This window comes from Carcharodon carcharias, chromosome 18 (genome assembly GCF_017639515.1).
Source record: "Carcharodon carcharias isolate sCarCar2 chromosome 18, sCarCar2.pri, whole genome shotgun sequence".
Classification (NCBI taxonomy): Eukaryota; Metazoa; Chordata; class Chondrichthyes; order Lamniformes; family Lamnidae; genus Carcharodon; species Carcharodon carcharias.
Window position 1 is genome coordinate 89955947 of NC_054484.1, and position 116054 is coordinate 90072000.

The 116054-nt window shown below is 45.3% G+C and overlaps 1 protein-coding gene across 3 annotated transcripts; it reads left to right on the plus strand.

Annotated features, from left to right (window-relative positions):
- Positions 1 to 709: 709 nt before the first annotated feature.
- Positions 710 to 103524, plus strand: pir (pirin). 3 transcript variants are annotated; one of them, XM_041211680.1, is made up of 10 exons: positions 710 to 954; positions 9373 to 9494; positions 12419 to 12511; positions 24656 to 24736; positions 28590 to 28796; positions 67461 to 67545; positions 77610 to 77654; positions 81868 to 81950; positions 97020 to 97086; positions 101236 to 103524. In XM_041211680.1, the coding sequence occupies exons 2-10, from the start codon at positions 9402 to 9404 to the stop codon at positions 101358 to 101360; spliced, it is 879 nt and encodes a 292-aa protein (XP_041067614.1). In that variant the 5' UTR covers positions 710 to 954; positions 9373 to 9401; the 3' UTR covers positions 101361 to 103524. The 3 variants fall into 3 exon arrangements, with proteins under 3 accessions (XP_041067614.1, XP_041067615.1, XP_041067616.1); XM_041211681.1 differs by having other exon boundaries at positions 710 to 893; XM_041211682.1 differs by lacking the exon at positions 710 to 954 and adding an exon at positions 2580 to 2637.
- The last annotated feature ends 12530 nt before the right edge of the window (positions 103525 to 116054 follow it).

Genomic DNA, 116054 nt, shown 5'->3' on the forward strand with positions numbered 1-116054 from the left:
GATGTTTCTCACGTGTCGGTGCAGACTCGATGGGCCGAAGGGCCTCTTCTGCACTGTGATCCTGTAATTCTGTAGATGCTGAAAATCCAAAATAAAAACAGCACTTTTGAGTTGTAGCAGGGAGAATATCCTATCACTGACCTTCCCACCCCTTTCCCTGCCTTGATTAAAAACAGCCACATCTTGAAGTATTCCCAGGAAAATAACTCTCCACAAATGCCGCTAGAGCTGCTGAGCCTTTCCAGCATTTTCTGTTTCTGTTTCATTCTATTCATTTCCTCCATGTTGTTACTCTCACAGTGAAGAAAGTTACTCTGGCTTTATATTGTGGAATTATACCTCATGAGAACCATAGCCAGCAACTTCTGGGCTGTATTTTGGCATTCAGCTCTGTCTCGTGACCATTTTAAGATGCAACGTGATCAATGCAGATAATTTGAATAACATTGCACTCTCTGCGATAGCCATTTTGAAATGTTTCTTTCAGATATTTTATGAATAAAGTATCCTTAGTTCTGATGAAGAGTCATACGGACTCGAAACGTTAACTGTATTCCTCTCTGCAGATGCTGTCAAACCTGCTGAGTTTTTCCAGATATTTTTGTTTATATTTTTAACTTCCCTGTCTCATGACGCGGTACATAATGATTGAGCCGATTCTGCTCAGTGGGAGCTCAGTTGTGGGCGGGGTGTCAGCAGGTTGTTGCAAACAAACAATGAAAGCCATCCCTTTGCGCCTGCTGTGAACTGGCAAAACTGGTTTGCCTGGCTCTGCTGAGTCATGGCCAGTGTTGATATCTCTCTCAGGTCTTTTTGTCGGCTCACCCTAAGAAGTTACTTGACTCAAGAGTCAACAGCGTAAGCTTTGCTGGCGACCTCTCTGTTTGAAACAGGTATAAAGGTGTGAAACACAGAAACCTAATGGAATGAATGCATGAAGTGGAAATAGCATTGGTGAGTAGATTGTTGCTCTGAAGAAGGGTCATATGGACTCGAAACGTTAACTCTGTTTCCCTCTGCACAGATTCAGTCAGACCTGCTGAGTTTTTCCAGCATTTTCTGTTTTTGATTGAGCAGCTTGATTGTTCACCAGGGTTTTATATTTGGAATTCTTCAACTGAGGGATGTCATATACACTAAAAACTGATTTAATTATCACTGAAAATTATTTTTGCCTGCTTTTTTTTTAAATTGCAGGTGGAGTATCTTTTATTTTGTTTAAAACACCCCAGAGGGCGGTGGGAATCTGGAACTCACTGCCTGAAAGGGTGGTAGAGGCAGAAATGCTCATAACATTTAAGAAGTATTTGGATGTGCACTTGCGATGCCATGGCATAGAAGGCTATGGGCCTAGTGCTGGAAAATGGGATCAGAATAGTTAGGTGCTTGTTTGACTGGTGCAGACTTGATGAGCCAAAGGGCCTTTTCTGTGCTGTAGGCCTCTATGACTCTATAAGAAGCATGGTAAGGTCCTGTTACCAATAGCAAACACCACTTTCTGGTATGGATGGGTATTTGCCTTTGGAGCAACAGCCTCGCAGTTACGTGTGCTCTATGGCCATGCTGCCTCTCCTAACTTGCACCCAAAAGGGCTGAGTTTTCAAGGTCCCCAGCACAGGAATAGTGACAGGGCAGGCCTGAAAATACCAATGCTGGCCAGCGTGTCAGTAGCAGGACACCATTCCTGCTGCAGGCCATTTTGGGAGAGGCGGGTTCGAGGCCCGGGAAGGCATCTGACCCCATGAGGCATGCAGGTAATTCGGCTCGGTAAGAGCTTGTTGAAGGTGAGTTGTCCAATAGGGGAGGATCAGCTGCTTGCAGGCAGGCACCCAGCAGCAGGCCCAGGGTGCCAGTGTTCCTGGCAGGCTTACAGGTCTACCCTGCCTGCCTGGGTGTCGGTACATCTGCAGGCCGTTCTGTATAGGAAATCACCCCACACATCAATGGCCTGGGCACTTTTTCTCCTTTTTTAAATAAAGCTTTTAAAAAGTGTTTTACTCCTTCTACCTAAATCAGAATCACTGATTTGTTGCAGCGCTGAAGGAGGCCATTCGACCCATCATGTCTGCAGCAGCTCTCCAAATGAGCAATTCCCTTAGTGCCATTTTCCTGCCTTCTCCCCGTAACCATGCACATTCTTCCTTTGTTTTGAATGCCTTGATTGAAACCACATTTACCACACTCAGGCAGTGCATTCCAAACCTTAACCACTTGTTGCATAAACAAGTTTTTTTCTCATATCGCTTTTGTTTTTTTTTTGCCAATTGCTTTTAATCTGTGCCCTCTCTTTCTCAATCCTTTCCCTATCTACTCTGTCCATACCCCTTATGATTTTAAATACCTCCATCAAATCTCCTCTCAGCCTTCTCTTCTCCAAGGAAAACAGTCCTGACTTCTCCAATCCAGCTTTATAACTGAAGTTCCTCATGCCTGGAACCATTCTCATGAACAAAAACAGAAATACCTGGAAAAACTCAGCAGGTCTGGCAGCATCGGTGGAGAAGAACAAAGTTGACGTTTTGAGTCCTCATGACTCTTCAACAGAACTAAGTAAAAATAGGATCTTTTCTGCACTCTCTCCAATGCCTTCACATCTTTCCTAAAGTGCGGTGCCCAGGACTGGATGCAGTATTCCAGGTGAGGCCGAACTAGTGACTTATACACATTCAAGATAAGCTCCTGGCTCTTCAAGCGTCCTCTGTGTTACTTACACTGCAGCAGGTGCTCCTCTGAAGCTGGAAGGTGATTAGCCCTCCAGCTTCAAGGGCCCATCTTCTACCCTTAATTTGTCAGGAAACTAGTCTCCTTGTCAGTGAAGGGCTCTGAAAATCTTAACTTTAATCAGTTTCCCACTGGTGTTGGGCTCCTGCCTGAAATCAGACCTGACTGTTGTTTCCAATGGCAAAAATTCAGCCCCATTCATCCATTACCCCTTTGCTCACTGATTTCAATTCCAATTCCTCCACCATTGGTGACTATGTGCCTTCAGCAGCCTGCACCCTCAGTAAAGAACACAATGAGAACGGTAGAAGGAATTTCATTGTGGGTGATCGAAACAGTGGAAATACTGAGTTAAGGGACTGCAAGGCTCTCCTCAGAGTTGCTTGCAGTTCTCCTAATAGTAGTAATTCTGGTGTGTTATAGTTCACTTGGAGAGTCAAGTTGTTGTGGCAAATACACTTTCACATGCTTATTGTAGTCTGGGGCTATGGATAGTGATGGTATATTGAGTTCCAATGTTCTTTCCATGACATGGCTGACCAGGAATCTCTCCTGCTCTTACTGCCTTCCATTGGCATGTGTTGGAAGTTAACAGTCAACCTGTTTGTCTGTGTTGTGAACACACCTTCCTTGGTCATCATGACCTGGAGTGGGACTTGAACCTGGGGCTTCAGGCTCAGAGGTAGAGACACTACCCACTACAAGAACTGCCATTGTGAAGGATCTATAAATAAAGAGCTCAGGAAAACTCAGTATGAACAAGGTGATTGTAATGGGAGGTTTTCTAGATAGGCTGGAGTAGACTGCAGAATGACTCCCATAGTGAAGGCAGTGAACTTTTAGAATGAATTCAAGTGAATTTTCTAGAGCAATACATTGCAAAGCTGGATTTAGGAATGAGCCAAGAGTCAGAATTAGTTAACAATCTGACAGGAAAGGAATGTTTTGCAAATAGCAACTGCTAATTTGATAAGAAATTTTGAGGGGGAGAAGAGAGAATCTTAAATCAAGATCTTAAGTTTCATTAAGGCCAACAGTGAAGTTATGAGGAATGAAGTGAGGGTGGGTTACTGAGCTGTTACTGGGTAAACCTACAGGCAGATAGTGCAAAATATTCACAGGCATATTTGGTACAATACAAAGCCAGTACATTCCCCTAAAAGGCAAAAGGCTCAACTTGTATAGTTAGACCGTAGCGGTCAACAAATGAGGTAAGCAACAGCACTGAGCTAAAAGAAAAGCCTTACTCAAGAGCAGGGGAATGGTCAAAAGCATCAAAAACTGAAAGGAATTAGAGGCATAAACAGGGAGTCTGGAAATAGTTTGCAAGGCACATCAGAAATTGAGAGTAAAAGTTTTTATAAATACATTGAGAAAGAGAATGGTAAAAATGTGAGTCGCTTAAAGAGCACTGCAGCAGAGAACAGAATTTATGACAGGAAATGACAGATTACTAAATGAGTACTGTGTTTTTATAGTGGAGACTGAGAGCAAAATGCCAGTGGACAAGAGGACCTGAAAATAAGTCAAGGGAAAAATTCTCAGTGGATTTAGTTAAAGTTAATTAAATGATAATGAAAAGAATAATGAAAGCTAGAATTCATATATCTCCAAAACCTGATGGTTTCTCCTTTTCCCCCGTGCACCCCTCAGAGTATGGAAAGAAGGAGGGAGGAAATAGGAGATGTGTTAGTCAAGATCTTCCAACAACCTCGATTCAGGAGTTGGGGGAACTCACCAATGTGATGTTGCTCCATTATCTAAGAAGAGGGGAAGCAGCTTGTCTGTCTGACATTAGCTGTGTTGCTGGGACAGAGGGCTGAACTTTAACCCGCAAAATGGGTGTGCTGGGGTTGGGTGAGATGTTCAAACTTTAAAAATCTCACCCCCTGCCTACCACCAGAGTTTCAAGGAGGCAGGACATAGGGCAATTCACTCCCAGGAAGCAGGCTGGCCATTTAAATACTAAAGTGGGACTGGGAGCCTCACCTTTAACCTGTCTTCCAGGTTTAACTCAGGTTTTGCAGGCCTCAAGAAACCTGATAGCTCAAGGGAGGTGAGTACAGCTTCAGGTAAGTGCCTCCCCTGGCCCTCCAAGCATCCCCACATGAGAACCCCCCTCCCCATATAAACCCCACTGCTCCCTCGTTCCGGAATTGGATCCCCTCCCACTATGTCGGGTGTGGTTCAGACTCCCATTGGGGTTGGGTATCAGATCCCCTTCCTCACACTCGCACTAGCAGCTGAACCTCTGGCCTGCTCCAAAAGGCTCCCCCAGCCATACTGAAAGATAAGCTTGTCAATCAGGCTGACTCCTGGACAGGGCACTGCAAAGCAAAACTACGTAGGTTGTGGAGGAACACCACAGCAAGTGGGGAAACCCTGACTTCTGGATTTCCTAACAGGTACTTCATCACTCACTATTCCCAGAGTGATGTGAGGGGGAGGGATCAGGCTGAGGTGTGGAGGAGGGGTAAGGCTGATGTTGGGGGCGGGGTCAGAATGATGTGAGGGGGTGGAATCAGGGTGATTTAAAAGGGATGAGTCAGGGTGATGTGCGGGGATGGGCTTAGAGTGAGGTGTGGGTGAGGGCTCAGTCTGAGGTATAGGGGAGGGGTCAGGTGATGTGAGGGGGAGGGGTCGGTGAGATTTGGGGGAAGGATCAGTGTGATACAAGGAGACGTGGTTAGGGTGATGTGAGGGGGAGGGGTCAGTCCAAGCTGTAGGGGAGGGGTCAGGGTAATGTGTAGGGAGGGGTCAGAGTGATGTAAACTGGTGGGTTCAGGGTGATGTGAAGAGGTGGGGTCGTGCTGATGTGTGGGGGAGGGTTTGGGGTGATGTGAGGGGCCGGGGTCAGGTTGAGGGTGTGGGAGAAGGGTCGGTGATGCGAGGGGGAGAGGGAGGGTTAATGGAATGAGGGTCAAGCTGATGTGAGGGGGAGAGTTTAGGGTGAGGGGGAGGGGTCAGGGTGACATGAAGGGGCAGGGTCAGTGTGATATAAAGGGGTGGGTTCAGAGTGATTTAAAGGGCTGAGGTCAGAGCGATGTGATGGGTTGGGGTCAGAGTTATGTGTGGAGGAGGGATCAGTGTAATGTGAGTGGGACGGGTCAGGATGACATGAGGGGTTGGGGTCAGGGTGATGTTAGGTGGAATGGCCTGTCTGAGTTCTGGGGGAGGGGTCCATCTGTGGTATAAGTGGGGGGGGGTGTCAGGGTGTTGTAAGAAGGATGGGTCAGCATGCTGAGGGGGTGTGGTCAGTGAAGTGAGGGGTAGAGGTCAGGGTGAAGTGAGGGGTAGAGGTCAGGGTGAAGTGAGGGGTAGAGGTCAGGGTGAAGTGAGGGGTAGAGGTTAGGGTGACGTGAGGGGTAGAGGTCAGGGTGAAGTGAGGGGTAGAGCTCAGGATGACATGAGGAATAGAGGTCAGGGTGAAGTGAGGGGCAGAAGTCACAGTGAAGTGAGGTGCAGGGGTCAGGGTGATATAAAGGGGCAGGGTGGTGTGAAGAGGCGGAGTCAGGGTTATGTGTTGTGGAGGTGCCAGTGTGCTGTGTGGGGAAGGGGTCAGGGTGATGTGAGCACAGGGTCTGGTGATTTATGGGGAGGGGTCAGGGTGATTGAAAGGGGCGGGGTCTGATCTGAGGGGTTGGGGTTAGGATCACGTGAGGGGGAGGGGTCAGGGTGATGTGAAAGGGCGGGGTCATGGTGATATGAGGCAGTGGGGTCAGGGTGATGTGAAGGTTGGGGTCAGTGTGATATGGGGGGTGGGCTCAGGGTAATTTAAAGGGGTGCGGTCAGGGTTATCTGTGAAGGCGGGATCAGTGTGACATGAGGGGCATGGGTCATGGTAACATCAGGGGTTGGGGTCAGGGTGATGTGAGGGACCGGGGTCAGGGTGACATGTGGGGTGGTCAAGTAACGTTAGGTAGAACAGTCAGTCCGAGTTGTCGGAAAGAGTGAGTCTGAGGTGTGGGGGTGGGGCCAGTGTGATGTGAGAAGGATGGGTCAGCATGATGAGGGGGAGGTGTCAGTGAGGTGAATGGTAGAGGTCAGGGTGAACTGATGTGTAGGGGCCAGACCGATTGGATAGGGAGGGGTCAGACCGATTGGATAGGGAGGGGTCAGGGCTGGTGAGAGGGAGGGGGCAGGGTGACGTGAGGGGGTTGGGTCAGGGTTATGTGGGGGAGGGATCAGTGTGATCTGAGGGGTGGGCTCAGTGTTATGAATGGGGGAGGAGTGAGCATGTTGACTGGAGGTGGTCATGGTGATGTTAGGTGGAGTGGTCAGTTTGAGGTTTTGGGGAGGTGATGTGAGGAGGAGGGTCAGGATGATGTGTTGGTGAGGGGTCATATCTGGGGAAGGGGTCAGGGTGATGTGAAGGGGGGGTGTCAGGGTGATGTATGGGGGTGGGGCCAGTGTGATGTGCGACGTGGGATCAGGGTGATGTGAGGGGACAGGATCAGGGTGATATGAGGGGTTGGGGTCAGAGCGACATAAGGGACTGGGGCCAGGGTGATGTGTAGAGATGGTCAAGTGATGTTTGGTGGTGTGGTCAGTCTGAGATGTGGGGGAGCGGTCAGTCTGAGGTGTGGGGAAGGAGTCAGGATGAAGTGAGGGGGGCATCAGGGTGAATTGAGGGGGGTGTCAGGGTGATGTGAGGGGGAGGAGTCACCCTGAGGTGAGGGGTAGGGGTCAGAGTGAAGTGAAGGGAATGGGTCAATCCAAGGTGTGGGGGAGGGGTCAGTCTGAGGTGTGGGGGAGGGGTCAGGTTAAAGTGAGGTTGCGGGGTTAGCGTGACTTTAGGTGGAGGGACCAGTCTGAAATGTGGGGGTTGGATCAGTCTGAAGTGTAGGGTAGAGGTCAGAGTGATGCGAGAAGGATGGGTCAGGGTTAAGTGACAGGGAGGCGTCAGGGGGACGGGATGGGGAAGTGTCAGGGTGATATGTGGGGGAGGGGTCAGGGTGATGTGAAGGGGAAGAGTCAGGGTGATAGGTGGGGGAGGGATCAAGGTGACGTGAGGTGGAGGGATCAGGGTGATGTGAAAGGGAGGGGTCAGGGTGATGTGAGGGGGAGGGGTCAGGGTGATGTGAGGGGGAGGCGTTAGGGTGATGTGAAGGGGAGGGGTCAGGGTGATGTGAGGGGGAGGGGTCAGGGTGATGTGAGGGGAAGGCGTTAGGGTGATGTGAGGGGGAGGCGTTAGGGTGATGTGAAGGGGAGGTGTCAGGGTGATGTGAGGGGAAGGGGTCAGGGTGATGTGAGGGGGAGGGGTCAGGGTGATGTCAGGGAGGGGTCAGGGTGATGTGAGGGGGAGGGGTCAGGGTGATGTCAGGGGGAGGGGTCAGGGTGATGTCAGGGAGGGGTCAGGGTGATGTGAGTGGGAGGTGTCAGGGTGATGTGAGGGGGTGGGGTCAGGGCGATGTGAGGGGGCGGGGTCAGGGTGATGTTTTTGGGTGGTCATGGTGATGTTAGCTGGGGTGGTCAGTCTGAGGTATAGGGGCGGCATCAGGGTGATACTAGGAGGGGTCAGTGAGGTGTGGGGGTGTGTTGTTGAAGTATGGAGGTGTCAGGGACAAGTGAGGGGGAGGTGTCAGGGTGATGGGAGGGGGAGGGGCAAGTGATGGGGAAGGGTCAGGGTGATGGGAGGGGGTGGGGTCAGGGGAAGGGATGGGGAGGGGTCAGGGTGATGGGGGAGGGGTCAGGGTGATGGGAGGGCAGGGCTGAGGATGATGTGTGAGCGTGGTCATGATGATGTTAAGTGCAGGGGTCAAGGTTAAGTGAAAGCGAAGGGTCAGGGTGAGCTGAGGGGAAGGGGTCATGGTGATGCAAGGGGAGGGGTCAGCCTGAGGTATGGGGAAGGGGTCAGGGTGGTATGAAAATGCAGGGTCAGTGAAATGTGGGTGTGGGGTCAGAGTGAAGTGAGGTCTAAGGGTCAGGGTGATGTGTGGTGGAGAGGTCAGCCTATCTTTGGGGGAGGGTTCAGGGTGATGTGAGGGGTTGGGGTCATTGTGATGTGATGGGGAGTGGTCAGGGTGATGTGAGGGGTTGGGGTCATTGTGATGTGATGGGGAGTGGTCAGGGTGATGTGAGGGGGTGGTTTCAGGAGATATTAAGGGAGGGATCAATGTGATGTGAGGGGGTGGGTAGTGAAGCCTCTCACCTCCGTATCTCTAACATATTCCAGCTCCACAGCCCTGCGTGATATCTGTGCTCCTCTGACTCTGGATCATCCTGATTTTAATCATTCCAGCTTCAGCCTGCTGCCTAGGCCCTCCCCTCTGGAAACCGTTTCCTAATTCTCTCCCTCTGACTCTCTTCCTTTATGATGCTCCAAGGAACCTATCTCTTTGAGCAAGCCATAAATATATCCTGATGTGGCTCTGTAGTTTCATTGACGTTGCTATTTTCTTAGCAACTTGGCATGTTTTATCAAATTAAATGCACAATATAGATATAAATTGTTTTTGTGTTTATTGCGTAGTCTTTTATGTGTTCACAATGCATCCACTGGAGCCTTTAAATATCAATTGAACTATCATTACATATGCATTGTATTTGTTATTTTTTAAGTAGAAATTCTTTTTAATGTATTTCAATGGTTCCTAAATGCTTTAAAAATGGACTGTTAATTAAGAATATCTGTTTCCTGATTTACTGTAGATTGAAACTATCTCATTCCAAAGGGCACTATGTCTAGTCGAAAAATAACACAAGTAGTTCTGGCTGTAGAGCAGCCTGAAGGTGTTGGTGCACGAGTTCGAAGAAGTATTGGGCGGCAGGAGGTAAGTCCCACTCTTAAACTGTCCTGTAGCAAATCAAAGGATATTAGAGCTTAATTTTTTTATCACATATCTTAAATTTTAACAATCATTTCTTAAATTGTAACAATCATTTATTGCTTGTAATGCATGATTCACTAATGCAAATTCAATTAAAGTTGAAGGAAACAGTGACAGCGAGCTGACACGTTGTCCTTACACCCTTTGGGGACCTGACTTAACCAGCATAAATCGATGGAATTAACGTCTACGTTTTTACAACTGTTCAGATACTAAGGGAACAGCTTGGGAAGCCTCTATCGAGTCCCCAGTGCAGTTCAATCTCTCTATAATCCAGAAACAAATTGTTGGGCTCAGGTCAAACCGACAGCTGGATTTGAATTGGGAATGTGAACCTCAAGCGACAGCTGGCAGTCCACATTAGAAATTCAGACATAAATTCCAAGTTTAAACGGATAGGAATATTGTGGAGCAGATGTCCAGCTTTCCCATTTGTCCTCCCAGCTCACTGGGAATTTAAAACATTCGCACGAGGTTGGTGATTCAGGCATTTTGTGTTGTTCGGCCCTTTGACTATGAAGCTGACTTCAATCGGAGCTTTTCCTGAGAAGCATACATGTGCTTTCTAGTATAAGTCCCTGCTGTCAGATGAGGGACAAGAACCAATCTACTTGTCCCACCCCACCCTCCCACCCCCCTTAAACCAGCTTATATTTCACCTCTCTTCTATTTTTCCTTAGTTCTGTTGAAGAGTCATACGGACTCGAATGCTAACTGTGTTCCTCTCCGCAGATGCTGTCAGACATGCTGAGTTTTTCCAGGTATTTTTATTTTTGTTTTTGTTTTGGATTTCCAGCATCTGCTGTTTTTTTGCTTTTATCTTAGTGTTTAATTGACTGCCACTTCTCTTCAAGGAATGCCTACCTTGAAGAAGTATTGCTCTTCTCTCCGACAGGATTTCTGCCTTTCTCTTTTGCCTTGTTACATCTTTTGGCAATCTCCACCTATCACTGGCCCTCTATCCAGCTCTACTTGTCTCACCCCCCGCCCCTTAAACCAGCTTATATTTCACCTCTCTTCTATTTTTCCTTATTTCTGTTGAAGAGTCATACAGACTCAAAACATTAACTGTGTTCCTCTCCGCAGATGCTGTCAGACCTGCTGAGTTTTTCCAGGTAATTTTATTTTTGTTTTTATTTTGACTTTGTACCCTTTCCATCACAGCCCAGGAGTGTTGAGGACCACTGAGGAACCCTACGGCCACCCTGACCAGTAATGGTTATTAGACCATTAGGCCATGCCCAATGGATCCAATGCCAGGAATGGAATGTGAGCCAATGCTGGAATAATGATGGGTTGTTCCCAACAAGGCAGCCCCTTGTAATTATCCTGTAAATTAATCAGCACAATTCACAGAATGATGAGACACGCTTTTTCATTTGCGAACCTCCAGCATGCTACTCAATTTACATTCCTTCATTGTTTGCTTCACATCCATTGCCCTTCTCTCATTGTTACTTTTAAGAATGGATTTGCATATTAATTGCCCATTAAACTCACTGCAGAAAGTTAAGTCAGTGTTTAAGGTGTAAGTACTTTTATAATGACATGGTAACAGCTAATACAATCCCAATCAACCCTCTGGCTCAGAAAGTTATTGTTCTGGAGTTTAATTTCTTCAAATAATGAATTCCTTTAGAGATTTCAAAAATGCAACATTTTAAATTTATTTCTTAATTTTCCTTTCTGTCTCTTTTGCTCTCTCTCTCTCTCTCTAATCCAATTTTATTCTCTTTGGTTGGATTTTACCAGTCCTCTGGAGACAGGCTGGGAGGTGAGAGGCCTCATAAAATGGCCATTCAGGAGGGGCACTCAACACCATTCTGTCCACTGCCATGGGATGTTCTTAATGGGGGGATCAACAGCAGCAGGGCTGCCCGTTGACTGAATGTGGGCCACATCCCCCCTCCTGCCAGCATTTTACCAGCGTCGGAAGATGCTGCTGCTGCATTTGGTGAACCCTGGCAACCTCCCAGTGGGTTACCATGAGCCAATGGAGGGGCTCTCGGCAGTAATGGCCGCCCCTCCAGTACTCCAGATCCGCTGCTGGAGGATGCACTCCCCCCACCAACACCCGCCCCCCCCACACCCCACAACAATTGTCGGGGACTCCCTACTTGCCTTGAACCAGCATAGTTAAAAAGAACCTACCCTCATTTTGAGGGTGCCTCTCCCTACAGCCTCAGCAATGGCCACCTCTATCAGTGCTGCTGCCAAGCTGCTGGCCCTCTGATTGGGCCGGCCACTCTGAAGCCCTGCTCATCATCACACACATCACACCAGGATGTCATGCCAGCACATCACACCAAGACATCCCATAATGTCCCAGCACATAACCCCAGCCTAGTACTCAGCACATCAGATCAGTACCAATCAATCTTTCAGACCTTGGACTGGAAAGGTGTAAATTGTAAGAACATAAGAAATAGGAGCAGGAGTAGGCCACTTGGGCCCTTGGGCTTGCTCCACCGTTTATGGCTGAGCTGATTGTGGCCTTAACTCCACGTTCCTGTCTGCTCCCCATAGCCCTTGACTTCCTTACAGATCAAAAGTCTGTCTAACTCAGCCATGATTATATTCAATGACCCAGCCTCCACTGCTCTTTGGGGTAGAGAATTCTCAAATTGATACCTATTTGATTATTGCTGCAATGTTTGTGCATCTGCAGAATTCAGGACATGGCTTTCTTGCAGTCCACAGACTGGTTTCACAGGCTGCTCTATGTATGAAGTGATTGTGGGGACAGAGCTTACGGTGCTAACTATTTCACAAATCAGTTCTGGATTCACCGCTCAGTTAGTTTAATCAGCACACATTATATCACACGTGTTGTCTTGGTATTGCTAAACAATTCTTATTATTGACAGCTAAAAAACTTGGACCCATTCTTGATGATGGATGAATTTAAAGTTTCCAAGCCTGCAGGGTTTCCTGACCATCCTCACAGAGGATTTGAAACTGTGAGTGAATCGTTTTTTTCCTATTTACACATTTTTCATTAGTATAATAGAATTATAGAAACATACAACACAGGAGAGCATTCGGCCCATTGTACCCTGTGCTGGCTTATTGAAAGGGCTATCCCATTACTCCACCTTCCCTGCACTTTCCCTATTGTCCTGCGAAATCTTCCCCTTCAAGTTTTGCTTAGTGCTGTAAAAAAATTCCCTTTTGAAATTTATTATTGAATTTGCATCTGCTTACCTTTCAAACAATGCAGCCCAGATCACAGCAACAGGATGGATAAAAGAAAATAGGTTGTAACATCCGAGCTTTCCATTTGGGGGGGGTACCTCAAAGATGCGCTGGGGAATCCCTCTCGGAATTTCAAAGATCAGGGATTTCACAGCAATTGCCCAGAAGTGCACACTTCCTCTGGGCAACTGTCCTGTGCTGGAAACCATCCAAAAATCCAATTTAAATCGCAAACTTCGGATGGTGCCAGCTGTGTAACACAAATAATTACTCAGAGAAAGTTAGGAGAATTAAAACCGTTTCTAACTTCTGGGTAACTCTTGAAAAGATACAGACTGGCCCACACCACGGGACTCCCTATCCCAACCCCCTGCCCCCCCAGAGGGGTCTTGCCCCACCCTTTGACTGCCTTCCCTCCAACCCCAATGTGGTATTACCCACCTTTCCTGTCCCAATTCCCCATGGGCTTATCCCCGACCCGACTCGGTCCACCCATTCTGGAAGGCCCGAGTCACCCCACCCCCCCCCACCGACTTGACCCAACCCCCCATAGGTCCAGCCCCTCCTTCGAACTGATCCAACACTCCCCCTCCCCCCGCCCCACTCAGGCCTACGTCCCCCTGACCTCACTCAACTCCCCACCCGCAGTTCCGAACCCTCCCCTCTGCAGACCCTACCTCCCTCCCAACCAGCCCAGGACTCCTTCCCGACCTCTGACACCCCCCCACCCAGATGTCCTCCCCAATCACTATCATCCCTAATGTTCAATCCACCATCCCAACCTCCAATCTTCGACCCGCCAACCACCCAATATCCGATCTCCCCACCCCCCAACTGATGTCTGACCACCCTCACCGCACCCCCCCTCACTCCCGATGTCCGCCCCATCCCCAACCCGACCTCCAATGCTTCCCCCACTCCCCCTCCAAATCCTATCCACTTGCCTTCCCCTTGGCCTGTCAATTTTAATTGGATCTTTAAATTTACCTGGTTTACAGCAGCTAATGCTGTAACAAAGGGGGCATATCCTACTTCAATCCGACTCTGCTGGAGTGTGACGCTGGGCTTCAGAGACAGCTGCATTGCCTGGATCTGGCCTGAATCAGAAGGTCGGGCAAGACAGGCACGGAAGAAATTTAGTGTAAGTAATTGGGCACGGATTGGCAATCTGACACTGGTTGCCACTCCGAGGAAGTTACGGCCCAGTGTTGGCTCTATGATTTGGCAATTATCTTAAATTTGTGCCTTCTGGTTATTGACCCTTGTGCTACTGGAAACAATTTCTCCTTATTTACTCGATCAAAACCCTTCAAGATTTTGAATACCTGCATCAAGTCTCCCTATAGCCTTCACTTCTCTCAGGAGAACAATCCCAGTTTCCCCATCTCTCCACATAACTGAAGCCCTTCATAAGAGCACAGGAAAAAGGAGCAGAAGTAGACCATATGGCCTGTTTTGTCTGCTCCTGCATTCAATATAATGATGGCTGATCTTTGGTTTCAACTCCATTTTCCCACCCGCTCCCCATACCCCTTGACTCCCTCAGAGAAATCTGTCTATTCCGGCCTTAAACCTATTCAACAATGGGGAATCCCACAACCCTCTGGGTTGGAGAATTCCAAAGAATCACAACCCTTCAAGTGAAGAAATTTCTCCTCATCTCAGTCCTAAATGATCAGTTCCTGAGGCTGTGTCTCCGTGTTCTAGATTCCCTCAGTGTCTACCCTGTTAAGCCCCTTCAGAATCATGTATGTTTCAATCAGATCACTTCTCATTCTTCTAAGCTCCAGCCAATGTAGACCCATCTTACTCAGCCTCTCTGCATAGGACAACACTGTCATCTAGTGAACCTCCGCTGTAAAACCTCCAATGCATGTATATCCTTCCATAAATATGGAGACCAAAACTGCACACAGTATTCCAGATGTTGTTGTAATGTATTTGTCCATTCCTGCGACCCACCCCATGAGATCTTTGAATACCTGACCCTGACAATGGACCTGCCACCTTCCGAATCCAACTGCCCCTTATGACTGTGAATGTTCAGTCCATCACCCTCCATTTGACTCCAACATTGACAGCACCAACCCTGTCCCTTAGGCTCCCATCATTCACCTTTCCATCCCTGCCTGGAACTGCTCCCCCTGCCTTACAGGACCACCATACTCAGAACGCTAGGCCCTTCCCTCCTCTGCATCTGCCTGCACCTGAATTCCTACCTTTCCACACACCTGTCTCCTTGTTCACAGAGTTCAACATGGACAACCACTTACCTTAGACACAACTACACAAAGCTGACTGGTGTACGCCACCTTTAGATGAATAAACCGGGTGTCATGAGTTTCTCGTGTGCCACTAACTTTATCCTGAGGGTAGAGCTTTATTAAGACCTGATTCACACTAATGAGTATTCATGGCATGCAACAATATTACAAGTATGGACCCACGTGAGGCTCGACACGCCACAAACACACGGAGACTTTATCTCTGCATCTCAAACCACCATCGGGAAATCAAAATTTTGTATCCTGTCTAACTGAGTCACAGTGCAAGCCACGATTCCCGCCCTTGTTGGCTTCATGAAATCCACCTGACCATACCCTCCCGGCGCCCCCCCCCCCAACGCCCCGAGTGTCTACATAAATTGTGTCTGTAACTTCACTTATTCATGCTGGACTGTGTTCATAATGAGGATTGTTTTAAATTATACATAAACTAGAAGGGTTTAACCCAGTGTGGGCGCTTTATGTTATTCAGGGGCCCCATTGGGATCTGAGACGAATAAATCTAGTATTCAGAATGTGTACTGACTCATTCCTTTTATAAATGTGGGACTAAATTATAGCCAAGTTGTTGTAATTGGCTCCATTCTGATTAGAGAGGAATGCTTACAGTTATAGTAATGTGTATGCTGTTTGAATACAACTTTTCAGAATGTTTATTCTCAGGATGTGGGCATTGCTGGAAAGGCTGGCATTTATTGCCCATCCCTAATTGCCCTGAAAAAGCAGGTGGTCTCTGTGAACGACTGGTGGTGAAGGTGCCTCCATGATGCTGTTGGTGGGACATTTCAATGTGTTTACCCAGTGACAGTCTAGGACCTGTGACATATCTTCCAATGAGTATGGTGCGTGACTTGGGGAACTCAGAAGTATTCCCATGACCTTACTACTCATATAAAAGCAAAATACTGCGGATGCTGGAAATCTAGAACAAAAAAAAATACCTGGAAAAACTCAGCAGGTCTGACAGCGGAGAGGGACACAGTTAACATTTCGAGTCTGAATGACTCTTCATCAGAACTAAGGAAAAGTAGAAAAGAGGTGAATATAAGCTGGTTTAAGTGGGGAGGGGGGGAACAGGTGGGGCTGGATAGAGGGCCAGTGATAGGTAGAGATAACCAAAAGATGTCATAGACAAAAGTACAAAGAGGTGTTGATGGTGGTGATATTAGCTAAGAAATGTGCTATTGAGACACTAAGGGTAGAAAGCAGGACAAGCAAGGTACAGATAGTGGGGGGAGATCGAAATAGGCTAAAATGTGGAGATAAAACAATGGATGGAAATACATTTAAAATTAATGGAAATAGGTGGGAAAAGAAAAATCCATATAAATTATTGGAAAAGGGAGATCGGAAAGGGGGTAGGGAAGGAGGAGAGAGTTCATGATCTAAAGTTGCTGAACTCAATATTCAGTCTGGAAGGCTGTAAAGTACCTAGTCGGAAGATGAGGTACTGTTCCTCCAGTTTGCGTTGAGTTTCACTGGAACATTGCAGCAGGCCAAGGACGGACATGTGGGCATGAGACCAGGGTGTTGTGTTGAAATGGCAAGTGACAGGGAGGTCTGGGTCATGCTTGCGGACAGACCGAAGGTGTTCCGCAAAGCGGTCACCCAGTCTGCGTTTGGTCTCTCCAATGTAGAGGAAACCACATTGGGTGCAGCGAATGCAGTAGACTAAATTGAGGGAAGTGCAAGTAAAATGCTGCTTCACTTCAAAGGAGTGTTTGGACAGTGAGGAGGGGGGAAGTAAAGGGGCAGGTGTTGCACCTTCTGTGGTTGCATGGGAAGGTGCCATGGGAGGGGGTTGAGGTATAGGGGGTGATGGAGGAGCAGACCAGGGTGTTCTGGAGGGAACGATCCCTGTGGAATGCCGCCGGGTGGGGTGAAGGGAAGATGTGTTTGGTGGTGGCATCATGCTGGAGTTGGCGGAAATGGCGGAGGATGATCCTTTGAATGCGGAGGCTGGTGGAGTGATATGTGAAGACAAGGGGGACCCTATCATGGTTCTGGGAGGGAGAGGAAGGTGTGAGGGCGGATGGGCGGGAGATGGGCCGGACACGGTTGAAGGCCCTGTCAACCACCATGGGTGGAACACCTCGGTTAAGGAAGAAGGAAGACATATCAGAGGTATTGTTTTTGAAAGTGGCATCATCAGAACAGATGCGACGGAGGCGAAGGAACTAAGAGATTGGGTTGGAATTCTTACAGGAAGCAGGGTGTGAGGAGCTGTAGTTAAGGTAGCTGTGGGAGTCAGTAGGCTTGTAATGAATATTGGTAGACAGTCTATCACCAGAAATTGAGACTGAGAGGTCAAGGAAGGGAAGGGAAGTGTCAGTGATGGACCACGTGAAAATGAAGGAGGGATGGAAATAAGAAGCAAAATTAATAAATTTTTCCAGATCCAGACGAGGCCGGGGCTGGGATTGGAAGACAGGATCGGGACAGAGGGACGGGCAGGTGTGGAGGGTCCTGGATGGGCGTTGGTGTCAATGAGTTGTTGGAGCTTGCATTCCTTTGCATCTGGAAGAAAGAGGCAAAGTTTCTTGTTGAGGCGTTGCATGAGACGAAAAATAAAATGAAGGTGGGGGCAAGGATAGTTAAGAAATAGGGTGCGCCGATGCTGCTGGAGGGAGAGGTCGAGTGTGTTCATATGGCGGTGCATGGCACTAAGTGTGATCTCAGGATGCGACGAGAACAGCAGTCCGAGGAGCGTTGTATGTCCCGGAGATACCTGTAATCCTGGGTGGGTTTGAAACATGAAGGGTGGAACTTTAGTTGGAATCCACGTGGGGTAAGTTGGAGATGGAGACAGTCACTGAGGAATGAAATATGGCAATGAAAGCAAGTTTTAGTAAACACCTTGTCAAACACCAGGAGAGAAATGGAAAGCAATGAAGGTGAACAGGGCAAAAGAGAGAGGCAAAAATCCTTTCGGAGAGAAGAACAATACTTCTTCAAGGTAGACATTCCTTGAAGAGAGGGTGGCAGTCAAATTAAACACTAAGATAAAAGCAAAATACTGCAGATGCTGGAAATCTAGAACAAAAACAAAAATACCTGGAAAAACTCAGCAGGCCTGACAGCATCTGCGGAGAGGGATACAGTTGACGTTTCAAGTCCGTATGACTCTTCATCAGAACTAAGGAAAAATAGAAAAGAGGTGAAATATAAGATGGTTTAAAGGGGGATGGGACAGGTAGAGCTGGATAGAGGGCCAGTGATAGGTGGAGATTGCCAAAAGATGTCATAGACAAAAGGACAAAGAGGTGTTGACGGTGGTGATATTAGCAAAGAAATGTGCTAATGGGGACATTAAGGGTAGAAAGCAGGACAAGCAAGGGACAGATAGCCCTAGTGGGGGTGGGGTGGGGGGTATCGAAATAGGCTAAAAGGTAGAGATAAAACAATGGATGGAAATACATTTAAAAATAATGGAAATAGGTGGACTCTTGTCTATTTTGGTAGCTGAGGGATTGGGAGTTGGTGTAAATTTGGTGTATTTCCTGCAGATGGTATATACCACAGCCACATTGTGCTGTTGCGGGGAGATGGGGGGGAGGGATTTGGTGTTGCTGTTTAGGTCCAGTGGTAGTGGTGCCAATGAAGAGAACTTGATGATGATAAAGTTTTTTGAATGTTGTGGCTGATCCACACATCCAGATGGCTGGTCCACATGCCCTCACACTTGGATTTTGTAGATGGTGATGAGGTTTTGAGGGGCCAAGAGGTGAGCCCCTCATCAAAGAATCCTCAGGCTCTGCCCAACATTTGTAGCTGCAATGTTGATATGACTGATCCACCAGTGGAACATCTAATCAGTGGTGACCCCCCAGAGTATTATTGATTGGGTTCTCAGCGAGGTTGCTGCCATTCAGGGTCCCTTTTCATTGGAGATGGCATTTACAAGGCACTGATTTGTTATTAATATTACCTGCCAATTATCAGCTCCAGCCTGGATGTTGTCCAGGTTTTGCTGTAGGCAGTTGTAGCCTGCTGTTTAGCTGTTTATTTCTAGCACAATTACATCACCTACTGTTTTTCCAAAATGGTATCCCTTTCCATGCATCTCTGTCACTCTCTGCCCTTATCTGTCTCTGTCTGGTCTCACTCAAACTGTTTCCTCTCTCTTTCTCCTGCCCCCCTCTGTCTCGTGCTCTCTGTCGCTGTTTGTCTCTTCTTTTCCTTCCTCTGTCTATCTTTTCCTCCCAGTCTCTCTCCCTGTTTCTCTCTTCCTCTCTCTCTCCGTCACTACGCATCCCTATCTCCTTGTGTGTGCCTCCCTCTAGCCTTGGTGGCCATCTCTCTCTGTCTCACTATCTCATTAAATAAATAGCGTATGTGTGCAGCAGCAATATTAAAGGGACTAATGTTCACTCAAGAATCCACTAAAAATATGAGAAGTAGATTGACCAGTAACTTTGTTCTGTATAAAGGTTTAGTATAAAATTATTTTTGAAATGAACAGTTGGTTTGTGGAATGTTAGCCTGTTTAATGAGCGCCACCATAAGCAAGTTCTATCTGAAAGTGCAGCAGACTGGCAATACAAAGTTTGTTTCTAAAAATGCTTTATCAAAACATATTATACTTTGAAACTAAAATGAGTGCGTGTCACCTCGAGTGAACATTCTGGGGCAGCACAAAACCGTGAGCTGCTGTCATACCCAGTACAGGTTTGAAGATATTATAATTTTTTTTCAGTTATATTTTAAAAAGTGAATGCAAAAGTTGTTAAGATGGCTGGTGCATACCATGTGACTTTTGGCATTTGAACTGTAGACAGCATCTGTGGCCAATACCTGATTAAATATGAACCTGAGTGAAGGAACCTCACAGCCGCTTGTGAAATTCACACATCTCATTGTTCAAGGATGGACCAAACCTACAGACAGTGGGCTTAGCAGGCTCCATGTTTCACCAGGGACATCAAAATTCAATGGGTTAAAAGCAAAAATGTGGATGCTGGAAATCCAAAACAAAAATAAAAATACCTGGAAAAACTCAGCAGGTCTGGCAGCATCTGCGGAGAGGAACACAGTTAACGTTTCGAGTCCGTATGACTCTTCAACAGAACTAAGTAAAAATATTAAAGAGGTGAAATGTAAGCTGGTTTAAGGAAGGGGGGACAGGTAGAGCTGAATAGAGGGCCAGTGTTAGGTGGAGATTGCCAAAAGATGTCATAGACAAAAGGACAAAGAGGTGTTGAAGGTGGTGATATTATCTAAGGAGTGTGCTAATTAAGGATAGAAAGCAGGGCGAGCAAGGTACAGATATCTCTAGTAGTGTTGGGGTGGGGTGTGGGGAATGGATCGAAATAGGCTAAAAGGTAGAGATAAAACAATGGATCGAAACACATTTAAAAATAATGGAAATAGGTGGGAAAAGAAAAATCTATATAAATTATTGGAAAAGAAAGGGGGGATCGGAAAGGGGGTGGGGATGGAGGAGACAGTTCATGATCTAAAATTGTTGAACTCAATATTCAGTCCGGAAGGCTGTAAAAAACTCAATGGGTGTTAGATGAATGTGAAATGGACCCCGTCAACCTTTTATTATATTGTGACGGCTCCTCATCAAACTCTCAAGGTGTGAAAAGCCATAACACAGGATGTTTATCAGCCAAACACACCATCTTATTTTGAAAAGGACTTTGGACTTGTAACAGGTCACATGGGTAAGATAGCCATGTTTGTTGCCTGCCTTTAAGATAACAGCAGAAGCTGTTCTGAGGCAGAGAGGCCAGCAGAAAGCCAATGAACCAGCTGCAGTCAACTAAGCATCCAAGGTAATAAGCAGCCATACTTGAAAGTGGAAGGTTTCTCTTAAACCGTTTTGACCTCAGATTTACCTGCGAACCAACCATCCCAAAATTCGCTACAAGAAGCCTTGCAGCTTACTGAGAATCCTCTGCTTACAAGACCTTTACTTGAACTAAAAACGGTTTCAGTTCACTTAGGGGTCCAAGTTGCTGTGGCAAAAAGTGCTTTTAGATATACATTGTAGTTATCAATATTGATTTCAATTTTCTTTCCATTACATGGCTGACAAGCAGTTTCTCCCAATCTGACTGCTTGCCAACTTGTTTGGCCATGCTACAAACACAACTCTTGTTATCAGGTTCTGGGGGTGTGACTTAAACCTAGAGCTTCATGGCTTAGAGGCAGGGATATTACCCACTGTACCACAAACCATCTCTTAGCATTCACCTATCCTGGTATCCTCACTCCCATTCTCTCACACATTCTCAGTATCTCCAAGTCCCTGTGAGCCTTAGAGCCATTCTCACATATGCAACTATTCAGTGTCTTTGCAAGAAGTGAATTGTCTTGGACTGATTGGTACTGGGGAATATAAAACAGTTTGCTGCTTGATTTTAATTCAGTTGCATTGCCTTTTGCTGGCCCTGGATGGTAGCTGACAAGCTAGTGAGCAGTTCTTCCTGTGGAGAGGGGAGTGGACTCCTAATGCTTTCTGTCTCACCCCTTGCGCATTTCATGATTACCCGGGGGCTGGAAGAGAGGAAGTGATCTCAGGTCAGATGTATCTGCGGACTCGACTTTTGTGTCCTCACAGCTGGAAAAGGATTCAAGATTCCTCAAGAAAAGAAAACTAAAAGTTGAAAACCCTGACCCTGAATTGCTGTGCAACCTGTCAATGATTCCATTGTATAAATGACTCCCCAGAGTGCAACTGCAGCAATATATAATCTAGCCTACTATTCGGAAAGAAACTTAAGTCCTTAGTATATAGTGATTTATGTATTTCACAAATAGCCAGTTAGCAGCTTTTGACATGGTTGACCATACCGTCCTCCTTCAACACCTCTCCACTGTTGTCCAGCTGGGTGGGACTGCTCTCACCTGGTTCATTCTTATCTACCTAATTGTAGCTGCTGTATTTCCTGCAATGGCTTCTTGCTCCTGTACCATTACCTCTAGAGTCTCCCAGGTATCTATCCTTGACCCCCTCATATTCCTCATCCATAGGCTGCCCCTTGGCACCATCATCTGAAAACATGTAAGTAGACAACATCCAACTCTACTTCACCCACCCCACCACCAAACCCCCTCTCTCAACCCTTACACTGTCTCTAATATTTTTTGTGCTACTTGTCCAACATCCAGTGCTGAATGAGCAGAAATTCAACATTGGGTAAGCAGAAGCCACTCGAATAGCTCCCTATCATGAACTCTGTTCCCTAAAGCCCCCAACTTCATCCTTCTCCCTAACTGCTGTCTGAGTCTGAACCAGACCGTTCACAAACCTGCAGTCCATTTTTGGCACTGAGCTGAATTTCATGACCACCTATCTTCTCTAGCACCAAGATCGCAACTTCCTCTCAGAATCAAAGAATGATACAGCACAGAAGAAGGCCATTTGGCCCATTGTACCTATGCCTGCCATCTAATTAAACACACTCACCTGCTTTTTTTTCCATAGCCCTGTAAATTTTTCCCTTCAAGTATTTATCCTATTCTGTTTTGAAAGCTACTGTTCAATTTGCTTCCACCAACTTTGTAGGCAGCACATTCCAGATCACAACAATTCTCTGTGTAAAAAAAATTTCCTCATGTTGCCTCTAGTTCTTTTACCAGTAATTTTAAATCTGTGTCCACTGGTGCCTTCAGCCACTGTAAACAGTTTCTCCTGATTTACCTTATCAAAACTATTCGAGTTTTGAACACCTTCTTCAAATCTGCTCTTAACCTTCTCTGTTCTAAGGAGAACAATCCCAGCTTCTTCACTCTGTCCACACAACTGAAGTCCCTCATCCCTGATTCTATTCTAGCAAATCTCTTCCACACCCTCTCCAAGGCCTTGACATTCTTCCTCAAGGGTGGTGCCCAGAAGTAAACATAGTTCTCCAGCTGAGGTCTAACCAGTGTTTCCTGAAGGTTTAGCATTACAGCCTTGCTTTTGCACTTTATTCCACTTTTAATAAAGCTCGCATGCATTTTTTAAAATAGACTTCTCTACTTTTCCTTCCACCTTCAAAGATTTTTCCCCATGCACTCCAAGGTTTCTCTGCTGCTCAAGCACAGGGGTGATAGGTGAATTGGACTTGGTGCCAGTAAAGACACAGGCAAGTTTTGGATGACCTCAAGTTTATGGAGGTTAGAATGTGTGAGACCAGCCAGGAGTGTGTTGGAATAGTCAAGGCTGAAAACAATAGCTTCAGTCTTCCCATCATTTAGTTGGAGGAAGTTTCTACTCATCCAGTACTGGATGTTGGATAATTTAGAGACAGTGGAGAGGTCAGAGAGGTGGTGGTGTCACCAGTGTACATATGGAAACTGGCATGTTTTTGGATGCTGAGGGGCAGTATGCAGTTGAGAACTCAAAGGGAGCCAAGGATAGATCCTTGGGGGACACCGGAAGTAATGATGTGGGAGCAGGAAGTGAAATCAGTTCAGGTGATACTCTGATTATGATTGTATAGACAAGAATGGAACCGGCTGAGAGCAGTTTTAAGCAGCTGGATGTTGGTGAAGAGGGGTTGGAGGAGGTTTGTGTGGCCAACCATGTCAGAGGCTGAAAGCAGGTTGAGAAGGATGAGGAGGGAAAGTTTACCTTAGTCACAATCACATAGGATGTAATTTGTGACTTGGATAAGAGCTGCAGATCCAAACAGAGCAGAATAGAGCCAAACAGAGCAAAACAGATCAAAACAGAACGAAAAACAGAGCAAACAGATCAAAACATCCAGCTGCTTAAAACTGCTCTCAGCCAGTTCCATTCTTGTCCAAACAATCATAAACAGGGTATCACCTGAACTGACTTCACTTCCTGCTCCCACATCATTACTTCTGGTGTCCCCCAAGGATCTATCCTTGGCCCCCTTTGATTTCTCAAGAAACTTCCTACAACTAGAATCCATTATTGCACTTACATCTCTTTCCTTCCCAACTTCAAACTCCTTCAACCTGCAAAGGTTGGAGTTAGAGCATGTCATGTAACATGGAGATGGTGGGCACCTTTGACATCATGCTTACTGCCACTGATTAGATGGAAAACCTGGAAATAAAATGATAATGTGGAGGCTGAGTTGAGAAATGATGGATGTACACGTGAACTTACTTTTGGGTTTTCTGTGTGATAGGTCCCTCCCAAACCTGCTTCCAGGGTATTATCAACTTGAACTCAAGACCTTAATATTTGGCTAAAAAGTCATCAAATATATCGAACATATTTCTAAATTAGCATATTAAATATTTACAGTGAGGTGGTGGCATAGCGGTATTGTCACTGACTAATATTACGAAGACCCAAGATAATCCATTGGAGACCTGGGTTTGAATCCCACCACAGCAGATGGTGAAATCAATAAAAATCTGGAATTAAAGGTCTGATGATGACCATTAAACCATTGCTATAAAAACCCAACTGGTTCACCAATCCCCTTTAGGAAAGGAAATTTGCTTCCCTTAATCTGGTCTAGTCTACATGTGACTCCAGGCCCACAGCAATGCGGTTAACTCTTGGATGCCCCCTCAAAAAGAGCAATAAATGCTGGCCTAGCTGGTGATGCCATGAACAAATAAATTTAGGAATGAAACTATTAAATAGGTGATACCTTGTCTGATCCGTATCACAGGTCAATCTGTTAAAGCACTGATTCTGTATTAAAGGTAACCTACATGTTGAGTGGAAGTTTTGATCATGAAGACTTTTGTGGACATAAAGGAACCATCAATCCGGGTGATTTGCAGGTAAATAATCCATCTGGCACATGTTTCATTGTTACATGATTGAAGATTAATATCTAAATCACAATATGAAGAATAGACCACCCTGCTAGTATTGACGTGGGTTAGAAAAAAATGGTTCCAATCTGTTAAATAACAAACTTGTTTACTCCAGAAGAGATAAATGATTTAAATCATTAACAAAATTCATATTCATCTTGCGTATAATGTCATGATTTTTCTTCTAGTGCTTAATTACTTTTGTTATTCTCATGCAGACTGCCATCATTTCCATAGAAACATCATTAAGATAGTGGATCAGAATCCTTTTGAACACAATCAGCAACAAACTTTAATATGCTTTTGTCAAATTCTGGATTAATAATACCCTATTTAACATAATTGCCTCCAATTCTGAATCAGTACACAGTGCTTAACATACTTGTCTAATTCAGAATCACAAACACACTGCCTCATCCAACTGTATCCAATTCTGGATTAGTAACACACTGCTTAACATACTTGTGTCACGTTCTGAATTGGTAGCAAAAACTGGAGTCAATGGGAATCAGGAGAAACTCTTTGCTGATTTGAGTCATATCTATCACTAAAGGAAGATGGTTGTGGTTGTTGGAGGTCAATCAACTCAGTTCCAGGACATCGCTGCAGGATTCCTTGGCACAACGGTCTTCAACTGTTTCATCAGTGACCTTCCTTCCATCATAAGGTCAGAAGTGAGGTTGTTCACTGACTGATTGCACAATGTTCAGCACAATTCACAATGCCTCAAGATACTGAAGCAGTTCATCTCCAAATGCAGCAAGACCTGGAAAATATCCAGGATTGGGCTGACAAGTGGCAATTAATATTCGCGCCACACAAGTGCCAGGCAATGACCATCTCCAATAAGGGAGAAGCTAACTATCACCCCTTGACATTCAATGGCATTACCATCACTGAATCCCCCACTATCAACATCCTGGGGGGTTACCTTTGACCAAAAACTGAACTGGACTAGCCTCATAAATAATGTGGCTACAAGAACAGGTCAGAGGCTAGGAATCCAGTGGCAAGTAACTCACATCCTGACCCCCCAAAAACTGTCCACCATCTACAAGGCACAAGTCAGGAGTGTGATGGAGTGCTTCCCACTTGTCTGGATGAGTGCAGCTCCAACAACACTCAAGAAGCTTGACACCATCTAGGACAAAGCAGCTCACTTGATTGGCACCACATTTACAAACATTTACTCCCTCCACTACCGACGCACAGTGGCAGCAGTGTGTACCATCTACAAGATGCACTGCAGGAACTCACCAAGACTCCTTAGACAGCACCTTCCAAACCCACGACTGCTACCATCTAGAAGGACAAGGGCAGAAGACACATGGGAATACCAACATCTGGAAGTTCCCCTCCAAACCTCTCACTATCTTAATTTGGAAATATATCACCGTTCCCTCACTGTTGCTGGGTCAAAATCCTGGAACTCCGTCCCTAACAGCACTGTTGATTTAACTACACTACATGGACTGCAGCGGTTCAAGAAGGCAGCTCGCCACCACCTTCTCAAGGGCAATTAGGGATGGGCATTAAATACTGGCCCAGCCAGTGACAACCACATCTCGTGAATGAATAAAAAAAGTAGCACATTGCTTAACATATTCGTGTCACATTCTGAATCAGTAACACACTGCTTAACATACTTGTGTCCTACTCTCAATTAGTAGTGCTCTATTTAACATTCATGTGTTATATTCTGACAGCACTAATGACAGGTTTTCATGCAGAGGCTTGAAACTTTTAGTTTCTGGGTCTCATCTACACATACAAGGTTACACCCCCCACTCAAACATGCATTATATATAAAAAAAAAAGCTTGTTAATCCAGTTAAACTGAATCACTCTGTGCTTCTAGTGATGTTACACCTGGATAGGAGCTAATTAGATCGCAGGGCTCAGTATCAATTTCTATATACGTATATCTCCATGCAATTCAAACATAAGCAATGCAAGCAACGTCATCATAAAAAAGGAATCAATATGACAACCAGCCAATAGGGCTACCCTGACTCCATTTCCTCACCAAACCAAAATCCAGAAACCAGTAACAAATTGCTTCAACCTTTAAACATACGTTGCTCCCATCAAAGCTAGAGCCAGGCCCAGAAGCTTTAATGTACCAAGTACTGTGGAATGAAAATGTACAGTGGGTTTTTAAAATATATAGATATGGTGGTCAACTCCTGAGAAATCAACAGACAAAAAGAGTAGTGGTTAAGTAGTGGTTTTTCAGACTGGAGAAAGGTTTGTAGTGGAGTTCCCCAGGGGTCAGTGTTGGGAGCCTTGCTTTTCCTGATATATATTAATGAACTACACCTTGGTGTAAAGGCACAATTTCAAAATTTTCAGATGGTACAGAACGTGGAAGCATTGTGAACTGTGAGGAGGATAGTGTAGAACTTTAAAAGGATATGGGTAGAATGGGCGGACAGTTGGCAGATGAGGTTCAATCGGAGAAATATGAAGTAATTCATTTTAGTAGGAAGGACATGGAGAGACGGTATAAAATAAAGGGTACAACCCTAAAGGGGGTGCAGGAGCAGAGGGACCTGGGTGTCTGTATGTGCATAAATCATTGAAGGTGGCAGGACAGGTTGAGAGAGTGGTTAATAAAGCATGAAGTATGCTGGACTGTATTACTAGGGGCATAGAGTTCAAGGGCAAGGAGGCTATGTTGAACTTGTATAAGACACTGGTTCAGCCTCAGCTGGAGTACCGCATTCAGTTCTGGCAGCCACACTTTAGGAAAGATGTGAAGACATTAAAGAGAGTGCAGAAAAGATTCATAAGAATAGTTCCAGGATTGAGGAACTTCAGTTATGAAAATAGATTGGAGAAGTTAGGACTGTTTTCCCTGGAGAAAAGAGGCTGAGAGGAGATTAGATAGAGGTATTCAAAATGCTGAGGTGTCTGGACAGAGTAGATAGGGAGAAACTGTTCCCACTCATGAAAGGATTGAGAATGAGAGGACAAAGATTTAAAGCCATTGGCAAAAGAAGCAAAAGCGATATGAGAATAAACTTTTTCAAGTAGCAAGTGGTTCGGATCTGCAATTCACTGCCTGAGAGTGTCGTGAAGGCAGGTTCAATCAAGGTATTCAAAAGGGAATTAGACTGTTATCTGAAAAGGAAGAATGTGCAGGGTTATGGGAAGTAGGTGGGAGAATGGCATGGAGGCAGGAGTACATGCCTTCGTCGCACCTCAGCGCCACCTGCAGCTGCTCGTCGTCGGCTCCCCAGCGGCGCCTCCGTCAGGAAGTTCCTCAGAAGAACAAGAGGAGATCAGAAGATGCGACAGATGAGAAGCTCATTTGGAGAGCTGGGACAGACATGATGAGCTGAATGGCCTCCTGTGCAGTAACTATTCTGTGATTCTTTTATAAAATGAAAAATAAGAGCATTTCATTATCCAGAATCCAACTAGAAAAGGATGAAACTGTCTGATTTAAATTGAATTCCACCAGAAATGTTGAAGTAAGAACAGGATAAATTAGACGAGGCTGCACTGTTGGAACGGAGCAGCATGTGGCAGAGTAGGGAAATGATTTACAGTTAAAAGTATAATACCATATTCCTTCTCCTCACGATGCTCCTATCTGTGTTTGCTTTGTTATTTTGTTCTGTCCATAGATATTGGGCAGGAATAACGGTCAGCCAATGGGAATTAGTAAATAGCTTGTACTTGAAAGGTAAACCTGCCAATGACAAGCCTTTGGAATCTGTCAATTTGCAGCATTGTACTGATCACTGAAGAATGAGCAGAAAGGGATCACTGGGTCATTTTGTAATGTCATTGCACAATTCTTGATTGACAGTGGATGACTGCTGGTCGAGGTGTAGTCCACTGTGAGATGCCATCATCTGATGAACCTGCACATGGACTTCAGCTTTGGGTCAATTTGAAAAGTTCGAAGAAAATGGTGGCACCTTATTACCAGGAACTGCTGAGTAAAACCATTCCTAAACCCAGCAGGAATGGGGCAACTGTGGCTGTTATCTCAGGAGAAGCCCTGGGAACCAAGGTAAATTTTTAAACTGAGTTAAGCCTATTTGACACTGAAAATAATAGACATCGGCGTGACCACACAGGGTCTTAGGATAAGGGGCTGATCATTTATCTGAAAAGGAAGAATGTGCAGGGTTACGGGGAGAAGGTGGGAGAATGGCACTAAGTGAATTGCTCATTCGGAGAGCTGGTACAGACATGATGTACCATGTGTTGACGCGTAAAATGACACAGGATGACATCGGACAGAACTCCCGACGTCACCCCGCCCCGTTTCAATTTTCAGGTCGGTGGGGGCGCAACCTGAATCAGTTGTGCGCCCGCTGACCTGTCAATGGCCAATTGAGGCCATTTAAAAACTAATTCAACCCTAACCCGAACATTAGCCTTAACCCTAACCCTAACCTTAACCCTAACCCTAACCCTAACCATAACCCTGGCCGGCTTCAGAAAAAAGCATGAAACCTCATCCACTTGCGGATTTTTGTGCATTGAAAGAGTGCACTCCCAGCTTAGGGAAACCACCCCCCCCCCCACCGCCTGCACAAGGAGCGCATAGCGCTCCCTGGCGGACATCACACTGGGCGGGCCTTAATTGGCCCACCCACATAAAGTGGCGGCACGCCCCCAATCGGGGGCGCCAATCGGAGGCATGCCTGCACGCACTTCCCCCCCCAATGGGGGGATAATTCTTCCCATGGTCTCTCAGGGAATTAAGGAATATGGGGAGAGGGTGGGAAAGAGGAGTTGAGACCTAATATCAGCCAAGATCATATTGAATTACAGCGCAGGCTCAATGGGCTGTGTGGTCTACACCTGCTCCTATTTCTTATGTTCTTATATTGCCATTGATGTAACGGAGATCAAGGTATTTCCCAATTTCCCATTCTGCCCCTTCTCTTAAGAAAGTGTATTCCTGATCAGCTTCATGCATACCAAAGTTTCCATGAAAGATGGCATTTGCCCTTGTGGTATAATGCTGCCTGAACAGAAACTTATATTGACCAAACATGGAAACATACTTTTCTTTCCTGTATTCATTGAGTGCCTTGGAATTGTAGAATCTTATAGCACAGAAGAGGACCATTGGCCCATCACATCTGTGCTGGCAGTTTGAAAGAGCCCTTCCAACTAGTCCCATTCTCTTTGTTTTTCCCATTCAGCACTGCAAATATTTCCTCTGCAAGTATTCATGCAATTCCAGTTGGAAAGTTATTATTGAATGTGTTTTTACCACCTTTTCAGACAGTGCAGACCAGATCATAACTCTCCTTGTCTTCTCAATTTGTTCTTTTGACAGTTATCTTAAATCTCGGTCCTCTGGTTACCAAGCCTAGTGCCAGTGGAAACGTTTCTCCCTATTTACTCTTTCAAAACTCTTCATGATTTGGAATGCCTGAATTAATCTCCATTTAACCCTGCTCTGCAGAGTACAATCCCAACTTCTCTAATCTATCCACATAACTGAAGTCCCTGATCCATGGTGCATTTCCCATAAATCTCCCCTGCATCCCCTCCAAACCCTTGACATCTTTCCTGAAGTATGGTGCCCAGAATTAGACACAATACTCTAGCTGAGGTCTAACCAATAAGTGGTTACAGTTTAGCATAACTTCCTTGCTTTGTCCTCTGTTCCCACTTTATAAACCCAAGGATCCCTTATGCTTTTTAAAATTCCTTATCAACTCATTCTGCCACTTTCAAAGATGTGTGCACATACACCCTCAGATCTCTCTGTTCCTGCGCACTCTTTAAAATTACACCATTTAGTTTACATTGCCACTCCTCATTCTTTCTGCCAAAATGCATCACTTCACATTTCACTGCAAAAAAACATAAAGTTTGAATCAGGCGATTAGGTCGCAGATTAGACGTGATCTCATTGAATGGCAGGGCAGGCTCGAGGGGCTGGGTAGTGTCTTCCATGTTCCAATAATGTTATTGGTCCAGTTGCCAGAAAGCTTTGGATGGAGCTATGTATGAATTAGAGGTGTATGTTTTACATGCTAGAAAACTAGCAACACCTTCAGACGTGTTAGGGATTTGAACCTGGCTGTGATATGAACACCGAGCTACATGTGTTTCCTGACTTCGTTATGGGTCCACACAACATTTCCTCAGTTACAATGGAAGAGGACAAAAACCCACATACATGAAAGTGTGAGAAATAAATCCAAATATTGAAAGCTGAAAAGCTGTGTTCCATTTCTGGCTGAGGCCCAGGAACACACCATCGTTCAAGCGATTTGGAACTCTGTTTAATTTGAAGTCCTTTTTTAAATTTTACAGCTGATTTAGCAGCACCAACCAAAACATCCAAACTCCCCCAATTTTTTTTAATATTCTTACATGGGATGTGGGTATCACTGGCTAGGCCAGCATTTATTGCCCATCCCTAATTGCCCTTGTTTATGAGGTATTTAAGAGTCAACCACATCGCTGTGGGTCTGTCACACGTAGGCCAGACCCCAGGCAAGGACGGCAGATTTCCTTCTCTAAAGAGCATTAGTGAACCAGATGGGTTTTTACAACAATCGGCAATGATTTCATGGTCATCATTAGACTTTTAATTCCAGATTTTTATTGTTAAATTCAAATCCCACCATCTGCCGTGGTGGGATTCGAACCCAGGTCCCCAGAGTATTGCCCTGGGTCTCTGGATTACAGATCTAGTGATAATATCATTATGCCACTACGCCATCACCTCCCCAAGTGTAACCAGAGTACTCACTGCACTACAGACAACGCTGGTCTTCCAGAATCCTGGAACCCTCCATTGTTCCCCATCCCAAAGATCAGCTCCCAACTCCTCATCCCTTCCCTTCCCTCTCCACTTGGTTGTTCCCATTGCTCCTTCTTTTCATTGCCAGTCAGATCCCTATTTTTCCATTCAGTGCCAGTCTTTCCCTCTCCTTCATCATCAGCCCCACATCCTCTTTCCCGTTATTTTATTGCCCAACAATTTGTGAATGTGGAACTGAGCCACTGACTATGCAACATCTCCTGCAATGTCAATCACTAGAGGAACCCTGCACTGTTGCAGAAATTGCCGAATTCAACAACAAAGCGCAAAAATGTGTCCAGTTCTGACTGGGCCATGTATAGATGTCCTTGGACACGATAAGAAGATCAGCAGCCATTCCCCACCACATTCACCCAGTCTGGCTGATAATGTTTTAGATAATGCTTCTCCACAGCTTCTATCTCTAATGGCAGGAATAGCGGTCCCTATATAGCATGTTCAATGACTCCTGTTCCCCGCAGAGCTTCTGTCTACATTGTATGCAGTGCCTGCAATCCCTGCCACTACTACTGGGAGTGAAGTGCAATAGTATCCATATTGCTATGAGTTCATTTGCCTTTTTCAGTCCCTGATGTTGGTTATAACCACACCTTAAGCTTTAGGAAGATGGGAGCTCTTTACCTTGTACAAAAGAAGGACCAGTTTGAACTTGTTCTGTTACATATCACATCAGTCTCTAGTGTAGCCATGAAATGTGGCCCCTCGAACACTTACATATAACAATTAATTCCTAGCTCTTTACAGATGTTTACAAATAATATAACAATATTATAGCGCGTATTCTGGGTAGGGAAATTCTGAGCCGTGGGCGTAGGGTGAGCGGGTGCGGTGTTGGTAAGGGCCCTATCAATGTTGATTCTTGTCAGCAAACATTGGCACACTGTCCCCCATTACGTGGAAGGTGATGGGGATGTGTGTGCAAGGGCAACACACTGACAATTGCAATATATAGACTGCAGTGTAAATGGTGATGTACAATCGAAAATCACCAAATTTGAAGAAAACTCCTGCAGCTGAGTAGATCATTTGATCATGTGCCACATACTTCAATGTTTGTATCATGTATACTTTAGAAGATTCTGTTTAGATACCATATAAAACAGGCCACTTGGCCCAGCTGTCCTATACTGGTGTTTATTGTCCACACGAGCCTCCGTACACTCTTCTTACCTCCCATCCTGTCTGACCAATGCTTCTAATCCCTTTTATCCTTGTGTGGCAGCTGTGGCTCAGTTGGTAGTACTCTCACCTCTGAGACAGAATGTCCTGGGTTTAAGTCCCACCCCCACTCCACAAAACTGAGGCTGACACTCAGTTCTGAGGGAGCACTCCAATATCTGAGGTGTGGGTGTTCAGGTGAAATGTTAAAGCAAGGCCCCAAGGGCCCTCTCAGTTCAATGTAAAAGATCTTATGGCACAATTTCGAAGAAGAGCAGGGGTCTTATCCCTGAGGTCTGGGCCAATAGTTACCCCTCAATCAACATTATCACATTGCTGTTTGTGGGAGCTTGCTGTGCACATTTCATACATTACAACAGTGACTATATTTCCAAAGTATTTCATTGGTTGCAAAGTGTTTTGAGAGGTCTGGTGGGGGTGAAAGGCAATATATAAATGCAAGTTTTATTTTCTTTATGTGTGCATAAAGCCTATGCGTCAATTTGATCCAGTTCACCCACTCCGTGTGGTCATGACTTTTCAAAAGGTATTTCTAGAAATAAAAGTACTTGGCAAATCAAAAACTACAGACATTTGAAGTAGTTTTCTATTTTTAAAAATCATTTCTGATCAAGTCTTTGATTTTTTTTTAGTTAGCAGGTAAAATGGAAATTGATTTTTCCAACCTGACTAACTGTTATAATGAGTTAGATTTCTATTTCTAAAGACATTTCAATTTAAAAAAGAATATGTCATTTAGCTCCTTGACATCACACCTAAGGACGTTAAGGAACAGAAATCTTCAGTGAGTTCGAAGGAATCTAATACTTCAATATTTAAATATGAAGGTTGAAGATATTCTACAAGTGTTCAGGTCCTGCACAATTGGAGCTTTTTTTCCTGAAATTTCCAAGAAATGCTACAATCCATGAGTTAAGTTAATACTTTATGCTCTGTCTATATCCTGTTAACACTCTGTCTACTCCGCGTATACTCTGTTTACTCTGTGTACACTCTGTTTACTATGTGTTTACTCTGTGTATACTCTGTGCACCAAATTATAAACAGACCCAAGAGTTCTCTTTTCCAACTCCACAGGAAGAAATTCAACATTTTGAAACTCCAATGCAGTCTCCATGGGGATAAATCAAATGAATTACAGAGCAGAAGAACAACATACCCCCAGAAACTGGCCAGCTGCCAAGTTTCCCTCATGTTCCTGCCTAAACATCTGGGACAAACAAACCTCTGCAGCATTTAACAATTCATCCATTTTATCTGAAGCTGAACAGAAAACCATTTCTCACCTATTGTCAGGGCCAGGCAATGCTTTCATTGAAATGGATTCCCTAACATCTCCCAGACCAACTATAAACACTGCAGACCTCTGTGGAAACATTATTCACGCTCCCAACCCCATGAAGTCTCATGACATCAGGTCAAACATGGGAAAGGTAATCTCCTGCTGATTGCCACCTACCACCCCTGCACCCCACCTCCTACCGCCCCTCACCTCAGTTGAGGAATCAGTAACCCTCCATGTTGAACACCAGTTGGAAGAAGCATTGAGGGTGGTGAGGGTGGCAAGAGCGCACCAAGTGGGGCACTTCAATGTCCATCACCAAGGGCAGAATTTTGCATTTGATGGGCGGGTGGGCCCAACCGACTCAGCGGCAGGCGGGCAGCCGATCCCCACTGCCGAAAGGGGCCGCACTACCATTTTGTGTGGGCGGGCCTTAAACCCAGCGGGGTTCCACTCCCGTATTCATTGGAAAAATGAAATCGGCAGCGGGCATGTTCAGACTGCCAGTTCCAATGGGGAACCAGCAGTCTGTATAAAGAGCGGCCAGGCAGCCTCCTTTAGGCTGTTCACCATGGCCAGTCATCAGGCAGCACAAGAGGTGAGGGCAGAGGAGGAGGAGGGGGGCAGGCTGCAGGGTAGGCCAGCGGGTGGCCACTGTGCCCCATGGTTCTCATTTGCCTGTTTTGCTGTCCTCCTGGAAGAGGTGTCCAATCATCGGGAGGTGTTGTTTCCGGAGGATGGGAGGAGGAGGGCCCCCCACGACACCAGGCAGGCATGGCAGGAGGTGGCGGAGGCTGTAAGCGCCCATGACCCAGTGCCGCAAGCGCTTCAATGATTTGTTGCACTCTGGAAGGATGAGTACCATGTCAGCGTTGGCCATTTTACCCAGCAAGTAGCCTGAGCCTTTGAGGCCCCCCCCCCCGACCCCCCAACGTCTTAGTGACGTGACTGCATTAGCCATTTGGCGCACGCTGGGTGGGCAAACAGATAGTGACCATGCTTACATCAGCCTTAGTGGTTGAGGAGAAGATGGGTTCTCCCTGCAGCATATGTTGGTGTTTGTCGCATTTGAGTAGTCTGGGGGCAGCCTGCAGGAGAGGCAGCTAGACACATACTCAGAACTCCAACACATGGCTTATTGATGGTGATGAGATGGTGGAAGGGGAGCCTCAAGGTGTTGTGGCCAAGAGCCATCTGCTGGTCTTGGCACCGCACCTAGTTGCACCTCCTTGCCATGGGCGCTAAGACCCGTGTGTTATTCAAAGTGATGGACGCTGAATGTGTCCAAAGTGTCCGTTGGGGGAGGGGGTTGGGAGCAGCCTTACTATCTTCTGGGGACTGATCACCAGTAGTGTGGACAGGAGCCGCTGGAGGCCTCAGATGGGCCACTGTGGTTGGGGTGCGGCGTGCAGGTGCAGAGTACATGAGCGATCAGCCTCAATAAATGCTCTTCTATGCTCTGCAGGCAAAAACAGAGCACAATATGAGCGAGTGGCAGTGGACTGGTGGTGGGCATGCAATGCTGCAGCACCTCACCATTTATGAGGAGCAGGCCATGGAGCTGGGGAGGAGGCAGGCGGCCAGGTCTACAGGTGTCAGCAAGGTTGGGGTGCAGCGGCCAGGTATTTGAGGGCCACAATCCCATCCGCTCTGTCTTCCCACCATCCAAAGCACTGATGGTTGCTGCAATCGTTAATGCAGCAACACTGCTCATTCACAGACTGACACAGTCACACGTTTGGGTCATACACAAAGGTCCCTTGGTCCCTTGAGGATGTGAGTTTCTAGCACCTCCCAAAGTCGCCTTGTCCCATTTGTGACCACTATCCCAATGGCCTAACACGCCATGGCATCGCTGCTGCACAGCCAAAGACTTATTGCATCTTAGGAGGGTTTGTACCTCCACCACCCTTTCAGCCAGTGCGTCCCACATTACTCTGTCCAAAAGGTCCTCAGCACCTCACCTGTCAACCTCATGGCGCTCAACTTAAATAAATGTCACCACATTATTCATCCCTGCGCCAAGGGGAAATGTTGCCTTCTGTCCACCCGTTCTATGCCCCTGATAACGATATGAAGGTCAATAATGTGACCTGTCAACCTCCTGTGCTCCACGGCAAATGTCACAAGTGTTTGCAATGTTTCCTCATAACTCCAACTCTCTAGGCCAGCGTGCATCCAGGTCAGGAACCTCTGCACTCTCCCCACTCCAATGCCATCCCTCCCATGAAGCGCAGTTCACAACTGAATGCAGAAGTGTAGATGTGGCCTCGACAGCGTTTTCTGCACTTGCATCATGATCTCCCTTTCCTGCATTCTATTCCTCGGCTAATAAAGGCAAATCTGGCTTCGACCTTGTTAAACGTCTCACTTTCCTGTTCTGCTACCTAAACGGGTCTGCCCAGCAAGGTCCCTGTCATAGTCGTGACTTCCCATTTCTCATGTATTCCCGTACCTTGCTTGTCTTGCCCAACTGCTGAACCGAACGCTTATCTACATAACATTCCATGTGGCATTCCTTAGGCCATCTGACCAGCCTGTCTGAATGCGCGTGTAATGCTGAGCCTCCTCTTGGCTATTTACCACCCCACCAATGTTCGTCTCCTTAGCTTCTTGAAGGGTGAGTGACTTATAAGGCTGGGGGCAAAAGGGATGAAAGGTGTTACTGACTGAACGCTAACTGATGCACTGTCCTTGTTGTTAATTTCAGCATCACCACCGCATGGCAGCCATCAACACGTCCAGAGCACCCCCTCCACTCCTGAGGGGCATCACTTGCAATTTGCGTCATTTCAGCCCAGCCAGGCACCAACACAGCGACAAACACTTCGGTGGGGATTATGATGTCGGTTAGTGTCCCGGGTCACAGTGGAGAGGGCACTTCATAATCGATGGAGGAGATGGTACGGACAGAGAGTGCCAATGGCGCCAGCAGCCGAAGGACTGCAGGGGACCAGGCACATGCTGAGTGCGGCAGTGATGATGTGCCTCTGGAGATGTCAGTCATGCAGCAGCTGCAGGACAAGCGGCAGGGTGTGCGGGAGCACCTGGCAGTGTTGCATGAGGGTTGGTTGCTTCAGTTGGTCTCTGTGGTGGAGGAATCCAAGCAGAGTGTCAGTGAAGCAATGAACCTCAGGACAGAGCTTCAGGCTTCCTCCAATGAGAGATTGACGACTCTCATGGAGAGGGACTTCAATCGGATTGAGAATGTTCTGATTGGGTTACACTCTGACCTGCAAGCCCTCACAGCGCTAATGGCCACAGGTGGTCATTCCCAATGTGGGAGATGTTCTGGGCAACAAGTGTCGCCGCTCGGTGCCCATCCATCTGTGGTGAGCGGGAAGATCCAATGTGCCGGGACACTAGCCAACGTCATAATCCCCACTAAAGTGTTTGCCGCTGTGCTGGTGCCTGGCTGGCTGAAATGATGTGATGCAAGTTGCAATTGATGCCCCTCAGGAGAGGAGGGGATGCTCTGGATGTGCTGCTCATGTCGGCACAACAGCTTCCTGTCATCTCTGCGAGCTTCTCTCAGGAGGGCAGCAGCTCCTCCGGCCCTCTGCCAGTGACCATCTCATCCGGTGAGGCTGTGATGACTGGGGAGATGCCAGCTGTGGAACTGGCCACTCCCTCCCAGGCGGGGTCATCACAGGCTCCACAGGCCAGAGGACGCCCGCCAAGGTCATCGAGGCCAACAGGACAGCAGAGTCAGCAGTCTGTCTCACAAGCCGCTCCGAGTGATGGGGCGGCATCTAGACATAGCACCCACAAACGTAAGCATAAGGCACGTTAGGCACTCCACGGGTTTGTCACTGGTGATTTTGTGTTGGCCCTAGATTAGGGAAAATATCATTTTGTACGTCTGAGCAATGTTTGTGCTTTATTTTGGTGGCAATGAAGTCCAACTTTCTGACCATGGCTGAGGGTGTTTCCTTTGTGCTGCATTTGTATGTTTCACAGACATCTCATGAGTGTTTGAGTGAACATTGATGTTTCTGTACTAAGCCCTTAGTTGCAGCTAAGGTGGAAGATATAGCACCTAAGTGCCACGTGTGGAAGCGCCAGGCAATGCTGCTCCTGCTGATCCATGTGTGTGGAGCTAGCTGAAGGTTTGTTGGATTAAAATGTCCCTGGTGTCCCTGCCTCCTTTGTGTAGTAGCGGGTTGGCATACTGCCCCTTATCATTGCCCTGTGCTTCCTCATCCTCTGAGCCACTGCTGGATTCATCATGTGCAGCCTCATCCACTGCATCAAGGTCTTCATCATCAACTGCATCCCCCTTTCCAGCGCAAGACTGTGCAGAGTGCAGCATGCTACCACTATCACAGAGACACCATCTGGGGTTTACTGGAGTGCGCTCCCTGAGCGGTCCAGGCAACGGAAGCACATCTTGAGAAGACCAATGGCTCTCTCCATCACAGCGCCCTTGTGGTGTTTTGGCTCCTATTGTACTGGTCCTCAGCTTCTGTTCTTGGATGGTGGAGAGGCGTCATGAGCCACCTTCTGAAGGGATAGCCCTTGTCACCCACCAGCCAACCATCCAGCCGAGCCGAAGCACTGAAGAGCCCCAGCTCCTGGGAGTGTCTGAGGATGTAGGCGTCGTGGGAGCTGCCTGGGTACCTTGCACAGACTTGTAGAATCAGCATCCTGTGATCACACACTATCTGCACATTCATGGAGTGGAAATCCTTCCTGTTGATGAAGGCACTGGGCTCACCTGCTGGCGCCTTGATGGCCACATGTGTACAGTCTATTGCACCCTGGACATGGGGGAAGCCAGCAATGGCCGCCAAGCCTCTGGTTCGCTGTGTCTGACTTGCCTGGTCGCAGTGGAAGTGGATGAAGGTCAATGCCTGTCTGAACAGTGCATCTGTAACCTGCTTGTCACAAGTGTGGATAAATGATTGGGAGACACCGCAAAGATCACCCACCGAGCCCTGGAAGGAGCCAGATGCATAGAAGTGGAGGGCAGCTATGATCTTCAAGGCCGTTGGCATGGGGTGTCCACCCATACAGTTAGGGGAGATCTCAGGGCCAATCATGTGATAGATATAGTGGACTGTCTCCCTTGACAGTCGGAGCCTCCTTTGGCACTGCACTTCAGTCATATTGAGGTAGCTGCTTCGCCGCATGTAAACCCTGGCAGCAGGATAGTTGTGTCTTCTGCGGCCCCTTCCGCCTTGGACTGAATACCTCTTGACCCTGTGCCCCTTGTGCCTGCACTTGGCCTCCCAAAGGTGGCTCCCCTGGAGGCTGATTGTCCACTCCTGGCCTCCTCTTTATTCCATCCCTCCCTTCCCCCTCAGAGGAGCTGCCTCCAGTGGAGATGTCAGAACTCATACCCCCAGGCTAAATGGAGGCTCCGGAAAGCTGCAGGCCCGATAAATATTACTGTCTGCAGACTGCTGAGCTGAAGCTTCAAATTACAGAGAAAGCTATTGGAAATCGATCTGAACTGCTAACAATCAAACAGACAAGTTTAAAACACGTTCTGCATTAAATACTTCAGAAAAAACATGAACAACCTCTCTGAGCCCACATATCCCGCCCATGGATGAGCTTTGTTAAGAAATCAGTTACCCGCCTGCCCGTTGGGCCCGTGCACGAGGTGAAGATTGCACGGGCTCCTCACAATCAGCATCAACTGCCGAGTTAAGGGCCTTAACAAGGCCTTTAATTAAAGGCGGGTGCGCGTCGTGGTTCATAGCGTGCCTGCCCACCTAAATATCGCGATAGATATCGGGACGTTCGCGCAACGTCAGTGCGACATTTTAAGCGCCATAAAATTCTGCCCCAAGAGTGGCTAGGTGGCACCACTAATGACGAAGCTGGCTGAGTCCTAAAGGTCATAGCTGCTAGACTGGGTCTGCGACAGGTGGTGAGGGAACCAACAAGATGGAAAAACATACTTGACCTTGTCCTCACCAATCTACCCATCGTAGATGCAGTATTGGTAGAAGTGACCATCACACAGTTCTTGTGCAGTCAAAATCCATTCTTCACATTGAGGATACCCTCCATCATGTTGTGTGGCATTACCACTGTGCTAAATGGGATAGATTTCGAACAGATCTAGCAACTCAAAACTGGGCATTCATGAGGCATTGTGGGCCATCAGCAGTGGCAGAATTGTATACAACCACAATCTGTAACCTCCTGGCCCAGCATACCCTCCACTCTACCATTACCACCAAGCCAGGGGATCAACCCTGGTTCAATGAAGAGTGCAGGAGAGCATGCCAGGAGCAGCACCAGGCATACCTAAAAGTGAGGTGTCAACCCTGTGAAGCTACAACACAAGACTGCTTGCATGCCAAACAGTGGAAGCAACATATGATAGACAGGGCTAAATGGGCGTCAACAAACAGATCAGATCGACTGCTACACCCAGTCATGAATGGTGGTGGGCAATTAAACAACTAAAAGGAGGAGGAGGTTCTACTAATATCCCCATCCTCAAAATCAGCATCAACTGCCGAGTTAAGGGCCTTAACAAGGCCACCCACATGTCAGCCATAAAATTCTGCCCCAAGAGTGGCTAGGTGGCACCACTAATGACGAAGCTGGCTGAGTCCTAAAGGTCATAGCTGCTAGACTGGGTCTGTGACAGGTGGTGAGGGAACCAACAAGATGGAAAAACATACTTGACCTTGTCCTCACCAATCTACCCATTGCAGATGCAGTATTGGTAGAAGTGACCATCACACAGTTCTTGTGCAGTCAAAAGTCAGGAGTGTGTTGGAATTCTCTCCACTTGCCTGGGTGAGGGCAGCTCCACCAACACTCAAGAAGCTCGACACTGTTCAGGACAAAGCAGCCCACTTGATTGGCATCCCATCCACTATCTTAAATATTTACTCCCTCCACCATCAACAGTGACAACAGTGTGTACCATCTAGAAAGAGAAGGGCAGCAGACACATGGGAACACCACCACCTGGAAGCCACTCACCATCCTGACTTGGAATTGTATCACCGTTCCTTCACTGTCGCTGGGTCAAACTCCTGGAACTCCCTTCCTATCAACACTGTGGGTGCACCTACACTACATAGACTGCAGCGGTTCAAGAAGGCAGCTCACCACTATCTTATCAAGGTGAGCAATAAATAGGCAATGAATGTTGGTCAAGCCAGTGACACCCACATCCCATGAAAGGATAACAAATATGTTCCAAAGTGACTTGGTATTTAGAGCTCCTATTTCTGGCTTTGCTGTGAGGTTATATTGTAACTTCAACATGATCAACTCCATCTATGGGCTTTAGGAAGTTGCTTAAGCAAATAATCACCATCAAAGAGTTGCTTCCAAAGCACAGGGCTGGTTTCTGCACAGTCACAGAAGTGGGGTCAGGCCAGGATTTCTGTCCACCACTAGCAACATCTGCTGTCTGATTGGCCAGCAGTTCTCAGAGGCAGGATATCCTCCCAAATGGGGGCAGAAGCCATGAACTGAGCTTGATGGCTGTTAAACCTGGTCATCGATTCCTGATCCTGCAGGGGTGGGGTCACTGCCTCTGTGACAAAATCTGGTCCATAATGCAGAAAATTATGCTGAACACACTCGATGAATTTCACTACCTTTCTGACATGTGCTAGTCTGCTTATCCCAAGCTTTCTGCAAGTTAAAATTCCCTGTTAAAATCACTTTGCACTTGCTATATACTTAGCTAAGCTCTGCATTTATACAGTCCTTCACTGCACCACTGCTACTGGGGGCTATGCACAACTTCCATTACAATATTAAATCTTTTCTATTTTTAATTCTACCCATGAAGCCTCCACTGCTTGCTCACCTCTGGTTATAACCTCTCTTACCACTGAAGTGATTTTCATTCTCGATCACAAATATTTTGTTAATGTCTTGTCAATTACACTGTTAAGATTTGTGAATGTCAATTACATTGTTAAGGTCAAGAGAATCAGATGATGGGTATTAATTGCCTTTGACCAAATAGGGGATAGCTGGGACACTGGGTTGTATGGGAAGATACCTGTGAGACTGAACAAGTGAATAAACTCTCAAAAAAATGAAATTTCTGTACTTTGGTTTTGGCTTCACAAATCAGCTTGGATCCTATTAAAATGTTACATCTCCCTCTTTATCATTTTCTCCTATCCTTCCTGTTTATCTGATAACCTGATACATTTAGGACCCAATCCTGAATGTCTTGCAGCCAAGTTTCTGCAATAGCTGCCATGCCATACCCTTCAATTTGAATTTGCATTTTCCTCATACTCATTAGAACTTTGGTTCCCCACAGTTTATAGTACATTCTTTGTGTCTTTTACTCTGAAGATAGGCACAAAGTCACAGAGTCATGGGCCCAAATTTTCATCCTCAAGACAGGAATCATGAGTTGGTCCATTCCCCAATGTCTCAATCCTGCTGCCAGCCTGGCTATTTTCATGGCAGTGTGGCACAGACCAGTGGAGTCGGGGGGCTACTGCCTCCTGAAGCAGGCTCAAGGCTGGAACGGAGGCAGGTGGATGCTGTGGCAGGCAGATTAGAAAGTCTGCCACTGTTCACTGGGACATTGGACCAGTTCTCTAAATGAGTGTTAGGCCTACTAGCCCTCACCCCTCACCCCCACAACCCCTCATGCCCCTTGCATACCCCTCATGCTCCTTCCATACTCCTCATGCCCCTTCCATACCCTCATGTCCCCTCTATACCCCAGTGGCTCTCTATATCCCTATGCCTACACATATTCCCTATGCCACCTTCATACCCCGATGCCCCTTCTAAATCCCCATGCCCACTCATTCACTATCCACTATAGGCAGAAATCAGGAATCCTATAATAACATTGGGAAACCTTTGAAATCGTCATGAAACTGTCAAAATGAGAAAACAGTCTTTTTAAAACCTCTTTAAGAAATCTTAATCCATTTAGAGTTCATAAAATGTCAATCAAACACACAACCATTCAAATTCCACTTGCAAAAATAACCCTCTCAAGTGCTTATATAACTGTTGAAATAAATAAACAGCAATTCAAAATCACTTCAAAAAAACCTTAATCCTATTAATTGCTCAGAAAACTGTCAACCAAAACAAAGCTCACAGTCCCCTTGACAACTGTATTAACAACCCCTGCTGAGCTAAATCCATTGGTAAGGATCGGTGCTTAGCCAAGTATTCATAATGGGATTCATTGCACAGCTGTGTCAACAAAGACACCAGAGCTGAATACATTAAAGACTTTTGAAGTACTGAAACAGTTGGTCATCTCTAGTGCATCTTCAAAAGCTGAACAGATAACTGGACTGAATATATTAGATCCATTTGAAGTAGTGGAGCAGATCACTATCTGTTTCAGTGGTTCAAAGGCTTAACAGATGGCTGGACTGTTATCAAAGAAAAGATTAATTCACAGGGAGAAATTGTCACATTAAAATCTGAATCTCAATACTGTTGAATGCAGAAGACCACTTTATTCATTGGGAAGTACCTTTTCTAAACAAAGCCCTACCATGATTCACTGTATTAAAAACATATTTAACTTATCATACATTACATTTTAACATGTGAAGTTGCCAACATGTTTTGAACCTACCTTTCAAAAGATGCTATGAACCAAACAGACTTAACAAAATGGATCTAATTCCTTGGAAATAGTATGGGGTCTAAAATTCCTATTCCCAGACCGGAGTAGATAAGGGCAGAATTGTTGCATGTGGGCTGGCTACCTGAACCTTTATTCCAAGGCAATTAAAAACCCCACACGATTGGAATGGGGGCAGGAGTCCCAGAATCAGTTCCTACTGCCATCTTTAAAACCCACCCACCTCCATTCCAACAGTGTATAAAATTATGAGGGGCATAGAAAGGGTAGACAGGAAGGAACTTTTCCCCTTGGTGAAAGGATCAATAACCAGGAAGCATAGATTTAAGGTAAAGAGCAGGAGGTTTAGAGGGGATGTGCGGAAGAATTTTTTCACCCAGCGGGTGGTGGGAATCTGGAGCTCACTGCCTGAAAGGGTGGTAGAGGCAGAAACCCTCATAACATTTAAGAAGTATTTGGATGTGCACTTGCAACGCCATGGCATACAAGGCTATGGGCCTAGGGCTTGGAAATGGGATTAGAATAGTTAGGTACTTGTTTGACTGGGGCAGATTCAATGGGCTGAAGGGCCTTCTTCTGTGCTGTAGACCTCTATGACTCTATGACTCGGTAACACAGAAAGAAGCATGAAAATTTGGCCCGTAGAGTCATTTACGACACAGAAGGTGGTCATGTGGGCCATTCTGTCTATGTTGGCTTTCTGTAGAATAATCCAATCAGTCCCATTTCACTGCTCTATCTCCATAGACCTAGCAGTTTATTTCCTTCAAGTATTCACTTAACATCTCTACCATTTGCTCAATTCCCATTATAAATTCTTCTTTGTTTTTACTTTTGCTGACCTCTCCCTTTTTACATATCAGTAGAAAAGCTTATAATCAGTTTTTATGTCTCTTGCTAGTCTGCTCTCCCTTATTATTTATTTTATTCCTCCTTTGCTGAATTCTAAGACTCTTACATTTGTTTATGTCTCTTGCCAGTTTACTTTCATATTCTATTTTTCCATCTTTATTAATTTCTTGGTCACTCTTTCCTGATTTTTTAAAAAACACGTTCCCAATCCTTAGCCTTGGAACTTTTTGGCAGAACGTTGTAAGCCTCTGCTTTTAATCTGATACTATCCTTAATTTCTCTTGTTAGCTCTGGTTCACCACTTTTCCAATTGGGATTTTATTCCTCAGAGGAATGTATACTCCTTGAGAATTATGAATTATTAATTCTTTAAATATTTTCCATTTCTTATCGATCTTATCTTTTAATCTAATTTTCCAATTTACCTCAACCAACTCACTCCTCATACCTCCACATTTGACTTTAAATTTACGACCCTGCTTTTGGACTTAACCATCTTAGCCTGAAATTCTATCATGTTAAAATCACTCTTCCCCAGATAATCCTTTACTGCAAGGTCACTACTTAATCCTGTTTCATTTCACAATACCAGGTCAAAAATATCCAGTTCTCTTGTTCACTCCTCAACTTTATGGTGTTAAAAACTGTTTTGAATGCATTCCATTAATTTAACCTCCAAGCTACTTTTTCAAGTTTGGTTTGCCCAGTCTGTATAGAGATTAACATCTCCCACATTTATTACAATATTCTTGTTGTATGCTACTCTAATTTCCTAATTTATTCTTTATCCAACACTGTGATCACTGTTCAGAGGCTTATAAACTACTGCCACCAATGTTTTCTGACCTTTTTTATATTATACTCCATCCATACTGATTCTATACCCTGATTTTCAGAGCCAAGATCCTTTCTCACTACTGCCTTTACCTCATCCTTCATTAGGGCTACCTCCTTTTTTTCACTTTGCCTGTCTTTTTCTAAAAGTCAAGCACATTAATTATATTTAGTTCCTAACCTTGGTTACCATGCAAATACAGTTATGGTTACCAGATCAAACCCATTGATTTCAATTTGTGCCATCTATCTTGTTATGAATGCTTTGGGTGTTCAGATAAAGCACCTTTAATTATAACTTTTTACTATTTCTCGCTGCTGAGACCCCATCAGTGTTATTAAAGTCTACTGACACAGCCTGCTTCATTTTACCCAAATCGCTACTCTGCTCTTTGGGCTTGATTTTTCTTTTCAGATTTATAAATGCAGCCTTTCCTGAATCCTCCCTCACCTTATTAATTTAAAACCCTTTCTACATTCTAGTTGTTTGACTGGCCAGGACACTGGTCCAAATCCACTTTAAGTAGAGTCCACTCCAATGGAACAGCTCCCCCTTTGACTAGTACCAGCGTCATGCCCCATGAATGACCCCGTTTCCCACACCATTCAACAGTGTATTTAAATGTTCATTCATATACTAATTTGAGCGTATGTCAGATAGTAATCTAGAGATTATTACCTATGGGGTTCTACTTTTTAATTTGCACCCTAACTCCTCAAAATCCCTCAACAGGTCATTGTTCCCTGTTATGTCATTACTTCCTACTTGGGCTACAATAACTCAATCCTAAACCCTTCTTCTCCAGTCATGAAATGATGTGCTTAATCCTGGCACTGGGCAGACAACAGTCTTTGCGACTCCTTGTCGCAGCTGCAGGAAACAATATCTATCCCACAGCTGCATAGTATTTGAAGCATAAAAAGAAGCCATTCAGCTTAATAGGTCAGTCTCAGTGATTTTCCTCCAACTAGTGTCCTCCCAACTTTCTTCATTTCACACTATCAACAAAGCCTTTTATTCCTTTCTCCCTCATGTGTTTGTCTAGCTTTCCTTTAAATTTCTCACTTCAGGCATTCCTTGGGCTCACGAGTTCCACAATCTAGCCATTCTCTCGGTAAATAAATTTCTCCTGAATTCCCTATTGGATTTATTAGTGACTATCTTATATGTGGTAGTAAAGAACTTGAATATTGCTGAATAAAGTGATATGATGTTGGAGCTTTTCATCTTGCACTCATCAGGACAGATGGAAGAATGCCAAATCTCAATAGGGGACAGCCATTCCCTGCTTTATTCCCCATGGCAATGATTTGACCAATCAGAGTCAACATGCCTGGTTTGGCAGTTAACTGCCCCCTGGTGCATTCTCCATTGCAACGCCTCTACCAATCAGAGCCGACTTGTCAACTAATCAGCACCCTGTACTCAAGCAGGAGAAATTGTTGTTCCCTTTGAGATTTGGCATTCTTGCATCTGTCCTGGATGAGTGCAAGATAGAAAGCTTCGACTGCATGTCTCTTTTTTCAGCAAGAATATCTTATATTTATGACCATTCGCTCTAGTCTCACCCACAAATGGAAAAATCTTCTCTACATTTACTCTATCCGACCCTTTAATAATTTTAATGATCTCTGTCAGTTGCCCCTCAGATTTCCCTTTTCTAAAGAGAAAAGCCTCAGCCTATTCAACCTTTTCTCATGAGTATAAACATTCAGTTCTGGTTATCCTTCTAGTAAATCTTTTTTGCACCTTCTTCAGGGCACCTATATCCTTCTCATAAGATAGAAACCTATGATGTTTACAGTACTCCAAGTGTGGCCTAACCACTTTAACATGTCTCTGATTTTCAATTCTATCCCTTCAGAAATGAACCCCAAGCACTTTGTTGCCGGGCCTTAATAACCTGTGTTGCTACTTTTAATAGTCTGTGTGTACCTCCATATGCCTCCACTCCATTTAGGACAATTTATTTCCGAGGAATGTGCAGTCTCTTTCTGCTTTCTATTAAATTGTACCACCTCACACTTATTTGAAGTTCAGCTGCCAATTACACACCCATTCTACAGGTTTATTACTTTCTTTTTTTGCAGTTATCCTCTGTATTAACTATTCCACTCAACTTGGTGTCATCTGCAAATTGTCAAATCGTACTTCCAATTCCTGAGTCCATATTGTTTATGTAAACGATGAACAACAGTGGTCCTATCACTGATCCTTGTGAAATACCACTTCCCAGCATTTGCCAGTCAGAGTAACTATCTTAAACCAATACACTCTGTTTTCTGTTTTGGAGACTGGTTGTTATTCATTCTGCCACTTATCCCCTGACTCCCCATGTTCTGACCATAGTCATGAATCTCTTATTTAAGGCCTTTTCGAAATCAAAATATATTACATTGACTATATTACCCTTGTCTACTCTTTATGTTACTTCTTCAAAGAGCTCAAAAAAGTTGGTCAGGTATGACCTTCCCTTTTGAAACCCATGCTAACTAAATTTTTAGTTGCTTGGTAATACAGAATTTCTGAAAAAAGAGACAGGCTGTCAAAACATTTCATCTTGCATTCATCAGGACAGACACAAACATGCCAAATTTCAAGGAGAGCAATAATTTATATTGCTTGAGAAAAGGGTATTGATTGGTTGGAAAGTCAACTCTGGTCAGGGAATTGCCATGGAGAATGCACCAGGGAACTATTGTCTCTTATGCTGTAGTTTAGTTCAAAAAATACGCAATGCCAGGACATGTTTCTTTTGCCTGCGGAGGACTGGTCCCTGTAGTTGAATGAATAGCTTCTAGCAAGCGTAAGTGAGCCATTTTGCAAGCCTGAGTGATAATCTTAAATTGGTTGTTAGTGACACCCCGAGCACACTCAGGATTGTTCAGTCAGTGCTGCCTAATTGTTGCATCACATCTAATGTTTGACATTGTGTTTTGAGTTTTGCAGCATGGGCCTATTGCAAACAACTGAAGAGACGTGTATTTGAAATGATAAACCAGTTGTTAGGAAATACCTGAAATTTGGGATTTTTGCATCTGTCCTAACTGTTTTATTATTTAGTTCCTAGATCTTTTTCTAATACACCTTTGAATAAGGATTCCATTATTTTTCCCACCATCAACATTAATCTATAGTTTGGGCCCTGGCATAGTCCTATGGTCAATAGTTTCCTAAACTGTTCTATCTCTCTTTGTGAATAAAGGAATCATGTTAGTTGTCTGCTGGTCCGATGGCACTATTCCTTTACCTAATTATTTTTTTATATATGCAATAATATCATTGCTACATCTTCCCTAACTTATTTTACAAAATACCTTTATTGTAAACAAAGGCTCAAAACAATTCACAAAGAGAAACATGTAAAGAAGCAGATGCTGATCATGAAGTAAATGATTATGGGCAGTGACTAAAACCTGCATTGATAAAAGGAAGATTGGAAAATTTTTAAATGTGGGAGAAAAATAGTGAGACAGGGAATTAGAGTCATAGAATGGTTACAATGCAAAGGATCCATTCAGCCTGTCATGTCCATGCTGGCTCTCTGCATCAACAACTCAGTTAGTCCCACTCCCCTGGCCTTTCCCCTCCACCCTGCAAATTTTCTCTCTTCAAGGGCTGATCCAATTCTCTTTTGAATGGTATTATTGAATTTGCCTCCACCAGACCCTCAGGCAGTGCATTCCAGATCCTAAACACACGAACTGTGTAAAGTTTTTCCTCATGTCACCATTGGTTCTTTTGCCAATCACCTTATATCAATGTCATCTAGTCCTTGACCCGTCCGCCAATGAGAACAGTTTCTGTCTGATGCAATACCTGCTCTTTAACCTCCTCTTTCCTTGCCATTCAAGGCCCCAAACACCTTCCAAGTGAAACAGCAATTTATTTGTACTCCTTTCAATTTAGTATACTGTATTCACTGCTCACAGTGTGGTCTCGACTATACCAGGAGACCAAACGTATATTAGGGGCAGGATTTTTAGGCCGGGATGCGGGTTCGATGAGTAGGCCTGGGAGCAGCCAGGGAACGAACCACCCACCGCAATCAGCCCCCGACTGTGGTTTCATGCTGGCTGGCCAATTAACAGCTGAATGAAAGTTCCCTGAAGGCAGAGAGCTGACTCATAGAGCCGAAGACTTCAAAACAGTTAAATAAAGGTTTTAAAATCATGAAAAAATGTCCAAGCATCACAACCAGTTACCTGAACACATGCATGGTGAAAATTCTGCCCATACATTTTTATTTTGTTTTAATTTAATAACAGAACCTAATCCCACCCTTGGATGAGATTTTGTCAAAAATGTAAAGTCCCTCTGGTGGATTCGCCCATCTGCCAACCGTAAGCTTAGACGGTCCATGAAAAATTGGGGACGATTGGAACCTTAACAACTTTAATTGTCTTCTTAACACTTCCAACACTTGTATGCGCCTGCTGACTGAAATATTGCAGGAGCGCAGGTTGACATCGGGACATTTGCCCGACATCATCACGTGCAATTACGCGCTCGATCAGGTCGGGCACATACCCACACGCCATCTAAAAATTCTGCCCCTGGGTAACTATTTTGCTGAACAGCTCCATTCTGTCTCGAAGCAGGATCCTGAACTTCTGGTTACTTGCCTTGTTATTACCTGTCCCTCTTTCACTCTGCCACGATCTAATAGAATGTTAGAACAGTCTCCTCCTATTTCTATGTCCTCTGAGCTCTTTGTCTTTGGTCTCCTACACTGTTCCAATGATGCACATTGGAAACTCAAGGAACAACTTAACTTTCTATTCAGCATTCTACACCCATTGAACCTTAAAGTCGAGTTCAGCAACTTTAGATTGTAATGCCGACTCCTGTTTCCTTTGACAGTAGATGCAGGTAATGGAGGATGGCTGCACCAGAACCAGAGGGAGTGGAAAAGATTTGGGCTGGCCTTGGACTAGGGATTTATTTCAGGTCACCATCATCCACAGTATTTTGCTTTTATGCGATGACATGATGCAAGATTTATTGTAGTAACTCTAAGCTCAGTGAAGCTTCCAGCTTCACCATCCCCTCGATGCTCTCACAGCTAATGATTCACATTGTGGCCTCTTTGAAATGAGCCAATGGGTTAAATTGCTTCCAGCTGCCTTCAGTAACTGGCCTTGCTGCTTTGCACTGTCAACTTTAAAGGACTTTTTTTTGTACATCTGTTGAGCCTGGTGTTTGTCATGTGGAGCAGGACTGTTGAGTTACTATAGCAGTTTTCATGAGATTGGCTATGATTTTTCTGTCAATTTTCCAGCATCCCTGGGTCCTGGACACTTTCTGCACCCTCTCAGCACTTGTTGGAGGAGGTGTCTGGGGTTGCTTGGGGTTATCTGGACGTATCCACCGGTCCCACAGAACGTGACCTTTCCCTGCCACCTGTCAAGGCGGCTAGCCAATGTCTGGTCAGAATATTGGCTTTTCCTTCCTGGGCTGTGCTCTGTTGCTCAGTTAACAGTATCCCTTCCTTGGCATAATATTACACCAGCAATTTAACTGGCTTGCAATGGCTATTCACATCTGGTTCTCAGAGTGATTATTTTTCTGCTTCATTCAGTATCCTGCTGTGTGGGAGTTGAAGTGGATGATTCAGCACAGCTCCAGGAAATGTTATAAAACCTCTTAAGCAACTTTCTTAGTCTCTGCCAAATACTCAAGTTAACCCCATCAACAATGCGTCAACAGCAATTTTTCGATTATTATCCCTTCAAACAGGAATTTTCACTGCTACTACAGTAGCTCCAGTAAAAAGTTGTTTTGAAAACATTGTAAAGGTTTGTAGTATTCAAATTTCCCATACTTTGTGCAACTAACTAGCTGTATTCTAAAGAAATGATTGTTTTGGTGTTATAAGCTGCTGTTCAGCCTCTCTAGTATGTCACATATAAGGAACTGCTTTAAAGTAATATATTTGATATCTTGAGTGAGGAATGGATATCGTAAAACCGTGGACTTTGAATTACGCATAGGATGTGTAACATTCACCTGAATAACTTGAACCCCAATGTTTCTTCTGAGTTCTCCCTCAATATTGCACTGGGGTCTCATTTTAGGTTCAGGGGGTTAAACTAGACAGCCCCTGAAAATGGGCTTGGGGATCACGCTGTGTGATTGCTCTGCTCCTGTTCAGTGGAATGCAGACAGTGTGCCAACTTCATGCTGCCAGTTCATCACCATTGATCGTAGCATGCAGTCAGAACTAATGGATGCTGAGACATGCTTCAACAGGAGACCTGCACTACTTAAAGTTAACCTGAATCCCTTAAAGTGTGGCTGAAAAAGGCGGTGGAAGGCCTTGTACAGGTCACACTGACATGGAAAAAGAATGAATAGTGACACAACATGGGAGAGTGTGCAGTCCGAGATTTTCAGATGCTGCACGTGAGGCCTTGGTAGAAGTATAAAGGAGAAGAGAAGTGCTGTGTGGAGGGGAGGCTTGGTGGTCCTCCTAGGAGGCAGTGAGAGCAGGTAACTGTGGTGGTCAATGCCAGGAGTGAAACTTCGAGGATATTGGTGCAGTGCCACAAAAAGTTTAACTATTTCACTCAATTCGCCAAGGCACTGATTGCATCTTGAAATGCAATGTCTGCCAACTGCATCATTAGCCACAGACAGTGCACCACACCGCCATCACTCAACTACCGACAATCTCTATCAATCAGAATTCATATCTAACATTCATAGCTTCACCTCGTCCTCTCACACTGGGCACTGCTCCAAGCTTCACACACACATCTCACAATTTGCACCCACTGGGTAGGATTTAGTGTTGGTGACTGGGGTGCACACCCACTGGCAGAGAGACTGGTGAGAACCCCGTGTCACTTCTCTCTGGGGGGGGCAATTACCAGGCAATCAGCAACTTACCTGGGCAGCATCAGGCCTCACACACAATTAGGCCCCAGTACAGCAGAAATCCCACCCCAAGAGCTGCTGGCCAGTTAGAGGCCAATAGCTCTCCTGCACCAACAGCACCACCAGGAGAGGTTTCATTTCTAGTACTACACTCAGGCCTACCTTGGGGATCACTGCTGGATCCCCAGGTAGAGGTGAGTGTGGGCGGGAGGGTGGTGGGGTGGGGTGGGGGGGGGGGGGTGGAGGGGGGGGTCACTGGCACGGTGGGGGGAGAGGTGGTTGGAAGCAAGGCAGAGGGGTGACTTTCCATGCCCCCCATCCTTCTTCCTGATGCTGAGTTGACTGGGTACAGAGTACCTGTGAATGAAGGACCCCTGCTGAGCAGCAGGCAAGGTTTGCTGGGTGTTTTTTTGAATGGCGACTTTTTTACTTATCGTTGGTTGAATATCAGCAGCTGTGGGATGAGGTCTTAAGTGGCAACATACGGACCTCAACTGGCCTCCGGGCGGAAAGACCACCTTCCATCCTTTCTGTCTGGAGCTTGTTCAGGGGGAGGCAGGAAGCAGGCGGGGTCCCCACCCCTCACCCTTCTATCCAATCAAATGGCCTCCGCCCACCCTTCTCCAAACTCACCTCAGGATTTGTGGGGTAGGGGGGAGAACATTAAATTCTGCCCACTGCCAGCTATCCAACTATGGCAGCCACATTGTCCCAGCAGATTGCCTCACACTCACTGACACACATCCTCTATCTTGCAGGACAACCAGAGTTAGCAGGAGTTAACTGGAGGGGGACAGGCATGTACTCACACTCATGGAGGTCATGATGCTGGCCATTATTGGGATCCAATTGCAGGGGTGACCAATGATCAAATTGAAACCATTGAAGGCGATGTTATTTTCATCCCTAATCCTCCTTCTCACATCCCTACTTCCTCCTCATCCCACAATCTCTTCCGATATACAAACTGGAGATGGGTGTAAGCATGCACCTCTTGCTTCCTCTCCCCTGCCCCTTCTCTCACCACTCTTGTGCCTTTCCCCTTGTAGATGCCCAAGAGCTGCCACCTGACCAGGCTGGGTTGGAAGAGCAAGAAGAGGGTGATGAAGATGAAGACTCAATCTCACACTCACCAGCTCATAAACTGACACTACGTGTACTTCAGAGGACAGTTTAGAGACTGGGCCGTGGTGAGAAACTGGACATGAATGGCCTACAGATACCAGCTCCCTTAAGGGTGATGTTGCACATGAGTTGTGCTGCAGGGGGTTCAGATGAGGAATTCAAGAGGTGTTGTATACAGAAGAAGGCTGATGGATTTGTACAATGAAATGCTTGGTGCTTTGGCACGCCTGCCAGAGCTCAGAGTCAATCCTTTCCAGTGTGTAAGTAGTGATCAATTTGATTGGCACACTGTGGACAACGATGATAGAGCAACTGATGGTCAATCTTTCAGCTTCCATTGCAGCACAAACAGAAGGTACCCAATGTCTGAGTGCTGCAAAGGAAATTCAGACTTTATTCATGCAGGCTGAGACAGTGTGCAGATGCCAGTGTCCAAAGGACTTGCAGGACATCAGAGCAGTCCAACAAACTGTGCTTCAGCATGTTGCTAGGATTGCTGAGGTACCACCCCAGGAGACTGGCAGTGGCTCCTTGTAACCATGAACCTGCTGTCCTCTGTCAGGAAGACAGCATTTACCCTCCTACCCACTGCTTCCTCCTGAGAGCACTTCTCCTCCTCCCCCTTCCTCTCTCCTCTCTCTTCCAGCAGATTTATCTACTCTTCATGACTTCTGCTCAGTCTCCCAGTCATATTGTACATCCCAAGGGAATGCCCACTCGTGTACCTATGTCTGGGAGCAGATGGTGTGTGCAAAAACCTTGAAGTCAGGACAAAATCCTTCAGCATTTGCCACCTTACTCCCTGGAGACTTTAGCAACTTGAAGGAACTCTAGAAAGCATCAAATGTTTCTACAATCACAGCAACAGTCAGTGGAAATCAATCAGCAACTAACCTGAAATAGTTGATGATCCCTTTAAGTAGACTTGGCTGGGAGATGTGGGTCCTCCCTGCTGTTGAGCACATTTTCAACTGTGTGAGAATAAGAGAGGGTATTAGTTGGAGTTGGAGCTTCAAAATACAACAGTTGGCATCAAGTCAGTGTTACACAATGTTTGACATTATGATCTGTCCATGCTGCATACATCTGGTGCATTCACTGCACCTGTGTGAACACCGTCGCCGATATGGTGCCTGGCCCAACTCGGATTGTCCGTGCACACTGTGGACGCCATTTTGGATCTCCAAGGATATTTGTAGCATCCAAAAACAGGCTTTTGGGCCAGAACCTTGCAACTAATGTCTCCAGCCCTGAGTAAGCCAAGTTAACTAATTAAATTCGCTGTTTTTGTAATGTCCATTTTAAAGTATTGTGGCTGCCTGCTGGCCACTGTATTTTATGTCTGTTCTTTTTTAGTGAGTTATTTAGCATCTGTTGTCCCGCCTATTTATGGAGAACAGGTGTGCTTATGGGAGTCATGCGACCACCAAGTCCTTTTGGACAAACAATTGGATTCTGGGAAAGGTCAGCACTAAACTTGACCTCTGATTGGTCACCAGTATCCTCTTTACATCAGTAATCAATATTTAAACGTTAACATTAGTCACAACTTTGTATGTGGGATCTCTCTACCTCCTCTCCAGCTCTGCTCTTGCCCCCTCTCCCTCAACCTTCTTGGTTCACCTTCACTTCCCTTTCTGCTCTGAGTTCTTCTCTCCTTTACAACAACAATTTTCATTTGCATCTCTCTCAACATTGTAAAGTATTGCCAGCTGCTTTGGAGAATCATTATGAAATTTTAAACAGATGATAGAGCACAATATGGAGAAAGTGATGCTAAACCTTTATGAATCACTGCTTTGGTCTAAGCTGGAATATTGGGCTGGATTTTCAATCCAGTGTTGGGAACCATGGTGCCTGCATCATTTCGGGTCCAGCACCAGGATCACTTCCAGGTCCTGCCCCCTCATCGTAAGTGTTGCAAAGTAATTTTTAAATGCAAACAGTCTAATTGGGCCAGAGACAACCTTGGCTCAAAATTAGTGGCACTGGGTGCTGTCTGGAGGTGGGAGTTGGCAGTGGACAGTGATTCTAAAAGGCAGACAGCTGGGCTTGTCATTGCCTTGCAGAGTGAGGCAGGTAGGAGAGCAGAGGGCCAGGAGATTCACAGTTCAAACAAATGCCCAAATGGTCACTCATCAGGTACTTAATCTGTTCTGTGCCACCAGAGGAGTGCCTCCATTTCATTATCCTTTTCTTTACAAGATTTTAAATCAGCAGCAACAATAAATAAAGGCTCCCCGATATGTTCCCAATAGCTATGCATTCCCGTGTCCCAGACTATTCATTCTTCCTGTTCTTGTCTTTCAAAATTTCATTCTGGCCCGCTAACAAGCTCTTTAATGAGCTTAACAGCCCGTTAATTGGAGGCGTGCAGTTTGCCAACACAACACCCCACCTTCGCTTTGAAAATTGCAGGAGGTGTTAGATGACTGGCACGCCATCCTGGAGCACTACTTTTCAACTGATGTTGCACCCAACCTCCTCCCCATGGACAATTGAAAATCTAGTCACACATTTCAGGAAAGATGTACAGGCATTAGAGAGAGAGAGAGAGAGTGCACAAGAGATTTACCAGAATGTCTTCAGGGATATGTAACTTATGTTAGGTGGAGAAACTGAAGATTAATAATGCTGAAAAGAGAGACATGTTATCGAAGCTATTCACCTTGCGCTCATCAGGGCAAACACAAGAGTGCCAAATTTTAAACGATCACAACAATTTATGCTACAGGAGAAAAGGGTGCTGATTAGTTGGGCAAGTTGAATCTGATTGGTCGAAGCATTGCCATGGAGAAAGCAACAGAGAATTATAGTCTTCCTGTGCTCCCGGGTAATACAAAAAGGACACAAGGATTGAACATATTCCTTTTGTTTGTAGAGAACGGGTCCCCACAGATGTGTATATTGTCGCTTCTGCAAGTATAAATGAGCCACATTACAAGCTCAATTAATTATCTTAAATTGGTATGTAGGCTGTATGTCCCAGCAATTGGCTGAATGAATCAAACAACATATTCCTTTGATTGTTCATAATATGCAGAATAAGACTACACTCAACCAGCCCACACTTGTAAAACCCAAAACAAGATGTCTACTGTTAGATGTGATTCCACGACTGGGCAGCACTTGCTGAACAATTCTAAGTGTGCTAATAGCTACACTAACAACCAAGGAAGATTAGGAAACTTTTTTTACACAGCGACATGTTGTGGTCTGGAATGCACTGCTAAAAGGGTGGTGGAAGCAGTTTCAATAATAACTTGCAAAATTAAATTGGATAAATACTTGAAAACGTTGTACTGTTATGGAAAAAGAACATAGACGTAAGAATAATTGGAGAGCTTTCAAGGAGTTAGCATTGACACAGGGGGTCAAATGGCATCCTCTGTGCTGTAAGATTCTATGATCAATATGTGCACTTCATCACAAACTGAACATTCAACAACAATAATTTTTTTTATATTTGGGATGTGAACATCACAAGCAATGATAGCCTTTATTACCCATCTTTCGTGACCCTTGAGAAGGTGATGACATTTAGATAACACCTTCAAAGTAATAAAATGTCCCGAGGTACTTCACAGGAATGTTATAAAACAAAGGACGGAATTGTCCCAGATTTGCAATAAGTCTGGTAGTGAGCGTGAAAAACGGCGTTTTACCCAACAGCTGCAATGGCGGCTTTTCACGCTGTATCGTCCGCTTCCCACCTCATTAATTATGCAGCTACAGGAAACAAGTCATCTCAGTGGTGGGTGGCCTCTGAATCGCCCGCCACGTTGTTATCTCACTGTTTCCTTACTCCGGGTGCCGTATCTAAACTGCAGCCGCGCACACAGTTCTCAAGGCTTGCAGCTCAGGGCTGCTCCAGTGAAGACGTGGCCCTGAAAGCCAAGAAGAGTTTAGTGACCCATCACTGAAATGCCCTTTGGAGGCCCACCGTGATGTTCTCCACTCCTGCTCTGGCCGCAGGAGGTTCAACAGTCTCACCACACCAAGCTGGGAGGTGGTGACAGTGATGGTCAGTGCCAACAATGCACAGAAGAGGTTGGCCATCTAGTGCAGAAAGAGGATGAATGATCTCATCCGTGCTGCCAGGGTAAGGCAACCATCTCATCACTCTAAACTCACACACTCACAAGCCCATCACACATTCATTGGCATCTCACTCACTGTCAGCTCAAGGCATCACCACTCATTCTCTCACACGCACCCTCACATCTCCATCTGGCCTCATAGCCTCTGGAGACTGTCTCCTCAGCTGTCACCATCTTGAGGCCACTTACAGAGATCAACTTGTGCCCCCACACACACCCTGGGATATCCACCTTTCCCAGTACAGGCCCCGCCCTGCAGCCTCTTCCCTTTTTCTGAGGCCACTTCTCCCTATTCCCCAAGCCAGTCCCAGCCCTGCAGCCATTGAAAAGCCACCCCCACCTTATGGCTGGTCTGGTAACTAGAGACCTGCCCATGAGCCCCCCAAAAGTGATGTGGTGCTGTCTGTGAAGTCTGGTGATGATGATTGTGAGTGCTGCCTGAAGCAAGTTAGGCAACAGACCGCAAAGTCCCGAGCGAAGTTTAGCTCGCCAGGTGCATGTCGCTCATGTTCACGCTGATGTGCCCAGATGATACAGCGTGGGGAGATGATTCCAGTGAGCAAGGCTTAAACGCAGCCCATGATTGACAGGTGGAGCAGACAATCACAAACTGGTTTCACAATGGAGCAAAACTGAATTTTGGCCTTCTTGCCATAATGTCTGATCATATCCGCCATGACGCCCACCACCAACAGGATTGGACAATTCTGCCCAAAGTATGACACCAATTCACATGATGAGATATTAGGGCAGTTCATCAAAAGCTTTGCTAAAGATGTAGGTAATAAGAAGCATCTTAAAGGAGGAAAGTGTGGTAGGGAGGCAGAGATTTTTAGGAGGGAATTCCAAAGCTTAAGGCACAGACAGCTGAAGGCACAGCCAATAATGGTGGAACAATTAAATGCTCATCAGGCCTGAATTAGATATCTTGGAGGTATGTGGAACTGGAGGTGAATACAGAGATAGGGAGGGGTGACACCTTGGAGGAATTTGAAAACAAGGACATTGAGTTATCCCTATATTTTAACATTTTAGTCACATGCCTGCAACATCATTGATCAGATTGGAATACTTGTTTTAGGCTGGGCAGAGGTACTTTCAGTACAATTACTCTAAACCTTTGCACAATTTTACACAGGGAGGCATTGTGGTATTGTCACTGGACTAGTATTTCAGAGACCCCAGAGTCTGGGGACCCGGGTTTGAATCCCACTACGGGAGATGGTGAAATTTTGAATTCAATAAAAATCTGGAATCAAAAGTTTGATGATGACCACAAAACCATTGTTGTTTGTTGTAAAAATCCATCTGGTTCACTAATGTCCTTTATAGAAGGAAATCTGCCAACTTTACCTGGTCTGGCCAAAATGTAACTCCAGACCCACAGCAATGTGGTTGACTCTTAACAGCCCTCTGAATAAGGGCAATTAGGAATGGGAAATAAATGATGGCCTAGCCAACGATGCCCACATCCCATGAATGAATCAAAAAAGGACAAATTCAGTTTCTCCAATCTGTTAGATAGCCTGGGTGCTACATATCAAAAATGTCATCCTTTGGTTCTCAGTGCCTATAAGATTAAAAAGCGTTTGTAATGGAGCTAAGGGGGAGCAGTTTCTTTGTGCCTGGCTTTAATAAAAGAGTGTCAATGTTCTTACTTCAACTCCAGACTTTGATTGCTGACAGGTGATTAAAGGTTTTTCCATTAGTTCCTGAAGTCTGTGGGATAGCACATAGTGCCAGAGGTAACATGTAATGCAATCCAGCTGTGATCATTTCTTAAGTCCACCAAAATCATTACCAAGATTTATCTTCTGTTTATTTCCAGTTGATAAATTATTACAATGCAATTGGGAACATCAATCTGCAAGTTCCCCTCCAAGCTGCACGCCATCCTCATTTGGAAATATATCAGCCATTCCTTCACTGTAACTGCATCAAAATCCTGGAACTCCCTCCCTAACAGCACTGTGGGTGTACCTACACCACAGCGACTGCAGCAGGTCAAGAAGGTAGCTCACCATCACCTTCTCAAGGGCAATTAGGGATGGGTAACAAATGCTGACCTTGCCAACAACACTCATGACCCATGGATGAATAAAAATCAAATTTACACGTCCACTGCCAAAATCAGTCACGTCTCAAACGCACAAGAGCTTTTTTACATTTCCCGGATTGTAACACTCCCTGCCACAGAAGAGTTTTAGTAAAATTGGGGAAGGCTGTAGTTGTATAAACAAATTCTTTGAATTACTAATTAGGTTAACGTGCAAATCCTGTACTGAATTCACACTGAGGTACCACGGTGAATTAGTCACAGCCATTTGTCATAACCTGTAAACCATTACTGCTGCAGAGTGTCAGGATCATAACTGGTTTGTGCAATCACACATGGGCCAACCCAAGGTTTGAAATGGGTAATAACCACCATTCAAGCAGAAAGTGGGATGTCCTCCAGAAATTCCTGAAAACACCAAAATAAGACAGCTGTAATCTCACCCTCAAAAAAATTGTTTGCACAAGGCTTCATAATTTAGTGTTTTTAAAATTCCATTGCATTTTATGTTATTGTAGAGTATTCCCATTCTTTTTTATGAAAAATGGAGCATTGCAGCTAAAATAATCCATTGCACCTTGAGAGAAAAGTATTGGATATATAACATCTTTCCAATGCATCCAACATTTGGTTTCAAAAATGTTGTATTATCCTTAATATTTTGCTTATCATTGCAAACCGTCCAGTGTGGGAAAACAGCTGTTGTCAAGGAGTCAGTTGGTAGCACTCCTGTCTCTAAATCAGAAGGCTGTGGCTGCAAGTTCCACTCCAGAGACTAGAACGCAATCATGGGTAACACTCCTCTGCAGTACTGTGCTGCTGGAGGTGCCATCTTCTGGATGAGATGTTAAACTGAGGGCCCACCTGTTCTCTAAGGTGGGTGTATAAAGTGGCCCTATTTTGAAGTTAAGCTCAGAAGTTCTCCTGGTGTCCTGTCAAATATTTATCCCTCGCACAACATCATTCACTGGCTTTCACTAGAGAGACTGTTGATGGCTTTGCAGGACAACTTTGAACAGCTCTGGGCGCAGCAAAGATGGCAGCACTCGGTGACTCTATCACAGCAGTCTGGGATTCAATGGAAGTTGCTTGTAGGTTGGAAGGCTTCCCAGTACATCAAGCATTTGGGTGTGTACAACCATCAACCTTGTTCTGTAGCCAGGCCCATCTAAGTCTTCATCTGAATCCTCTGCAACAGAACCAGTGTGTAACCTCACTCTCAGTGAGCTGGCACCTGTGCTACCCTTTCCCCTTGTCCTGGCTCCTGTGAACTTGTGCCTGTCTCACCATGTGCAAATCTCATTTCTATCCTAGCTTCTAACTTATGCGCAATGTCAGCCTCTGAGCTGGTGGCTGCGAGTGGGAAATTGGATGGCTGGGTCTCTTCATCGCTGCTCTCTTCTTCCATTGGCTGAGCAGTTTCCATTTCTTGGGAATCTGTAAGGGAAAAGGGGAAAAGGTTGGGTTGTGGTGTGGGGAGATGAGAGAGGAAGAGGTGTGTGTGTGCATCGTCACTGCCTGCAGCTTCTCATTCAGAGTCTGTGGGGTGAGGGAGAACTGAGAAAAAGGATTAGATTTGTTGAAGTATTGATCCTCAATCCCTCCAGCGCTGCCAGTGGCCACTATCCTGCCTCTTCCCCTGAAGATCTGGTGGGGTGAGTATGTGCAGCATTACAATTCTTCCACCAGGTGCAGTCTCCTGCCTCTTATTATACACCACCATGTCCTTTAGTAAAGAGGGAAATGTGTTTTGAGAACCCTGCAATATACCTGGCAAATGAGACTATCATGGTTGAAGGTTGCCAGAGTTCTGGGTTTGAAGTTTCCTATAGGGCTCAATGTGAGAGAGAGATGTGAAACTTATCAATTCAGATCTTCGGGATTGTAGGTGAGTGGGGAATGAGGCCAAGTGAATTCAGTAGATAAGACAAGTAGTACAGCTGTTATGATCAGCAATTATTTGGCTTTGACAACTCTGGTCAGATCATTGAACTTCTTGTGACCCTGCACCCAGGTACGTGGAGCCACTGCCTCTGTGTCATGTGATATGAATGATTCCTGCAGCCGCTGGGCTTAGAGGATGTTCCCTGCACCCCTCCACTGGGAATACTGGATCTCCCTCCCTTAATCCACCCCCCACCACCACCTCTACTGAGGGACAGAAGATGTCCCTCCTCCTCTTCACATCCTACACCAAGGCCTCCGGTTGCTTCCCACTTCCTGTTAGCTTGTGTTGTTATTCCACAAAGAAAGGTTCACTTCACTTCCAACAACAATCCATCTGCCCTTTAATTAACATGGGCTCCACATTTGGGCTGGGTGCAGCCATTGAACAACGCGAGGGAGCAATCAGTTCAATCCGCAGGCAGTGTGGATTTAATGCTGTGACTGCAAAACAATGGATGAGTGAAGGGTTAATCACGAATCATAACTCACCATTACCTTTCTGTGCAATTCAGCCCCAATGTGTTGGCGAAGGAGAAGCAGGTCAGGGTCAATGATGGTGTGGGCGATGGGTACTTCATCAAGAATAGAAGACTGGTAAAGCTCAAAGAATCAAGCTGTAGGCTAAGTTCGCACCTTCTGGACACAGCGTTGAAAAAAAACCTGTACCAGATTAGTCTACCCATTGAAATAGTATTTATGGTGTTAGTATGCAGAACTGTGTACCTTAAATGGGAAGCCTAACCACAGCTGCTCCTGCTTTAGCAGTCATAAAATATTATAATATGTAGTAACAAGGGTATTTTCAGCTGTCTTCTGGTTAAACTGCCTATGGGATCTACCTAGTATCCATCTCGCTAAGTGGGTTGTATGTGGCCATAGAATTTCTTCACTTTGATCATTATGATTCACAAAATTATCAGTAAGGAATTTGAAGGAAACTAGCTGATGAGCTGCAGAGCCCAGATTATTGTGCATGCAAAGATTACCTGTTGTATTTGGTCACTGACCTTCCTTTTCATGGCTGGGGAAGAGATTGAAAAGTGAAGGTCTATCTTAGACTAACCACTTAACACAGGTCTTTAGACTCATGGTTGACTCAAGCTTGCTGAGATCCTGCAATATCTTGGTGGAGCCGAGTTGTGGTGTAGTTCACGGTTTCTCCTGAGGTCAGCGGGTACACCTCCATCCAGATAGAGAGCGATGAGGTAGTGAAAGTTGAACTTGGGTTTTTAGAGTCCTTCCAGTTTTAGAGCACACCTCTGGGGAGTTATCTTGCCGGCCACAAGCTTCTTCATTTCTTTTCTTCCATTTCTTCATTGTTACAAATCTGGTAGGCCAGCTGGCCTGGAACCAAGTTCTACAAAATGCTATAGTGACCAGGTCCACTTTTGGTGTCCTTACAACAAACAACTTGCACTTAGAGAGCATCTTTAAAGTGGTAATGAGTCCCAAGGAGGAGGGAAGCCCCATGAATGGATTTGAAAACAAGGATGACAATTATAAAATTGAGGCCTTGCTTGACCAGGAGGCAATGTAGGTCATCAAGCAGAGGGGATGATAGCTGATCAGATCTTAGTGTGACTTAGGACATGGGCAGCAGAGTTTCAGAAGAACTCAAGTTTATGGAGGGTGGAACATGAGAGGCCAGCCAGTGGTGCATTGGAATAGTCAAGTCCAGGAGTAACGAAGGCACGAATGAGGGTTTCAGCAGCAGATAAGCTGGGTGGTGTAGGGTGATGTTTTACTAAGCAGGTAATGGGTGGTCTGGATGATAGTTCAAATATGTGGTCGGAAGTTCATATGACACCAAGATTGCAAACAGCCTGGCTGAACCTCAGTTGCCAGGGAGAGTGAATGGGGTCAGTGACTAGGGAATGGAGTTGATGGAGAAGGCCGAAGACAACGTATTTGGTTTACCCAGGGAATTGGGCTGACGGAGTGCTCCACCAATTGCAAACAATTTTTTCAGGTAGTTTTGGTATTCACAGTCTGTGCTGTTGATGTGTGATTATGTAAGAAAATCTCCAATAAATAAAGAGCAGTTCACTCTTTGAGAGTATTACTTCCAACTGAAGAGGTACAACATGCACTGTTGTGTATTCATCTTGACTTATTCAGTTTCCTGAGTGACCGCAATCAGCCTAATGAAATCATGACTATTTATGAGAAAGAATTAGTTAAATTAAACCAAGAATCATAAACCATTTTAAACTCCTTAAACATGGAGCATATGACTACCAGAATCTAGCATCTCGAAATTGATCCTTGAGCATCCGTTTTTCAGGCACTGCTTGGACTACTAAGGCCCCAATTTGGCGGGAAGGAAGTGTGTACAGTTTTCAGACCAGAAGTGCAGTGTCCAACATATTCAATAAGTACAAGCAAGAGGCATCCTTTACCCATGCCTGAAGCAAGTATTAGTCCCTTCACATTTTCAAATAAAGGATCTAACATCTCTCTGAGGCCCCTTCTGCAAGTTTGGTATCAACTCAAGGCAATCGGCATCATCATAGACTGAATTCAGGGAAACCAGGCCTAGAAATAACTAGCAAAAAGAATGAACAACTTATCTGAATGCAAACGCTTCTGCTCGTCCCGACACCACATTTAATCTCCTTCCTGTTGTTGCTTCTGCCAATCTCCATCGCTCTTGACCTCCTCTCCCTTTCCGCTGATCTTCCTCCACAGTCCCCTGGTGCTCATCTCTGGCCTCAAACCTCAATCCTCTATCTCTGCCTAACTTCCTCTTTGCAAACCCCGACCCTCCATCTTCCCACAACTTCCTCTTCAGACCCTTGATCCAATCATCCCCAATCTTTTCCCCTCAACTTTTGACCTCTCTCAACTAATGAGCCTCCTTGACACCAGACTTCCTCTCCTGATGTCGATCCTATCCCCCGAACCATGCTGACCCCTGACCATCTGTCCTGACCCCTGGTACTCCTCCCTTTTTGGCCGCTCTGGATGGTTCTGGAGGTTTCCTGTTCTCCATGGGGTTTGTGCCTCAGAGAACAATTTAAGAAAAAGAATGAGGAAGGAATAAAGGAATAAGTTTACACTGACCTACAAGAACATCCTGTTAAGCAGCTGGAATGGTCTTTCTCTGGACAACTGCACAGCAGGACAGAATCTCTGCCTTTTATGCTGTTCCAAGAGCAGTATTGGTTTTATAGAGATTGAAAGAATCAGGGGTCAGTGTAGCAGGTTCTGGCAATCGCTCAAGTCAGAAAGAGACAGATTTTATTGTTTATCGCTAAGACTCATGCAATGCATGGCCACGGCTTGATCTTAAATTAAACTAGTTCTGAAAGGTTGGTGAGGAGGAGGGAGGTGATCACTGTCTTCCTAACTGAAAGTACAATGGGAATAAGCTTGGCAGTCAGGAGTATTCAAATAAGTTTTGATGGCAGGGTTCAAGAAACTGTTGCGCTGCATCTCATCAGAAAGTGAAGACTTGTAACCACATGATATGTGAAAGCCATTTTGGAGAGGCCAGTGTTGCAGACCTGGGTGTGGTTGTGAGGGAGTCCAGGCTGTCTTGTCTAACTTGTAAATTCTTGCAATGACTTATAACGATTCAGTTTAACCTTACCCAGAAGATGGATGCGTGCCTTCAATTTTGGAAATGTTCTGCAGTTTTTGAAAATGAATTGCACATTGAGGGTGGCAAAATCTACTTATTAACTATAGATTTGAAATGGAAGTGAAACGACTGAAACTTTTACCCATTGAAGGAATCAAGTTTATTCTTCCTGTTCAATAACAAAAGGCACGAAAAATTGGCTGGGTCATGTCTAGAAGGGTTGTCGTGATTTATGGGGAAGAGAAAAAATTTACTTTGTTATTTCTTCCCTTTTAATCATCAGAATGGAGACAGTCCCAAAGGTTTAGTAGGGTTAGAAATAAATAAAAGGAGAAAGATGTGAAATAAAACAGAGTTGCTTTAAGCTTGGAGAAAGATTATTCCAGTTTAAGCACGAGGTTGAGGGAAACACAGTTAACTGCAGGAAGTGAATGATGAGGAGGGCTCACCATGATACTTGGTTCATTTCACAAATGGGAAAGGAAGAGAGCTCAATTATCGGTCTGTTGCTGCTTTTAGATTTCTTGAGACCCACCGGTCTGACCATGACCATAAGCACAATCAAAAAGCACCAAAGGCAAACTCTCGTATTCCTCCTCACCCATAAATCATGTGTATTTAATGTACGCTCTCTGCAAGCAGCATAGACCAAACAAGGTTTGACATTTATGCTCAATACCCTCAGGTGATGCTTAATATGATGTACAGTGGATATTTCACACCCTCACTATCTCCTCTATCCTCCCCCTGGATAGTGTTGCTCACATCTGTTGTCCTTCTCACCATGGTTTCTCAGTGCAATGCCTGTTGTGCCATGCACAGCATTTTACAAATCTGTTACGCCTCGTGGGTGTTTCTTGGTGAAAGGACACTGTCGCCTCATTATTAATTAACTACCAGATACCACATGGAGAATTTTAAAAGACATCTGGGTTGGCGTTGGGATCGGAGACCGGCGGGCGCACAATTTGGCACCGCTGGCCTCCGTGCCAATTCCCCACCATGAGCCTGACTTTGAGCCATTTTTAAAGAGGCTGGCTCAGGGTCAGGTCGGCCGCTCGCCAGGAAGCACCAGGCAGCCAATTGCCATTAATGAAATGTAATTAAAGGGCCTATAAAGGCCTCATTTCTGCACTGACTGGGATCTCTAGTCAGCAGCCCACGTAAAACTGGAACATGTCCAAGCCCACATGCTGGGCTCAGGGCGGAAAGTGGGGAAGTGGGAGGGTAGTGGGGGACGGTGCTGGGGATGGGGAGGACACGACAAATCACGCGAGGGACCTGCCCTGCATCCAGTAATGGCTGCTGGGCCACAGCTATAGCTGGTGGCCATCCCCTTGGAGGGGTTTCCCCTCCAGGATCATGGTCAGACAGCGATGCCATTATTAAAAACAACCATGATTGAATGGCGAGCCTGCTCCTTGGCCTTTGATTGGCTGAAGCTTTCAAAATCCCAGTGGGCCTGTCTAAAACCCCCGTTTTTGGTTGCCCACCCCTGATTAAAAATTCAGGCCATCATTTTGTTGTTATAGTGAGTCTTTCAGTTTTTCTCATTATTTTCAGTGTTTATTGTTGGGGGGGTGGGGCTTTACTTTCTACTATTGAAGCAGGAAGCTGTCTTTTTAAAAGTTCATTAGTTTTTTTGTATTGTGTCCTACAAAGAATATGATGACACAAAGATGTGTAACTACGCAAAGAAATACAAAGCACACTTGAACCATTTAACATACTCACAGCACTCTACAAACTCTGGTATCCCATGTAGTAGGGAGCTGGCAGGCTCACTCAATGGGCCTTATAAGAGCCAAAAGCTGCTGGGTATGAATCCTGCAAAATCTGTGCTGTCTTTTAACCTTCATATATAATGAGTACCACATCTTAGGTTGTGGTTGAAGGGAGGAGACTCTACATACAGAAATAATTAATCAGCTGTGGAAATAGGGATGGGCACTATACCCAATAGATAGCTCTGCCAACTGAAGACTTCCTGCTCTCAGCATTTGCTCTCTGGTATGATCGTGCTAACATCAGTGTTGCTAAACTATATAGCACGAAAGCTTGCTTCTATCCTAAATTAATCAGTCTGCAAATCCTTCCACTTCTTCACTCTACACTTGAAGGGATGAGCACACATTTACAAATGTGATGAAAATGCCACTGTCAGGTTGTCAGTCTTCCTCTAAATCCTCAGACCAGGGACAAGAATGCAAAGTTATAAAAACAATAACAACTCCTGCTCCATTTATTACATGCATGAAGAGTTAGCTCTCATTTAATGTTACTTTTGTTCTGTTTTTGTTCACGTTTTGGTATGTAAGGATTGTGTGAGTCATTCTTCAATTCACCTTGATCAAGAGTTAAGGACTCCGATGATTACACAGTTACAATTTTTGTCTACATTGACTTGTACTAAGTTACAATACAAATAAGACAACATTTTCACAGACATAAATCGTTCTTCCTTTGTTTTCCAGTCACAGGTCTACACACACACCCCAATGATGTACTTGGACTTTACACTGGAAAAAGGAGCCAGACATATACAACCTGTTCCTAAAGGTGAGTCTTGATTAAATTCAGTTACCTGATATTCCAGTGCAATGAACTGTAGGCCAAACATGTCTTTCATTTCAGCATTCTTAAGAACATAAGGCCCATTGAGCCTGCTGCACCATTCAATAAGATCATGGCTAATCCAATTGTGGCCTTAACTCCACTTTCCTGCCTGTCCCCCCAATCAAAAATCCAACTCTGCATTGAAAATATTCAATTGCCTCTCTGGGTAAGAGAATTATAAAGATTAAATTACCATCTGGGAGAAGAAATTCCTCCTTAAATCGGTAGTAAATGGGAGAGGCTTATTTTTAAACTCTGCACCCTAGTTCTAGATTTCCCCACAAGGGGAAACATCCACTTAGCATCAATCCTGTCAAGTCCCCTCAGAATGTTATAAGCTTCAATAAGATCACCTCTCATTCTTCTAAACTCCAAAGAGTACAGGCCCAGCCTAGTCAACATCTTTCTTAGACGACCCTTCTTTCCAAGAATCAACCTAGTGAACCAGCTGCCTCCAATGCATGTATATCCCTCCTTAAAGAAGGAAACCAAATTTATCAGCAGTAATCTAATTAATGAAGTGTGAATACTAAATGAACCTTGAAGCCCTCCATTGAGAATTCTTGATTATTAAATGCATGGTATGCAAAGTTACCTTGGTGTTTAATATCGATTTCCACTCTTGTGTCATTCACATTCAATGGATAATTCATCCAATTCTCATTAATGCGGGAATCCCAGTGTAAACCTGGATCAAGACACGGGTTCTTGTTTGTTTGATGCAAGGAATCATCTTGCATCATCTCACCATGTGATGTATTTATAGACCCATTTTCCATTCTGGTTTAAATGAAGGTTCAGCTTCGTGTGCTGTCTGACTTGCTGGGCCATGTGTAATTTTCCAGTGACATGTAAGTGGTAAATTCCAGCTTGGAGTGAAACAGCTGCCAAGTTTAATCTGGCTTCAAAATAGGTACGAGTTTGGTGCTGTGCCCATAGCACATATGTCAACGGGTGTTGTCCCAGGCAGCACTTAATAGTTGTGTTGATCTGCTGATTATCATGTAGCAAGACCTGGACAATATCCAGGCTTGGGCTGACAAGTGGCAAGTAACATTAGCACCATACAAGTGTCAGGCAATGACCATCCTCAACAAGAGAGAATCCAACCATCACCCCTTGATATTCAATGGTATTACCATCACTGAATCCCCCACTATCAACATCCTGGAGGTTACCATTGACCAGAAACTGAACTGGACTAGCCATATAAATACTATGGCTACAAGAGCAGGTCAGAGACCAGGAATCCTGAGATGAGTAACTCACCTCCTGACTCCCAAAGTCTGTTGACCATCTACAAGGCACAAGTCAGGAGTGCAATGGGATACTCCCCACTTGCCTGGATGAGCGCAGCTCCCACAACACTCAAGGAGCTTGACACCATCCAGGACAAAGCTTGATTGGCACCACATCCACAAACATTCACTCCCTCCATCACCGAAGCACAGTAGCAGTGTATACCACCTACAAGATGCACTGCAGGAATTCACCAAGGCTCCTTAAACTGCACCTTCCAGACCCACAACCAATACCATCTAGAAGGACAAGGGCAACAGATAGATGGGAAACCACAACCTAGAAGTTCCCCTCCAAGTCACTCACCATCCCGTTCCTTCAGTGTACCCACACCACAGGGACTGCAGCGGTTCAAGCTCACCACTACCTTCTCAAGATTAACTAGGAATGGGCAATAAATGCTGGCCCAGCCAGCAGAGCCCATATCCCACAAATGAATTTTTAAAAAGCAACCGATGAACATCTGTCAGTAGCAGGTGGGTAGAGGGGGGCAGCAAATATTGGGCACCCCGTCTCCACTTAAAGTCAGGCAGCAGCATTTAAAGGGGCAATGCACTCTTGCTGCAGACAACAAAAACAGCTGGAGTGAGTACTGTGAGCTTACCATGCTTCTCCGATGCTTGGTGGAGGCTTTGGTGGGCAGAGGGAAGGGACATTTTCTTGTAGGCAGGGAGAGAGACATTCTCTTTGCACCAGGAGGCAGAAACCTCCAGCTGTCACAGAAAGACATTGTAAGGGAGGATAATGCCAGGAACACATCTCACAAGATGGGGTCAGCAAGCTGAAAGACATTCAATATGTATGGCAGTCTTATCAAGGTCAGAAGAATGAGCAAAATATTGCAGGGAGATAGGTGTAAGGGGCCGGTGTAAGGTGTAAGAGTTTGGAGAAGGGGAGGAATGCAGAGAGGAAAAGGAGTTCAAGGGAGGAAGGAGTCTGGAGAGGGGAAGAAGTAAGGGTGGAGGAAGGATTCAGGAAGGGGGAAGGAGTAATGCTGGAGGAAGAAGTAAGGCTGGAGAAAGGAGTCTGGAGAGGGGAAGGAGTAAGGGTGGATGAAAGAGTCCGGAGAGGGGAAGGAGTAAGGGTGGCAGAAGAAGTAAGGGTGGATGAAGGAGTCAGGATGGGGAAGGAGTAAGTGGGGGTGGGGGGGGGGGGGGTGCAGTCCATTGTCAGGGGGTGGGGGAAGGAGTTCTAAGGGGGGGGGGGGCGTCCGGTGGGGGAGAAGGAGTTCCAAAGGGTGAAGGAATCCAGAGGGGGGATGTTCAGGTGAATGTGTGAGGGTGGGCTCTGTTGAGTCCATGACTGCATTCTGGGGAGCAAACTGAGGGTGGGCATGTTAGGAGAGAATGGTGAGAATGACCGAGGGCAGAGTGAGGTGGCAGGATGGGAGGGCGAGTGTGCAACAGTATCGGTAGAAGGGACGGCGAGAGTGATTTGTGGGGACTCGGAGGCAGACATGGACCCTGGGAGTGGGTAGGAGGAGGTCGGGGAGGTGAATGTGGATGTGGGTGGGATTTTCCGGGAGGAAGGGAAAATACACGTTCACCTGGACATCCCTGAAAGAAAAGGGTTCGGGTTGGTAAGTGACAGTGGGGAGATGCAAGATGATGCCAGGGGGTTTGACAGAGATGGAGGAAAGGAAGTGGTGACCAGGGGAGGGGAAAGGACAGGGAAACTGCATGAAAAATGTTGGCCGCACCATACTCGCTAAGTCAAAAGTGAAATGAGAGCCATGTTGGGCAAGACAGGTGCTGCATGGGAATGTAATAAGTGGGTGGGCGGAGATGCAGGTCAGCTCAGATGGTCAACTGAAAATGAACCCCAGTAGGCAGCATTGAAAATGCTCAGGACATGGAGATGACTGTGATGGAGGAAGGATCCATGTGTGTGGGAGAGTGCTTGCATGAGGCTCTAAAAGCCCCTGCCACACACACACTTCTCCCTCTAGAATCACTCATGGGCTGGCTGTGTGCAGCTGAAATGCTAGTGCGAGGTGGAGGGATGCAGGAGAAGAACCCACAAAGCCTGTCTGTGAAAGTGAACATACTTTCAGATTGTAAAGTGACAAAAAGTGTTTGCCCCTGCAATCAACTGTGATCAGAATTTCTTAATTTTTGAATGCGTTAGACTTCTAGGTGCTGCCCTGACATCCGTATCAGGGGTGGAGACAGCCTGTGCAATGGTTGGCCCTGTTGCCTCTGATGACTTTAATGCGGGTCCTTTAGAGAGCCGAGGCCTTGGTGCCCCAGCTTGCTATGTCTGTCCTCCTGTGCTCCGCCTGCGGTGACAGAGGCCAAGGTTGAGGGAGTCACTGGCAAAGGGGATTCGGAGGGAGAGGACAGCCTCTGAGATTCCTGAGGGGATGACCTAGGCGTGTCCAGCTGCTGCTTCTCCTCCCTTCGGGTGCCTGGGGGCCCGGCCTGACTCCTTGAAGGGAAGGAGCACCTGGGGGATGTCGAGGTGCCCCGTTTCCCTCTCACATGCCACTGCAGGAACTCACTCATGCCTCCCGCGATGGAGTGCAGGTCTACACACATCTCTGTGTTCTGCTGGACCAGGGTCTCCATGGTGTCCGCCATCCTCCCCATGGAGATCTCCAAATGTGCACATGTGGGTACCACTTCATCAGACAGCAGGCGAGCGCAGTCCTCCGACTTGTGTGCCACTCTGTTGAGGGCTTCCAACAGCTCTGCATGGTGCCCCCCGCCTTCTGCTGACTCTCCATGATGAGTTGGAAGGTCGAATCTGACTCAGACCTCACAGATGCCTGTTCCCCAATAGTCCTCCGAGTGCCGGGGAGCTCGGCTGAACTTGCTGGATACGTGTCCATGTGGTGACCGCTAGATTGTGAACCCGAGCCTTTTCTTGATCTAGGTCCCACTGAGGTGTGTGTCTCTGCACTGAGAGAGGATGTGGGTAACCACTGTGACAGGTCTTCCAGGCTGCTTATTTCCAGCTCTTCAATGGAGGAGGTGTCCTCTTGGCTGGTTGGAGCTAATGGACTGGCTGGCTGAGGGTGTCGGCTGCTTGGCAGAGCCCCATGTGAATCAAAGTAAAGGTAATTAGTGCATGGCAGCAGAGTCAAAAGGAGAGGGTGCACTCACAGTTGGAACGATGTGCAGGACCCTCAGGTGGGTGATCGCTGCCAACTTCACTGTCCCCACAGGCATGGTCCATGTCCTCACCAGTCAGCACGATGGCACTCTCCTCAAAGTGAGTGCGGGGCCTAATGTGGGCCCCTCTACACCCGGTTTGGGACCTCTCCCTGCTGTTGGGAGCCAGCTTGTCCTGCATGAAAACAGATGGAGAAAGTGCGAGCAGGACACATAGCACATTGTGGAATGTTTGTGTGGTGAGAGGAATCATGAACGGGATGAGGATGTGAGCTCCAGAGCATATGAGTCTGATGGGAATGTGAGGGTGTGTGTGAGAGTTAGTGGTGTCGTCGTTTGACTTGTGAGAACCCTGTGGGTGTGTGATGGGTTTGTGAGTGTGAGAGTTGAGAATGATGAGAAGAGAGATTTAGCCTGGCAGAACGGAGGAGATCATTCACCCTCTTTCTGCACTGGGTGGCTGTCCTCTTTTGTAGGGTGTTGGCACTGACCATCACTACCACTGCCTCCTGTGCTGGATTGGTGATGTTGCTGCCCCTCCTGCAGCCAGACCAGGAGTAGAGGACTTCATGTCAGGCCTCCACAGCATCCAAAAGGGACACGTTCGAGGGACACATCATTAAACTGGGGGGCTGGAGTCTTCTTGCCTTCCAGAGCCTTGTCTTTTGTGCAGCAGTCATGACAGCAGTCATTCACAAGGCTACACTTTAAACATGGTGCCCGGTGTGAGGAAGCGGCGAGGTGATGGCGTGGCTGGCAAATGAGAGGCCACCTGCCATCGAAACAGCATGTTTCCCGGGAAGCATAATTAAGGAGGCGGGATTGGGACAATATGGCAGAAAAGCCTCCATTGTGGCCTGCAAGTAAAATGTCCTTATTCCCATTCGCTACCACACTTAGTGCAAATCTGGGATGATTCCTCCCCATGTCCGTATTATTAAAATATATTAAAAAGAGTGATGGTTTTAACACTGTATGCAGGGGAACACCACTGAATATTTCCCTCCGGTTTAAAAATCAAACATTCACCATTTCTCTGCTTTCCATCCCTTAGACAAGAGAGAGTATTCCATCACACTCCTGACTTGTGCTTTGTAAATGGTGGACAGGTTTTGGGGAGTCAGGAGGTCATTTGCTCAACACAAAATTCCCAGCCTCTAACCTGCTCTTGCAGCCATTGTATTTATATGGCTGCTCAATCAGTTCAGTTTCTGCTCAATCGTAATGGTGTTGATGGTAGGGAGTTCAGTGATGGTAATGCCATTGAATGTCAAGGGAAGATGGTTAAATTCTCACTTGTTGGAGATGGTCGTTGCCTGGCACCTGTGTGGCACAAATGTTACTTGCCACTTCTCAGCCCAGAATGTTGTCCAGGTCTTGCTGAATATGGGCTGTGTCAGTACCTATGGGGGCAAAAATGGTGCTCAACATTATGCAATCATTAATGAGCGTCACAATTCTGAACTTAGGTTGAGGGAAGGTCATTGATGGAGCAGCTGACAATGTTGATCCTAGGCCATTTCCCTAGGAAACTCTTGCAGTGACGTCCTGGGGCTGAGATGACTGGCCTTCAACAACCACAGCCACTTTCCTTTGTGCCAGGTATGGCTCCGACCAGTGGAGAGTTTTCCCTCTGATTCCCATTATTTCAACTTTACTAGGACTCCTTCATGCTGCACTCGATCAAATACTGCCCTAATGTTATTGGCAGTCACTCTCACCTCACCTCTTGAATTTAGCTGTTTTGTCCGTGTTTAGCTCAAGGCTGCAATGAGGTCAGGAGCTGAGTGGCCCTGGCAGAACCCAAACTGAACATTGGTGAGCAGGTTATTGCTGTGTAAGTGCCACTTCAGAGCACTGACAACTTTCATTTTCCTGATAATCTAAAGTAAACTAATGGAGCATTAATTGGTCAGATTGGATTTGTCCTGCTGTTTATGGACCGGACATGGACAATTTTCTACATTGTTGGGTAGATGCCAGTGTTGTAGCTGCACTGGAACAGCTTCATAGGGGCATGGCTAGTTCTGGAGCACAAGTCTTCCATACTCCTGCTGGGATGTTGTCAGGGCCCATAGTCTTTGCAATATCCAGTGCCTTCAACCATTCCTTGATATCACATAGAGTGAATTGAATTGGTTGAAAACTGATATCTGTGATGTTGAAGACCTCAGGAAGAAGCTGAGATGGATCATCTACTAGACAACTCTGGCTAAAGACGGTAGCAAATGTTTCAGCCTTGCACTGATGTGCTGGGTTCACACATCATTGAGGATGGGGATATTCGTGGAGGCTCCTCCTCCAGCTATTTGTTTAATTATCCATCATCATTCATGATTGGATACAGCAGTACTGCAGAGCTTTGATCTGATCCATTGGTTGTGGGATCACTTAACTCTTCATATTGCATGTTGATTCCGCTGCTCATCATGAAAGTAGCCCTGTATTGTAGCATCGATAGATTGACACCTCATATCTCAGTATGCCTACTGCTGCTCCTAGAACCATAGAACCATAGAAAAGCTACAGTGCAGAAAGAGGCCATTCAGCCCATCTTGTCTCTGCTGGCCAAAAAAGAGAAAAAGAACCTAGCCGCTCATTTTAATCCCACTTTCCAGCACCTGGTCCCAGTCCTTGCAGGTTCCAGCACTTCAGATGCAGATCCAGGTAACTTTTAAATGACTTGAGTGTTTCAGTCTCAACCACCAACTCAGGCAGTGAATTCCAGACAACCCACTACCCTCTGGGTGAAAAAGTTTTTCCTCATGTCCCTCTAATCCTTCTACCAATCTCCTTAAATTTATGCCCCCTGGTAATTGACCCCTCAGCTAGGGGAAATAAAACTTTCCTGCCCTATCTAGCCCCCTCATAATTTTGTACATCTCAATTAGGTCACCCCTTGGCCTCCATTGTTCTAAGGAAAACAGCCCTAGCCTATCCAATCTCTCCCCATAGCTGCAATTCTCAAGCCCTGGTAACATTCTTGTAAATCTCCTCTGCACTCTCTCCGGAGAAATTATGTCCTACCTGTAATGTGGTGACCAGAAGTGTACACAGAATTTCAGCTGTGGCCTAACCAGTGTTTTATACAGTTCCATCATTACATCCCTGCTTTTGTATTCAATACCTCACCCAATAAAGGGAAGCATTCCATATGCTATCTTGACCACCTTGTCCACCTGTCCTGCCACCTTCAAGGACCTGTGGAAAAATGCACACCAAGGTCTCTCACTTCCCCAACCCCTCTCAATAACTTTCCATTTATTGAGGATTTCCTCGCTTTGTTTGCCCTCCCCAAATTCATTACCTCACACTTTTCCAGATTGAATTCCATTTGCCACTTCTCCACCCACTCAACCAAACCATTGATATCATTCTGGAGTCGACAGCTTTCCTCTTCACTATCAACTACATGGCCAATTGCATGCTCTCTTATACTCCTCATTGAACCAGAGTTCATCTCATGGCCTGAAGGTAAGGATAGGGTGAGGGATATGCCAGGCCATCAGGTTACAGATTTTGGTTGAATACAACACTGTTGCTGCTGATGGCCCACAACACTTCATGGATGCCCAGTTTTGAGTTGCTAGATCTGATTGGAATCTATCCCAATTAGTACAGTGATAGTGCCACACAGCATGGTGAAGAGTATCCTCAGTGTGAAGATGGGACTCTATCTTCACAAGGAGTGTGCATAGTAACTCCTACAAATACTGTCATGGCATTTGTGACAGGTCCACCACCCGTCACTGACCCAGTTTAGCAGCCATGTCCTCAAGGCTCGACCAGCTCAGTCAGTGTGGTGCTACAGAGCCAGCTTGGTGATGGATATTGAAGTTCTCCACTCAGAGTACATTCTGTGCCCTTGCTACCATCAATGCTTCTTCCAATTGGGGTTCAACATGGAGGAGCATTGATTGATCAGCTTAGGGGTTGGGGGGTGGGGGTGTGCGGGGGGGTGGGGGGTGTTGGTCAGGGTGTGGTAGGTGGTAATCAGCAGGTTTTCTTACCCATGTTTGACTTATTGCCATAAGACTCCATGGGGTCTGGAATCAATGTTGAGAACTTCCATGGCCACTCGCTGCTTACTGTATACCACTGTGCTGCAACCTCTGCTGGGTCTGTCCTGTCAGTGGGACAGGACATACCCAGGAATGCTGAGGGAAGAATTTGGGACATTGTCTGTAAGGTATGATTCAGTGAGTATGACTTTGTGAAGCCATTGCTTCACTAGTCTGTGGGACAACTCTCCCAATTTTGACACAAGTGCCCAGCTGTTAGTGAGGAGGATTTTGCAGGATTGACTGGGCATGGTATGCTGTTGTTGTTCTGGTGCCTAGGTCAATGCCCGGTGGTCTATCCAGTTTTATTCTTTTTTGGCTTCTCTGTCACGGTTTGGTACAGTAGAGTGGCTTGCTAGGAATTTCAGAGGACAGTTAAGAGCCAAGCACATTGCTGTGGGTCTGGAGTCACATGTAGGCCAAGACAGTAAGTTTCCTTCCCTAAAGAGAATTAATGGAACTCTGCACCATCTGAATTCTGCTCGATTCCCATTTGTACTATTAACCTTACATTTGTCATAAGCCTCCTTTTTCTGTCTCATTTTAATCTCTATATCTTTAATCATCCAGTGAACTCTACCTTTGGATGTTCTTCCTTTACCCTTGATGGGAATGTGTCTAATCTGTACTTGAACTATTTCCTCTTTGAAGACCTCCCATTGCTCATTTATTGTTTTACCTGCCAATCTTTGATTCCAATGCTCCTGGGCCTTTTGTAGTTTTACTTTTAGCACAAATGGACAACGAGGTAAATGAAAGTCAACCAGTTCTGATGGCGGTGTAGATTGCGTTGGGAGGAGTGAATTCGTTGGGTTGTCATTGAATGTTTCCTTATGTTATTAAGGCACCAATCCTAGTGATTGTCTTCAGTTGTGTTTTCAGCTCTCTCGCTGTCTTTTTTAAGTCACTTCCCATAATTATGCCATGAATGCTCTCATTTAAACCAAATTCTTCAAAAATGTGCTAAAGTTAATCATGATTTTTCTGCCCTTTGGTGAATATTGTATACAAACAGTGCCTGACATACCTCCTGTTTATGGCCTGGCCACGTCATGAGTATCACAGTGTGAATCTATTTTAAACCTTAGATAATGTTAACTGCTATTGGAAAAGTAGCAGGATTACCAGAAGCTTAACTCAGGGCAGAATTTAATTCATTTGCCCACCTTATCTCCTGAGCTGGGCAGCATGCCTCAGGATGTAAGATTATTGAGCTTTCTGCTTCTTGAGAGATTTGAGGCAATATGTTATGTCCCAGAATGGCTTACCAAAGTGTTAGCCCACTTTCCGAATAAGATACCAAGCAAGATGGTCCTGTGGTTTAGAGTGATGACTATGATATATACTTTGTGAGATTATTTTTATCACAGGAATCACTGCACAATTTACTGTTCCAAGCTTTATTTTTACTTCTGATGAAAGAATCTTCCTGGAATACTGAAACTGTACGTGCCAGTATTAAATTTAAAAGCTGATATTTATATTGCTCAATTTAGCTACAGCATAATTTAATGTTTTTTCCTTCCTCTTACAGGCTGGACAGCTTTTATTTATACACTCGCAGGATATGTCCATATGGGTAAGGGAATTGCTTCATATAATTCTCTACTGATGTTGTTTCTCCTTAGTGTGCATTCAATACCAGTCTGATTGTATTTTCTTTCCTACCCTGTCGATTGTGTTTAAGTGCCCTCTTATAACTTAGATTTTTCTGTGTCACTTGAAAGGATAAACAAACTGAAGACCTGTCAAATTAAGTTTTGTTGTTAAACTCAAAATTGCTTTGACAAGTCTATCATGAGCATAATAAATTAGAACAAAATGCCTTGACACAATGGTGGCAAGTAATAATCCAGTACTGGTTCTACCCTTATGTCTCTGCATGTGCAAAAAGGCTAATTTCATAAAGCCCCCTCTGACCTCTTAATGACAGAGGAGTGTAAAGATAGTACTTCAGCTGGCATATGGAGAGTTAACTAATTAACAGTGTCCAGTGCTGTTAAATTTGAGCTTTCTATTTAAACTCTAGAGCACTTCCAAAATGTTTCTTGTGTTCTCCACAGAGACCTTGCAAACGTTTCTGAAATAGGAAGATTAGCATCTTTGTTGACTTACATTAATTTACCAAATACTTTTGCATTCACATCTCTCAGATATACATACAACAGAATGGACTTTCATATACTGTAGATTGGCTGGAACCCTCTTCTGTCACACTTCCATCACACTTCCAGTAACACCTGTCACTCTTACTGTCACTCGTGTCACATTTTTCATCATAGTCAGTTATCCTTCCGTCATACTTTCAGTAACCCTTTTGTAACATGTTCAGTCACAATTCCAGCTACCCCTGTACTCTTTCTGTCATTCTTTCTATCCTATTTCAGTCACTCTTCTATTTCTGTCACATTTCCTGTCGCAATTTCAGTCACTCCTCTGTCATATTTTTGTCACTCTTCTGTCTTAATCATCATGAAATTAATTATATCATCCAAAATTTTTTCTACTCCATTTGATCAGGTCATTCCAACTGTGTATTCTACATTTAGCCCTGACTGTCGCTTCATCCTGAGCTGCAGCAGATGATTAAAAAGTAACTTAAAGTAAAAAAAAAAGATTTTTGCAATTAAGATCATTTACACTTGTTTCCTGTACTTAGTTCACTGGTGAAAAGAGGTCCTGTGTTTCAGATCCCTCCACAAAGTGTGCACACATATTTCCAACAACCTCATTAACCTGTCAATCAAAGGAAGCCAGGGTTCTCATTGCACCCTGACCTTGAAGTGAATCCATCATTTATTTCATGACTTCAGCCTCTAATTCTGTGTTCCATCATTATCACGTAGTGCCCTTATAAAACTGTATTCTCAGACCAACAGGAGATTTAATGCTATTGTATGTCCTGTATGCCCGTCATATTTTAGATGTCACTAAAATAAGAAAGGGAAAGAAAGCCTGTCATTTCTTATTGTTTTTCTGATTTTGGAGCATATTCATCACTCCCAAGATAGTCCAGCAATACAAGTGGGCACCAATGGACTCTTAACCAGTTGCCAGTTATAAATCCAGCTCTTTAATTAAGAAACCAAGTTGACCATGCTCCATTGTTCAGGACATCACCATATTTGGAAAGAGCAAAAGAGAAGATGAGAAAAATTAACAAGTCATCTTGTCATCTCAGGATTTAAAAACATATCATCTATAAACTGAAACGGGGTGTAGATAAAGGATCTTCGGCATTTGGAGATCATGCAAAGGATGAAATAGACAAGAAAACAATGTGCTGGATCTTGCTTTCAACGCAATAAAGGTGCAAGATGGGAAGGAAGGATGTGGAGGGTGAGGGAACAGAAGATGAAAGTTCAGGGGATCCATGGCCTTAGTCTTGTGAATGGAGAAAGGCTGTGACTTAGAGCAAGATTAAAGACTACAGGTAAGAGAAAGCAGCCTGGATTAGCGGCTAGAGTTACACTGCCCTTTTCCCAACTCCTCTATCAGATGGCTCATTACCTGTCTCTTCCACCATTTTTCTGCTGGAAGTGATAACAGGAATTTATGTATCTGTCCAAATACAGGTGGATTTATAGTAATTACAATAATTAATAAGTAATGTAGTTATAATGCGAATTAAAATAATAGCATAATATATTTCAAATCACCTAATTTTTTTGTTCAGGTTGTTCCTCAGACTGCTTTGGACAGGTGTCAAATTCTTAGCCAGGCTATTAAATGGAACCATGTAGCAAGGTTGCAAGTTAGGCATTATGTGAGGTGCAGCCCATCTCGCATGTTTGAATTGCACTCTGTTGGCCAGTTGCGGAGGTATTGATGGAGTCGCTCAAAGCACCCAGCATTAGATGCAAGATGGTGAGGGAAGCCAAAATGAAGAGAAAGAGAAGAGAGAGTAGGAGAGCGTTTTGTTTTAAATTGATGAAACCAACTTTGATAATCATGCTGCAAATACAACCTATACTGTCCATATTCTGTCATTGTTCTCGTCATTTATATTGAACCAAAATGAGATCATTCAGATGATGCATATAATTACCTTGCTATGAAAGTTAGTTTCCTGACCGTATTTTGTCCTATTGTTACTATGGCATCAACCACACGATTCTGAGCAAGCACCAAAACCCATCTTCAATGCAATTGACTGCAATTTCAGGAATCTGTGGAAAGTGAGATTAATCTGAGCTCTGCGTGTTCCATCAAACTGCTATAAATGGCTATACATTAGCAAATAAGAACATAAGAACATAAGAACTAGGAGCAGGAGTAGGCAATTCAGCCCCTCGAGCCTGCCCCGCCATTCATTACGATTAAGGCTGATCTCATTTTGGTCTCAACTCGAATTTCCTACCCTCTCCCCATAACCTTTCAACCTGTTACTAATTAAAAATCTGTCTATCTCCTCCTTAAATTTATTCAGCATCCCAGCATCCACTGCAATCTGAGGTAGTGAATTCCACAGATTCACGACTCTTTGAGAAAAGTAATTCCTCCTCAGCTCTGATTTAAATCTACTACCCCTTAGCCTAAAACTATGACCTCTCATTCTAGAATGCCCCACAAGGGGAAACATCCGCTCCACATCTACTTTGTCTATCCCCTTTAGCATCTTATATACCTCAATTAGATCTCCTCTCATCCTTCTAAACTCTAGCGAGTATAGGCCTAAACTGCTCAATCTCTCCTCATAAGACAAGCCCCGCATCTCTGGAATCAATCTAGTGAACCTCCTCTGAACTGCCTCCTGTGCAACTACATCCTCCCTCAAGTAGGGGGACCAAAACTGTGCACAGTACTCCAGGTGCGGTCTCACCAATGCCTTGTACAGTTGCAACAACACTTCCCTATTTTTATACTCTATTCCTTTAGCAATAAATGCCAAAATTCCACTTGCCTTCCTTATTAGCTGCTGTACCTGCATACTAGCTTTCAGAGATTCATGCATGAGGACACCCAGATCCCTCTGCACTGAAACATTCTGAAGTTTCTCTCCATTTAAATAATAAGTCGCCTTTTTATTCTTCCAACCAAAATGGATAACTTTATACTTATCCACTTTAAACTCCATCTGCCAAATTTTGGCCCATTCACCTAACCTGTCCATATCCATTTGTAAATTTCTTATTTCTTCATTGTAACTTACTTTCCCACCTATTTTGGTGTCATCTGCAAATTTAGCTATAGTACCTTCTATCCCTGAATCCAAGTCATTAATATACATTGTAAATAGTTGGGGCCCAAGAACCAAACCCTGTGGCACCCTACTTGTTACAGCTTGCCATCCAGAAAAAGACCCATTTATCCCGATTCTCTGCTTTCTGTTGGTTAGCCAATCCTCTATCCAAGCTAAATAAGATATAATTGCTCCTTATACTGAGGATTGAGAAGTTTCCCTAGGTATATATAAGTCATTGCTAATCACCTTTCAAGCCTTTTTAAAATTTTTTAATGAGGATAATTCATATTTCCCCATTAATCATATTGAATTGTGTCACAGAGAAGCTCTCCTTTAATGACGCTTTCTCACCCAGTCTAATTCCAGATTTCAAGAAAAAATAATCAATTGGCACTGATGAACATCTTCTTGTACTTTCTGCTGCCACAACTCTGTAAGTTTAACACTCAGCAATTAAACTGTTTCACAACATCCTTTGTAAGAATTAGCTATTTTCACCTATAATTTGAGAACTTAATAAAAGGCCCAAAAACTGGTCAGCAATGGTATAAAGGGGATCTCTGTCAACACATTTGTCTGTTTAAAAACAAACAATGATGTTTTATAGGCCCTGATAAGGACCAGAGAAGAATTGAGCCTCACCACGTAGCTATACTTGATGATGGAGAAAATGTCCAAATGGAAAATAAGGTATTATGTTTTAGATAAACCTCATATAGAATTATACAGTGGCACTGTGCAGGGGGATGCCATTCAGCCTTTCAATTCTGCACTGGATCTTCCCAAAAGCAATAAAGTTAGTCTAATTTCTCTGCTCTTTTCCTGTGTCCCTGCAATTTTTCCCCATTAAGTATTTATTCAATTCTCCTTAAAAGGAGACTAGTGGAACTGAAAGCATCACCCAATCAGACAGTGCATCCCAAATCCTAACCACTCATTGCATAAACGAAAAAGAAAGACTTGCATTTATATATTGCTTTTTGCAACTACAGGACATCTCAAAGTGCTTTATAGCCATTGAAGTACTTTTTGAAGTGTAGTCACTGTTGTAATATAGGAAATGTGACAGCCAGTTTACACATAGCAAGCTCCTACAAATAGGAATGCAGTAATCACTAGGTAAACTGTTTCTTTTTGTGTTATTGATTGAAGAATAAATATTGGCCAGAACACTGGAGATAGCTGCCCTGCTCTTCTTTGAAATAGAGCCCTGGAATCTTTTTCATCCACCCAAGATGACAGACAGGCCTTCGATCCCAAAAGATGGCACCTCCAGCAGTGTAGCACTCCCTCAGTCTTAAATTTATTCAGCATCCCAGCATCCACTGCATTCTGAGGTAGTGCAGTACAGTTCACTGGAGTGGACACCTTGACTTTCACACTCAAATCCTGGAGTGGAATTGAACCTAGAACCTTGTGATTCAGAGGCAAGAATGCTACCGACTGAGCCACTGCTGACGCAAAAGGTTTTGCCCCTTGTCACATTTGATTCTTTTGCCCATCATCTTAAATTTGTATCCACTGATTGTAAATCTGTCAGCCGTTGGAAAAAGTTTCTCTTTGTTTTCTGTATCAAAACCCTTCATGATTTTGAACACCTCCATCAAATCTCTTTTTAGCCTTTTCTACTATAAGAGAACAACTCCAGCTTCTTCAATCTATGTAGGTAACTGTAATCTCTTATCCCTGGAAACATTCTAAAAGATATTTTCTGTACCCTCTTCAAAACCCTCATGTCCTTCCTAAAGTGTGGTGCCCATAATTGGACACAATTTTCCATTTGGGATCAAACTAGACTTTTATAGAGGCTGACCTTAATTTTCCAGCTTTTGTACCCCCTGCCTCTATAAAGCCCAAGAGCCCACATTCACCATGAGCTATTTTGTTAACCTATCCTGCCACCTTCACAGATTTGTTCACAAAGACCAGTAGGTCTCTTCTTGCACCCCTTTTAAACATGGACCAGTTAGCTTGCCTTGTCTCTTCATTCCCCCTACCAAAATATATTGCCTCACATTTCTCAGCATTGAATTTCATCAACCATGTGTCCACCCATTCCACAAGCCTGTCTATGTCCTCTTGAAGTTTATTCCTATTCTTCTCAGTGTTTACTACACTTCTAGGTTTCATATCATCCATAAATTTTAAAATTATGCCTGTACCGCACCCACCCCCCACCACCGCCACCGCCCCCCATCACCCCCCCAAAACCTCCGCCACCCCCCAAGTCCAAGTCATTCATGTATATCTATTCTCATATTCTCTATTTGTCCCTCATTCCTTTTTTCACTTCCCCTCTGGACTTCCTATATTCAGCCTGATTCTCACTTATATTATTCACCTGAATCTGTTTTATGCCTCTTTTTTCTGCCTCATCTTACTTTCCAAATCCCTCATCATCCAGGGACCTCTGGCTTTGGTTGTCCTCTCTTTTCCTTGTGGGGATGTATCTAGACTGTACCCGAAGTATCTGCTCTTTAAAGGGCATCCATTGCTCCAGTACATTTTTCCTACCAGTGTTTGACTCCAATTTACCCAGGCCAGATTCTCCCTCAATTTGCTGAAATTAGCCCTCCTCTAGTTATTTTTAAAATTCTAGATTGCACCTTATTGTTCTCCATAATTAATCCAAACATTACAATAACATGATCAATATTGCCAAGGTGCTCCCCAACTGTGACATTCTTGACTTGACCCACTTTGTTTCCCAGGACTAAATCCAGCAATGCCTCATTGACCAGGAAAACATACTGATCATGAAAATTCCCCTAAACACACTTCAGAAATTCTTCCCCTTGTCTGCCCTTAACATAATCATTGCTCCATTCTATCAGTCCATCATCTACAAGACATAAATCAGGTGTGTGATGGAATATCCTCCACTTGCCTGGATAAGTGTAGCTTGATTGATTGGCACCCTGTCCACCACTTTATACATTCATTCCCTCCACTATTGATGCTAAGTGGCTGCAGTGTATACCATCTACAAAATGCATGGCAGCACTCACCAAGCCTCCTGCAACATAACCTTCCAAACCCGTGAGTGACCTCTACCACCTAGAAGGACAAGAACAACAGACCACCACCTTCCCAAGGGCAATTAGTGATCAGTAATAAATGCTGGCCTTGTTAGCAATGCTCACATCCCAAGAACAATTAAAGAAAAATATTGCAGTAATTAAAGACCCCATTATCACTACACTATAGTTCATGCATCTCTCAGTAATTTCTTGGCAAATCTGCCCCTCTATAGCCTTCCCACTATTTGATGGCCTAGAAAATAAACCAAGTAGTGTAATGGCTGTTTTATTGTTTCTTTTATTGTTTCTAACTAAATTGATTCTGCCTTTCCCTCAAGGATATTTTCTCTTTCTAATGCTGTATCATTCCCTTTCTTTCCTGAATACCTTGTACCTGGGAATATTAAGCATCTAATCCTCCCCTTTTTTTGAGCCTGCTCTCAGTTACCACCGTTACCACCATGTTCTCACATGGCCACTTTACCTGCTGCTCACGCAGCTTAGAAATCACACTTTGTGAATTTGCAAATATCCACTCCAAACTTAACTTAGACCCCTTTGTATTTTGTATAATTCCACCTAATTCTGTGGTATTTCTAACTCTATCTCTCTTCAGTCCTCTGTGCATCTTACCACTATAGTTTGGGGCCAGGTTTTCAACGTAGGGTCGGGAACCCCAACACTTGAATCAATCCCGGGTTCCCACGCCATACCTCAATAGTGTTGCTGTCATGATGCTATTTTTGAATGCCAAAAGCCCAATTGGGCAAGAAGTGGGCATAATGCCCACTTAGTGGCTCCAACGCTTCCACGAGGTGCAACTTGCCTCCCGATGCCAGCAGCAAAGGCTGGCAGCGGCCATGTTGGGACTTGCCACTGCCTTGCCAGAGAGTGCAGGCAGCTCTTTACTGGGCCAGGAAATTAAACATGGCGGAAAGCGGCCATCAATGCAATTTAAGGTACAACGCTCATGCCAATGCAGTTTTGCCCATCATAGTTCTGTTTTACACAAAGCCAAGTAAACTTTTTTTGATCCCGATGCGAACTTGACAGCTGCGTACTGTCGTGCACCAAACTATTCAAGTTTGCCAAAAAAACATTAAAAATCCCATCCATGAATGCACAAGCCCTTTAGCAGGCCCCTTTCTGATTTGGAAATATATTGCCGTTACTTCAGCACTGTGGGTGTACCTACACTACATTGATTGCAGCGGTTCAAGAAGGCAGCTCACCACCACTTTCTCAAGCGCAATTAGGGATGGGCAGTAAATGCTGGCCCAGCCAGTGATACCCACATCCTATGAAAGGAAAAGAAAACCTGCTCCTTAAGGAACTTAATGGACTGTTAATTGGGAGCAACCGCATTTCCTGTTTCTTCCCGACTGGCTGTCAAGAATTGCAAAGTGTTCCGGAGGCACAAGGATCAGGATTTTCAAATCCCGCTCACACCTTGTCCAGACCTTTGAGGATCTGGCTCTTGGTGTTCAACCTCCTGCTGAATTAGCTTAAACCCTCCCCACAGCCCTAGTTAATCTCCAAACTCATTCCAATGCTGTTAAGGTGCAACCCATCCATCTTGTACCAATCCTCCCTGTCATAGAATTGGTCTTAAATCCTCAGGATCGGATTTCCCACACCTTGGACAGGGTTGTGAACTGTCACGGGGTTTAGGAATGGAGGTGGGCCGGAGCTACCAGTTGGCGAGCTGGTTCCCCAGGCTATCTTCGTGGAGGCTGGGATCACAAAGCAGGTAGCTGACTAGGCTTGTTAAGAGCCTGTTGAGGTCAATCAAAGAAGGCTGAGTTGGATGTTCCAGTCACTGTCCAGGTTCCTGCAGTCGGTGGGTGGTTGGTGGGGAGCCAGATCTCTGGGCAGGCCTAAAGGACCTCTCTACCTGACTGGACTCTGTAGCAGCAATAGGCCGTTCTGTAGATTAGCCTTCCAGCCCGCTGTTAATTAAGGGGGGAGGGGCACTCCTATGATAATCACAACAAGTGGTTGTTTTCCCAGGGGTGGGTTCAGGACCTGGAAATAATCCCGCCCTTCGTTTCCCATCCCAGAGGGAAAATCCTGTCCCAATCCTGTCTCTAAGCACACAATAACCTGCAATATCCTCCTATTTTTACTCTCCCAAGTATGGCAGTAATCCAGAGACCTCTACCTTTAAGGTCCTGCTTTTTTACTTCCACCCTAGCTCCTTAAACTCTGACTGTGGGACCTCAGCACTTTTCCTCCCTATTGTCATTTCATGGACCACGACTTTTGGCTCTTCCTGTACCCCCCACAGAATGTTCTGCACCTCCTCAATACTGAATATCAGTTTGATAGTGCTGCACTCCCAGAGGATTCCTCCAGTGCCTGCCTCTTCCTACCCTCACAGGTGGTGCCCACTGGCTAGTCTGAAGGCTATCTGGCTGTGGGATGACCACCTCCTGGAGCAGTGATCCAGGAAACATTCAGCCACCCAAATGTCTTGCAGTGACTCTTACTGAGCAGGAGTTCAAGCAGCTGGAGGCACTTCCTGTAAATATAGTCCCCCGGGACACAAGAAGCATCCTCTCATTCTCACATGGTGCAGGAATTGTCAGCTCTGGGTTGCAGATGTCTCTCCATTCCAATTAAAAATTAAACTAAACTCCTTTGTTATAAGGGAATTTGTATAATTGTTGCTCACTAGTTCTAAGCTATAGCCTGCTATTTTTCTATTTATTCTTCAGAGAAATCTTCTTGAAGGTTAAATTATTTATTAAACCGTAACAAGAATTATTGAGATACTAAACACAAAGGGCTGGATTATACGGGCCCCATGGCGGTGGATTTGCAGATGGGGTTGTGGGGGAGGCATAAGCGAACAAGAATGTGCCCATGTCTAGCCACCCATACCTGCCTCCCCTGCAATTTTACCAGCGCTGGCGTGAGGTGTTAGGTGACTGCCTGTCCTTGGGCCAATTGAGACCCTTAAGGGGCCAATTAATGCCCACTTAAGGGCCTCCTCATCATGCCCCTGCTGGGATTTAACCAGTGGCAGGAGAGGCCCACACCCAGCCCAGTAGCTTTCCCTGTGCAGGCTGTTGGTGGGCAAGGGTGGGTGCCTCTTTAATCAGCCCCCTATGCCCATTGGAGGGCTCCACAGGTCTTCCCCACTAGCTCCATCCTGTCTATATAGTCCATCCGCCCACTCCTCCCCTCACTGGAGCCTACCAGCCTATCCCTGGCAAGAGCCCACCACAACAAAACATTCCCTCCCCCACCACTCACCACCCTGCCCCCTTTTCTCAGCCAACTCACCTCTTGTTCCAGCTCCTCAGAGTCAGGGACTGTTGTAGTCCCAGCAGTGGTACTGGCCCCAGTGGTGTTGCCGGGACTGGAGAGCTGCCAGACATTTGATTGGCCAGCAGCTCTCAGAGGCGGGGCCTCCTGCCTCAAGGCAACTAATTCCCCTCTGATCGTTAAATCCTGCAGGACAAGCTGCCAAAGCACTTTCTGGCTGGGTGGGGGAGGGGGCAGGGATGGTCACTCTGATGCTCCGCTAAATGCAGCCCAAAGCATCTAAATAAAAGATATCTAGGAGCTAAACCAAGAAAGTTATCCAAGAATCTTCAGCTTCCCTGGCTGCATTCCTTTCGAGTTGGACATGAGAAAGTGCATTCCCCTTCTCCATTGTATTCCTATCACCAAATTCTCAACTTTCGCTCCCATTGTGATTCACCCAGCACTCTCTCCAAGCTCTGTGCCAACATTGCAATGATTTCCCTGGTTTATTTTAACATAATAGACCAACAGAACTCCAATCAAACATATGTAACTTTAAAAATGAATTAGTGAAATCTCTAGTGCAAACCTCTTCATTCTCCTCAGAAGTCACCACTGACCAGAAAGCTTTCAGAACCATTTTTTTAAAAATGGTACTCTCAGGATGTGGTGGGTTCTGACAAGGCCAGCATCCAAATCCCATCATTCATTAACCTAAGAAACTGATGGTGAAGTGCCTTCCTGCACTGTTGCCAGTCTCATGTTAATGATGTTCCCTCAGTGTTGTTAAACAGGGAGTTCCAACATTTTGACCCAGCAGTGATGAGGAAACAGACATATATGGCCATGACAGAGGAAAACATGGAGATGATTGTGTTCCCCAGACCTTATTGCTCTTGTCAACCATGACTTAGTGGGTAACAGTCTGAGTCAGAAGGTTGCGGGTCAAGTCCCACTTCAGACACATGGACCAGGAGTTTTCCCTTGTTGGGTGGGCTCAGCGGGGGTGGGCAGGAGCAGTCGGGAAGCCACCCGTGATCAAGGCTGGTCCGCAATTTCACGCCAGGCAGGCCAATTAAAGCCCGCCCAGCATGAGATGCACACGACAGCACTTAACGTTGCCTGTGTGGGGGGGTGGGAAGAGGGCGAGCGGGGAGCTTCGCACATGCGAGTGGGTGCGTGCTGGTAAAGCTCCCTGAGGCACAGAGCTGCCTCAGGGAGATGAAGAGTTTAAGAATTAAAAATAAACAATTTTAAATTGTTGAAAAACATGTCCCCTCATGTGACTCTGTCACATGAGCGGGGACATGTTATTAATGAAATGTTAAAATTTATATTTTATTTTTAATTGCTGTTGAAAACCTCATCCCGCCCTTGGATGAGGTTCCCTAAAAAGTGCAAAGGCCGCTTGGCCTTTTTGCCTACCCACCAATCATAAGGTGGACAGGCAGCAAAAAATAACATTTAATTAGATCTTTAATGGACTTAATAGGCCTGTTAATTGTTGCTGTGCGTCCTGCCGACTCCCACACATGCCCACTGACTAGCGCACGTGCCCACTGACATCTGCACGTGCCCACCGGCTCCCGCACATACCCACCAACTTCTGTGCGTGCCCACTGACTCCTGCATACGCCGATCGACTCCCGCACACACCAACTGACTTCCGCACGTGCCCACTGACTCCTGCACATACCCACCGACTCCCGCGCATGCCCACCAACTCCCAGGTTTACCGTTTCAGGTCAATGACCCTTCATCAGAACTCATACTTTCACAATGCTGCACTATCAGGGGTGCCACCATTTGGATGGTGTAAAAGATCCCATGACACTATTTTGAAGAAGAGCAAAGGATCTATCCCCAATGTTCTGGATAATATTTATCTCTAAACCAAAATCAATAAAAACAAATTATCTAGTCAGTATCACTCTACTGCTTGTGGGAGCTTGCTGTGCCCAAATGTCCCTGACACCATCACCATCCCTGGGTATGTCCTGTCTTGTCCCACCAGCAGGACAGACCCAGCAGTGGCGGCACAGTGGTGTACAGTCGGGAAGGAGTTGCCCTGGGAGAGCTCAACAGTGCCTCCAAACCCCATGTGGTCTCATGGCATCAGGTCAAACATGGGCAAGGAAACCTCCTGCTAATTACCACGTACCGCCCTCACTCAGCTGATGAATCAGTGCTCCTCCATGTTGAACACCACTTGGAGGAAGCACTGAGGGTGGCTAGGATGCAGAATGTACTCTGGGTGGGGTGACTTCAATGTCCATCGCCAAGAGTGGCTCAGTAGCACCACTACTGACCGGGTTGGCCAAGTCCTAAAGAACATAGCTGCTAGACTGGGTCTGTGGCAGGTGATGAGGGAACCAATGAGAGGGAAAAACATACTTGACCTCATCCTCACCAACCTGCCTGCCGCAGATGCATCTGTCCATTATAGTATCTGTAGGAATGACCACCGCATAGTCGTTGTGGAGACAAAGTCTCGCCTTCACATTGAGGATACCCTCCGTTGTAGTACCACCGTGCTAAATGGGATAGGTTTCGAACAGATCTAACAACTCAAGATTGGGCATCCATGAGGCACTGTGGGTCATCAGCAGCAGCAGAATTGTGCTCAAACACAATCTGTAACCTCATGGGCCAACATATCCCTCACTCTACCATTAGCTTCAAGCCAAGGAATCAACCCTGGTTCAATGAAGAGTGCAGGAGGGCATGCCAGGAGCAGCAACAGGCATACTTAAAAATGAAGTGTCGACCTGGTGAAGCTATAACACAGGAACTACTTACGTGCCAAACAGCATAAGCAGCAAGTGATAGACAGGGCTGAGCGATCCCACAACCAACGGATCAGATCTAAGCTCTGCAGTCCTGCCACATCCAGTCATGAATGCTGGTGGACAATTAAACAACTCACTGGAGGAGGAGGAGGCTCCACAAATATCCCCATTCCTAATGATGGAGGAGCCCAGCACAGCAGTGCAAAAGGTAAGGCTGACGCATTTGCTACAATCTTCAGCCAGAAGTGCTGAGTGGATGATCCATCTCGGCCTCCTCTGGAGATGCCAGTCTCCAGCCAATTCAATTCACTCCATGTGATATCAAGAAACAGATGAAGGCACTGCATACTGCAAAGGCTATGGGGCCTGACAATATTCCGGTAATTGTATTGAAGGCTTGTGCTTCAGAACTTGCCACACCCCTAGCCAAACTGTTCCAGTACAGCTACAACATTGGCATCTACCCGGCTATGTGGAAAATTGCCCAGGAATGTCCTATACACAAAAAGGACAAATCCAACCCAGCCAATTACTGCCCCATCAGTCTATTCTTGATCATCAGTAACGTAATGGAAGGGGTCACCAACAGTGCTATCTAGTGGCACTTGCTCAGCAGTAACCTGCTCACTGATGCCCAGATTGGGTTCCGCCAGGGCCACTCAGCTCCTGACCTCGTTACAGCCTTTGTTCAAACATGGACAAAAGAGCTGAACTCCTGAGGTGAGGTGAGAATGACTGCCCTTGACATCAAGGCAGCAGTTGACCAAGTGTGGTATCAAGGAGCCCTAACAAAACTGGAGTCAATGGGAATCAGGGGGAAAACTCTCCACTGGTTGGAGTTATACCTAACACAAAGGAAGATGGTTGTGGTTGTTGGAAGTCAGTCATCTCAACTCCAGGACATCACTGCAGGTGTTCCTCAGGGTAGTGTCCGAGGCCCAACCATCTTCAGATTCTTCATCAATGACCTTCCATCCATCATAAGGTCAGAAGTGGGGATGTTCGCTGATGATTGCACAATGTTCAGCACCATTCACGACTCCTCAGATGCTGAAGCAGTCCATATCCAAATGCAGCAAGACCTGGACAATATCCAGGTTTGGGCTGACAAGTGGCAAATAACATTCACGCCAAACAAATGCCAGGCAATGACCATCTCCAACAAGAGAAAATCCAACCATCGCCCCCCTTGATGTTCAATGGCATTACCACCACTGAATCACCAACTATCAACATCCTGGGGGTTACCAGTGACCAGAAACTGAACTGGACTAGCCATATAAATACTGTGGCTACAAGAGCAGCTCAGAGGCTAGGAATTGTGCAATAATTCACCTCCTGACTCCCCAAAGCCTGTCCACCATCTGCAAGGCAAAGGTCAAGAGTATGATGGAATACTCTCCACTTGCCTGGATGAGTGCAGCTCCCGCAACACCCAAGAAGCTCGACACCATCCAGGACAAAGCAGCCCACTGGATTGGCACCACATCCACAAACATTCACTCCCTCCACCACCGACGCACAGTAGCAGAAGTGTGTACCACCTACAAGATGCACTGTAGGAATTCATCAAGGGTCCTTCGACAGCACCTTCCAAACCCATGATCACTACCATCTAGAAGGACAAGGGCAGTAGATATATGGGAATACCACCACCTGGAAGTACTCCTCCAAGTAACTCACCATCCTGACATGGAAATATGTTGCCGTTCCTTCATTTTCGCTGGATCAAAATCCTGGAACTCCCACATAACAGCACTGTGGGTGTACCTACACCACATGGACTGCAGCAGTTCAAGAAGGCAGCTTACCCAGCCAGTGAAGCCCACATCCCATGAATGAAAAGAAATTAGCTGCAGTGGTTCCTACATTACAACAATGACTACGTCTTCATTGGCTGCACAGCGCTTTGGGGTCATGAAAGTTGCTATATCAATGTACGTTGTGCGCCTATGATGCAGAGGTTATGAGCAGAGTGCATTTCTTCACATTACAACCTAACTAAAAAAAGGTGGTAAAAACAAAAAAACTGCCGATGCTGGAAATCCAAAACAAAAACAGAATTACCTGGAAAAACTCAGCAGGTCTGGCAGCATCGGCGGAGAAGAAAAGAGTTGACGTTTCGAGTCCTCATGACCCTTCGACAGAACTTGGAACATTGTCATCAAACCCGCTGACAAGGGTGGTGCTGTTGTTGTCTGGCGCACTGACCTCTACCTCGCGGAGGCTGAGCGTCAACTCGCAGACACTTCCTCCTACCTCTCCCTGGACCATGACCCCACCACTGAACATCAAGCCACTGTTTCCAGGACTGTCACTGACCTCATCTCTTCTGGGGATCTCCCTCCCACAGCTTCCAACCTGATAGTCGCCCAACCTCGGACGGCCCGCTTCTATCTCCTACCCAAAATCCACAAACAGAACTGCCCCGGTAGACCGATCATCTCAGCTTGCTCCTGCCCCACAGAACTCATTTCTCGTTATCTTGACTCCCTTCTCTCTCCCCTTGTCCAGTCCCTTCCCACCTATATCTGTGATTCCTCTGACACCTTACGTCACATCAACAATTTCCAGTTCCCTGGCCCCTACCGCTTCCTCTTCACCATGGACGTCCAATCCCTCTACACCTCCATCCCCCACCAGGATGGTCTGAGGGCCCTTAGCTTCTTCCTCGAACAGAGTCCCGAACAATCCCCATCCACCACTACTCTCCTCCGTCTGGCTGAACTTGTTCTCACGCTGAACAATTTCTCCTTCAACTCCTCTCACTTCCTCCAAATAAAAGGTGTGGCTATGGGTACCCGCATGGGCCCCAGCTATGCCTGTCTCTTTATGGGGTATGTGGAACATTCCTTGTTGCAGTCCTACTCCGGCCCCCTTCCACAACTCTTTCTCCGGTACATCGATGATTACTTCGATGCAGCTTCATGCTCTCGTCAGGACTTGGAAAAATTTATTAATTTTGCTTCCAATCTCCACCCCTCCATCATTTTCACATGGTCCATCTCTGACACTTCCCTTCCCTTCCTTGACCTCTCTGTCTCAATCTCTGGTGATAGACTGTCCACCAATATCCATTACAAACCCACCGACTCCCACAGCTATCTCGACTACAGCTCCTCACACCCCGCTTCCTGTAAGGACTCCATCCCATTCTCTCAGTTCCTTCGCCTCCGTCGCATCTGTTCCGATGATGCTACATTCAAAAACAGTTCCTCTGACATGTCCTCCTTCTTCCTTAACCGAGGTTTTCCACCCACGGTCATTGACAGAGCCCTCAACCGTGTCCGGCCCATCTCCCGCACATCCGCCCTCATGCCTTCTCCTCCCTCCCAGAAACATGATAGGGTCCCCCTTGTCCTCACTTATCACCCCACCAGCCTCCACATTCAAAGGATCATCCTCTGCCATTTCTGCCAACTCCAGCATGATGCCACCACCAAGCACATCTTCCCTTCACCCCCCTTATCGGCATTCCGTAGGGATCACTCCCTCTGGGACACCCTGGTCCACTCCTCCATCACCCCCTACTCCTCAACCCCCTCCTATGGCACAACACCATGCCCACGCAAAAGATGCAATACCTGCCCCTTCACTTCCTCTCTCCTCACCGTCCAAGGACCCAAACACTCCTTTCAAGTGAAGCAGCATTTCACTTGCATTTCCCCCAACTTAGTCTACTGCATTCGTTGCTCCCAATGTGGTCTCCTCTACATTGGAGAGACCAAACGTAAACTGGGCGACCGCTTTGCAGAACACCTGCGGTCTGTCCGCAAGAATGACCCAAACCTCCCTGTCGCTTGCCATTTTAACACTCCATCCTGCTCTCTTGCCCACATGTCTGTCCTTGGCTTGCTGCATTGTTCCAGTGAAGCCCAACGCAAACTGGAGGAACAACACCTCATCTTCCGACTAGGGACTTTACAGCCTTCCGGACTGAATATTGAATTCAACAACTTTAGGTCGTGAGCTCCCTCCCCCATCCCCACCCCTTTCTGTTTCCCCCTTCCTTTTTTTTTCAATAAATTATATAGATTTTCCTTTTCCCACCTATCTCCATTATAAAAAAAACCCCACTAGAGCTATACCTTAAGTGCCCTACCATCCATTCTTAATTAGCACATTCGTTTAGATAATATCACCAACTTTAACTTTAACACCTATGTGTTCTATTGTACTATTGTCGTTGACATCTTTTGATGATCTGCTTCTATCACTGCTTGTTTGTCCCTACAACCACAACCCCCCCTCCACCTCTCTGTCTCTATATCTCTCCGCCCCCCACACACACACCTTATATTAAAAAAAAGAGCAAGTTCTGTCGAAGGGTCATGAGGACTCGAAACGTCAACTCTTTTCTTCTCCGCCGATGCTGCCAGACCTGCTGAGTTTTTCCAGGTAATTCTGTTTTTGTTTAAGAAAAGGTGGTGCTAACTTGTCATTTGGTCGCAACTTGGTCCAAACATTTAGAAGGTGCCTCTTTGATCAATCTGCAAGCTGCATGCTTTCCCAAAATCTTGATTGACTATCTCAGAACCTGTTAGCACTTCTGGTGATGTAATACCCCAAGTTTTCCTGTAGAAACAGGCATGCAGGCCCCACAAGTCAATGACTGCATCAATCTGGTTTACCTTTACTTTTGTCTGCAAGTTAAGTGTTAGCTTACCTAATCTAGATGTGATCCTCCTCATTCTTTGAAAATGTTTAACTTCTTTGTGGAATAAGCTTTCACCCAAATTGACCCTTGATTATCATTCTGTAGCTGTTTGGAGGTACTAAATACTTATGTCTGTTTTACTTTCCTCCTTCTGTTACAATTGGAGTATCAATTTGATCTCTTTCAGTTAAAGAAAGTTGTGATTCACAACAAGGTTACACAGCTAATTTCGATATTATTTGTAGTACTGCTCCATCACTTCCTAACAGCACTCTGGACATACCTACACCACATGGACTGTAACGGTTCAAGAGGGCAGTTCAACGCCACCTTCTCAAGGCCAATTAGGGATGGGCAACAGATGCTGGCCCAGCCAGCGGCGCCCACACCCACAAAATATTAAAAAGTAAAATATATTATTTAATTTAGAAATAGCACTGCTGGCCTGCTTGTTGGTTCCCTGGCTCCATCCTGCCTTTGGGATATTTTCCCAGAGTCGGCAAGGGGTGATGGGATTGTGGAGGAGTGTGGTGGGGGGTGGTGGAGGCACGGTTTGCAGCTGGTAGCCAATTCAGCTTAAGCCAGTTATGGCCAATTAAAGAAGACTAGCTGGGATTTTCCAGTTGGCTTCCAGGTCCCTGAAGGTGGCCAGGGAGAGTTTAGCTATCTGGAGGTGGTTTCCCAGTGGCAGACCAGCAGGGGGCAGCACTCCAGGCAGGCCTAGAAGCCATCCCTCTGTGCCTCGATATTGCAGCAGCCACAGGCTCCCCTTAGAAAGGTTTCCCGATTGCTTCACCCCCGAACAGTGGTGACCTGGCTGCAAAAGCTATTTTTTAGTTTAAATTTTAAAAAATTGGAGAGAGGGCGGTTCCATTTTGGGGAGTCTTCACGTTCACTTACCTGCAATGGCATCTTTCTGTTACTTTCAAGCTAGAAGGCCTCTTATTAGCCCTCCAGCTTCAAATTCTGCCCACTGTCCTTATTTGGACAGCAAACCCACCCTCTGGCCACTAATTGGCCACTCAAGGGAAAATAACATTGAGTAACTGTTCCACACACTGTTTGACTTCTGACTCGTATTTGAGCCTGATGGAGGGGTTCAGAAGCCTGGAGGGAAATTCCCACTCTGGGTCACACCCTGTAACCCCAAGTCCAGAGACAGGGCCACGCCCTGTAACCCCAACTCCAGAGACAGGGTCACGCCCTGTAACCCCAGGTCCAGAGACAGGGTCACACCCTGTAACCCCAGGTCCAGAGACAGGGTCACGCCCTAAAACCCCAAGTCCAGAGACAGGGTCACGCCCTGTAACCCCAAGTCCAGAGACAGGGTCACGCCCTGTAACCCCAAGTCCAGGGACAGAGTCACGCCCTGTAACCCCAAGTCCAGAGAAAGGTTCACGCCCTGTAACCCCAAGTCTAGAGACAGGGTCACACCCTGTAATCCCATTCCAGAGACAGGGTCACGTCCTGTAACCCCGAGTCCAGAGACAGGGTCACGCCCTGTAACCCCAAGTCTAGAGACAGGGTCACACCCTGTAATCCCATTCCAGAGACAGGGTCACGCCCTGTAACCCCAAGTCCAGAGACAGGGTCACGCCCTGTAACCCCAAATCTAGAGACAGGGTCACACCTTGTAACCCCAAGTCCAGAGACTGGTTCACGCCCTGTGACCCCCAGCTAGAGACAAGGTCACCGTTGTACCCCCAGGGCAGGGACAGGTTACAACCCTGTAACCCCAAACTAGAGACAGGTTCACACCCTGTAACCCCTCATGCCCTGTAACCCAATGTTACCAAAATGCTCCCTTTGAGTGAAACTTGCTGAGTGGGTTTATACTACTAACTGCAACATTTGAAGGATTTTTTGTGAATTTGTTTATAATCCACAATTTAAAAACAATTTTGTCTTGATTACTTACCTGTGTATTCTCATCCACCATTACTATGGAACATTTGTTGCTCATATTTCTAAAGCTTGCTTAATCCCTTTATTCCTGAGAGAGATTTCAATGCAATTTGTTCACTGTTCAATCATTCTTTAGGACCATGAAGTTGCTCGGTTTGTTTTGATTGCGGGTGAACCTATTAATGAACCTATTGTGAAACATGGTAAGTAGGAAAGAGAGTTTAAATATATTCATTATACAACTGTGAGAGTGTTTGTCTAATTTGAAACTCCCATGCACCAGTGACTCCATGTCTCCCTGGGATACCCAATAATTCTGATCAAGCAGGTGCTTATAGCCTCTGTATTTAAAAATGTCCAAGAGGGGTGGGAGCTGCTCAGGGACCAGCGTTCCACGGCCCTCAAAATGAAATGACATTGTGGGAAGTGCAGTGTATGTTGCCAGTTTCTTCAACAAGAGGACCATTATCACCAACATCAGTGCTTAGTCAAACCCATTCCATTGACTGCTCACCCTGTGACTCAGTCCACCCATCAAATACATAGCTGACCTCTGTACACACTCAATACACTGACTGCCCACACATCACCATGAACACACACAGCCCACTTTTTGGAGGATTTAACATTGAATCAGTGAAACTTTGTTGTGAGCGTATTTTCATTGAACACGCTAATGTAAAGTGACAGGAAGACTGTGAGAAGTTGGTTAGCATCAGGCATTAAGATCTTACCCATCTGGTTTTCAGATACTAATTGACCTTCTATGCGTTTCTAAAGCTTTCTTTTATTTCGCTTTATATATTGATGACTTTTCCTTGATTTCTTGGAAATGAACCACATAACGTTTAGAATGAATGTTTGGATTGAAGTGACTGGTAGAATCTGTCTGTGGGCAAGTCTGTGCTGCACTGTCGCTGGGTCAAAATCATGGAACTCCCTAACAGTTGCGTTTACCCATACCACATGGACTGCAGCGGTTTAAGAAGGCAGCTCACCACCACCTTCTCAAAGTCAATTAGGGATGGGCAATAAATGCTGGCCCAGCCAGCGACATCCACAACCCATAAATGAATGAAAAAAAGGTAGAACAGATCCATTTCCTCAGCGGATTAGCTGGTACAGCAAGTGTCAAAATGTTTTAGTGCTGTAAGATTCTCCTGCAGATCTTTGTGCCATGGAATTGTGTATCTATGATGAAGGGAACCTCAATCGGCACAACAGAAAAAGGAAATTGTGACATAAGTAATTTACATCTTGACTGATGCAAAATAGTCTTTTAGCAGCTCTGCTATTTCCTGATAATCAGTTTGAATCTACGCTACAGTATCTCTCAGTGACCCTATATGACCCTAAATGGCCTTCTTACTTCTGACATGACTGATTAAGGCTTTTGCCATTACTGCTGGAACTCTTTCCAGAGGATCTCTTGGTGACTCTTTCACCCAGGGATTCACCATGTGAAGGCCCCTCCATCTTGTCTACCATCTATAGTAAACATGGTGCCGGTCTTTGGTCTGCTGGTTGCTAGGGTGTGATCGAGTGGCACTCATCTTCAAGGAGACTGATTTCCTCTTCCTGAAGGGGCATATGGGGCTTTCAAATCTTCAGTGCCTGCACTGAAGGAGAGATGGGAGTGAGCTTGTGGTGTGAAGGTGATGCAGAGAGATGAGTGGCTGCTAAACGTATCTATTATCTGTCATGCAGACTGTGTGGAGAGAATGGAAGGGAGATGGGAAAGTACATACCATGTGAAGAAACCCTGAGTGACACCTCGTCTGGCATTGCCATGACCATAACCAATCCTGCTTGTGATGGGCCAATATACTTTCTTACTGAATACGAACAGCCTTCTGTCTGGAATTGTGGGTGACCTTCTTTTGAAAGAGAGATTTAGCAACATCCTTGGGGGATATTTAGAGAGGGTCCTTGTCATGGTTGAATAGACAGTAAAAAAAACACAAACTAGAATTTCTGATAAGTTATTCCAGTGGGCCAGGCTTTCCGTTGCGAGTACTAAAGATGAAGATTTCTCACAAAACATTTTACCCATCCTCTAATCTTCTGCACTGTAACTTTGGACCTGCCTTCCTCTCTACCACCATCATCATTCCTGCCTCAGCACCTGGAGTTATCCTTGATAACTCACAATATCTGTGTTTCTTTAAACTGAAGAGGGCACTGGTGAAGAAAGCTTCATGTACCATGTTTGTACAGAAATAAAAGTAGATTTGGTAGTACAGCACTTGAGCATTGCTAAAAAAATGAGACATGCTGTCAAAGCTTTTTGTCTTGCACTCATCAAGACAGTTCGAAGAACACCAATGGTACTAACATAACAAATACACATACGAGCAAGGAGCAGGAGTAGGCCACTTGACCCTTTGAGACTGCCCTGCCATTCAATAGGATCATGGCTGATCTGATTGTAACCTACCCCGGTAGCCCTTCACCAATGTATACTGTATGAGAAGAAAGTGCTGATTGGATTGCAGGTGGACTCTGGTTGGTAGAGGTGTTGCCATGGAGAATGCACCAGGGAACAGTTAACTGCCAAGATTTTGTTGGAATTCAAACCAGGGAAGATGACTGTGATTGGTCAAGGCATTGCCCTGGGGAATGAACCAGGGAATGGCTGTCCCCCAAGCTTTTGTTTAGTTGAAAAAAAGTGCAATATGTGGACATGCTCCTTCTGTCTGAAAAGGACAGGGTTCTGTGTGTGAATATATATATATATATATATATATATAAATAAAAGGCTCTAGCATGCGTAGGTGAGCCGACTGATAATCTTAAATTGGCTTTCAGTGTAATTCTTAGCTCAATCAGGATTGTTTAGCAAGTGTTGTCCAATCACAGAATCACAACTAATATTGGACACTATGTTTTGAGTTTTGCAAGCACGAGCTGGCTGGGTAAGGTCAGTACTTTGCCTGTTGTGAACAGCCAAAGGGAGGTGCAGTTTGATATGATCCACCAGTCATTGGGATGTACAGCCTACATACCTCGCATCACACTGGCACTGAAATTCATATACCACATTACTCATTTGTGTGATAGGAGAACATCTTTTTAATTTGATAGCAGCATCCTTTTAGAGGAGAATACCACTTGTGTTGCTACTGCATAGTAACAGCGTGAAACAGTTAGTTTCACCTGTTGCTCAAATTTTTGAGCCACCTTACCCTTCCAGGGTAATCTGAGGTAGCCGAGCACTTTTCAGGACTGAAAGTGGCGGCCTTAGGCCCATTCATTTGACGGAATGACACTTAATTTCCTAACCCTTGCATATTTCCAATATGTAGATGTACATTTGCTATATTTGAATCTGCAGCTGCATGTAAGAATTTCCTTACATGTCATTTTGGGCTCCATCCTGCGCTCAAATTCACCTTTGAAATGGAGCAGTCAAATGAACTCCCTTTCCTCAATGTGGTCTTTGGGAAATCAGCGAGTGGGTTCTCTACTACTGTCTACCGCAAGCCCACATTCACTGGCCAATAAATGCATTGGAATTATAAGATTGAACTTCTCAACGACTTTGTAAATAGGATCTGAGCCATTTGCTCACCATGCAAGCTTGAAATAGGGCATTTCAAAGCCATCCTACAGGATAATAGCTACCCTGGTCAGAGGATTGCTCACTGTATATCGCGCAAAATCAAGAACGGACCTAATGCTGCCACTTTTGGCCCTGAAAAGTGCCCAGTCCACCTCCGATTGGCCTGGAAGGGCTCTGCTTATCACACAAATGAGTAATGTGGTATATAATTTTCGGTGCCGGTGTGATGCCTGGTTGAAAAGAACTAAATGATTAGACACCACTTGCTAAACAATCCTGATTGTGCTAAGAATTACTCTGAAAACCAATGTAAGATTATCAGCCAGGGTTGCAGTGTGGCTCACTTCCACATGCTAGAAGCTACATATATTCACATACAGGACCCAGTCCTTTGCAGACAGAAGGGGCAACGTTTTGCACCTTTTTCAACTAAACAAAAGCGCGGGGGACAGCTTTGTTCATTCCCCAGGTAATACCTTGACCGATCAGAGTCAACCTGACTGGTTGGAGTTTGAACAAAAGCTTTGCAATTAACTGTTCCTTGGTGCTTTTCCATGGCAATGCTTCTACCAATCAGAGTTCGATTGCCAACTAATCAGCACTCGCTTCTCATACTGAATAAATTGTTGTTCCCTTTACCACTGATATTCTTGCGAACTGTCTTAAGGAGAACAAGATGAAAAGCTTCAGCAACATTTCTCTTTTTTCAGTGAAGACAGATTTATTTAACCTCAATATAAAGTAAAGAATGTATAAAGGGGGTTTTAAGCATTTCCCCCTGTCTTTCCAGGTCCATTTGTGATGAATTCTCAGGAGGAAATTGCTGAAGCTTTGGAAGACTATAGAACTGGCAAAAATGGATTTGAAAAAGCAAAAGGCTGGAAGTCGAAAGCTGTGTCTCAGAGAAAGATATGAAATCAAAACAAAAATTAAATGGCAAAACACAAGACATTTACTAACTTGATGAAGAACAACTTTAGATTAAAGCACAACATCTGAATCAGAATATACTTTTTTTCATACCTTGTTTTAGTTACCTGATTATAAGTTCAATATTTTCCAATTTATTAAGGATACTTGGTCCTCTGGTTAATTTGAAAGCTCTTTCAAAGAGGTGGCACATGCATATTGGGCCGACTGGCCTCCTTCTGTCATTCTATGATTCTATGACATGTGACAACCCATTTTAGAAAGAGCCTTTAGCTACACTGAGAGACCTACTCCTGAATTCATGATGCACTGCCTGCCTTGTGCCTTGCTGCTTGATTCCCAATGGTCAGAATTTGCAAGGAGGCACTTTGTGTGGCAGTTTTAAATGCCCTTGCAGCAGGACTGTTGGCCTACATTTCCTTTGCTCCAGTGAGTGCTAGTGACAAATAGAGCTGCTATTTGAAGTGAGAAAAACTAGAAAAAAATCTTCCACACTGTACTGCCTTGTGCCCAAAGAATCCTTTAGCCATCCTTGTAAGGTGACATTCTGGGGACTCAAATATTTTCCAGTTTCCATTACCCACCAACCAGGGCCTTGCTTTATAGAGAGTTTCTCATAGTTTGGTTCAGTGGTCAGAATATTGAGATAGCAAGTGACAAGGTTTTCAGCCTAGCAAGAAGGGTCAAATCCATCATTCCCATCTCATTGTATCAGGTGATAAGGTTACCTGCTATGTTCTGTAATAATATGTATTTTTCAATATGATTGAAAAAGTGGGTATCTGTATAAATTATGGGGATGTGACATCACTCATTGGCTCTGCAAGCAATTCACCACCTATAATAGGAAACTAGTGGAATCACATGCTAACAACAGAATCATAGGATGTTACAACACAGAAAGAGGGCATTCAGTCTATTGTACCTGTGCCAACTGTTTGAAGAACTCTCCAGTCCCACCGCCTTAATTCTTTTCCCTGTAGCCCTGCAAATCTTCCCCCTTCAAGTATTTATCAAATTCCCCTTTTGGAAGCTTTTGGAATTTACTATTGAATCTTCCACTATCCTCTCAGGCAATGTATTCCAGATCATAACAGCTCACTGTGTAAAAAATAAAATTCTCGTCATCACCTCCACTGGCCCCTTCACCAGCTATCTCAAATCTGTATCCTCTGGTTGTTGATTGTTCTGCTACTGGAAATAGTTTCTCTCTGTTAACTCTATCAAAATCCCTCAGAATTCTGAACACCTCTACTAAACTTTTTCTGCTCTTAAAGATTACAATCTAAGCTTCCCAGTCTCTCCACATGTTGGGGTTTGGGAGGTGGAGAAAATGGTGGCGTAGTGGTAAAGTAGTTGGATGAGTTACCTAGATTCCACCACCCTTTCAGACAGTGCATTCCCCGTTGGAATGACTCACTGTGTAAAAGAATGTTTCCCCATGATGCCTCTGATTCTTTGCTGCTTGGATCTATGTCTTCTAGTCATTATCCCCTGAGTTTCTCCTTATACTCTATCTAAACTGTTCATGATTTTGATCAGCTCGATCAAGTCACTTATCAAAACACATCACTTCATACTTCACTGCCACATGCCTTCCCATTTTGTCAGTCCATGTCCTCCTGAAATCTATTATTATCCCTTCCAACCTGGGAATAACACCCCTGATTTATTTTAAGTTTACACAGAAGCTGAGGTGGGATAAGAAACTCAGTGGGATAAGGGCAGAATTCAAACATCACAAAGTTTAGGTGTTGCACTGTTCTGCAGTGGTTGATTGCTTATGCCTTCTCCACATCCCTGAAACAATCCTTTCCAGTCTGCTAAAGCTGGTAATCCAAAAAAATTAAGGTTGCTGATGGGCATCTTGCCTTAGCTGAGCAGGTAATGCAATCAGCCTCATTGCTCTAGCATTGGGAGACTATAGCAACAGATGATGCTCATAGCTACACCCATCGAGGTTTACTGTAAGCTTATAAATTAATGATATTGTACTATCCCCGTGGAGTTTACAGGGAAAAAACTATTGACTTGAATTGTTATGCAACCAGACAGAGACTAGCTGACATCAGATGAGTCACTGACAGGTCCACGTGTAAGTGGGTTTTATTAATTGTTTGTAATAAACATATGGGCCTTTCAATACACATAAAAGTGTAATGTGTTTATTTTAGGGTAAGAATTGCTGACGTAATAAACATGTGGTTAGTCGGAGGAACTTGGGCTCAAAGTTGTTGAATTGGAGTCCGAGCTGCAGACACTAAAGGCCACCAGGAAGGAAGAGGAGTTGCTAATTGCATCAGTTGAAGTTAAATACATACAGGTGGAGACCATTGATTAGATGGTACTTGAGGACATGTAAAGAGACACTTACTGATACAAGAGTTGAGTAGAGTTAGGAGATAAATACCTTTATTGTTTCACTCTGTGAATAAATTTATCCAAAGTAAAGACTGGCTTTGGATTCTTCCTTCAACAACTGGCTTTTAGGAATATAACAAGAGTTACCTGGACACTGATCCAGGAGGCGGTCGCATCCCTTAGGTTAGAGAGTGGAACAGGTCGTGTTAGTGGTCAGGGACAGAATGGTGTGAATGTGAGTCAGGTAAGCAAGGAGACCTGCTGGGGGAACCTTGACCTTTTTCTTTATACAACAGATATGAAGTTCTGGTTGCTTGTGTGGATGAGAACAAGGACTGCAGGGCTGATGGACAATCTGGCATCAAGGTGCAAGAAGTCATTCAAGTGATGGGAAAAAGAACATGGTGGTGATAGTCAGTGGGGTAGATAGAGTACTGTTCTCTGCAGCCATGACTGGGAGTTCCAAACGTTGCTTGCCTGGTGCGAAGGTTGAGGACATCTCCTCATGGCTGGAGGAGCACTTGGAGCGGGAGGAAAAGGATTTAGTTGTTCTGGTCCTTTTAGGTGGAATGAGGCTTTTCTGAGCTTGAGGAGTTAGGATCCCAATCAAAATGTATAACACCAAAAATGATAATCAATGGATTACTAACTGAGCCATGTGCAAGTTGGTGTAGGGTTGAACAGATTAGAAAGTTGAATGCATAACTCAAGAGTGATGGAAGAAGAAAAGTCTTTAGAACTCCCAAAAGAGAGCAGAATCTATTCCCCTGATACATGGGGCACTAACACCAGTATTGGAGAAATAGGGAAAGTTCCATTGGGATGGGTTCCACTCTAACTGGGCTGGGAGCAGTGTCCTGGAGAATCATATAACTAGCGCTGTGCATCAGGTTTTAAGCTTCAAAAGTGGGACGTGGGGGTGGAGAGTTTAAGTGAGAGGAAAATTATAAGCCTAAAGAGAAAAGACAAGGTCACAGAGCAGTGTAGCAATTTGGGTAAAGATAAACAGGGTGTGGCAGGGAGAGGCAAAAGGTTTATCAGTAATAGTGCACTAGTGAAAAGGTCAAATCAGGGAAAAAATGGCAAAAAGTTAAAATTAAAAGCATTTAATCAGAAATCATGAAGGGTCAGAAAACATTAGTGGGAATAGTTTATAGGCTCCCTAATATTGGCTCTACTGTATAATGGAATATTAATCAAGAGGGAAAAAAGGAGCTTATGACAAAGCTTATAACAAGCAATAATCATGACTTTAATCCTCATATTGCCTAGACAAATTATCAAGAAGATATAATAATACTCATAATGTTATTGGAATTCATTGTAAAATAGAGTAAAAGTGGGATGTATCTATGTCTATACGTCGGTGTATTTGTGAGATTTAATTGAATTAGAGGCAGCTAGTCTGGGCGCTTTGATCTAAAAAGAGAGGTTAAGTTTGAAATGTTAATTAGATAAACGTGGGGAAGTTTAGAAACATGGGTGTCAAGAGAACACTTGCATTTTGAAATGGACCAGACTAGATTGTTTGTTTTCAAAGGCAGAGTGAAATATGTCACCTAGCCTGGGGAAGTTTAGAAACGGTGTGTTAATTTTTCCCAAAGATTACTGGTAAAACTTAGTGCTATGAGAGGGTTTTATTATCGGGGAGACAAAGTCCAAAGACATAGTGAAACAATGGGTATTTGCATCCAAAGAGGAAGATATGTATAAAGAAGGATCAAAGGCTGTGCGTAAGGGAAGGCATTTTTAAAATCTTACAAGTGTGTGAAAAGCCTTCAGCATCTATGTCTTAAGATGCTATCTTCAACCAACTGAAGTTAAGAAAACTGACTTGGAAGTTAACTTGTTTTGGGTATCATGTTTCTTCGCCTGGGTCTTTTAAAATCTGTGTCTTACTGTTGCTTTAGCGAAAGTGTAACTGGGAGTTAGATTGATTAGGGGATTTAGAAATTATCATAGTAATAATTTGTAGATCTATGTATGTATTTAAAATCATTTCTCTTAATAAATGTTTAACCTAGTTTTATAAAACCTATAAGACTTGGTAGTCTTACTACTACTGAATTCAGGGCATACATCTCAAAATTTATACAAATTGCAAAACAAGTTGTGGCAGTTGTTTCAAGTTTCCCTTTGGGATTTGAACAACTCAGCATTTACCATCAGCTGTGCCATAATAAAATCAAATTAGCAAAAGGAGTTTGGAGGATGAGTTCAGGGAATGCACTCAAGGCAATTTGCTAGAATAATCCGCCAGTGATCCAACCAGAAAAGAGGCTATTTTAGATCTTAGCAGGTCTGACAGCTTCTGTGGAGAGAAAGACAGATTAACTTTTCGAGTCCGTATGACTCTTCAGAGCTGAAGAAAAGTCATACGCACTCGAAACGTTAACTCTGTCTTTCTCTCCACAGATGTCAGACCTGCTGAGTTGTTCCAGCATTTTTTGTTTTTGTTTCAGATTTCCAGCATCCACAGTATTTTGCCTTTATCTATTTTAGATCTTGTTCAGTACATGAGACAGGGTTAATGAATCATCTCATAGTAAGGCCTCCTTTGAGGAGAAGTGCTCATAAAATGATAGAATTTCACCTCGAGTTTGAGAGTGCTGTACGCAAGTCCAAAGCCAGAATATTGAAATTAAATAAGCCAATTGCATAGATGTGAGAGATGAGCTGGCTAAGATAGATTGAGAAACTAGGTTGAAAGCTATGACAGTAGAAGAGCCAAGGCAAATATGTGAATAAATATTTCATAATTTTCAATGAATCTGCATATCATTGAGAAATAAAATCTCCATGGGAAAATGATCCATCCGTGGCTAACTAAAAAGGTTAGTTAGTTAGATTAAACGAACAAGTTTATAATATTGCCAATAGTAGTAAACTGAGGATTGGAAGAGCTTAAGATACCAGCAAAGTATGACCAAAAAAACACGATAGAAAGGGAGAAAATAGAATGAGGACAAACTAACAAAAATATAAAAATAAGAGTATAAGAGCTTTTTTAAAAAAAATTTTCATGGATATTGGCATCACTGGCAAGGCCAGCATTTGTTGCCCATCCCTAATTGCCCTAGAACTGAGTGGTTTGCTAGTGCACTTCAGAGGGCAGTTATGAGTCAACCACATTGCTGTGGGTCTGGAGTCGCTCATAGGCCAGACCAGGTAATGATGGTAGATTTCCTCCCCTAAAGTGAACCAGGTGGGCTTTTACACCAATCAATGATAATTTCATGGTTGCCATTACTGAGGCTAGCTTTATATTCCAGATCCATTAATTGAATTTAAGTTCTACCAGCTGCCATGGATGGGATTTGAACCTGTGTCCCCAGAGCAATAGCCTGGGCCTCTGAATTACTAGTCCAGTGACATTACCACTCCAACACCATCTCCCCTTATACAAGTACATAAAAAGGAAGAGGGTAATGAAAGTAAATGTGAGCCCTTAGAAGCTGAGATAGGAGAAATTATAATGGAAAATATGGAAATGGCAGAGATGTTAAACAAATGCTTTGGGCTGGAGTTTTGCAGAGTTGGGACCTTTAAAAATGGCAGGCAAGACCTGGATGAAGAGGTCCTGGCCTCATTTCCAACAAGTCCAATTTTTTCCAGTGGGGCGGGAGGGGGCAGGTTGTGATTCACACAGGCAGGAAACCCAAACTCCGTAGGACCATTTGAACTTAGTGTTGAGTTTGGGGTCCTTTACACTGAGCCACCTGCCTCGGTAGTGAAAATCCAGCCCTTTGTGCCTGTCTTCACGAAAAAAATACCAGAAATAGTGGGGCACCAAGAGTCTAATGAGAGTGAGGGACTTAAAGTAGTTAATATTAGTAAAGAAACAGCACTGGTGAAATTAATGGGACTAAAATCTGACAAATGCCTTGGACCTGAGTACCTACATTCCAGAGTTACCAAAGAGGTAGCTGCAGAGATAATTTTTCGACTAGTTGAGATCTTCCAAAATTCGCTGTATTCTGGAACAGTTCCAGTGGATTGGAAGTTAGTAAATGAAATTCTGCTGTTCAAAAAAGGAGGGAGGAAGAAAGCAAGAACTACAGGCCAGTTAGCCTAACATCAGCCATCAGGAAAATGCTGGAAGTCGTTATTAAGGGAGTGCTAATAGGGCACTTAGAAAATCACAACATGATTGGGCAGAGTCAGCATGATTTTATGAAAGCAACAAATCTATTAGGGTTTTTCTTGAGGATATAATTGTCAGGGTAGATAAAGAGGAACCAGTGGATGTTGTTATATCTGGATATTCAAAAGGCATCTGAATTTCAATTGTGGAAATCTGGGACATTTTGGGAAGGATTTTTGCCACCCTAGGCCAACCTGTAGAAAATGCTGGGGAAAGTATAACTTTGCTAGTAAGTGCAGGGGCACAACTGAGGAGAGATGAAAGTCTACAGAGCAAAATAGAGGACACAGGAATGATCAAGGCAGAAATATACAGTGAGTAGATGACAGCAAGAATGAAAGTGATTGAGAATTAATGAATGAGAGATTTGCAGTCAATGGTGGAAACATGGGAAAGTTCTAGTACTGACTGGTGGGATGAAGGTGGACATCATCGTGGGTTCTGGAAGTTATAGCAATGTGACATTGGATACAGCATTGTGGGGGGTTCTGCAGAAAAAGAGAATCAAGTGCAAGAAGTTGTTCCCATACACCGCTTCAACCTGTGGGATGTTTCAAGGCTGTAGTGCAAGTAGGTGACAGGAGGGTAGATGCAGAGTTTGTGGTCTTTGAAAAGAAAGGGGAATCAATCATGAGCAGAGAGACAGCTCAAGCCTTAAGAATGCCACTTGTTGGATTGAAGGTGAAGCTTGTGAAGTCCTATGAAGAGATGATCTCATGTTGCACCTTGAATTCACATTCTCCCTTAAACCATTTTTCTAGGATTGGGTTTCATTTGTGGATGGGTCCTCGCTGCCTGAGGCTGGCGCGCGGGCGCTCGCTGCCTGAGGCTGGCGCGCGGGCGCTCGCTGCCTGAGGCTGGCGCGCGGGCGCTCGCTGCCTGAGGCTGGCGCGCGGGCGCTCGCTGCCTGAGGCTGGCGCGCGGGCGCTCGCTGCCTGAGGCTGGCGCGCGGGCGCTCGCTGCCTGAGGCTGGCGCGCGGGCGCTCGCTGCCTGAGGCTGGCGCGCGGGCGCTCGCTGCCTGAGGCTGGCGCGCGGGCGCTCGCTGCCTGAGGCTGGCGATGGGTCAGTGGATTCAGTCAGTGATGGGTGAGTCTTTGCTGCAGATGAGTACTGTGATATGTGGGGAAAAAACAAATTCTGACATCACAGGGAAGAAGCAATTTGATTGGTTGGAGAAGAATCTAGCTATTTTGTGACTATCTGGTGAGTATCTGAGTCAATGTTTATTCTATTCATAAGGTTTAAAATAAAGTAGGAACTGTACTTTTTGGTAAGATTTATTAAATAGGGCCAACTAAAATAATTTTCTGCCTGAATAAAACAGCGAGAGCTCGGGAGGTGAAACAGCGAGAGCTATAACAACCGAGTCGAGAGACAGTCGGGGGATTGAAAACAGCATGAGTACAGCAACGTAAATTTCTAAACAAGCACCGGGAAAGTAAAAATTGACAGGCACAGGAGCGGGAGTTGATTTGTGAGTAAGGGCAAAGAATTTCTACTTTCTACTAATTTCCAGTTAATAGTTAATAGTACATATAGTAAGATTAAAGTAAGTAAAAGTAACTGAAGTTTAAGTAAAAAAGTGATTTAAAAGTTTAAGGTTAAGGCATGGCAGAACACCTCAGCCAAGTGGAATGCCCGTCCTGTGGCATGTGAGGAGTCGTGGACACTTCCCATGACCAAGACAAGCCCGCGTGTAGGAAGTGTCACTGGCTGCACAAGCTTGAGCTCCACGTTTCAGAGCTTGAGCAGCGGCTGAAGTCACTGAGGTGTATCCATGAGGCAGAGAGCTATGTGGATAGCACGTTCGGAGAGGTGGTCACACCACGAGTTAGGGGCAAGCAGGGAGATAGGGAATGGGTGACCGCCAGGCCGTCCAAGACAAACGGGCAGGTAGTGCAGGGGTCCCCAGCGGTCCCACTCAGTAACCCATTTTCTACTCAGGATATCGGTGAGGGCGATGGATCCTTGGAGGAGTGCAGCAACAGCCAAGCCCGTGGTACCACAGGTGGCCCAGCTGTACAGGAGGGGAGGAAGAAGAGTGGAAGGGCAGTACTGATAGGGGATTCTTTAGTTAGGGGAGCAGACAGGCGTTTCTGTGGCTGTCAACATGACGCCAGGATGATTTGTTGCCTCTCTGGTGCTAGTGTCAAGGATGTCACAGAATGGCCATGTTCTTGTGGGGGAGGGCAAACAGCCAGAGATCATGGTCCACACTGGTACTAACGACATAGGAAGGAAGGGGGAGATGGTCCTGCAATCGGAATTTAGGGAGCTAGGTAGAAAATTAGCAAGCAGGACCTCTAAAGTAATAAACTCCGGATTACTCCCAGTACCATATGCAAGTAAGTACAGAAATAGGAAGATAAGATAGATGAATGTGTGGCTGGAAAGATGGTGCAGGAGTTAGGGCTTTAGATTCCTGAGACACTGGCTCTGGGGGAGATGGCACCTGTAGAAGCCAGACAGGTTGCACCTGAACAGAGCTGGGACTGAGTTCCTTGTGGGGCATTTTGTTAGTGCTATTGGGAGGGCTTTGAACTAACTCGACATGGGTGTGGGAACCAGAGAGAATATTAGAGAGTAATACTAGGATGCACAGAATGCTGGGAGGAGAGATAGCACTAAAATAGAGAATAGTAAGTTTTAGATGGAGTTGGAGAGAGGGAGCAAATGATGGAGTCTAAATCAGGGTTGGACTGCCCCTGTGTGAATGCACAGAGTATAGTTAATAAAATTGGCACAGATTACCTTGTGCGATTATGATGTTATGGCGATAATGGAGATCTGGCTTAAGGAAGGGCAGATCTGGGTGTTGTTCAGAAAAGATAGGAATGGGTAAAAAGGAGGGGTGCAGTAAGGACAGTATTGCAGTACTGGAGAAAGAGGGTGTGTCAGAGGATTCAAGGACAGAATCGGTTTGGTTAGAGCTAAGGAATAAGAAGGGTCAAATCAATGTAGACCCAAACGCAACCCCCAGGTTCATAAGAGCCAGACCAGTCCCTTACACTTTGTGGGACAAGGTAGAAGCCAAGTTGAACAGTTGGAGAAATTGGGCTTCCTGCAGCCCGTGCAATTACTGAGCGGGTGGCCCCCATTGTACCTGTGCTAAAGCCAGACCAAAGCCTACATTTGTGCGGTGACTACAAACTAACTGTAAACAAAGTGGCCAGACTGAATAGATACCCAATACCCAAGATTGAGGAGTTATATTCAAAGTTGGCAGGGGACACCACATATTCAAAATTAGATATGAACCATGCCTACCAGCAGGTAGAGTTGGAAAAGGACTCTAGAGAATTTGTCACCATTAATATGCATCGTATCAACACACAAGATGGCCCTGTGTGTGTGCTATTTTTCAGAGGGCTATGGAAAACCTGCTTCAAGGCTTACCCCATGTTGTCGTTTACTTGGACAATGTTTTGGTCACTGAACTAACCAACGAGGAGCGCTTAGTAAATCTGGAGGAGGTGCTGAAACAATTCAATTGGGGGTACTCTTAAAGAAGGAAAAATGTCTGGTTCAAGCCAGAGGGTTACTTACTTGGGCCACAAGGTTGATGCGGAGGGCCTGGCCCGTGTGGAAGAGAAAGTCCAGGCCATTCGTGAGGCGCCTGCTCCAAGAAATACCGCCTCAGCTTAAGGCCTTCTTAGGTATGTTAAACGACTATGGCCGATTCCTCCTTAATCTTTCGACCATCCTGGCCTCATTGTACGGCCTACTTAAGAAGAACCAAAAGTGGATTTGGTAAGCCCCGCACCAGGATGCCTTCCTGAAACAAAAACAAGCACAAATACCTGGAAAAACTCAGCAGGTCTGGCAGCATCGGTGGAGAAGAGCATAGTTGACATTTCGAGTCCTCATGACCCTTCAACAGAACTAAGTAAAAATAGGAAAGGGGTGAAATATAAGCTGGTTTAAGGGAGGGGGGTGGGGTTGTTGGGACAAGAAGAGCTAGGTGAAGGGCCAGTGATAGGTGGAGATAACCAAAAGATGTCACAGACAAAAGGACAAAGAGGTGTTGAAGGTGGTGATATTATCTAAAGGAATGTGCTAATTAAGAGTAGAAAGCAGGAAAAACAAGGTACAGATAGCTCTAGTGGGGGTGGGGTGGGGTGAAGGAATACTAAAAAGGCTAAAAAGTAGAGATAAAACAATGGATGGAAATACATTTAAAAATAATGGAAATAGGAAGAAAAAGAAAAATCTATATAAATTATTGGAAAAAACAAAAAGGAGGGGGAAAAATGGAAATCAGGATGGGGATGGAGGAGAGAGTTCATGATCTAAAATTGTTGAACTCGATATTCAGTCTGGAAGGCTGTAAAGTGCCTAGTCGGAAGATGAGGTGCTGTTCCTCGAGATTGCGCTGAGCTTCACTGGAACAATGCAAGCCAAGGACGGACATGTGGGCATGAGAGCAGGGTGGAGTGTTGAAATGGCAAGCAACAGGGAGGTCTGGGTCATGCTTATGGACAGACTGAAGGTATTCCGCAAAGCAGTCACCCAGTCTGCGTTTGGTCTCTCTAATGTAGAGGAAACCGCATTGGGAGCAACGAATGCAGTAGACTAAGTTGAGGGAAGTGCAAGTGAAATGCTGCTTCACTTGAAAGGAGTGTTTCGGCCCTTGGACGGTGAGGAGAGGGGAAGTGAAGGGGCAGGTGTTGCATCTTCTGCGGTTGCATGGGAAGGTGCCGTGGGAGGGGGTTGAGGAGTAGGGTTGATGGAGGAGTGGACCAGGGTGTCACGGAGGGAACGATCCCTACGGAATGCCACCGGGGGGGTGAAGGGAAGATGTGTTTGGAGGTGGCATCATGCTGGAATTGGCGGAAATGGCAGAGGATGATCCTTTGAATGCGGAGGCTGGTGGGGTGATAAGTGTGGTCAAGGGGGACCCTATGTTTCTGGGAGGGAGCAGAAGGTGAGAGGGGGAGATGGGCCGGACACGGTTGAGGGCCCTGTCAACCACCGTGGGTGGTAAACCTCGGTTATGGAAAACTGAGGACATGTCAGAGGAACTGTTTTTGAAAGTGGCATCATCAGAACAGATGCGACAGAGGCGAAGAAACTGAGAGAATGGGATGGAGTCCTTACAGGAAGCGGGGTGTGAGGAGCTGTAGTCGAGGTAGCTGTGGGAGTCGGTAGGCTTGTAATGGATATTGGTGGATAGTCTATCAATAGAAATTGAGACAGAGAGATCAAGGAAGGGAAGGGATGTGTCAGAGATGGACCATGTGAAAATGATGTGAAAATGATGGAGGGGTGGAAATTGGAAGCAAAATTAATAAATTTTTCCAGGTCCCGACGAGAGCATGAAGCAGCACTGAAGTAATCATCGATGTACCGGAGAAAGAGTTGTGGGAGGGGGCCGAAGTAGGACTGGAACAAGGAATGTTCCACATACCCCATAAAGAGACAGGCATAGCTGGAGCCCATGCAGGTACCCATAGCCACACCTTTTATTTGGAGGAAGTGAGGGGAGTTAAAGGAGAAATTGTTCAGTGTGAGAACAAGTTCAGCCAGACGGAGGAGAGTAGTGGTGGATGGGGATTGTTTGGTCCTCTGTTCAAGGAAGAAGCGGAGAGCCACCAGACCATCCCGGTGGGGAATGGAGGTGTAGAGCGATTGGACATCCATGGTGAAGAGGCGGTTGGGGCCAGGGAACTGGAAATTGTTGATATGATGTAGGGCGTGAGAGGAATCACAGATGTAGGTGGGAAGAGACTGGACAAGGGGAGAGAGAAGGGAGTCAAGATAGCGAGAAATGAGTTCCGTGGGGCAGGAACAGGCTGATATGATCGGTCTGCTGGGACAGTCCTGTTTGTGGATTTTGGGTAGGAGGTAGAAGCGGGCTGTTTGAGGTTGGGCAACTATCAGGTTGGAAGCTGTGAAAGGAAGATCTCCAGAGGAGATGAGGTCAGTGACAGTCCTGGAAACAATGGCTTGATGTTCAGTGGTGGGGTCATGGTCCAGGGAGAGGTAGAAGGAAGTGTCTGCGAGTTGATGTTCAGCCTCTGCGAGGTAGATGTCAGTGTGCTAGACAACAACAGCACCATCCTTGCAGCAAGTTCAGAGAGAGACAGGTTAGAATGGGTGAGACGAGCAGAGAAATTGAGATGACTAATGTCACGCCGACAGTTCTCAATGAAAAGATCAAGAGAAGACAAGAATCCAGAGGGAGGGGTCCAGGTGGAGGGAGAATATTGGAGGTGGGTGAAAGGATCCGTTGAACGGGGAGAGGACTCCTGCCCAAAGAAGTGAGCATGGAGAGTTCTTTGCTTTTTGCCTTCCTGAAAGCTAAGTGACTGTTTAGTTCGTTGTTGGTTCACTTTGACCCGAGAAGGGGTGGGAGGGGGGGGCGCGGGGGAGAAGGTCATTATTAGCCAAGCTACATAGTGCCCACCCGGGCATTAGCAGACTGAAGGTGATCACTCGCAGCTATTGTGGTGGCCTGGCATGTATGCAGACATTGAAACCCTGGTCAAGAGCTGTTCTCAATGCCAGCAAGTGCAAAAGCTGCACCCCCCCCTTCAGCTCCCTTGCACCTGTGAGAATGGCCGGGCGGCCATGGGTGCACCTCCACATTGATTATGCGGGACCCTTCTTGGGTACAACATTCCTTTTGCCCTTTGACTCCCACTCCAAGTGGAAGGACATTTATGAAGCTCGATCACCCATGTCAGCTGCTACATGTCGGTTGTAGCAGAGCTTTGCCATACATGGGTTGCCAGAGGTCCATGTTTCTGACAACAGAAGCGCGTTTACTAGTGCGGAGTTCAAGTTCATAACCCTGAACAGTATTACCCATATCAAAACCTCCCCCTACCACCCAGCATCCAATGGCATGGCTGAGAGGGCTGGCCAAACGTTTAAAGCCAGGATGAAAAAGGCAGAAGGGGATTCCGTCAGTACGAGATTGTCCTAGTTCCTATTCGCATACCGGACCACGCCACACACAATGACTGGCATGGCCCTGGCAGAACTCCTCGTGAAAAGACGTCTCCACACCAGCCTGACTCAGATCCAGCTAAACTTAGAAGGGAGGGTGGCGAAAAACCAAGAGGCACAGAAAACCAGGCATGATGGACATGAGCACGAAAGAACTTTCGCAGTAGGAGAACTTTGTTCGTGAAGAACTTTGGTGATGGGCCAATTCAATGACACATGGATCATCTCCGCCAAAGAACACCAATCCCACAAGATGAAATGCAGGCGTCACCTGGCTATGAGTCAGTTCCGCAGGCAGAGGGAAGGTCACACGACTCAGAAGTTTCGGTGGGGTCTGCGGGGTTCAAGGGAGTTGGAGAATCCAACCTGCCAGTGCCCACCAAAGAACCTAGGGGACAGCCGGCCCCTGAAAAGGAGGTCTCGGAGACACCAGCCGAGGGAGTTGGGCTACAGTGCTCAACCCATCAAAGGCCTCCTGAGAGACTTGACCTGTAAATAGTTGTTGTGTAAATAGCTAATATGTTTTAAGCTTATTAGCGGTACTTTTAAGTAAAGGGGAGGGATGTGGTAAAGTGAGGTACCCTGTTCCTTTAAGAGAATGCAAGTGTACTGATCATGTGACAGCACTGACAAATCACTACAGCGTGAGCATCTGGGAACTGGAAGGCTAGTTCTGGAGATTTCTGTGTGAGCACATATGATCTGGTGCTTTACCCTATGTCTTGATAAACCATCACTGTTTATTTTTACATCAGTCTCTCCCCATTATTGATTGCAGGCAGCAATTGATGAGAACATAGGAAGGCACACAGTTAGAGTTCGATTGGCCAACAAACTCATTTACCCAAGACATAAAACATACAGTATTCTAGGTTTCATTAATAGGGGCGTAGAGTACAAGAGCAGGGAGATTATGATGGACTTATATAAGACACTGAGGTTAGACCTCAGCTGTAGTATTGTGTACAGCTCTGGGTGCCACATTATAGGAAGGATGTGAACACATTGAAGAAAGTGCAGAAGAGATTTACGAGATTGTTTCCAGGGATGAGACACTTCAGTTATGAGGATAGATTGGAGAAGTTGGGACTGTTTTTCTTGGACAGGAGAAGGCTAAGAGGAGACTTGATAGATGGTTTCAAAATCATGGGGGTTCTGGACAGAGTAGATAGGGAGAAACTGTTCCTGCTCATAAATGGATCAAGAACCAGAGGGCACCGTT

Excerpts from the sequence above, each read along its gene's own strand:
- pir (XM_041211680.1), top strand. The coding sequence starts at position 9,402 with ATGTCTAGTCGAAAAATAACACAAGTAGTTCTGGCTGTAGAGCAGCCT. Across the intron at positions 9,495-12,418 it reads GAAGTATTGGGCGGCAGGAG|CTAAAAAACTTGGACCCATT; the intron begins GTAAGTCCCACT and ends TATTATTGACAG. Across the intron at positions 81,951-97,019 it reads ATGTCCAAATGGAAAATAAG|GACCATGAAGTTGCTCGGTT; the intron begins GTATTATGTTTT and ends ATCATTCTTTAG.